Source organism: Callithrix jacchus, chromosome 2 (genome assembly GCF_049354715.1).
Source record: "Callithrix jacchus isolate 240 chromosome 2, calJac240_pri, whole genome shotgun sequence".
NCBI lineage: Eukaryota > Metazoa > Chordata > Mammalia > Primates > Cebidae > Callithrix > Callithrix jacchus.
Window position 1 is genome coordinate 125,532,196 of NC_133503.1, and position 144,179 is coordinate 125,676,374.

The window sequence follows — 144,179 nt, forward strand, 5'->3', positions numbered from 1 at the left end:
GCTGACTTTTTGGAGTTTTTCTATTTCTGATGTGTTCTCTTGGCCAAAACAGCAGCAGGGACATGAAATTACCATTAGTTCCAGCTATTAGAAGTTAATTAAAAAAACAAACTGTTATCATTAATCATATCTCAACCTCTAATTAAAACACAGGGGTTATCAAAAGGTAGTCGTTAGTTTACTACTTGGAGAATTACAATTTATTTTACTATGTAGCACCAGAGAATTGTTGGAAGTAAATATGTTGAGTAGTATAAAATACCACTAGTCATTACTTTTTGTACAGAAGATTAGCACCCACATTCAAATCGAAACCAAATTTAGAATGGCATTCTTCTTGCTATGAGCACTGAAGATGATGTGAAATTGATTTATGATATACAAAGATAAATATATTTTTATAAATCTTGTCTGTGACTTTCTTTTCCTAAGCGCTAAAATTTCATTTAAACTGCCATGAAATTTGGCACAAATGATAATCCCAGCATACTCATGGCTGCTTAAAGATATTTACCTTGCATTTGAGCAAAGCTTGGCCAAAAGATTCCCAGCATGGCAAACTGTGGTTCTGATCCCTAATTCTTAAGGAAGTGAGACTGAATTTTGATATTTTTTCATAACAAGCCTTTAACAATTTCATTTCCTAAAGCGGACCCTATATTGTTATAGAATCACTTAGACTTTCAGATTCAGTGGGAAAAAGTTGATTTTTAGTTTTCTTATTTATCATTTTTGTAGCGAAAGAACGGGACAATCCAAGAAAATTCAAAACTTTAAAAGATGTATTTTCAACGCAAATCTCTTTGTATGCAGGACTTAAGTGGATGAAAGAGCACTGACTCTGGGGTTACAGAGCCATGTCTTAGAGCTCAACTCCCATCTATTTGTGTAACATTGATCAACTTACTGAACAACCCTGTACCTTCATTTTCTCATTATTAAAGTGGGAATACTTACGCTTAACCCAATTTTGGCAGGAATTTATTATCCTTATCAGGACTGAGAAATTTATTGCTAATGTATTTCCTTCAATATGATTCTCTCCCACATATATCTGATTTTTGAAATTGTTGTCTACATGAAATGTTACTATAATCTTAATAACAGTTCATGTAACATCCCTAAGGATCATTATCTCCGTTACATACATTTCCTCTCTGTCTATATAAATTGACAGAGTACATATTGAGTACATATTGTTTCAATTGAGTACATATTGCTTAAGAATACTAAGATATTGAGGTCAAGATTAATTATCCTCATCAACAGTCAAATGGCAACTCTGTAACTCACATCTGTTCATTATAAATTTTATTTATTGATAGATTGATTTTTTTGAGATAGAGTCTCTCTTTGTTTCCCAGGCTGGAGTGCAGTAGTGTTAGCTCCCTGCAACCTCTGCCTCTGGGTTCAAGTGATTCTCCTGCCTCAGACTTCCAAGTCGCTGGGATTACACCGGTTTTTGTATTTTTAGTAGAAATGGGGTTTCACCATGTTGACCAGGCTTGTCTTAAACTCCTAACCTCAGATGATCTGCTTACCTTGGCCTCTCAAAGTGTTACGATTACAGGTGAGAGCCACTGTGCCCAACCTCTATTACATACTGTCTTAAGACTCATTTGAAATTGTAGAAGACTTTCCTTAATCTTAGAAATATATTGTTATGTATCATTGGGAAAGTTACTTTTTTTTTTTTTTTGTTATCATTGCTTTTTTAGAGATAGAGTTTTATTGTCTCCCAGACTGGAGTGAAGTGGTGTGATCATAGCTCAGTGTGGCCTTGAACTCCTGGGCTCAAGTGATCCTCCCTCCTCAGCCTCTCAAGTAGGTAGGACTATAAGCATGTATCACTACACTCAGCTTATTTGTAAAATTTTTGTAGTGACAGGGTCTCCCTATGCTGCTTAGGGTGGTTTCAAAATCATGGACAGAAATGATCCTCTTGCCTCGGCCTCCCAAAGTGATGGAATCACTGAAATGAGCCACTACATCAGTCTACTTTATCTTTCACTAGTGTCAGTTGTCTCATTTGGAAAAGTGTCTTGAAAACAGTTTTAAGGCTAGGCACTGTGGCTCACGCCTATAATCCCAGCACTTTGAAATGATAAGGCAGGCAATTACTTGAGGTCAGGGGTTTGAGACCAGCCTGGCCAACATGGTGAAACCCAGTCTCTACTAAAAAATGCAATGAGCCAGACATGGTGGTGCATGCCTATGATCCCAGCTACTGGGGTGGCTGGGGTGGGATAATCACATGAACCTGCGAGGCAGAGGTTACATAAGTTGAGATGGTGTCATTGGACTCCAGCCTTGATGACAGAGCAGGACTCTGTCTCAAAAACAAAACAACAACAAAGTTCTAATTTTTTAAGATTATCGTAAGAACTAAATGAGATAATTCTTTTAAAGTATTCCTCATTAAATATGATAACTCTTTTGATTGCTGTAGGTCTAAAATAGAAAACTGACATTTTGAATATTGCAAAGTTAATATTAGTTATGGCCATAAGAAATAAATATCCAAACATGCATGTAGAAATATCCTGAAGAAAATGCTTTGTATTTTTTAGAAATAACCATAATAAGAACACAAGAAAAAAATAAAGTTAACAGAATACAACCCTGTTTGCAAATATCTAAAATTAAATGTAAGATTCTGGAGAAAAATGTGTTTTTCAAAGAATATGTGAAAATTACTTTTTGTTTCATTGACACTTGGAATTATCATTCAAATGGATAGATTTTTTTTTTCCATTTGAATAAAAATACTTAACCAGGATTTTTAAATGCTTATTTTATCATATTATATTGCTCTTTTTTAAAGTTAACAACTTTTAATATTCAATGCCAAATTTCAGAAGCTGTGAAGCAAATTAATATGGTCATATACCGCATACCATGTTTCAGTCAATGAGGAACTGCGTATATAACAGTGAACCCCTGAGACTAAAATAGAGATAAAAAATTCCTCTCCCCTAATAATGTCTTCATGATCTTGACCTTGAATAGACTTTGGCTAAAATGAGTGTTTGTGTCTTAGTTTTTAAAAATAAAATTTAAAAAATAAAATAGGAAAAAGGCTTATATAAAGATATAAAGAAAGAAAACACTTTTGTCCATCTGAACAATGTGTTTGTGTTTTAGGCTGAGTTATTACTACAGAGTGAAAAAGTAAAAATATTTTTTTAAATTATAAAGTACAAAAGTTAAACATTCATTTAGTGCAGCCAGCGTACAATGTTTACCAAGTACAAAGTTAGTGCTCAGTAATGTCTTAGGCCTTCATATTCACTCACTACTCATTGGCTAACTCACTCAACTTCCAGTCTGAAAAACTTTATTTTTTCTCAACTTCCAGTCTGGAAAACTTTATTTATGGTAAATTTCTTATACAAGTATGTCATTGTTGATCTTTTACATCATATTCATACTGTAACTTTTCTATGTTCAGATACACAAATACCATTGTGTTACCATGAGGGGATCCTTGGGGCATCACTTAAGCAGCCACAAACCTCTGTGGCCAGTGGCACTTTTGCCTGAGTTTGCTTGGGCCTGTAGGCTGCACTCAGCTTATGCTACCAGCCTGAATCCCATGCCTTCCAGGGCTAAGTCAAAGGATTTGTGAGCAAGTGAGCATGGGGTCTGGTCACTATGCACAACCAGGTACACTGGTTGTGGAGGGATGGGCAGCTCCAGGTGCTGGTACAGTGTGGGCTCCCAGTGAGACTGTGGCTGGACCAGGCATCCTGCAAGCAGCTTTGACAGCTGGCACTGGGGAAAATCACGGCGTCAGGAAGCTTAGCCAATGTACATTTAATATTTGAGCAATATACATTTAATATTTGAGCATTTGAGCATACATTTAATATTGAGCATCTGTCAATACTTAACCAATATGCATTTAATATTTAATAATTTCACTGTATGTAAATTTTACAGAAAGAGATAAATACTATGAATTAGTTTTAAAGGTCAGTAAATGATACACATGCTGACGTTTTTAAGAAAACTTACACCCACATTTTACTTTGAAATGCAAGAAAAAATGTTATAAAAATTTGTGGAGCATTTGAGAATAAATAGATTGATAGTTGTTTTAGTTTGTTTGTTTGTATTTATTTATTTATTTTTGAGACAGAATCTTGCTCTGTCACCCAGGCTGAAATGCAATAGCACCATCTTGGCTCACTGTAACCTCTGCCTCCCAGGTTCAAGGGACTCTTCTGCCTCAGCCTCCCCAGTAGCTGGGATTACAGAAATGTGCCACCATGCCTGGTTAATTTTTTTTTTTTGGTAGAGATGGGGATTCACTATGTTGCCCAGGCTGGTCTTGAACTCCTGAGCTCAAGTGATCCACACTCCTCAGTCTCCCAGAGTGTTGGGACTACAAGCCTAAGCCACTGTGGTTGGCCAATAGTTTAAACATAATTGCTTCTGTAAGATTTGTCCACTGGATTTAATACTATTTTATTAATGACCATCATTTAAATACTCTTTTAATCAGTCATTCAGATGCAGAATAACTACTATGATAATATATCCCATTTTACCAGGATTGTCTTAGATTTCTACACTTGTTGTTCTGAAATAAATACGTATTAATTGTTTACACATAACACTCTAAACATTTTCCAAGGTGGATTATACTATATTGTCACTCTAATTATACTTTATAATTGCTACTTTGCCTCCCTATCAAAATTGACATAACTTTCCCTGGATAAGTAAAACGTTTTAGTGATCTAGCCATTTCAGAAGGTATAAAGTTGAAATGTATTGCCTATTTGGTCTTGTTTGTCTGATACAAACTATACACAGAACTACCCAGTGTCAATATCTCTCATTGGTGTACTAAGTTTTCCTCAGTAGTAGCAGTCTATGAGTGTATCCTTCTCTACATTCTTTGATATAGAGTTATATGGCATATTCATTCCATCCATGCCTGTAATATTATCAGAAAGAGTATGTTCATTAGCAAAACTAAGTTATGGTCTTATACATATCTCCTCTGCCATAATTACATTTGCACCACAAATTACATCTAGACCCTGTACTTAATTTAATTCAATTGTTACAGTAGAATTTGTCATATTTTTTTTCTTTTTAGTTAGAATATTTTTCCACGCAAGATAGCTCCATTCTTTTTTTGTCATTTAAAGAACAGGTGAAACTTTAAAAATACAGCCATCATGTTTATATTAAGAAGTGAGGGTGTCTGATGGGAAAACTGGGACAAATCAAGTTATTCCAACAAGAAAGGGCAGTGTTATGGAGGTGTCAAAACTGGAAAGGTTCATATCTTATTCCTAAAGAGAGCCTGGCGTGTATGAAAGATAAGAGTATTAGAATAAAACAGGCAAAATGATCAAATGTTCAAAAGGATCCAATTGAAGGTAGTGATTAATCTCAACAATCAAAGCTCAGAGATTTCAATGGCTCACCTGTAGCATCACAATAATCTAAAACCAGGTGGATGATTTCTTACCATAAAAGTGGTAGAAGAAAGACCAAGAATCTAGGAAAAGGAGAACTGATGGAGTAAATGTATAGTCAAGTCTCTTAAAACAAATAGGAATCATTTATGGGGCAACAAATTGGTTAGCTAATTGGGGGCATAATCTTGAGGATAAGATTAACATCTCATTTCAGCACTAAAGCTTTCTTCACCTTTGCAATCTTGACGCTTTGTAATAAGATAGAAGTCCAGTTGGCAGCAATAAAACTTCTTAAAATAAGGATTTCATTTTGCAACAGTTTTATCTTGTAAAGGCATACACACAAAATGAACAAATAAAACTTTAAAAGCCTTTCAGCTCCTAATTTAACAGCTTAAACATGTATTTTTTTGGCTTTTTTAGATAAAAATGCTCCCTAACCTCATTGTCTTCATTTTACCCTAACTTTTAATGTGTTCATTCAGGAGAGCCTCCACATCCTCCCGTAAACTGCTATTCAATGACCATGACATCATTGTCAAGAATGCTTTTCTCTCCATAGTATCCCTATCATCTACCATTTAAATCTCACCTTGGTCTCATTTCCTCCCATGAAAATATAAATGCTCTAATCTTGGTCAATCCCTAACTTTCTAAACTCCTACAGAATATATAAATACATATTAAACAAAATATAACACAATATTTTGTATTTTTTATTAAAAATGTTTCATACTTCTTGTTTTTAGTTTTGCTTTTCCCTTGGAAGCATAAAATTCTTGGAACACAGGATTATATCTTGTTTCATCACTTACATATATTTCTATCATCTGTCAATGTTCTGAGAACATTCTGTGTGTTGCTACAAAAAATCATGCTGGTTTTTTCAAGCACTTCGTAATCTTATTTTATGGATACATGCAGGCCCTAGAAAGCTAAGCTTTTAGGGTCAGAGGCAGAACTGGTTACTTACATAGTTCAAGAATATTTTTATTAAGATATACCTGATTCAATATGCTTCTCCCAACCAGTATGTTTTCCTTCCATATTTCTTGGTATAAAACCCAGTGCCAGCTGGACCTGTTTATACCTCTTTTAGGCAAATCCAATCACATCACCTCACCATAGTCTCTCATATCACCCCTAGTTGAATAGCCTTGTTATGAGCCATCTCTGTGCTTTTTATGAGTAGGGCATCTCTAGACTGGTAGTTTTCTATAGAATATGTAGGCTCTGTGCAATATAAAATTATAGAGTTAAGTTAACTACTTGATTAAGTGGTTAACAAAAAGTTTTTGGTCTGGATTTATTCTTGAAGTTTTGGTCTAGTTTCCTTTAATGCACTAAATTATAAACAAAATCCACATTTCTTCTCTTACTCTCTTATCAGCCTATCTATAATTGGCAAAAACTACATTATTCTACTTTAACCCCTGCAAACATTTGTCAACTAAATTCTGGGCCCCTCACACTTACATTACTATTAAAAGTGTGTAGCAAGATTGTATTTATTGTACTTGCAAATTTTCTCTCCCTCTCCCCATATACTCGTTTACAAAGATAGAAAGATGTATATACACCCTTTTTGAGTAACTGCATTTGAAATTAGTTAATCACACCAAAAAGTGTAAGATTTAGGAGAAACTAAATATAGTCACTTTTGTGAGAAAATACAGTATTAGAAGAATCCAAACCAAAGTTTTGTTAGCTTATGGTCATTGCACATCATTGCTTCCTAAAATAATTTACTTGGAGCCAAATGAGATAATATTTGCTGAAATTTTTTTATTTGAGACTTACGAATTTTAGTTCAGTGTTCATAAGTTTAAATATTCTCTAAATGCTTAGTGTTATAGTCTCACTTAAAAAATGTTTGGCAATATTCCGATTTTCCCCATCCCTACACCACAAATAAACATTCACCTGTTTATTTTGTGCAGAATAATGTAAATTTAACTTAATTATGGGACTTGCACAGACGAGCAGGAATTTTTGGAACTGCTATGAAAAGTAATATAATTCTAAAAAAATTATTTTACCATGATTCTGAAAAATCAAATAATATACCTTATCAGCTTTGTAATCCAAACGTTTTTACACTTTATCAGAAATGTGAATTTGTCTTATGTTTTACAGCTCCTATGGTTTTCATTGACGACATTGGTGTTTGTTCCCTTTATTTTTAACACTATATACAATAACGATATGAATCAGAACAAGTGGAAACTTAGATTTGATAAAGATACATTATCAAAACCAGAAAGAAAGATCATTAATATATTTAATACATAGTCTTCCTGTAGCAAATATTTCATAAGTAATATCAATATATTTTGGCAAAAGGGAGGATAGTTATCATAAGCAGTAATGGCTTGGAAATGTTTTTGATATCAGCTATTGAAAATAGTCATCAGAAATAGTAAAACAAAATAGTTTTTCTAAAAATCAGTACATCAAGAAAATAGGATATAATGTAGTGTATAAAGAGCTCAGGGATACTTGTATACAAGATGCATTATATAGAATAGATGAAAGCCATTACCTTCATTACCTCCTCTATGAATACACAGATAATGTGACGGTTCAGAACTATTAATCTATCACCTCTAATAGGCATTAGATCCCACTTTGGCTAACAAACACCTATGTTACAACCATCAAAAATGAATACACCATGGACTGTTTATCCTCTCAATGATATGTCATAAGTGAGAAAAGCTTTTGACATATTTTTCATCTTCAGAGACTGTTCTCTTGAAATTTCTCCCATGAATCAGAATTGTAGCCCATTTAGCCTAGAAGCTTGAAATAAGTGGCAGTACATAACATCCTTCTTTGCCGTTATTGTAGTAATAGTTTCCATCTCTCTGTTTATAATAAATGAGCTAGATTTGTTCAGTAAGTTGGTGATCAGATTGGGAATTTGTGTCTTGTAGCGCTTCCTTTCTGTTCCACATAAAAACTTTCAGTGAAGAGCATGAAAGTAAAAAAAAAAAAAAAAAAAAAAAAAAGCCATACATCATGATTGTTAATGAACTTGTGAACATGCCATTAAAAACAAGATTTTAGTGGTGTCAAGTCATGGCTATGTGCCACTGAAATGCCAGATTTGGACATGTCACAAATGATAGCAAATGCTTTCTCACTTTTAAATTACATTATTTAAAATTGTGATAGAACGCTTACTCCTCTGTGATGGCAAACACAAACAGAGTACTTGGTATATGCCAGGTGATATTTCAAGCACTTAACAATGATTTAACCTTCAAATAACTGTGAAGTGAATAAAACTCAGGGCATTCACCTCCATCAGCTTGGTTTACATAAAAGAAAATAATTCACAGAAAAAATTCAGTAACTTTTCCAAGGTATCACAGTACAGGAGTGAAGGATTCACGCTTTCAGATCCCAAATCTATATTTTCACCCAATATGCTCTATGTTCTTATTAGATATAGTAGTATATTCTTTCTAGAGAGTTTCTTAGGTAAAACTCAAACTTATGAAGATATCTATTAATTATTGGCAAGGTATAAATATACAACATATAAAATGACTTTGTTACTATCCAGGGCCAGTTAGTTAAAGAAAAAATTCTTTAAATTTTTGTTTTCAAAATATATGCTGTTAGGGAACCTTTTTGTACATAGATTTTTCAATTCTGTGACAGCTGATTTAAAGTCTCAGCAGATGAAAAAGCAACGCATTACTAGATATTCTCAGGCAGCAGGCCTCTGAGTGAGCATGCCACAGCACACTCAGCTCTTGTCTGAATGAGCTCATCCACCATTCTGAGTGGAATATGTAGACTGTATTCTGGCCACTCCTCTTGCTATTAATGTTATGCTCTGAGACGATTTATCATCTATTATAACTGACAGATTCCGGGATGGTGGAGAAAAGGAGATTAAAGACCAGAAAAGGGAAGCCCTTTGATATACAAGTGCACTACAAGCATCATATACAACCTGAAGGAATAATCAATAATTGCACAAATGGAAACTAGAAGGAATTAGGGCTAAGAAAATATCATTTTTTTTCAAATGCAAATATTTTTATTATTTGAAAATATATTTTTCTTATTTTATAAAATGTTTTATTTCTAATAAGCTTACACTGAGTAGTAAGCATGAGTCTGAAGCAATCTGATGGGTCCAATTAGGGTTCAATTTGTATTTGAACTGCTTCTAAAAGTTTGAAGAAAAGTTGAAATGTCGGCATTTTTGGGAGAGAGGGACAATGGAAATAATATGCCAGTGAAATGGAATATAATGTGAAAATGAATATGTGCCCCTTTATAAAAAACTGTGATGATATAAATATGTTGTAAGCCTCCTGACTCCAAGTCCATGAATTAACATTACATATTTGTGTTCATAAACTTGGGAATATGTTATACTCTGGGCATTTTCATATTATGAATTATTTGTGTTAAAATTAATTTCAAGACACATATTTATTCTGCCATCATTTTCTTTGGTGATAGTAATTTCTCATCCCTCATTCTTTTGCACTGTTACTTATTTGCCCATTTTATGAACTACTAAATTATCTGTTATTTTATTTATGATGCCTAAACCTGCCTTTGCTATTTATCACATATTAATACAATTTGTGAAGCTTCATTAAGTGTTAATATTTTGACGTTAAATAAAAATACTTTGACTAATACACTCTTAAATGCTATAAAAGAAGTAGGTAAGAGCACCAAGACCAGGACAGAAGAAATAAATAGAAAGGAATAAGACTACTTTTTCTCTCTCTTAAAAACAAATGTTTTGAATTGTTTGATTTCTCCATCCTTAGTACTGATCTGTTTTCCTTCTTTACCTTTTGGCTTTTATATAATTTACAGTTCATGATAAGACAGGTGTTTCTCAATGGAGTTACAACTTTATTACATATCATTGTAAACAAATAATTCTATTATTATCAATAACAGTTATCCTTTGGAGTAGAAATATGGTACCGTATTTAAGATAGACATATTTGATGTTTGCTGTTTAATGTTGCTCTGTCACCATTAGCTGATATTGTGTAATGCAACTGGAAAAAATGCTGTCAAGAATATAAGCAAATATGATATATCTTTAAGTGATGACATGTTTCATCACTTTTGGTGTACTTGGAAGGAAAGAATCATATTTTTCACTAGAAGAAAAAGAATATCTATTATAAAATCATCTTGGAGGACATTTCTATGCATCTTTAATGTAGCTATTACAAAATCTCAAAAACATTTGATTACATAAAAGTGAATATATTTAAGTGCCTAAACTCACAATTCAGATTTCCAAGTAATATGTAAATTGTCATTTTAAAAAATCAGGAAAAAATAATAATCCACTTATGTCTCTTTTGGATTAAAATACAAAAGTAGAGTTAGACTAACTAGATTTGTATCCTGACTCTGTCATCAAGTTTCTATATGATAAAGCAAATTACTTAACTCAGCATAAAAAAGCAATAATGTTAATTGCTTTTTTAAAATATTAATTGTTAATATTAATTGTTTTTATGTTAATATTTTGAATATAAATAAAATTATGACTACTGATATAATTCATTTATTTTTCAGTTGTCAAAATATTTTGTCATATAAATAACATACAAACTCTAAACAAGAAACTGATGCTAATGGTTAATTGTCAGAGGTTTTTAAGATAAGAGTATCAGTTTGGGAATATAAAGGTGAGTACTGGGAGGATTAATTGCAGGTCTTTAATATTTATAAGTAACATTTTATGCCCTTCAAGGATATATACATATACAGGAGAATATATTATGCATACTAAAGTGGCAGAGATGTATAACTTTATGCATTTCATAGGTATATACATATGCAGGGAGATAGATTATAGTGTCTGTAGATTAGAAAAGGAAAAAATTAGAGTAGAGTCTTAGATGCATTAATTATTATTTTATAGCATTAATAGAGACAATGAACTTTTTTTTTTGGTCTTGAAAATATACGTTAAGAGAGACATTATCTAGGATTGTGCTTTTCTCATAGTGTAGGAATTAAACCTATTATGTTTTTGATAATGTAGAAGACTTTAGAAAGTGATTTGATGATTCTAAATTGCAATGATTGATACATTGTCTCAAAAACAATTGCTTCTTGTATATTTTTAAATTTATATAAAATAAATTTATAATAATTTTGATATTAGTTATTGTGGGATTAGATTTAGTAGTTGTGATTAGATTTGTTCTATAAAGAAATGAAATATTGTGCAAAATATTGGAAGAAAGTATTTTAAGCACAAAGATGTGATTCTTGAGAAAAAGAAAGCTCACAAGCCAAGCTTCAGTTTCCCAGCTTTTAGCTTGAAAATATTTCCACAATTCTGTGTGTAAATGGATCCCAGATAGAGAGTGGCAGTCTCATTGGGTAGAGAAAAAGAAATTTAATTTTAGAAAATGTAGAAGGTCAGATCTTGCAGAGCAAAGTCTAGAACTTTGAGATTACTGAGTGTAGAAAAAAATGTGGAAGTACTGACTGTAGAGAAATCTTGTTGACCATCCTGGATATTCAGTTAACACCCAAATTCACACTACAAAAACTCCATGTCTTGGAGTAATTATGTCAACTCAGACTAAATCGAAGTATTTACTGAAGCAAAGTGGAGCTTGGGTAGCATGGCAAGACACTGTCCCCACAAAAATAAAAATAAAAACAAAAAACTAGCTGGACGTGTTGGCACATGCATATAGTCCTAGTTATTCAGGAGAATGAGATGGGAGAATCACTTAAGTCCAGGTGTTTGAGGTTGCCATCAACTACGACTGTGCCACTGCACTCCAGCATGGAGAACAAAGAAGAAGGTGATCTAGTAATTTAACTGTCTAAAAAGAATTGAAGACTCGTTAAAAGTAGACAAAATTTTGGGAGGCCGAGGAAGGCAGATCACCTGAGGTCAGGAGTTCTAGACCAGCCTGGTCAACATGGTGAAGACCCGTCTTTACTAAAAATAGAAAAATTAGCTGGATGTGGTGGTGTGCACCTGAAATCCCAGCTATTCAGGAAGCTGAGGTAGGATAATCACTTGAACCCAGGAGGCAAAGTTTGCAGTGAGCCAAGATCGTGCCACTGCACTCCAGGTTGGGAAACAGAGACTCCATCTCAAAAAAAAAAAATAGAAAAAGTTAAATAATTTACAGTCTCTATGCAATAAAGTATAATCTTTTTATTTTTATACTTTAAGTTCTAGGGTACATGTGGAGAACATACAGGTATGTTACATAGATATACATGTGCCCCAATTAGTATAATTTAAAAAATAAATCCAATTAACATGTGAAGAATCAGGAAAGTGAAAAATATAGCAATAGAAAAATATCCATTGAATAGGAACAACATATAACACACAGATATTGAATTCAGAAACGAGGTCTTTGTTATAAGTATAAACATATTATAAGATAAGATCAGTAAAATATATGCATAGATAAATATTAGGAGAGAATAAGAAACTTGATAAACTAACACACATATACATATGTAAATCATAAAATGTGGATGAATACACATATATGTTGAAGAATTACTTGGAAGAATTCAAGTCAACAAACTTTTTGAGACATATGGGAAAATTTAATATTTAATATATCATTTTTTTCACAAGAAAATAAAACAAAAATAACAAGCAGCATAACTATTTGAAAAGACCAAGAGTAATACTTTCCCAGTGTTTCCAAATCTGATGAACAACAGAAACTCAAAGATCCAAGGATCTTAGAAAATCACTGGCAGAATATTTACAAAAAAGATGAAATGTAACACATCATAATAACATTTTAACAAGCTAAAGATGAAAATACTCCTTTCATTAGAAAAATAAGATTTACAAATCATGGACGTGATAAAATCTAAAAGTCAAAGAAATGCCATCTTTAAAGTATTAAACAAAAAAGCCCTGTTAATGTATATTTCTATATCCATCCTAAAATTTCATTAAAAAATAAGATGAAATAATGATGGTCCCAGACAACTCAAGAGTTGACATAGTTTGTCTTCAGCCCTAAAGAAATATTAAAGGAAGTTCTCAGGCTGAAAGCAAATAATATTCCAATGGGAATTTGACAAAAATAAATAAAGAACACCAAAAATAATAAATGTATGGTTAAATATATAAGATTACTATTAGGTATTCATTCATAGATCATTTTCTCTTTAAGTCTAAAAGGGCACAATTTATGGTGAGGTTCGTAACACACACACACATATAAAGTAAATGACCACAAAATAGGAAGGGGGAGGATAAGTGGTACATGCTATAAAAAGTTTCCTCATACATCTGGTGATGAAACATCAATTTAAATAGACTATATAATTTAATAACATATATCTTAAATCTTAGGTCAATCACTAAAATAAATATCCAATAAGAAAATAAAATTAAATTCTAAAATATGCTTGAATAACCCAAATGAAGGCAAAAAGATAAAACAAAACAAAAGGGAACAAGCAAGAAAAAAAGAAAACAAATATCAAGATAAAGTTAAACCCAACGATATTAACTATTTTATTAAGGCAAATCATCTAAACACTCAGTTTAACATACATTTTTTCAGGCTACATATAAACAAACCATTAACTTTCCAGTTATAGGCTAACTCTTAGCAATTTTTTGGATATAAAGACCCAGTTTGAAAATAAAAGGATTTCGAAGCATGTAAATTGTAATCATAAAAAAGTAATAATGTTTTGTTAGCATTAATCAAAGTAAACTTCAAGACGTGGATTATTACTAGCACTAAAGACAGCATTTTTTATGATAATAAAAGTATAAATACATCAGAAAGGCATAAGCTCGTAAATGTATGAAACCGTATAGTATGGCTTTAAAATATACAACTTAAAAATAATTAAAATACCTAATAAAATATATGGAACTTCACAATCATATTTACATGTTTTAGACAATTCTGTCTCAGATCTTGAAAGATTAAGTACACAAAATAAAATAAAATGAAACTTCGTAAGGATATGGAAAATTCAAACAGCTCTTTAATGAACTGAACCAAAATGATCATTTGAAAACACTATACAAAACAAATGCAGAATCCACATTCTTCTCAAATATGGATGAAATATTTATCAAATTGGATCACATTCTGTTTCATTCAATAGTTATTAATAAATTGTTAATGGCTAAAATCATAGTGTGTATTATTTGACCATAAAATATTGAATTAAAAATAAAAACAGGATATGTAGAATATGCCCAAATATTTGGAAATTAATCAGTATGCCTGTTAATAACCCATAGAATAAAAGAGAAGTAGCAATCATATTAAGAAATATTTTAACGAAACCATAGTACAGACAAACTGGCAGAATTTGGTAATGTTAAAACAAGTTAAAAAATTAACTCACTTATCTTTTAGCAAAACGCCATAAAGAATAAAGGAAACATTAAAGCTGGTAACATGAAAGAAAGAAATGTATAAAACAGTAAAAATAGAAAAAGACATTAGAAAAAGTCAACTAGTTTAAATGATAATTCTTTGAAAAGATATCTTAAATTTATAAACTTATACATTATTACTTTAAAAAATCTGGGGTGGGCAGATCACGATGTCAAGAGATCGAGACCATCCTGGCCAACATGGTGAAACCCTGCCTCTACTAAAACACAAAAATTATCTGGTGGCATATGCCTGTGGTCCCAGCAACTCGGGAGGCTAAGGCAGAAGTACCGCTTGAATCCAGGAGGCAGAGGTTGCAGTGAGTCGAGATTGCGCCACCGCACTCCAGCCTGGCGACAGAGCAAGAGTCCATCTCAAACAACAACAACAACAACAACAACAAAATCTCACATTTATAGCACTAGAAATAAAATGCAGTCTTACAAGAGGAACTATTTACAATATAAAGATTTTAAAGATATCTATAGACAACCTTATGTTGATGACTTGAACAACTTCATGTATATAGACAAAGTCCTTGACACTGAAAATTCCAAAACCTGCTATAAAGTAAAAGATAAAATATGAATAATAGTTCATATTTCATATTAAATAATGCAGTTAAGTTCATAAAATAAAATCTTACCACAGTGAGTGCTTCAATAGTCACTGATGAGTTCCACAATATTCTGAAGAAAAAAGCTGTACCAATTTTTAATACTTTTTCAGAGAATAGAGGAAAAGGGAATATATTCAATCAACTTGATGAAGCCAATATAAACTTGTAATCAAACACTGATTAAGGTGTTATGTCAAGACTACAGAGCAGAAATGCTCATAAACACACATGCAACCATTATTCAGGAAATACTAATAAATTATATTCAGCAATAATAATAAAAGATAATCCACTATAGTCAAGTGGGATTTATCCCAGAAATAAAAATATTGCTTAACATTCAAACATCAAGAGATAAATAATTCAACTTATTATAAAAGTTAAAATGTTTATTTGGTTACTTAAGTAGATGTAGAGAAAGAATTTGATGTTATTCAACAATTCTCATCAAATGATAAACAGAAATAAACTTTCTCAATGTAAAAGTGGTATTCATAAAAAACTTATAGCTACTATCATATTTAAAGGTGAAATATTGAGTATAATCCCGTAAAGTTAGGTCAAGGGCAAAGTTACCCACTCTTAACACTTCTAATTAATATTGTATTGATGATACTACTCAGTACAATCATATAAGATTAATATTTAAGACATAAGAATTAAGAAAAAAGAAGTAAAATTAAATCTATTTACAAATATTATAATACTAAGAAAATCCAAAAGAATATATATTTTTTAAAAAGACTACTAGAACTAGCACCTAAATCTAGCAAGGTCATGCAAAACAAGATAACTTCACCAAAATCAATTATATATGTACATGTCAGGAACAGACATAGTAAAAAATGAAACTAAGAAAAATACTATTTACAATAATGCAAACGGGCATCACAGACATAAGACTGAATTTAATTACACACCTGTGTGAAAACTACATTGAAAATTACAAAACATGCTGAAAAATTAAGACCTCAAAATATAAATATACAATGTTAATATTTTCAAAATGTTATTACATAATACTTTCTCTGCAAACTGATCTAGAGTTCTGATGCCATTCCCAGTTCAAATACCCACAGGACCTTTTCCTTTGTGCAAATTGGCAAATAGATTGATCCCAAAATTCTTTTATTTTAAATTTTGGGAAAAACCTTTATTAAACACTCAAGATTATTACTTCTCAAAATCACAAAAGAGTTGATCCTAAAATTCTCTTGAGGGTAACATAATTATGTACAGAACAATTCCAGAAAACAATTAGGTAAATCATCAGAATTAGAAAATATGTTTATAAAAGTTCTGGTGACAAAATAAATGTATAAAAATCAATTGTATAGCATAAAATATCTAGTAATAAATCTAGAAATAGGTAAAAAGTTACCTAATTTTGAGTCAGCAAATTATGACTCAAAAAAGAAAAAAACAAAATTGAATTAAACTGCAAATGGAAAAAGTATACAAGACAATTCTGAAAACGTGGCTACATTATTCTATTAGATAATAAAAGATACCATGAAACTATATTAATAAGAATATATATTTCTTGTGAGAATAATTAATCAAATAGAAAAGAACAGTGAGAAAAAGACCCTCATATGTAAAGACAAGTTTTGACATAAAAAATGCTACTACATAGCATAGTAGGAAAAAGAGTCTTCAATAAATGGCTCTGGTAATTTTGCACTCAAATAAAAACAGATACATTTTATTTCTTCTTTACACCTCATGCATATACAAAAAAAAATCTGGAGAGATGATGTATTTCCAAATGTGACAAGCAAGACTATACATCTTCTAGAAAATAGCATAGAAAACTACTTTGTAATATTGAAATAAATAATAATTTATTAAACAAAGCAAAAATGGATGTATTATATATAGTGAAAACAGCAACATACTAGTCTTAATTTCAATATTCACCAAATGTCACTTTCAGGAGAATAAAAGTATATGACATACACTGAAAGAAAAAGTTTTCATGATCTTTCCCTAAAAAGAAAAGGACTGATTTTAAAAACCTTCTTACATATCACTAAATTAAAAATAGACAAGATTGTTAGAAGAAAATTTTTAAAAAGAATATGTGATACTAACTATATTTTTGAAGTTTCAATATCACCAGTCTTCAGAAAAATGCAAATTAAAGCTACCATAACATAGTATCATATACCAAATGACAGTAAAATGTGTTGGTGAGAATATGGAGCAATGAGAACATTTTAGTTGTTATTGGGAATGTAAATTCATAAAACTTTAGAAAACTCATTAGTATTACCTTCTAAATCCAACATAAACCTATTATGATATTCAACATTTTTAATTTCTAGGTTGATATTATCAACAAAATGAGTGTGTCTTTGCTTTGCACCAAAAACTATGTATTTTCAGAGCAGTATGATTCATAATGGCCTTAAATTTGAAATATCTTAAACTTCTATTAGCATTACATTTACATGATGCCATAGAGCAAAAAAGAAAATGTATTAAATACAGGTGTACAAAAACATTAGTTGAATCTCGAAAATAAAAAATTGAGCTAAAGACACATTCAAAAATAAATAAATAAATACAGGAAATAAAGGCACAGACTGTATTATTCCATTTTAATAAATTTCAAAATATGGGCAACACTTAGTTAAAAATCTAATCATAGTTAACTTTGGGAAGAAGAGATTAGTTTTTTATTTAATCAATGATTTTATTGATTTGTTTTATTTCAACACCTGAGTAGTAATTTCATGAATTTATATTGTTAAATTCATTAAATTTCATAAAGTTTAGAAACTGCATATGAAATTTAGTTTAGTCCATTCTCTCAATGTGGCTTAAAGTTCCATTACAAAGAGAAATTATAAACTGAAGAAACTTTATTCTAATAAGTTGGTATTAACTATTTTTTGTTAAATCTTACTTATTACAGAAAAATTTGGTCATCTAATATTTATTAACTATCACAGTGCTGTAAAAGGACAGAAACAGTGAGAGTGATCTGTTCTGACAGTTAAGAATATTTTTGTTCAATCCAGAATGCCTCTTTTCCTTTAAAGGATTACAACTCCTCACCACAAGGGAAAAAAACTGGACAGAGAACAAGTTTGACAATTGACAGAAGTAGGCTTCAGAAGGTGAGTAATAATGAACTACTCCAAGCTAAAGGAGTATGTTCTAACACAATGAATGGAAGCCAGGAATCTTGAAAAACCATCAGATGAATTGCTGACCAGAATAACCAGTTTAGAGAAGAACATAAATGACCTGATGGAGTTGAGAAACAATGGAGAACTTAGTGAAGCATACATAAATATCAATAGCCAAATCGATCGAGCAGAAGAAAGGATATCAGATATTGAAGATCAACTTAATGAAATAAAGCATGAAGACTAAATTAGAGAAAAAAAGAAATAAAAGTAATGAACAAAACCTCCAAGAAATATGAGAATATGTAAAAAGACCAAACCTATATTTGATCGGTTTACCTGAAATTGATGGGGAGAATGGTAGGAATCAAGTTGGAAAACACTCTTCAGGATATTATCCAGGAGAACAACCCCAAGACACATAATTGTCAGATTCACCAAGTTTAAAATGAAGAAAAAAATGTTAAAGGCAGCAAGAGAAAGATGGGGTTACCCACAAAAGGAAGCCCATCAGACCAACAGCAGATCTCTCTGCATAAACCCTACATGCCAGAAGAGAGTGTGGGCCAATATTTAACATTCCTTTTTTTCTTTTTCTTTTTTTTTTTTTTTTTTTGAGACAAAGTCTTGCTCTTGTTGCCCAGGCTTGAGTGCAATGGAGCAATCTTGACTCATTGCAACCTCTGCCTCCGAGCTTCGAGTGATTCTCCTGCTTCAGCCTCCCATGTAGCTGAGATTACAGGCACCTGCCACCATGCTCAGCTAATTTTTTTATTTTTAGTAGAAATGGGATTTCACCATGTTGGACAGGCTGGTCTCAAACTCCTGACCTCAGGCTATTTGCGCATCTCTGCCTCCCAAAGTGGTGAGATTACAGTTGTGTGATCAGGACCAGCCCCAACATTCTGAAAGAAAAGAATTTTTAACCCAGAATTTCCTATTCAGCCAAACTAAGCTTCATAAGTGAAGGAGAAATAAAATCATTTACAGACAAGCAAATGCTGAGAGATTTTGTCACCATCAGGCCTGCCTTACAAGAGCTCCTGAAGGAAGCACTAAAAATGGAAAAGAAAACCTGGTACTAGCCACTGCAAAAAACATACCAAATTGTAAAGACCATTGACACTATGAAGAAACTGCATAACCTAAAGGGCAAAATAACCATCTTGCATCATAATGACAGGATAAAATTCACAAATGACAACATTAACCATATATGTAAATGGGCTAAATGCCTCAATTAAAAGGCACAGATTGGGATTGGATAAAGAGTCAAGACCCAGCAATGTGCTGTAGTCAGGAGACCCATCTCATGTGCAAAGACACACATAAGCTCAAAATAAAAGGATGGAGGAATATTTACTAATAAAAGGGAAAGTTAAAAAAAAAAAGCCGGGGTTGCAATCCTAGTCTTTGATAAAACAGACTTTAAACCAACAAAGATAAAAAAGACAAAGAAAGGCATTACATTATGGTAAAGAGATCAACAACAAGAAGAGCTAAATATCCTAAACACATATGTACCCAATACAGGATCACCCAGATTCATAAAGCAAGTTCTTAGAGACCTACAAAGAGATTTAGACTAACACACAATAATAGTGAGAGACTTTAACATTCTACTGTCAATAGTAGACAGATTAATGAGACAGAAAATTAACAAGGATATTCAGGACTTGAACTAAGCTTTGGACCAAGTGGACTTAATAGACCTCTACAGAACTCTCCACCACAAATCAACAGACTATACATTCTTCTCAACACCACTTATTCTAACATTGACCATATAATTAGACTAAAAAAAAAACTCCTCAGCAAATGCAAAAGAGTGGAAATCATAACAAACAGTCTCTCAGACCACAGTGCAATCAAATTAGAACTCAAGACTAAGAAACTCCCTCAAAATCACACAACTACATGGAAACTGAGTAAGTGATAAAATTAAGGCAAAAATGAATATGTTCTTTGAAACCAATGAGAACAAAGACACAACATGCCAAAATCTCTGGGGCACAGCCAAAGCAGTGTTTAGAGGGAAATTTATAGCACTAAATGCCCACAGGAGAAGGCAGAAAAGATCTAAAATTGAACCATTAACATCATAATTAAAAGAACTAGAGAAGCAAGAGCAAACAAATTCAAAAGCTAACAAAAGATAAGAAATAACTAAGATCAGAGCAGAACTGAAGGAGATAGAGACACAAAAAACCCTTCAAAAAATCATTGAATCCAGGAGCTGTTTTTTCGGGAAACATTAACAAAATAGACCATTAGCCAGACTAATACAGAAGAAAAGAGAGAAGAAGCAAATAGACACAATAAAAAATGATAAAGGGGATATCACCTCTGATCCCACAGAAATACAAACTACAATCAGAGAATATTATAAACACCTTTATGCAAATAAACTAGAAAATCTAGAGGAAATGGAGAAATTCCTGGACACATATAACCACCCAAAACAAACCTGACAAGAACAAGCAATGGGAAAAGAATTCCCTATTTAAAAAATGGTTTTGGGAAAACTGGATAGCCATATGCAGAAAACTGAAACTGGACTCCTTCCTTATACCATATACAAAAATTAACTCAAGATGGTTTAGAGACTTAAACATAAGATCTAAAACCACAAAAACCCTAGAAGAAAACCTAGTCAATACCATTCAGGACATAGGCATAGGAAAGACATTATGACTAAAAAACCAAAAGCAATGGCAACAAAAGCCAAAATTAACAAATGAGATCTAATTAAACTAAAGAGCTGCACAACAACAAAAAAAAAATCATCAGCATGAACAGGTAACGTACAGAATGGGAAAAATCTCTTCCAATCTATTCATCTGACAAAGGGCTAATATCCAGAATCTACAAGGAACTTAAACAAATTTATAAGAAAAATAAAATTTAAAAAACATCAAAAAGTGGGTGAAAGATTAGAACAGACACTTCTCAAAGAAGACATTAACGGGGCCAACAAACATGAAAAGTAGCTCATCATCACTGGTCATTACAGAACTGCAAATCAAAACCACAATGAGATCCCATCTCATGCCAGTTAGAATGGTAATTATTAAGATGTCAGGAAGAACAGATGCTGGAAAGGATGTGGAGAAGTAGGAACAATTTTACACTGTTGGTGGGAGTGTAAATTAGTTCAACTATTGTGGAAGGCAGCGTGGCAATTCCTCAAGGATCTCGGACATGGATGAAGCTGGAAACCATCAGTCTTAGCAAACTAACATAGGAACAGAAAACCAAACACCGCATGTTCTCACTCATAAGTGGGAGTTGAACAATGAGAACACATGGACACATGAAAGGGAATATTACCCACCATGGCCTGTCACTTGATGGGGGACTAGGGAAGCGATAGCATTAAGAGTAATACCTAATATAGATAAAGGGTTGATGGGTGCTTCAAACCACCATGGCAAGTGTATACGTATGTAACAAACCTGCCCATTTTGCATATGTATCCCAAAACTTAAAGAATAATAATAATAAAAGAATTTTTTTCTAACTGTTTGTACATAAAAGCAAGCTTCATATGTTCTCCCTTACTGGTTGTAGCTAAAAATTAGAGCAATTGAACTTATAGAGATAGAGAATAGAAGGATTGTTACTAGCGTCTGGGAAGGGTAAATAGAGGTGTGGAAGGAAAATGGGTTGGTTAATAAGTACAAAAAGTTATTAGAAAGAATGATTATGACCCAGTACTTGATAGCATAACAGGGTGACTATAATCGATCATAATTTAATTGTGCATTTAAAAATAATTGAATGACTATAATTATGTTGTAACATAAAGGATAAATGCTTGAAAGGATGAATAGTCAGTTTACCATGATGTGACTATTATTCATTGCATGCATGTATCAAAATATTTTATGTATACTATAAATACTTACACCTACTGTGTACCCACAAAAATTGAAAATTAATAATTAATTAAAAGACTACTGGGACAACTAGAAAAATACTAAATACATACATAAAATTTTCTACAGATCATTTTGTCTTGACTCCGCATTGACCACTGGGAAACAATATACTCATTGCACACCTATGTACTGCACATTTATCAACACATTTGGCTCACAAAAATTATTGCCTATCATATTAAGACACATAAATACACCAGATTTACAAAGCATCCTCAGGAATGGAACAAGCACTATTTGATTTCAAATGACCATTTCTCGCTTTACCTTTTGTTATTGAGGACTATTTACATTGTTTGCACTTTTATGTTCATTTAAATCTAAAATTTTTAACACATTATTTTAATTCTCCTCACTCATTTCACTTTGCAAGCATTTTATAGGCATTTGCTCTTTGCCAGATTTTGTCTAGTTATTGGAAATGAAAACATAAAAAGAATATTATTGCTTGGAAGGGAAGCTTATAGTCTAGTAAAAGTGGCATAGTAGAAAAGAAAAAGACAACAATTGATCATTTAAGTTTAATATGTATAAATGGTAATTTTTATAGTCAGTTGAATTTACTCCTTTAATGATTTCTTCTTCATTAATTTTCTCTCTACTTTCCACTCCTTCTCACTGCCCACTCTCCAAAAGGCTAAATTCACTTAAACGTATATTACGCTCCTTAAAGTACATTTCTGATTATGCTTTTTGCTCTTTTTTTTTTTTCAATTTCTACCAAAGACCTTCAAGTTATACCTTCTCTTGGCAAATATAAGCTGAACAGTGCAGTTTGGCATGCTTGGCATTAAAGTTCATTAAATGTTTTTTCGGCAAAATCTTTCAGCTCTTATACAATACATATTGAATCAAATATTAACTCATTGGTAATGCAGCATACTATCAGTACCAGGCACTAAATCATTACTAATTGTTGTAGTTCTTAAATATTTCTCATGTGTCTTTTTCATAGTGGGTGCTTAATAAATAATTTCGCTAAAATAATATACTATGTAATTACAAAGAATTCATCAGTAAAATATGGCAGAAGCTCAGAAATGAGTATATAACTTTCTTGCAAAATATGTAATAATATTTGAATTAAACTTCTAAATTTATCTTGGTCACAAGCACAAATACATTTTTGGATTAGACAGATACTACAGCACCTATGGAAATTTCACACTGAAACAGCATGAGAGACTTCAAATTAACATTTCTCATGTGAACTAGAGATATCAGTTTTCTCTTTTGTGGAAGCTGGATATACATGAGATGTAATTGATGTGAAATAGAAACGTGGATAGATGGGGTGATTCTTCAGAAAAATATCAAAGTCAGTACTATTCTTTGCAAAGTCATCCTAAACATGCATTTTTCTCTGAATCTTTGGAGAAATGGACTGTAAAAGAGAATTTATTAGCAGCATGAATTAATTCCATTTATTTCTTCTAGAAGCAAGTGGTTGTCATAAAAGTGGACTCAGGAAGTAAATTCAGTTACTGAAGAATGCTCACCAAGAATAAACATATAAATGCAAGCCAGTAAGAATTCATTTGTTTTCATAATTCCTTATTATTAACCTATTATTTTTTTCATCTGAGCCCATGCTTGATACTGTATCTAAGGCACTGGGATGGTTTAGTAATTTGAAATGTAAAACTTAATAGAATAATACTTTACTGCAATCTTTACTTTTTTACATTAATACTTGGCCCTTTATTTTTCTTAAATTTAAACATAACTGACAATCTTAATGCTATATTGGGGTTCAGGGGTGCCCTCAGTTCACCTAAAAGGATATTTCTCCGGGTTTTTGGTCTATCACTTTCTCAAGAATGAGAGAGGAGACCACAGAGCAGTGTGCTCATAAAAGTAAATGCCAGACTCAAAAGTGTTTGTAGAAAGTGATTTATTTAAAGCAGAGAGAGAAAAAGAAGGAGAGAGAAACAGATAACTCTCACACTGAGGAGAAAAAAAAAGCAGCTCTCACACAGAATGAGAAGGGTTCCCAGAGTGGGGAAACCAGAGAAGGAAAGCCGCTTTCACAGTGAGTGACAGAATCCAGAAAGATGGAATCCAGGAGAGGAAAGAGAGTTTCCACACTGAGTGGAAGGGAATTGAGAGAGAGGGAGTTTAGAAGAGGAAAAGTAGCTTTCACACTGGGTGAATGCAGACCCCAGAGGGGAAATCCGGGAGGGAAAAGAGGGCTCCCATTATGTGGGAGGGGATTCCAGAGAGCTAGAAATCCCGTGTGGGTGAAGGAGCAGGGGAATTTATCCTGGGAGAAATTCCCACCTCCCCAAGTTCCTCTGGCCAGTGAAAGGAATTTCTTTAAACTTCTGCTGGAGTGACTGACTCTTAGTTTCTTCCTGCACTTGCGAAATTTAAACATAAACCGTTAAATTTCCCAGATGAAGACCGATGGGAGGGAAGAAAACATGGCACTGGGAAGTTCTTGCCCTGGAAACTGCGACCCCTTGTGCACCCGGAAAGAGAACGCATTCCCTCATTAACATGTCATCTTTCTAAAGAAAGGATCGACATTTAGCAGTGTGTGTTATTACTAGATTTTTCACACACATTCGTTATTTTCTGGTCTTTAAATATTGAATGTTGAATAAGAAATTCAATCTTTTCTTCTACATGCCCACATAGTAGATAATTAATAAATATGTTTTTCATTTGAATTTATTACATTTATTTGAAGTTTTAGAAACTACTAATACTTACCATAAAATAAGTGATATAATTTAGTCAAAATGCTGAGTTACTTTTGAATATTGAAAAGAATGCCAAATGTTAAATGGCATATTTTTCTTCTACACCATCCTGGCTTGGCTGACCAAGTGAATGAGAATGAAATTCAAATTAATTTAGAAGTCACACTACATGTCATTAGAATCTGTATAATTTTTGTTTATCTTCAGTACGAAAAGAGGGTTTTCAACCTTTCAGTAGTATGCCACCAATATTTTATTTAAACATTTTAAATTAACAAATACTTTTACATACTCAAAATTTTTTACACTAAATTTAAAATTTTGGTTTCAATGCCTACTTGATAGAAAATTATAGAGAAGCCTAAGGAAAAATGAATAAATTATTCATAACTCAGTCATCCATATATTTGTATTTGCGTGTGTGTATATATAGATATATATGCATTATGCCATATATATATGCATAATGCCATATATATATATATATGCATAATGCCTTTATCCACCCATCATCTTAAGAGTATACCAATATTAACAAACTCTTTGAAACCATCTATCTTTATTTCTTTTATGTCTGATTGCACTTATATACATACATACTATATATATAAAACTTCTCCAGTTATATTTACATGTTTATATATACCACAATATACATACACTATATATACAACACACACATTTATTAATTAACCTTTTTAAATTCTACTTTCATCTATTAAAACATACTAATTTAAAGAGTTTAAAAATCTAGTCTTTGGCAAGCTTTTATGTCTGATTTGCTTGCTTATTGCATTTAATTGGTTATGTTATTATGCATAAATTCATTTTCAAACAGTTATTAATTACCTACTGTGTTCCAAATTTATATTAGTTATTTTTTCTTGTCTAATTGCTAGGAAGTATGAAGTCATAATGCATGTTACTGACTCATTCCTCACAGTAGAAGCCATAAGTGGAATCCTATATACTAAGGTCTAAATATTTAAAGTCTTAACCCATGATGTAACTACACTCATCACTTTTCCTAGCCATGGATCTGCTTCCAATTTCTTTTACACCTCAACTGTACAACCCAGAGGATCTCCAGAAGCCATGTTTCTCCTTATGGAAGGTCTGGTGGTTACAGCCTGAGCATATTTACAGCTGGGGTTGGAGAGAACAAAGCTGGAACTGAGTTCAGGACTCCTGAACCAGGATGGAAACTGACCTGGTCACACTCCCCAGGGAGCTGAGCAGGCTGCTTCTCTATCCTTTGGATTTTCAGGCAGGTAAGGTCTTTCAAATTAAGACCACCTAAGCCAAGGGAAGACAGAAAACCCAGCTATGTGTTTGGTTTGGTTACACATTTTAACTGATTTGGGTGGTCAGCTTAAAGCAAAGCAGCCAAATTTTCTACAGCCATGCTTTTCTACTTCCCTGCCACCAACACATACAAACACACTCACTCACATACTTGTGAACTCTCAGATTCACATCCATTCAAAAGGATGACCTAGTTTAGCTCACATTCCATTTTTTTACTTTGTTTGTACTCGAATTGGTCATTAAGTTTAGTGGAGCCTTCTAAAGCATATAAGCTGAGTACACGAGTTTCTCCTTGCCTTGGTCTAAGAGACTATTTTAATGTTAGTATGAAAAGTAAAGGTAGTTATAGAGGACAAATTTTAAAACAGAATTTCAGTGTACATTTAGAGTGAGAAGAACACTCTCACTTCTGTTTACTCTCACTTCTGTTACCTGTTATGAAATTACAGCACATATATACATGTGTATTACAGATTTCTTATTGTTAGTTCTACAATTATCTGAGTTATATAAACTGTAGTTAATCATGTATCTTCAAAGCATAATACTAATCTTATCGCTGCTATTATATATTCTGAAATAGCAAAATATGTGCAAAAACTTTTGGCTTAAATAGGATCGGAGTCATCTGCTTCAGATCTTTTTGTTATATGAGTTGTCAAGGAGACTAGAGGAGATGTCCTTTGGAGGATGCTGGAACATCCATGGCAATATTACAGTTTAGGAAACAAAACCTTAGGAAGTGTATATTCTCTTCGTCAAAGACATGACTGAAACCTATAAAAATATCCATCGATGTACTTTCGGTGCACAAAAATTCTCCTAAAACTTTTAATGACAAAAATAGGTAGATATTGGGATGTCTAATAAAAAGAGATCTGGGTTATTGTAGTCATCTTAAGGCAGAATTAGAATTAATTCTCTGGATATTTCATGTAGCAATAAGAACTGACCTGGTCTAAGAATGGCTTGGCAAAGTGACAATGAATATCGTATCTGAAGGATAAGTTGGTCAAGCAGAAGTAAAAGGAGAAAGATTATCCTATGCAGAAAAAACTTAAAAACTCCAGAGTTAGGATAATGGGGGAAATATCCAAGGAAAATAAGTTTTCATATAGGATGGTTCAGTTAGGTTTTAGAATCCCAGCTTTTAATTTGCTCAGACATTTATGTATCTCTTTTAAATTTATTCATCTTAGATTGAACCTAATTTTGACAACTCTTCTGTGGACTTAACATTTATTATGCAGATATCTATCTAGATGAGTTCAACATATATTCTATTTTTCATGAGATGATCCTGAGTGGTACCTGTATTGAGTGATAATACCCTCATAGGACAAGAATATCTGAGATCACTAAACCATGTAAGTGATTGAGTGATGGCTTTGGTTAAATGTCAATACATCCATACTGGCTACTGCTATTACTATTACGGTATTGCTGCTTTCCATTTGCCTGTCTACATCCTACAGGAGGTCTTGTTTCATTTTTATTCTTTCTCCCTCAACAGTTTTCGAAATTTAATATGCAATTTTTTTAATTATGGGAATTGGCTCTCAGTCACCAGCCTACTACTCATTACATTCTTCATCTCTCTCTTTGCTGATTTTCGACATATCTTGCTATTTTTGCAGCCTCCAGTAAAATTCAGAAATAAAAAGATAATTAGCATTTATGATCACTTTCCTTCTGTACCATAGAACTATGTAACTTTATTTTTCAGCTATAATGGATGAAATTACATACTGAAATGTGCACATGTGAAAAACCAATTATTTATATTAAGCCAGGTGGGTATTTTGTGATCCTAATCAAATATGAAAACGTTGATAAACAGTGAAAATGTGAATTGGATTTTTTTTCCATTATGTTTTCCCATAACATGAAAGTATGATCCATTCCTTTTATTATGTTTTATCTAAGTATAGAAGAACACAACAAAGCGTAAGCCATAATTGGTAAATATGACAGAGAAGAAAAAGCATTGGGAAAGCTGGCAACTAAAAAGTTAAATAGTTAAAAGTGTAACATATATAACATACGTACACACACACTTACATATATACAAACACACATATATCTACATATATAAATTTTTTTCTTTATTATGTCTTCTTTATAAACACTTCAGCTTTTGGAAAACTCTAAAATTTAATACTAAAACAGGTTTATTTTATTCACTTTTTCCAAATCAATCTTATATTTTTCCTTATTTTCCCTAGTGGTCTGCCCCCCCCCCACAAAAAAAATGTCTATCTTGACTCTGCAGCTTTGGTACTATTGCCCTTGTCAGATATAAGAAGGATGACAGAACAGAACATGCATTTTTTTCAGTGGGATAAGCTGATTATATTTAGTCAAGTTGACATTTAAGGATCATTTCTAATCACATTTAGAATGGAATCTCACGCTACACTTGGTAAAACCTTTTTGAACCTTATAGCCTTTTCAACTTAAGAAGGAACTGTCCAACACTTGAGAAAAATGCTTACCAATTAGAAAAAATGGACAGCGATGAGAGAACAACCTATAAATGCAAATATAATCTTTATTTTAATATCATCTCTCTCAGTCATATTATTACAATTAAGCAGACTAAATATGCATAGGACCTGATTCCATTGTACTGAACATATGATAGAACTGGTATAGTTCAAGGGTGGTAATTCAATACCAAATTATTGAAAATGGTTACGGTTCATCAATGAAAAAAGTTTACATCTAGTTAGGTATTGCCTTATATTTTTCAAGCCTCTGATCTTGTGTAAGATAGAAACGTATGGTATCCATAAGGACAGTGAGACACGCTGGGTCTATTAGTTAATATTAAACTCCTCATCTTAATTAAGCTCTCTGAGTTTTTCATTTAAGTCACTAATGGCTATTATTTATTTGCTCTAGCTTTTGTTTGTTTGTTTGTTTGCTGTACAGTTACCCATATACATTTACTTATGTACATACCATGGTTCCATTTGTTTTAGCAATAGGAGACTGGATGGTTTGTGATGCAGTTTGGATGTCTGTCCCTGCTCAAATCGCTGTTTAATTGTAATCCCTAGTATTGGAGGTGGGGCCTGGTGGGAGGTGATTGGATAATGGAGGTGGATTACTCATGACTGGTTTAGCACCATATCCTTGGTGCTTTCTTCAAGATAGTGAGTGAATTCAAGTGAGAATCAGCTGTTTAAAAGTGTCTGGCACCTTCTCTCCCTCTCTCTCACTCTGTTCTTGCCATGCCATATGCCTGATATCACCTCTCCTTCTGAATGAGGACAAGCTCCCTGAGGTCTCCAAGGACGCAGATGCTACTTTGATTCCTATAAAGCCTGCAGGACTGTGAGACAATTAACTTTTTCCCTTCCCTTCCCTCTTCCCTTCCACTACCTCTTCCCTTCCCTTACCTCTTTACTTCCCTTACCACTTCCTTTCCCTTACCTCTTTTTCTTGTTTCTTTTCTTCTTCTTCTTCTCCTTTTTTTTTTTTTTTTTTTTTTAGTTGTGAGACAGAGTCTTGCTCTGTTTTCCAAGCGCCAGTGCCGGGGTGCGATCTGGGCTCACTGCAACCTCAGCCTCCCAGGTTCAAGAGATTCTAATGCCTCAGCCTCCTGAGTAGCTGGGACTACAGGTGTGAGCTACAACTCCCAAATTTATATCCTAAAATTTTACTGAAGTTGCTTATTAGGTCTAGGAGCCTTTGGGTAGAGATTATGGGATTTTCTGGGTGTCGAATCATATCATCCGTAAAGAAAGATAGTTTGACTTTCTCTCTTTCTGTTTAGGTTCCTTTAATTTATTAATTTTTTTCCCTTGTCTGATTGCTCTGGCTAGGACTTCCAATACTACGCTGAATATGAGTGGCGAGAATGGGCATTTTTTCTTGTTTCAGGTCTCATGAGGAATGCTTCCAGCTTTTGTCTGTTCAGTGTGATGATGAGTGTGGCTTCGTCACAGATAGCTCTTATTTTGAGGTGTTCCTTTGAGGCCTTGTTTCTTGACGGTTTTACACATAAAGTGATGTTGAATTTAGTTAAAAGCCTTTTCTGAATCTATTGAGATTGAGATGATCATGTACATTTTTTTATTTGTTTATGACATTAATCACAATTATTTATTTGTGTATATAAAACTTACTTTGCATCCCAGAAATTAAAGGCTATATAATCATGGTGGATTAGCCTTTGATGTGCTTCTTCTGTATTCTATTATATTTGATAGTATGTTGATGATGATTTTTACATATGTGTTCATCAAGGATATGAAATTTTCCTTTTTCTTAGTGTCTCTTCTAGGTTTTCATATCGGAATGATGATGGCCTCATAAGTTAGGAAAGGTCCCCTCACACTGATTTTTTTTAGAATAGTATCAGTAAGATTGCTATTAGATCTTCTTTATATATCTGGTAGAATTCAGTTGTGAATCTCTCTGGCCCAGGGCTTTTTCAGGTTGGTAGGATTTTTGGTACTGGTACAATTTCAGAACTCATTATTGGTCCATTCAGGTATTCAATTTCTTCCTGTTTCAATATTGATAGGTTATGTGTTTATAGTAATTTATCCATTTTTTGTTTGTTTTCTACTTTGTGTAAATAAAAGTGTTCATAATTACCTCAGAGAGGTTTTTTGTTTGTTTGTTTGTTTGTTTGTATTTTTGTGGGGTTGCCAGTAATATCATTTCAAATTGTGTTTATTTGGAGATTCTCTCTTTTTGTTAGCCTTGCTAGTAGTCTATCAATCATATTCGTACTTTTGCCTAACCAACTTTTGATTTCATTGATCTTTTATAGACATTTTCATATCTCAATTTTGTTCAGTTTAGCTCTGATTTTGGTAATTTATTTTCTTTTGCTAGGTTTGGTGTTTGCTTACTTTTGTTTTTATATTTTCTATAGATGTGATATTAGGTTTTTAATTTGAGATCTTTCTAACATTTTGATGTAAATATTTACTGCTATAAACTTAACATTGGTTCCTCTTAACATTGGTTTATCTGTGTTCCAAGATTCCAGTATATTGTATATTTGTTTTATTCCACTAATATTTCTAATTGTATTATAAATTTTTTATAGTGAGTTTTTCAGCTCTAGATTAGTTTGCTTCTTTCTTTGAATGGCTATTTTGTCTTTCATGTCTGGTATCTTTGTACTGGATTCCTTAGATTCCTTGAACTGGATTTCAACTTTCTGCTGAATCTTAATGATCTTCATTGTTTTCTAGATTCTGAATTCTATGTCTGTTATTTTAACCATATCAATGCAGTTAAGAACCACTGCTAGGTAGCTAATGTAGACATGTGGACATAAGAGGACATTCTGGTTTTGGCATTTCCAGAGTTCCTGTGCTGTTTCTTTCTCATCTGTGTGGGTTAATGTTCTTTTAATATTTGAAGTTGCTGACCTTTGCATGGGGATTTTGCTTTTATATTTTTAATACCCTTAAGTATTTGACTGTGGTATAAGTTGGGTTTATACCACGTGGTATAAATCGTTTATACCACGACTCAGCTCATCACTGGTGGGCTGTGTATTGTAACCTTGCAGAGCTGTGACTAGGTCCATTGCTCTTCTATCTGGCCCCTCAAGGTTAAGCACCTGCTGCACTGGAGGTTCCAAGGAGTTCCCAGTCTCTTAGCAAGATCAGGCTAATGGAGCATGCTGAGAAAAACATCTCAGTTGGGTGGTGGCAGGGTGGCAATGGGCTCCCCATGTGCATTTTCACTGCCGGTAGAGTAGTTGCAGGTCCTTTGTATGCGTGTACCAGCTGTGGGATGTCAATGGGCTCAGTGAATGTGTGCACATCAAGGAAGCAGCAGATGGAGGGTGTGGGTGAGTATGTACTAGAAGGAGAGGACTGTGGTCAGGTATGTGCTGGTGGGGCCCTGCTTGCAAAAGCTCTGTGTTAGATTAGGTCTGCTGGTGAATAAAACTATGGTGGTAGTAACCACTTTGACTGGGCAGCTGAAACTGCACTGCAAGCCAGGGCAGCCAAGCAGTGACTCTAGGATAGCTGGCAAATGAAGGGGTGCTCAGATCAGACTGGTCCTATCCCATGGGCTAAATAGCCTTGCTGTGTCCTGGTCCAGCAACTAACAAAGGCTAAAACAATCTAGAAGAGTATAAAAAGCCTTGGGGGTTGAGTAAACATGGCTGCTCCACTGCAGCCATTCCCATGCCAAACCCTCTGGGTTCCCTGCAGGCTGGAGTTCTGTCTCTGCCAACTCTCCCGGCAGTTATCCTTGCCAGCTCAAATGCCCATAGGACTCATGGGGTATCCTAGAGCTAGGATTTTGGAAGTCCTAGGTGAGAGTGAGTCACTCCATGTGATTTTACTCACCCCTTCCCCAGGAATTGCTTGGGTCTAGCAATGAGTCCTGGTGCAACCATGGTTGGCAAACCTATGAAAGTTTCACAGCTTCCTACCATTTCAGCTTGAGGTCTGTGTCCTCCCTCCATCCACTCTCAATGCCTTTTTTTCTGAATATCTGTATAGTTTAAATTCATAGTAGATGAATTACATATTGTATAATATTATTCATTTAAATTTGTTATATATTATATGGTTCAAAATCTTCTTTCTTGATGAATCTTTCATATGAGTTTGGGAAGAATGTGTTCAGTTATTGTTGAATATAATATTTTATAAATTTCAATTAGAGCATGTTGATTGCCAGATGGCTTTTCAAGTCATCTACATGCTAACTGATTTTTTGACTGTTTGACCTGTCAATTACAGAAAGAAGGGTGTTGATGTTTGTAACTATATAAGTGGATGTCTCCATTTCTACCTTCATTTCTATGAGTCATTGCCCTAAGGTGATTTTATGCCTCATTGTCAAGTGCATACACATTTAGGATTTTCATATTTTTGAAAAATTGACCTCATCATTATTAGATCTCTGCATGTAATGCTAGATAAGAAAATTGAGTGCATAAGAAAGACATACCTTGGCCACATGTTAATAGCAGGCACTAGGTAAATGGCCCTATCTACATGTAAAGGTCCTGAGAAATGTCTAGGAAGATGCAAAGGGGATAATAACATGGCCGTTAGGAAATAAATCACTATTAATTTTGTCTCTTCTGTGTTTTTAGAAACACTGCCAAGCTGAACACTGAATTACTAATTCAATTTTATGTATACGTAATCTATGTCTTACTGTATCCATTGTATTTTAATATTAATAATCCTTTTTTCTGAATATAGTCTTGGTTGGCATTTGGAAGTTTTCTACTGATATATGCAATGTCCTCTTGGTTATCATTGAAAATCTAAGTTAAATATTTTACATACTGTTTTATGTCATACTATAAGTTTTCTTTCTTCATGAATATTATTTCTGGTTTCTTAGAATGAGCCAATCCTTTGGATGTTGTATGCCTTTTATGTGCCTCTTAATTAATTATGTTTAAAAACATTAATATAGAGAAACACATTTTTTCAATAAATTAGTGGACTAAATTGTATAGGCCACTGCCCAGGTATTTTTATTTCTCAAAAATGAGAAACAGAATAGGTTTGTTTCCATAATTTCATTTTGCACTTTAAAGAATTTAAGTGTCTGTAGCATCTGAAAATTCTAGGCTTATTCCCTTATTTCATATTTATATTTCCTTGATAATTTCAATGATATTTTTACAAAACAGCAAATGAATGCATAGCTTCAAATCATTATCTTATGACTTGGTCACTTTTAAAATATCTTTCACATTTATAAATGTATATACTTTAAATAGCTAATGTCTTCTGGTCTTTGATTCTTTTGGTGTTTCTCTTAGTCTGTTTTGTGCTGCTATAACAGATGATCATAAACTGGGTAATTTATAATGAACAGAAATGTATTTCACACAGTTCCCGAGGCTGGGAAGTCCAAGATCAAGCTGACAGCATCTGGTGATGGCCTTCTTACTGCAACATAGCATGAAAGAATTTCATCACATGATGAAAAGTCTGAGAGAGAGACAGATTAAAAGAGAACAGCGACCCAAACTCCCCCTTTCATTATGAACTCATTCCTGAGATAACAAATCTACTTCCACTCTAATGGCCTTAATCCATTCACTCCACACTCAGGGCCTAATCACCTAATCATCAGAACCCACTTTCCATTACTGTTGCATTGGGGATTAAGTTTCCAACACATGTTGGTCTGGGAGACCATTCAAACCGTAGCAGTGTTTTTTTTTTTTTTTTTAGACAGTTTCGCTCTTGTTATGCAGGCTGGAGTGCAATGGCGCGATCTCAGCTCACCACAACCTCCGCCTCCTGGGATCAGGCAATTCTCCTGCCTCAGCCTCCCGAGTAGCTGGGATTACAGGCACGAGCCACCATGCCCAGCTAATTTTTTGTATTTTTAGTAGAGACGCGGTTTCACCATATAGACTAGGATGGTCTCGATCTCTTGACCTCGTGATCCACCTGCCTTGACCTCCCAAAGTGCTGGGATTACAGGCTTGAGCCACCACGCCTGGCCAATGCAAGGAAGCAGTTCACTTCTCCTCCTCCTCCTCCTCCTCCTCCTCCTCCTCCTCCTCCTCCTCCTCCTCCTCCTCCTCCTCCTTCTTCTTCTTTCTTTCTTTCTTCTTCTTCTTCATTTTTTTTGTATAAGAATAACTATTCTGTATTTATTGACATTGGGCCTGATTACATACATTGACCACCTAAGTAAGAGTTGCTCAAGGAAACTTATACCTGCATGTTTTTCTCATTTAACAAGAATATTGTTAAGTTTATTTAACAATAAGAATATTAATATTCTCGTTACACAAGTGTTAAATTGTAGTTAAATAGTTACATCGTCAAGTTTAGGTTAAGAGGCTTCGTCTTCATGAACTCATTTTCATTAACATTTCTGTTCTACTCATATGGAAGATTCCATTCTTGCCCTAATGGGCCAAGCATGAGAACTGCATTTTACACAAGAATAAGAGGAATGAAGTCAAAGCAAAAAAATGAGAAACTAAGACTACATCTCAAATCAATTTGCTTAACTAATAGAAATATAGAGAATGTAACCTACAAAACAGTACAGTAAAATTTTTGCAGAAATAAACATCAAATCCCTCTCTGCCAATACTATTGAAAAAGCTAGTTATTTGATCATCATCTCTAGTATATAGTTTAGTTTCCAGTGAAAGAAAAAATAAATGGCCCATTTTTAGAGAATGTAGTGTGTGACTTGATATTTTATATTTGTCATTTTTTTCATCTTATGTTATCTCACGATATTTAGATATAACATTGTAATCATCTGGCTAAACTCATAATATAATGTAGATTATCAACATGTTAAGCTAGTGAATATACTTTTAATTTTATAATAGACACATAGCAATACAAATTTTGGTAAGATCAAAAATAATTTTTAGAATACTACATTACTCTCACAAAAAAACTGTATTTCTTTATGTTCTTGTTTCTCTTCTTGCCAGTAGAATCTACAACATAATCTAAAGTTTAAATGGCAAAGTAGTATAAATTATGTTATGTCTTGTTAAGAAATATAACAATTTTAGGGGGTTTATCATTTTTACTTTTAAGGAGTTTGAAGTGGAACTATGTTCAAATTACACAGAAGATATGAACTATTTTTGGAAGTTTCTGAAACCAGCCAGGAATGGTGGCAAGCACCTGTCATCCCAGCTTATCCTAGCTGAGATAGGAGGATCACTTGAACCAGGGAGTTAGAGCTGTGATTGTGCCACTGCACTCCAACCTGAGGGAAAGAGCAAGACCCCGTCTCAATTAAGAACTAGTGATAATAACAACAAACAAAAATTCTGAAACCTGTCATCATTCATATTACCTTTGGTGCTAAATTTGAAACAATTTCATTAAAAAGGAAGTTTCTGTAGATTGCAAAGAATATTTATCACCAGAAAAAAATTGTATATATGGATATATTGTTTATTTATATTATGTGTTTGTCATAAAGGGACTATCCCAGTTGTATATTTGAATATGTTGTGTGCATATATTCTATTATATGTATGTTGTATATGTGTTAAGATGATTTGATAGACTACCATAAAATCATTAATATTTATTAGTAAATGATAAGGTGAGCGTCCATGTTGATAATATTATCTTAGTCACTGAGTCATACTTATGTGCAAAATAAAATTTCAACTTCACTAAGAAAGTACTTAAAATACACGGCCATTATAATTTTTTTTTAATCCCCATGTGAGTTTCCAAACTCAATCGTGTTACTAGATACTTAACAGTGAATGAGTTATTTAAACTCTTTAAAACATAGATTTCAATTTTTTTCAAACTGGAATGTCAATTATATTTATCCGTATGTTATTTTGAGAATTCATTAAAATCACCATAAAGTATTAGGTACAGTTTCTGGCACATAATAAATCTTTTATAAATGTTAGTAATTATCTATTATTAATACTTTATGTTTTTCCTCTCCTTTTCTTTTTATAATTCTTGTATTTTTATTATTGTCATAGCAATTAATATAATTATTCCTTTTGTGATTCACTCTCACCCAGTAATTTTTTATCCTACACATAATCATGTAGGATAATCTTATTTTATCCTACAGAAAATAATCCTATTTTTTCTTATAAAATAATAAGGAAAAATATTAAATAGTCATTATCTTTTGTAGGATAAATAACAATTTATCCTATATGATCAGCCATTAAAAGGTAGAAACCAAAAAAAAGTTTTTATTTTTATTTATTTATTTATTTATTTATTTTTTTAGACGGAGTTTCGCTCTTGGAGTGCAATGGTGCAATCTCGGCTCACTGCAACCTCTGCCTCCTGGGCTCAGGCAATTCTCCTGCCTCAGCCTCCTGAGTAGCTGGGATTACAGGCACGCGCCACCATGGCCAGCTAATTTTTTGTATTTTTAGTAGATACGGGGTTTCACCATGTTGACCTGGATGGTCTCAATCTCTTGACCTTGTGATCCACCCGCCTCGGCCTCCCAAAGTTCTGGGATTACAGGCATGAGCCACTGCGCCCGGCCAAAAAAAAAGTTTTTATAATTAAATTCTTGCAAACCATAAATTTATAAATAACACTGGGATTTGAACAACCAAAACCAGCTTCTTTTCTGGTACAAATCATCATATGCAATAAAATTGAAATGAGATCAGATAAATGTAAAAAACACAATGCAGATTTCACTTTCTATGAGTTCTATTAAGATAGATTGGCAAGTCTATTCATTAGCATTTATAGAGATCTGAACAGCACTTTTATGACTTATAATTCTTATCTTAGAGAATGAAAACACAAAACTACCTAGAAACTATCCTGTATTGTTTATTTTCTCTTGTAATTCCAACAAACAGCAAGTGGACTAGTGAATAAATATTGCAAAAAGACACATTTGTCCTGAATAAGAAGATAAATATGTCAAGCCAACAGAACTGTTTGGAGCATTCAGCTGCATTTAAGAAGGTAGCGTCTTTTCCTAAATGTTCAAGCAAAGAATTGAACATAATCAATAGCTTCTGTATCTCGCATTTGAGTTATTTCCAACACAAATTAGACTTCTTTCCTTTTAAAGACTAGCTTTTATAGTCTTTATGAAGAAATAAAAATATTTCCCAAAGCAATAACATAAGTAACAAAATTTCTTGGCATTGATAACTATTATTTGGACCTAAGAAGAAAATATAATAATTCACTGGTACTGAGCAGTATGTCATATCAGGTACTTTTGCTATGCTATGACCTTTGCATGTATTATTTCAATCCTCTTCAAAATTAGTAAAATAGTTATTATTATTTTGTATTCCACACAAGAGTAAAGACAGAGACAAGAAGATAAAGAGACATACAATTTACTATGCTACCAGGATCAAATTCCAAAAATGCTTTTGAGGAATTAAGTGCATTGCGAGTAGGGGAGTAACATAAACATTATCAAAGATGGGGGTTAGCGTAGAAGGATACAGATAATCAGGAAGCTGATTAAATTTAGGAGATCTAGTTATGGAGTACTGAGTTTAGTGTGACAGAGAATTCAAATTATAGAGCACTGGAAAAGTAAAGAGAAGACTTTGGGCTGATTAATTAACCAGTGAATAAACTTCTACATCATTATAAAGCAGATGAAAATGTACTTTTAGTAATATTGGAAACCAAATGAAGGCAACATCGAAGCGAAAAGATCAATGAAAGATAAAGCTTTGTTAAGCATTTACAGCAACTTGTCATCGAGTGAGACTGAGAGAATCATTGTGATTTGGATCTGAGAAAGAGGTTGAAAGAAAATTACTATTATCTGAATAATGGACAAAGTTTATTGACAATTTTCTATAGAGAATTAATTAAAAAATAAAAAATATTATTTTAAAAGAAAATTTCTGTTTGTGAAATATTCATACTATGAATCAGTGGCTCTGATACATTCAGAAGTAATGCTGTGATTTTATGGAATAAGAAGAGGTAGCACCAGTTTTATAGCAGCTCAAAAGTTCACCAATATTATGGACAGTTTCATAACTGTAATATCAAGAACACTGTGCTTGTCACTTAGTTGGAGTTACTTCTAAAATATAGTTTATAAAAAGAATCAGCTAAAGAAAATGAAAGAATGGTGGGTCATAAAAGCCAAACAGGATAAGGAATAAAATTTTATAACTCACCTTCAGTCAGTTCCACTAAAAAGGTAAAAAAGGAAACATAAAAATTGCTTATCATGGCTAAGGAATGTCAATGGTTGGTAGTTTATTCTCAAAATAATTGAAGATTTATGATAAAATTTGAAAATGTATGTGAACATCTTAAAAGCCGTAAGCCAAGTACAGGTATCACATGCTTGTATGCAATTGATTCTGTCTATAAAGTATGAATATACTTAGTTACATATAAATAAGAAAGGGTGATATAGGAGATTATGGATAAGCTACATGGTTTAATGAAAAGACTCATTTATAGAACAGGAAGGACCATACTGAGGTCACACAAAATATTCACAGAGAAAGAAAATGAAATAGAAAATCTCATCTAAGCTATCTAAGAGTAAAAACCACTTGATTGTGTGGTTTCTCCATCACCTAGGAAATGGGGACTATAGAAGACCTGTATAATTGGAGTGACATGATGATAAAACACAATGAAATAAGTTGTACATTCACATTGAAAGTTGCATGATTAAAACTTAGTAGAGTTGGGGTTTTAGAAACGAAGACTTGATAAAGCTTTCAAGGCAGGAAAAAGAAAAGCATAAACATAAGAAAAACTCTTCCTTGTGTCAAAATCTCACTCTGTGGTTGGTTATGGGAGTTGAGTCAACTTGAGAATTAATTTCTCAAGACAAATAAAGCAAAATGATTCTTGCTTTTCTGTCTCTGATCTCCTATGAGGGAAGAAATATTTTTTCTCCTGATAGCAATACCAGGAAATTCTCCTATTGGTGCTATAATTTGGTGCTGGAAATTCTCCTGTTGGTGCTCCTAATTTGGTGCTATCATTTTAGGTCTTATTGAATTCATTGCTTGGCTCAAGAGAACTACCCAGTTGCCAAACTGGAAGTCAACTGAAGCATTGCAGCATGGTTGATACTAATGTTTGAAAGCTCCAACCTTCTGGATAGGTCTAAAAATTATAATTTTGTGCTATGAAGATGATCTTCTAAGCCTATAATTTTTCTTAAATAAAAATTTAAAAATATATTAAATTAATCGTACATTTTTATATAAGATTATGAAGCATATAGAATCTACTGGGCAGTAGCTCTTTCCATGTGGGTCAAAATATCCCTGGACCAAAGATCACAGAAACTTATGTTTTTATGGCCTTATTTATACTTGATTAATTAGTAATATTCTTATATTAAGAGAATTATGAATATGAGTAGAAAAAAACAGATTTTTAATTGGTAATCATAGGATAATAATTCCCGGAGGCAGGAGTGTACAGACTATATGTTCATCACTGAGTGAAACCTCTTCTAGAGGTAATTTTTATATATTCATCCTCATCTTTCTAATGTATCACAGCTAGATTTGCTGAGGGAAATGTATCTACTAAAGTATTTCTTTCATGAGTTTCCCCTGAAAAGAGTAAATTTAAAAAGTATGAAGGGCTTTTCTTTTTTCACTAAGAGTCTGCCTTGGGCGAACAGCATAATTACATAATGAGTGGGCAGTCTAATATGCCAAGAACAAGACTATGGCTTCTCCTAAATATGCTGTGACCAATTTATTAATGGACACTGAGGACTGACAGAAGAGAGAATAAAGAAGAGATAAGTAGAAGGAATGAAGTAGAATATTTTTAAAAGAAAGTTTCAAGAATATAGTAGGAAGGAGTTAGGGAACTAATGGATGTTCTATTCATTCGTAATGAAAGGTGGAATGTAGAATAGGGAAGTCCGACACAAAAGAATAATATACAGTCTAAAAATCACATTCTGGAGTAATCCAGACAAATAGATATACCTTCCTCAAGTCAAAATGGTGTGAGAGAGAGTGTGCGTGTGTTTGTGTGTGTTTTGGGAGGAGGTATAAATAAATTTTAGATCTCGTATTTATAGTCAATGAGGATAATCTTCTGTGAACTATGTCTCTACTGGTGGGTGTGAAGACGAAAGCGGGAGAGAGCAGGGGCTGAAGTCATCGGGTGTTTCTCCTCGCCCAAGTCTAAAGTTAACGAATGTAAAGCAAAAATAAAATGGATAACAGGCCTGAAACATTTGAGCACAATTCGGGCCTTGAAGATAGCCTTAATCTTGCTTAAATAGCAAACAAACCTGAAACTTAACTTGGGTTGCTGCTGATAAATGCTTATGTTAGACAGAACTAAAATCTAACCTCAACCAAATATAAGCAGTCAATTAACAAATATTATGCGATTAGAGACTTTCCACCAAGGTGGACTAAAAAGAAGTAATTTGTAATTGCAAACCATTCAAAAAATTTATTTAGTGTGTTTTGGATTTTTAAAAAAATATTGCCTCTGACATTTTGCCATTGGAACACTACATTGGTTGCTCCTTAAACTCTTTAATATTTTATTGTGCCTCAGATTTTTCTTTGATACCAGTCAATGTCCCAAAGCTGAAAATACAAACATATGATATTGTATTTTCAGATGTGCAACATTAAACACATCTTCTATTACAATAAAAGAAAATTTATATAAATAAAGAGACCTATCATTATCAACCAAACGAGACTGTGCTCCTTGAATCTCTATATCTGTGTTGTGACAAGTAGAGTGGGATTTTATGATGCACTTCACACATGTACGCTACAGCTATATATTGCTAGAAAAAGTGTTACTATTTTCACTACGGTTTTTCATTCACTTATCATTCTTAAAAACAAAGCAAAAAAGAGAACTTGCCTGGAGTTATTTGGCATAAAGAGAATTACATCTATTTCTATTGCTGTTTTATCTTCTATTACCCCCAAATATGCATTTTATTATGTTTAGCCTTAGGCCTCCTGTATTAAAATAATTTTTTCTATTTTGTTAGGGATAGGAAATTCTCAAACTCTGTATTAAAAGATGAAGTAAGATAATAGAATATCCAGAGCTCTAGTGATATACTGTCCTAGATATGAATGGGAAAATACTGTCTTTCTTGATCATGTTGTTGGGATTTAAATAACAGACGTGTAAAGAATAGAGCAACTGTCACAAAATCATGAGATAACCCCACATAAGATTTTCTCTCCTTCCAAATATTTGTGAAAACTATTTTTAGCAGTTTTAGTGTCAGCTCCCCAAATGTTTACATCCCCTATTTCTGCAAGGCGGTGGTTTCTGTTTAGCCAAATATTTGTGCAACATACACACACTCACCCAGACATGTACACACACACATAAATATAGTTTTTGGAAAAGCATTGACATACTTTGTATTTTGCCACTTAGAGCACTTTTAAAAAATCTAGTTCATCTAAAGCAGTTTAGGAACGTTGCTGATATCTGATACATCGCTACTTCTCTTTGCAGTAGATGTGCCCACATTGCCTTTGATGTTAAGCGCTGTCATTTAACATTCAACATTTTAAGATCTGATAATATCCACTGAAATCAGGAAGTACATCTCAATGACAGCATTCCCTGTGGTCATATCTATATGGAGCTACATGGAATTTACCTGGGGTCTGGCTATACAAGGTACACATGATAAATCCAATAAAACTTCCATATATCTCCAAGCTTTTTGATTCCTTGTTTCATATTATGCTGTGGAACTCTAGAATCTCAGCCTCATTAAATATAGGTCACCACTAAGTCAAGTTTCATTTAATCTGCTAATTACAGAGCTATTTCTAGCTGTTCCAGTCATCTCCAGCTGTAAGAGCTAAATTAGGTACACCCATAAAAATGAATAAAACCCAATTTAGTGTTATATCCTGTCCTGTTTGATCACTCTCACACAGATTTTCCAGCTTACTGCTGATATATGTAAGATATATTTTGAATGGTTTGCAATTACAAATTTAAAAAGCCCTGTGATTATTTTGCTGTGGAAGCTTTTTCTCCCTGGGTCATAGTGTGTACTACTATCTCTGGTGAATGTTGGGATTTGACTCCAGTTATGAGCAAATGGCAAAAAGGTGGAAAGAGATTCATGTCATTGCTATAAAAATTAGTATCCCCACTCTGTAATCTGACCCCACAGTAGAGGAGCTCTCCTTCAGAGCTGAGATCTATCATTGGAGCAGAAAAAGCTCTGGTTTACTGGATGTGGAAAAGTTGCTAATACGCATTAGGCAGAACTTGCTAGAAATGTGCTCCTTGTCTACCAGCCAGATATTGAAAAAACTGTACGTGCAGAAGTCGTACCTATTGCAAGAGTTTCTTCCTAGAGAAGTCACCCATGCTGCAAGAGCCAACTTCTACAGTAGCCATGGTGTATACTTCAGAAGCTTGGAGGGGGGGCATACTCAAACCAAGGAAGAGAAGCCCTTTACTTCTCTAGTGTCCATACAGTGCCCTCTACTGTCAAAGTTTCAAAGCTTAACATTACACCCTCTGATGAACATTTATTTGCAGGGTCTAACATCATTTGCATAAAGAAGAAAATGAATGGTAGATTTGGAGATGAGAGGCAATAAAGTATATATATATATATATATATATATATATATATATATATAATATTTGATGCATATGATGCCTATGCTACTCATGTATTACACATACATTGTACTATGTAATATATGATATAATACATACAATATGATAATGCTTAAATCAATTCAGAAACTTAGTTTTTGGTTATTATCCCTACTTTCCCAATAATTAGTGATTGTGTGTCAGGAAGAAAGAAAAACTAGTTATGGGAGGAAAATGCATTTTCTGTTCACATATAAGTTGTAATGTGAAAAAAGAAGAAAAAATGTGCCTTATTTATTACATATGTTAACCTTGACTTTTTAGCTGGATTGAACAAGGGTGTTAAATTTTATTTAATCAACTCTTATTACATATTTTAATATGGTCTCAGGAAAGCATTTTATTTTCATTGTTTATTGTGTTCCAGATTATATTCCCCAACATGTTATTTATGCTGAGTCACTCTTGAATGTTTCAGATGAGCAGGCCTATACTTTTAGAAATTTTAGATTAACATGTCATTTATTTTGGAGGCCACAATTCCCTTTTAACTTTATAGAGGGATGAAAGTGAGATTATATTTTTTTCTTTCCTGTATCTACATATGACAGAATGAATTCCAATTAATTTGTTTTAATATTGTCAGTTTTTAGTTCTTGATTAGACCTACATCCATAAGCCATCTTTACGGGAACTTTGAAAAGTAGGTTGTAACTGAGCATGGTATCCATACAACCTACCCTCACATGACAGTTTTTGGCCCTTTTCTTAAAAATACACCAGCTTTTTCCTCTATAGATGCAAATTTATATAATTAATAAACCAAAATAATTTATCTCTATACATAGACATCTTATTTTATTTGATGTTGTCTTTTATTCATTTTTCTTCCTCCTTTAATTTCTGTCTACTTTTTTCTAGAGGCTACGCTGAGGCCTTAATTTTAACATTTATTGCTGTCAATTTCAATGGAAATGTTTTATCCTCAAAATTTTAAGGTTTTTTTTTTTAGCTATTTCATGGAGTTTCTAGAGAACACGGCTTCAGCAATCCCTCTGTGACACAGCTTGACACTTTTAATGATGCCACTGTCACACTTGACTAAACAGTTCCTCTCTTGTCCTAATGTGGCAGAGAGTATCCACAAACAGTAATAAGCTGACTTCCAATTTGTCCCAGCTAATAAAAAACATCATTAGACCTCAGAATAATTGCTTTGTAAAGTGTATTTGAAGTATGACAATACTACTGATATTTTACAGTTTTTACTTTATATAAACTTTAAAATTATTATAATAATTTCTGTTAATAATATCCATAAAGTCAGCTCGGATTTTCTGAAACAAAGAGATATTTAAAAAAAAAAGTCCACTGATGTAATACGAACCCTCTCCTTTTTATTAATACTATAGATTTCCATGTAAATCTTAACGCACATTGATGTTTTAATTCCCCACAACAAACAAAAACAACAAAACTCAAAAACAAACAATAAACTGACAAATGCAAACAAGCAAATGGATTTGTAAAAGGAATAGAGAACCATAAAGATTTGGCATAATGGATAATTGCTCTTTTCTAAGGGACCCTAGAAAATCAGATACTGAGACTACCTTGCTCTAGTTAGATGGTTCTTTTTTATAAAAAAATTTTAACTATGTCTTTGAAATCTTATGAATAGTTATACATGCTGTGGTATCTCACAAACAGGCTGCCTTAGAATCACATTATAGGTGCATAGTTGGGCGATACAACATATGCCTTTGCAGGTTTTCAATATAAAATTTTTGTAAATAAATGTAATAGTGTAAACTGGGCAATAGGTTAAGGAAAATTGGTATGTTTCTGTGGTTGAGTACTTATTAAATCATTATAATTTTCTAGATTTCTTATACTAAAAATATTATAAAAATAAAAGTATAATTTCCCAAAGCAAAATCTAAAACTATGCTGAAATTTAGGATATATTCAAATGGATTTTAGTAGAAATGTACGGGATGCAAACTTTTTCCCAAAGAAATCTCAACAGACATAAAAAATTTACAAAATATAAAAAATGAAGAACATAAGTTGATAGCGTACTTTTTTTAAGTATTGAACTGCATCTTTGGTTTTAGTTTTCAAAACTCAGTTACATTTTGTAGAAAAATATTCAACCCAAGAGAGATAAAGAGAAAGAAAATTATATGTAGTAAAATACCAAGAAGTATGATAGATACTCAGCATGTTATATATTGGTTTAGTTAATTCTTAAAACTCTATTGAATTAAAATGAGAATCAGAGAACCCAGGAGGCAGAGGTTGTAGTGAGCCAAGATTGCACCATTGCACTCCAGCCTGGATGAAAGAGCCAGACTCTGTTCCAAAACACACACTCACAAAAAAACAAACAAAAAAAACCCCACTATACTTATATGCAAATATGTTAAATTCTGTAGGCATTCATTAAATAGAGTATTAATCTGTCAAGGATGTGATTTGTAATAGAGAGAGAAAAAAAAACAGTATTTGTAGTGTCCAGCCCTACAGGGTTCTGTGAGCCCCTCCCAGCTGGTGTGGAGATGAGAAATTGTAGAAATAAAAGACACAAGACACAAAGATCCAGAAAGGAGAGTTGGGGCCCAGGGTTCCACTTCCATCTAAATCGCAGAGACCAGCAGTGGCCCCGAATGCCTGGATGCTTTCACTTTTATTGAGTTTCAAACCTGGGGGCAGGGTAGATAGGGTATGGCAGTTATAGGGTCAAGTACATCACGTTTCATTCAGGTGGGGACTCGGATTTCTGGCACCCGAAGTGAGGTAAGGATCATAATGCATCAGCACTTATTCTATACTTATCAAGAAAGAACAAAAACATTAAGGTTTATATTGCTATTACTGACAATCTTTTCTAAGAAAATAGGAACTAGGTGCAGAAGCAGAACATGAGAGTAGACATGGAACCTGACCACTGACACACAGCATCACATAGAGACAGTTAAACCCCTGGATGTCTGTGGGCCTGCCTGACAGCCGTCAGGCTTTACAACAAGAGCTTGGAGAAATGGAGTTTTCTCCTCACTCCTCTGGGGAAGGAGACATCTCAGTCCTCTTGGACATCTCTTTCCCTAGCTTGCTAAACAGTGGGCACTTTCCCAGTGCTGATGCTGCCACACAGCCAAGGTGCCCTCCAGCAGCCATTATGGGGGCATGACAGAGGACTTAAAGTGTGTTGCCTTAGAGTCATTCATTTCACAATGTCACCCCAGGTTCACACTTCTGACCTGAGAGGCATTAGTAAAAGATCATTTATGAATAACTAAGATTACCTATGAAAAACTAATTACTACAGATATATTTCTAGTTACTGTCTTCTTCATTATTTATATGGGAATAGGCTGAGGCTTCTGGCTCCTGTTTCAGCACCTTTGGAATCTCCTCCCTACATAAAGAAAAATAAAATAACTTCCCATGTTCATCCTTACTTCTGTCTGGATATTTAGAGATGCTGAATGGGGTTTCTTTTGTATGTTGACTTTATGAATAAAGCAGCTTGTATTCATCTGGAGATTATTTTGCTACCAAATATTCATCTGGGGGGATTATTTTGCTACTTAATTAATTAGTTTCTAATAAAATCTCCCTTTACCAATATCTGAAAACGGAACTACAAATTATGGAAATGTGACTTGAATAGCAAAGCTCTGCATTATCAATTTCCATTGCATCCACTGTGGCATATAAATAAATACAGAGCTGTAGCAACACTGAAAATAGTACTTTTCTGTATGAAGAGCATTCAAGGAATGTTTCAATATCCAAAAGAAGTTACTTTTTTGAAAAGTAAAAGATAGAAAGGATACCTACATGTCTGCTCTCTATGTATGACCCTCCCACCCAAGAGGAAGAAGCAAAGCAAACTACAATTATATTTTTGCAGATTCCATTGCTACAATCCAAACTAAGGCTTGAAGCTTTGAGAGGTATCAGGAAAGATCTCAAACTTATTTCTTTTTACATTATGAACCAGCAGAGTTTGCATCCTTGCTTTGAATTGGAAGAATCCTACCTTCATAATGTGGAAGGTAAAGTTAGCTGATTTTGGTTCTGGAGTTCTGAGCACACTGAAGATTTAATGGCTTCTTGACTGGCAATGCATTCCTATTCACTGCAGTTCATGCACACCTTGTTTTCGCTCTGATTGGTTTCTTCACTTTCCCTTTATGCTCCGGGAACTCTGAATCAAGAACTGGGAGCATGATTTGTGCTTCTTTCTTTGATGTAAACTTGAGGATTTTTCTCTGGAAAATTTGAGCATGGTATTTATATAACAACTTTTAAACCTCTGTAAAATTAGAGGACCATAAAACTAGGTGTGAGAAAACATACTGCATTTCAGAACATAGTCATCCTGATGATAAACGAAGAAGTAGAAAGTAATGTTTTGAAGAGACCATCTGTATAATATAAGGATTATATTATACAGATAAGAATGAATTTCTGTATTTAACAAAATTAGAGACTAATTTAAGGTTTTGAATTTTTATATGCAATTATAAATATACAAATTTTATATCTGTAAAAATTATGTGGTAATAAAGAATCACCAAATTTGTAATTATAGTAGAATCAGAGATAAGTAATGAAAAATTATGAACATTTAAAAATAGAATATGTACTAAAAATATGTAAGAAAGATACATGTGAGGTACCCATAACATCTTCAAATAAAACTCACTATTAAGGGAAATAAATAGCAAAAGTCTAACTAAAGTAGAAACAATTTCTAATATGCTATTAGACAAATTAATGAGGTAAAAGGAGAACTACAAAATACAAAGATTATTGAGAGCCTAAACATGGATAAGCAAGTAATCAAAAAAGCTGTTTCCAAAATATATGTAAATAAATTTAATAATATGAACTAGTTAAGAAATAAACCTTTAAATTTATAAACTAAGAAAGTACAGATGGAAAAAATAACATTGATAAAAATGAAACTTAAATAATTTTTTAAAGCCAGTATAAGCAAAAAATATATTCAAGACAAGTGTTGTTGGGAGAAGCAGCAATGGAAGAAGGGTTTACGGTGTGCCTAGATAAACTGGTTTTATATATATAAAAGAAATCAGAAACAATAAACTACGGAAGGCCGCAGGAGGCCTCTGGGGAGGAAGCCCTCTCCATGCCTCCTGTTCTGGTGCAAGGTGACCTAGGCTCTGTTACCATAAACTTTGTGCTCAAGGACATAAAACCCCTTCATAGTCTTAAGATGTAACTAGACTTACAGGCTCCTTGTAAGGCCCACGTTCCACCAGCTGCACATAGCTAATAGGCTAAAGATAACCACATATTCTTGTTTTCTGAAATTCCCAAACCGCCACTGTTATCAATTCTAGAATGAGATGCCAGTTCTGGCTCACCGATTCATCCCACCATTACATCACCCTCTCCCCACCATCACTCCACGCCTACCCTATAGATCAAAGTGATTGTAACTAATAAATACTGTGGTGAACCTAAGCTTGGGGCCTTCACTGCCTCCAGTAAAAAGTGATGGCTCCCTGGTCCTACTCTTTGCATTCTTAATCTGTCTTTTTCTCATTCCTCTGTTTTCACTAAACTCAGGGTACCCATGGGTGGGGTGTGGGGCTGGTTCCCTACAAAGTGGGTCCAAAAAGTAAAATGAAAGACTAGCAGGCTTTGACAAATAAATCAATTTACAAAAATCAGAATTAATTTTTGGTAAAAATGAATAAAGTGAAAATGTTTATGAATTTTAAAAGGGCACTTGGAAATTGTGGAGTTAATAGTCAGAAGGTTATGAAGAACAGAAAAAATGGTGAAAATTTAATTTACACTCTTTTCTATCTAAACTTGAACCTAAAAAATAGCTGTATACAGAAAGCCTATTTGTTCTTGGTAAATTCTTGGTAAGCATTAAGTTGATCTCATTTGAAGGGACTTCAAGATTTTAGAAGTTATGGCTTTAAAAGTATGAAAAGTATATTCAGATGGAAAAAGGCAAAATTATATGCTTTAACATGGCGATTAAAAAAATCGTTTTACCAATTTACAAAGTACATGCTGTGTTAGTATAGGCTGGGAGTCAGAAATTTTCTTTTTATAAAAGTCCAGATAGTAAATATTGTAGACTTTGTGGGTCAGATGGTCTCTGTGACTTAAAAGCAGCAGTAAAAAACACCAAATGGATATTGCTGTGTTCCAGTAAAACTTTATTTACTAAAACAAACAGAGGTCTGATGTAGCCTGAGGTCTATAGCTTGCCAAACCGTGGTATAGTCTGTGATTCAGTAATATCTATTTTTTAGTATTTTTTTGTTTCAGGGTGTTTTGTAGATGAGAAGAAGGTGCCAAGACACACTGATAAAAAAATAGGTAGACAGAAGTTACCACTGGGATTTCTTTGCCTAGAAACCTAGGCAAAAATCTGCATTGAATGACCAACTGACAACAACCTCAAGCCTCTTTATGTAAGTCAAATATTCCTTGGTTTATTTTTACATTCTCCAAGATCTTATTTATTACATGTGTGCTATTTTACCCCATGTGAATTCACAAATGTCAGCCTCTTCACTGCATTTTTTAAGCAAACCAACAGGCAATTTTAAATATCTCCACTTATAATCATCAGCTCTTCCTTCTTCTTCTCCCTATTTTCCAAATTACAGACCTCTCATTTACATCCTGTATGAATACAAATATAAATAGAGCTGTCTTGTTGCCAGTATACCCAAACTCTGGATACCTAATTATTTATGTTTCAAGCATTTATCAAAGTCATTTTCCCCAGGATGGAGGAATATAGATATTATGGTAGTAAATATAAGAACATTTAAGAAATCTATCCTATCATCTCTTAGGTTATTTATCTGTCCATCCCTGTGAATCAGGGATGTTCATGAACATCTGTCTATCTATTATGATAGCTATCTATAGATAGATAGATAAATAGATAGCTAGATAGCTAGATAGATAGATAAATGGATAGATGAATGTATAGATGGATGCAGAATGCATTAGCTAACATTTCAACATCTTTTGCAAATATTTCCTTGAGAACTATTATGCCTATGAAAAAAGAAATAACTTCTCCTTTTCCTGTTTGTACATTATAAACCAAAAAATGTTTACAGCATGTGAGAGTGCTTACTATTTTTAAGTTTGCAATTAAATTGCCTTTGAAGAATATAACATGAAAAATTAAACCTAATCCAATTGTGGTTGGCATTTTTCTGCTTCTACTTAGTCAAACTTGACTTTTTTGGAACATAATGAAATCCTATGAAGAACTACATGTGTATATCTCAACTAAGATTATATTAACAAGGTAGTGTGGTTGGAAAAAGGAAATATGCCTTGGGTGTACTTTGAAAATTTGACTACAAGTGTTAATTTACTTAATGCCAAAAAGCCAGCTAACATTATAGCTTGAAATTGAATTGCTGAATGTTTGCTCCTTTTTGAAGTCAATATTTTATACATTTCTTCTCATGCATTGTGGTAATTTGTAGCCTCATATAGCTAAACTATGAGGATATAAAAATATTCATTAAATAAATAATGCAAATAAAGTAAATGAAATTTCTTAGTCTTTCTTAATTAAATTTAAGTATGTATTTATATTTTTCTTTTTAACCAAAACCTTCCACAGGTTTTCGCTCTAATCATGAAAGTTATATAAAGCATTTAAGGACACTTTCAATCATATTAAAATAAAGCTGTTAACAGCAAATCTAAATCCTTTGAGATGCAGTTTTGCCAACTAGGTAAAAAGATAGCATTTTTCATATTCAGAACACAACTAATAAGAAAGTATCCAAGCAAACAAAAGCTAATCTATATAAATAGAAAACTTTATGATTAAAAATGTTTATAAAATAATACAGAAGAGCAAGAAATACAGCTTTCAAGCAGGTAAAAAATTAAAATACCTCTATTGTTTCTAAAATGATTAATGATAAAATAATTGATCATTAAACTCATACAACTGAACATAAAAGAAACAATTCTTTCTTGCATGTCTACCTACCTTTTTAATTTCATGCCAAATTATTATAGAGAATTTAGTTTGCTGAAATTATTAAGGAGGAAAACTCATTTTGAATATTTTTAAAATATCAAAGTTGACTGTATTTAAACATTAAAATACTTGAGCAATTCTTGAAATTGTAGTGCTTTCCATGTATAGGACATACTTCATATAATAGCAAGAAAACCATAATTTAATCCAACAGGCACTTTAAAATGAATCACATCGAATAAATCATCAAACACAATTGGTCATATTTGCCCTTAAAATTTGCTACTCAAGTCAAATTTTTTTTACTATGATCTTTACATGTTACTCCTCATCTTTGCAGGGATAAGCAAGATTGTCTAACATACGCCAAATGCTCATTTTGTTTTGTCTGACAGCTAGCTTCTGGGAATCAAATTTTTGCCTGAAACCTCTGGAAAAGTCTTCACTCAAACTCATATTCCCAAGAGAACCAAAAGTGTTCTCTGCAAAGCTGAAGGGATTTCAAATTCCCCAAGGACCTCAGGATCCCAGATGTTGCACAGCTGACTTTACCCAGATCGCTCTAAAATACATTATCTCTAACCTCAGACTTTTTGGCATCCCCACACACACTGCTTTGTACCCACTATTAAGTCCTTAGTCAATTTTACTGTATTCGCTAAAAAAAGAATAAAGGGAAAATGGATTCCAATGCAGCACAACCATGATACACCCGGCATGCTGTAGCCTAGGCATGACTGCTTCTCACAGAGGCTAAGTGATCCGAAACCTTCTTCCTTGCATTTCTTTGTATCATTGTGTCATCTCCTTCACTTCTCTTACCACAATCTACATGTTGTAATTAATACCCACAATCAAATTTGGGGTAATTTTTCAAATGACTGTTTTTGCCTTAAACTCTATTTAATTGCAAATATACTCAAAATTATAAAAGTAAAAGTTGAATTATTATTAGATAAGTTAATTGAATAAAAATATCTGCATTAACAAGTCAAGTCACATATGTATTTATGAATGGAGGTAAATTTCAATTATGTTGAACTTACTTAATTCTTTTACTTTATGTGCAAAGCATTTGACATTTAATTTTGTATTAACTGGAAACTTCTTTGATCAAACATAATTGCAGGCTCTCTAAAGAATTTCATGTGGTTTAATGAACTACATTTGTATTATATATGCAAATTAAAACTTCCTTTATTCAAGGGATAAAATGTTCTTACTGAAGTAGCATCAAGCTTTTAAAAAAATTTAATCGAAAATGTTTTCAATGCCATAAACATGAAAATTATGGTTAATGAGAGGAAAGTTGATCCTGTCACTGAAGAACAACTATCTGAGATTTAGATAATTTATATCTTGAATCTTAAAAAATACAATCTCCTGAAAATATATTGATAGTCATTCTTACAGAAATAATAAGGGAAATATTCAAGTCACAACCATCATATGAGACTATATATCAAACATTATTTGAAAACAAGAATGACTCTATGGAAATAAATAAAAACTTATAATAAAGCACCAAGATGTAAAATGACTTTTGTATAAGGTTTAATTCTACAACTATCATAAGATATGAAAGATAATTCATCTTTTGAATAGAAAAATTTCATAAGGGAAAGCAAAACAAAATCAAAATCAAAAGATAAAATAATGGGCCAATATGTTTTATATTTATCTATCAGTAAATTATTATCTTCATATTATAGTAGTCTGGGGAAATAATAATATCAAAAGACCATAAACCAAATAACATTTCTCAATTGTACATAACATTTACCAAATTATAAAAACTTTGGCTTTCTACTCCTCTTAGCATCTATTAAGTGACTTGGAGAACTCCAAGAAATTTTGCAGAGCACATGAAAATGCAAGTGCCAATGATTTTTTTTTCTGCTCCAGCTGATGTAGAGCAAAATGATTGATCCTGAATTATTCCTTTATGCCCTCTACTTCTTGGTTTTATGCTGTCACAGTTATTTCATTAAAAATGAAAAAAAGAGTAGATGGTATGTTATTTTCTGTTTAGTTTAGTGCTAAGATTTAAGAAGGTCCATAAGAGTAGGCACCAGGCCTTACTCATCTTTGGGTGTCTCTCTGACATTATTTTAAAGTTAATCAAGGCATCCTCTACTCCTTTGATTTTCAGAACTATTTATAGAGATATCTAAATTTTGTAACATGGAGTTAGATGTATATGCTGCATTTTTATAAACATTTCCAATCATAGAAAAGAAGGAAAATTATTGGGCAGGATCATTAGCCTGTGTATAATTAACAGATAGTCATATTTTGAGGAAAATGGGAAATCTCCACTCCTTAGTGAGAAATAATAGCAAGTGAAATGAAAGGCAAGAATACTGAAGAAACATAAAAGCATAAAAATGTGATTTTGCAACTAAATAGGTTCACTATTATGTGACATCAGTTATTTCTAAACAAGAATATTCAGAAGATATTACTATTAAAATTAATGTATTAGTCATCAAAAAAGTAAATTAATAGGATATAATATGCATAAATCTCTGAGGTTTTACTATGCAGTATAATATTGACTATCCTTCCTAATCTTGGAGTTATTGAGGCCTGAGAGCTATAAAAGTAAATAGCTGGAAACAAGGAATGTAACTTATTTAACCTGACAGAGAACCAGCTGGCTGTAACTTTTCTGTTTAATTTAGTGCATTTATTGTCAAGAGATACATTGTGATATGTAATTAAAATATCTGGAAATCATACCAATGATTTCCAAAGCTCTAGAACCTTTATGAATCAGTATCTTTTCTTTCTGTGGTAAATTTGAGTAGACTGAATAGTTTACTCAGATATTGGAAGACTTCTGCCACAGCTAAGAACTATATTGCCTTGTTGTGCAGTCTTGCCCTGAGGGTCTGACCAAAGGAACAATAACATTTTACAGAGAAACAGAAGACTACACAAAAAGAGTAACTGAATAGTGATAACTACTGTGTAATATATAACTAAACATGAACAGATTTATACCAGGCAGCCACCAAGTGAAAATGAAAAATAGAGATACTGACATAGCATTAAAAGGGGAATAGTTACTAGCTGAGATGTGTTGGGGAACAAACTCATGCTTATTAGAATTTGAAGAAATTAGGCATTTTTAAAGATGTGAGTTATTATTAATTTAATTACTTATTCAGTATGAAATGTGTACTTTATCAGATTACACACATTTTCACATGTATAAAATGTTATTTATTGAGTTTACATACATTGTAGTTTGTCCCATTTGCATTCAATCCAATGACAACAACCTCTTCTTCACAAGGTATTTATATTTTTCACAGTTTTATTCCTTTAATCCTTTTAAAAATGTAGTTGTATTTTCTTTTTTGATCAAGATAAACATCCAAAATATTTTTACCACAGCAATTCTTCTACCTATTGGAAAGTAACTGTATGTGGCTATGATGCATGCTTTTGTATTCTACTGCATAACCCAATGATTTCAGATGAAATTTCCTGGAGTAAATTGAAATAGAGGATTTCCTGAGATTATAGATGAATGTGAGAAATTCTTCAAAGACGCCAAAAAAATTCCCTTTTGATCAGTGACTCTGAAGAAGCTTGTACCTCTAGGCTATATACAGAGAAGCACATTCCATGAGTTTAATGGCATTAGCCATTTATACTTACTATATATATTGCCAAATTGGTCTTCAAAAAGTTTGAGGCAATTGATAACCCTATCTCATCTGTGGTCAAATATATCTTACTGATCTTTTAAAGGTATCATAACATAGTAATGTCAGCCTTTGTATTTTATTTTTTCTTAACTAATAAATCTGATATGCTATTCTCAAGGGCCCTTTTAATTTGTTTCCACTAACTAATGTGACTGAGCATTTTAAAATATATTTATTGGCTCCTCAGCTTTCTTTTTCTTTCAGTTTTCCACTAATTTTTTGACCCATTTTCTACTCATTTTTGTCTTTTTACTCAGAATTTTAAAATTCTTATGATTTATACAAATGTGTTTTTCTTAGGCTTTTGCTTCACAATTCACTATCTTTTCCCCAACTGTGGTTAATCAAGGCTGATCTGAGAAAGAATTTTACTTTGTTGCTGATTAAGATTCACTTGTAGTTACCCATAGACATTATGGCTAGTGTATGTTAAGCCTTTTTATTTCAATTTTTATTTTAGAATTGTTATTATGAAAGGAACATTGCTATTTTCGTTGGGTGATAGTATATCCACTAACTTTCTAACTGTTTTTTCACTAATCTTAGTAATTATTTGTTTGTTTTTTAAATTTTAGAAAGACAATATTACCTCCTCTTTTTTAATATTATATATCTGACTTATTTTATAGACCTATTATCTTGCTAAATCTCTCCATGCAAAATTGATAAATGAATCGAAGAGAACTTTGTGGACATGCCAATCTTGGCCTTTCAGTTTAATAGGATTGCTTTGAGTAATTAACCACTATTGCTTTTGTTGTTGTTATTAGCATGTGTTATATTTCATATGCTGTTATGTATTTATTTATGATAATCACTGCTTTAATTTTGCCATCCAGTGTAATATTTTTCATAAATATAATTTCAGGAAAGAACTATCTTTGTATTCATGAAATAAACTTATTTGATCATGATATATTTTAAAAATATAATCACTCCATTAAACTAGCTAAACTTTTGCAGAGGTTTTCACATTTGGCTTAATAAAGGCTTTAATCTTTGATTTTATTATATGCTTTCTAATTGCCTTCATTATCAGATAATTATATTTTAATAAAATAAAAAAGTTTACAATACCTATTCTTTGAGTATTTGGCTAAATTTATATATAAATTAATTTAGATTTCACATATAATTAGAGAAGCAGAAAAAATTATTTAATTATACTTTTAATTTCCTAATAGATGCTAAATATTCAGGTTTTAAATATTTAAAAGGTAAATTTTGAACTTATATATTTTTGAGATAACAATAACCTTTATCTAAGATTATGTATGAATGCTTAAAAATTACATACACTGTATTTTTGGAAGTTAAAATATCTACAATCACTCATTATTTTCCTTATATTTAATCAAGATATTTTAAATTTGTACTATTTTGCTTGTTTTGTTCATCAATTTTTCTGGGGGAATATTATATTAATAAAATTATGTTTCAAATATTTAGTACATAGACTGGTCAAATTACAAAATCTATTCATTATTGTTTGCTTACCTGAAAAAAAAAGGGATTATATTTCAAGTACCAACTTCCCAGTACTGCATAATGTAATAAATAAGAAACACTTATAAAAGCACCTGTCACATAGTAAAAGGTCAGTCACCACCAAATATTGCTATTTTAATTATGATTAATATTATCATTTAATATTCCAAAGAAGTATTTTTAATTCTGGCCATGTCCTATTTTGTTTGATTCTTACTGTATAATTTTTATTTATCTGTTATTTTTTAATTTCTATTTTAAGATCTTATTCGAATTTCCAGCTTAGCATTTCTTTCCAATCCTTTCCAAATAGGTACACTTTAGATTATCAATTAATCTCTAAGAAATGATTCCACTATAACTCATAACATTCAATATTTAAATTTTTATTCTGGTTCAAACATAAAACATAATATTTTTCTTATGATTTCTCTTAGACTTATGATGTATTATTAGTTCATTTTTTAAAATGCTCCAAGTATATTGGTCTTATATTACTCTTATTTTATTTATGATTTCTAATTTTTTAACTTAATTTTAATATTTTCTGTGTCCAGAAACTGTTCCAAATTACATCAAAATATAATTTGTTGACTCATCTTATGTAATATTATAAATAGTAGACTTTTGAAAATATTTCACATATTCTTAAGTATAACTTTATACATTTTGTTTCCTGAGTGTTATAGCTAGTTAGGTATCTACTTGTCTATCTATATTTTACTTATAAACATCTATGTTCATATTAAGATATTTAACTATGTAATCCAGGATTTTTATGTTTTTACAATGTTTGTCAGCTTAAACCTGCTGTTGTTAGTCTTCAAAATTTCCAACAATGATTACAGTTTTCCCGATTTTCTCTTGCAGTTATTTTACTTTTTGCTGTGTATATTTGAAACATTTTAATAAGCTGCTTACTAGTTTAAACTGAAGTGTAATATAAAGATGCTGAGCAATTTGGTTTCTTCTAAGGCCTCTCACCTTGACATGCAGATGGCCACCTTCTCACCGTGTTCTTACATGTTCTTTTCTCATTCCTGGTGTGTCTGTGTGTTTCTAACATTTTCTTTTTATAAAGACAACACTCAAATTGTATTAGGACCAGTCTTAATGACTCATAACTTAATAGTATCTTTAAAGCCTCTATTTCCAAATATAGCCACATTCTGAGGTACTAGAGGTTAGGGCTTCCATCTGTGGGTTTCAGAGTATACAATTTAGCCTTAACAATACACCTAGGTATGATTTTTTCACATATATTGTACTTATTATTTGGGAAAACTGGCTATTTACAGAACGCTTAAACTGGAACCCTTCCTTACAACATATACAAAAATTAATTCCAGAGGAATTAAATATTTAAACATAAGACCTAAAACCATAAATCTCTAGAAGAAAACCTAGGCAATATCATTCAGGACATAGGCATAGGCAAGGACTTCATGACTCAAACACCAAAAGCAATGGCAACAAAAGCCAAAATAGACAAATAGGATCTAATTAAACTAAAGAGCTTCTGCACAGCAAAATAAGCTATCATTAGAGTGAACTGGCAACCAACAGAATGGGAAAAATTTTGTGCTGTTTATCCATCTGACAAAGGGCTAATATCTAATATCATTTACAAGAAAACACAACAACAACAACCCCATCAAAAAGTGAGTGAAGAATATGAACAGAAACTTTTCAAAAGAGAACATTTATGCAGCCAACAAACATGGAAAAATGCTCCTCATCACTGGTCATTAGAGAAATGCAAATCAAAATCACATTGAGATACCATCTCATGCCAGTTAGAATGGCAATTATTAAAAATTCTGGAGACAAATGCTGGAGAGGATGTGGAGAAACAGGAACACTTTTACACTGTTGGTGGGAATGTAAATTAGTTCAAGCGTTGTGGAAGACAGGGTGGCACTGCCTCAAGGATCTAGAAATAGAAATTCCATTTGACCCAGCAATCCCATTATTGGATATATATCCAAAGGATTATAAATCATTCTATTGTAAAGATACATGCACATGTATGTTCATTGCAGCACTGTTTACAATAGCAAAGACTTGGAACCAACCCAAATGCCCATTTGTAATAGACCGGATAAAGAAAATGTACTACATATACACCCTGGAATACTATGCAGCCATAAAAAGGATAAGTTCATGTCCTTTACAGGGACATGGATGAAGCTGGAAACCATCATTGGCAGAAACTGACACAAGAACAGAAAACCAAACACCACATGTTCTCATTCATGAGTGGGTATTGAACCATAAGAACACATGGACACCAGGAGAGGAACATCACACACTGAGACCTTCTGGTTGGGGAGCTAGGGGAGGGATAGTAGGGGATATGAGAATTGGGAAGGGATAACATTAGGAGAAATACCTAACGTAGATGACGAGGGGATGGATGCAGCCAACCACCCTGGCTTGTGTATTCCCATATAACAATCCTGCACGAACTGCACATGTATCCCAGAACTTAAAGTATATAATAATTTTTAAAAAAACTAAATTTGATTTTGAGGACTATGCCTTTTGTTAATTCTAGAAAGTTATTTAACTATTTTACATTTATTTATCTCTTCTTTGTCATTGCTTCAATTTTCCATATCTGAATCTTCCTTAAGGTATAATTTTAAACTTTTCTATTGCAGTTCCCTTTTTTTCTTAGCAGTTTGTTTATGTTACTAAACTCTTTGTTAATTTCTTAGTCTTATATTCTAATTCGTTAAGTTCTCATTTTCACTATGATCAGTTTCTACTTACTTCCTATGTTGTCCTATTTGCATTTTAGTTACTATATGATCTAGCTATCTATGGAAACATAGCAAACCACAACAAAATATTATTATTTTTCTCATGATTTTGTGCTTCAATTGGACTTAGACAACTCTTACTTGGTGTTGCTCACACATTTGAAGTCAGCTTGCAGATGGCGCTTTGAAGTCACTTAATAACTAGCCTGTCTGGATGTTCATGATGGCTTCTTCACTTGCATATCTAGTGTCTCAGTATTTCTTCTCATGCCTCCACTTCCCCTCATAATAGACTGGACTTCTTAGAGCTTCAGAATTCCAGAAAGCAGGACATAGAATCTGTCCAGAAAAATACAATATCTGGCATAATCTCTTCTCCGATATTCTGTTGATGAAGGTAGTCGTAGGTTCATCCCCAAATACAAGGGGTGGAAAAATATACCCAACACTTAATGGGAATAGAATATGTAAACTAAGCATTATTGTTGCAACTGTCTTTGGAAAACACAAAGTGCCACACTACATGTTAACATTTATAGAATTTCTAGTATTGTTTCTTACCTGCTTTATTTTCTTGGATTATGTTTTCATTGTTTTTTTTATTTTGTAGTTTTAAATTTATTTTTACTATTTGAATATCTTTTTATTTTCATGCTTAACATTTTTTGCTTTGTGCTTTCTTCTACCTGTATATCCATATTGCAATCATATTTTGTAACAGTAGGGTGGGGTGCCTATTAAGCTGCTGATGATTTTGTTGAGTCAGTTACTTGGCCAGAAATCGGAATAGTAATAAAGGAATGGTTGGTATTTGCCTTCACACATCCTTGACTCAAAGTCATAGTCAAAGGAAGGATAATGATGCATCTTTAGCCTACTTTTTAAAATGAAGGGGATGCAGCCTAAACCCTGGTGGCAGACAGAAATGCTAGTTCCAGTTACCCATTACGTTTCAGACAACAAATTCATGTCTATCACTTTTCACTTCAGGACCTGAAGCTAGCATAAACCGTTTCACCCATGTTCAAAATGTTTCTTTCCATTTTTCTTTTTGCGACCTGTGGAGCTTGGGATTTTTCTTATCTATGCTTTCTATGGTTGCTTTTCCTTTTTATACTTTAATTATCACTGCAATGTATTTAGATATGAGAACATGTGTCAAAAATTTGAAATGACTACGTCATCTTAATTGAAAAGCTTTTAAAGATAACAATTGCAACTATTTTTGTCAACCCTTGTCTGTTCTCAGGAAATAGCTAAAAATTTTCTTAAAGCAGAAAGGATGAATAGGTCTTCCTATCTCACTGAAACTATTTGAACAATGCACTATTTTCTGTTATATTTATTGGGAAATCAAGAACAGAAGTGTTAAATAATTTGTGAAATGTTACGACGCAACTGGAATGAGAGAGGTTCAACTTTTATGTCATTTTCAGTTGGGTTTTAGATGGTCCATTAATCACTGGGTTGGGAAAATTTCTGAAGTTATGTCTACACAGAGTAAAAATACTACACTGGATTATCATTGTTTGGTGTATTTCTGATGAAATACAATGGTGGCACATATAGTTTTGCATTTCTTGTTCTGCACCATCTGCCACTTGAACAAACAAAAGAAGGAGGGAGATGAGGTTAATTCTAATTACAAAAAACTGTGAAGTGAGACAAAAAACAAAACAAAACAAAATTAAAAAAAAGATAAACAAACCAAAAAAACCCCTGCATTTTATTTTCTAATACATCTGTAAAAAAAAAAATCCAGGTATTAAAAATTAGTTGTAGCAGTTAGTGTCGACTGTGATAAATACTAGAGGTTTTGGAAGAAAGAATTGTATACAAATGATTGCATCTGTTACGATGCTAGATCATTATTATTTTGGTAGTCTGTACAAGCATAGTAAAGCAGTAAATGCAGGGTAAATCTACAAATGTTTCCAGTATTTTTAAACATTTCTATGCAAGACCCACCATTCTTTTTCACACATAGTTATGCACAATTAAATTCATTTGGACTTTCATGAAATCAACCAGACTAAAGTCTTCTTGCTCAAAATATCTACCATAATATCTTGCCTTAGTGTCTGAAATGTTAATATTCTATATTGCTTTGTTTTGTTAAGTGATTATTTTTCATTAATATGCAAATACTCCTGAGGCTTATACTTAATTTGTGTAATGTATAGTTGTCATAAAGGGCTCTGCAAAATTGCAAGGTTCTATAGGAACAATTTTGGTATTGATGTGGGAGGAAATGGACTGAGAGGAGATAAGAGGGCACAAGGCAGCAAATACTATAGAATAAACATAGACATCTGGATCACACCTCAAATTTTAGGGACCCCAAGAACATTAAAATCGTCAGTGGAATTAGATCTTGTCCTTTAGACATGTAAAATTTGTAATTTGTAATCTCTTGGAAAATTCAAAATCTTACTTAATATATAAATGTTTCTGCCTTTCTACAACCCCATGGTCTGCTGACCACAAAAGGAGAGTCTTTGTCCAACGACATTGAAAAACAAAAGAAATGAGAGTGCCTGAGTCAAACCTGACATAAATAAATAGCATGTCAAAATACCAGAAAGAGCATGGAGACTTGCTACGTGAGTGGATTGGTCTTATACCAGTTTCAGATTTATGAAGTAGTGAAGGAGATTCTGAAGATGTTGCTCGGAGCATTGAGTTGAGCCCAATTGCTACTCTCCGAGAAAAGTAATTAAAGTTTGTACTCCTTTTAAATTACTATTTGATGTTAAATGATGCATCTTTCAGTGCAAATCATGGCATAAATTGAACCTCATGGGTCATAATTACAACCTAGACAACACTGTCAATGTTTTAGTTAATATACAGTAAAGTGTAAAGCAAACTTGAGTTTAAAATAAAGACAAAAATTTTCTTTTTCTTTAAACTCATTCATTTTTACCCCCAAGCCATAAAAAGAAGACTCACATAGAGAAATATGAGGCCTATGCTTTGGGAGTTGGAGTGTATATTTGAATTTATTTGTTTTGTTTATTCATTAAAGAAACACCATTTAAATATACAGTAGTTGTGTTTCCTCTAGGAAATGAAACATCTAATAACTTTTCCATAACAATATCTTAACTTAAAAGAATGCACTTAAGAACTACAAGTTGATTTTAAAAGTATCTTCAGCTTTACCTGGAAAATCAATAAATATGTACAATTGGGTTGGAATTTTATGAGAAATATCTGAATATTTAGCACTTTTAAGGTTGATGATTTAAAAAAATACCTGTGACCTCATTTTATTGCTAAAGGTATAAATATTAGATTAAATTAAAAGATGCTTATATTTGAACATACATATATAAGTTGGCCACTAAAGGTATATATCCTGAAGTTACTCACTTTTCTGAACTGAAATGCTCTCAAATTGCTCAGTTATTAAAGGGCTTTCTATACTCAAAATTAAAATAGTTATTAACCATAGTGCTATCATAGTAAATCATTTCAATCTAATTTCTTATTTTTTTTTTGGATCTTACCATGTATGGCCACTTAAAATATAAAATTTAGACAGCTGTTTTTCAGAGAGCAGACATGAAAAAATTATTCTCCCATTTATATCCAAATTCTACAAAATTAATGTGATGTAAATGTTTGTATTCTGAACTTTAAATTTCAAATAAAAAGAAACATATTTTTCACTTGCTATTAAAATGGCCCACATTTAAGTTCATTAAGCTCTGAATTTGCTATAATTTTAACTTCTATTACATGATGTAACTATTAAGGCATTTAATAATGAAATTTATTATTTAAATGAAGTTCACATAGGTCAATAGATTTTAGAAACCCATTTTATGTTATTAGCTTAAAGATTCTAAAATATGCTGTAGAAATGTATTTTCTAGGGAAATTTAGGCTTCATAACTCATTGTTATCAGATGCAACTTTTTACATTAATAACCATGCTTTCCACATATAAAGCAAAACTTAGAATTCATATTGCTGTATTAAACAAACAATTGTCTGTTGTGATGGCTTTCTTTACAGTTCAGAGACATAGGCGTGTATTATGTCAGTCCTGTGTTCTCATCAATGACTGATGTAAAAGTCCTTTACTTAAAGCCTGTAACAGTATATAAAGAGCTCACTTTTATGTTCCACAATTGGAAATATGTTTCTCAAAAAAGACTGAAAGTCTGCAAAAGCGGAACAAAACAAGCTAATCCAAATTTTTGAACAAAACAAGCTAATCCAAACTTTTGTCCCAAAATAATTATTTTCTTCACAAAGTTCGGGCTAATTAATAATAAATACAAAGGTATATTTAAAGCAGATCTTTAATATCCTAAGAATGTATTTGCTAATTTATAATATTGAAGTTATTTTGAATACTACTTATAGTTAACACATAAAGAAATCATGTGCTACGGGGTCTTTATCTAGGTGAAAGGAAATTTGTCCTTTAGAAAAAATTGTCAACCACTGATGTTTTGCTGAAATGAGGTGTTAAAAATTTGTGCTTTTCCTTTAGGCAAAGGCTTAAAAATAATAATAAAAAAATAGGTTCTTTCCACATGAAGACCTAAGGCAAGTACACAGTTCATGAACTATGACACCATGAAAATTTCATTCACATTATATACCATGTTTCAGTTAGAAGTGATTCAATTTCTGGTAATATAGCTTTGACCTATGCTGTACTTGTTCCTTATAGCTCTGAAATTTGAAGCATATTACATACAAAATGGTAGAAAAATGCACAGCAATATCCTGCCATCTATAAATCATAAGTTAATGTCCTTCAACTTTATAACATTTGTATTGTCCAACAGAATATTTATTCTTCCCTAATTATCTCTATATAGGTCATCATTTTGCTTTTAAATAACAGTTTGTAATCCATCTTATAAGACTTCTTTAAGGAACTGAGGACAAAATACAAATAAATGCAAGCATGAATGTTATAAATATCACTAATTATTTCAGGCAATATTTTAACACCAGTGTTGCTTATGATAATTCCAAGTGCCTCAACATTAATTTTTTAACTTCTGAACTCAAGAGAATGTATTTTTTTTCTAATACATATTTTATGTGGTCATTGAAAGATTTCAAAACGTATAACACTTTAAAATATATTCATCAGATATGCACATCTTGCTTTATTTCAATACCATAGCAGAGAAATATAACAGAATTCTCTTTGATTATTGAGGTTGTTAGAATTCCCTGACAGTGTATTTTAGTATGTATTTCCTTTTCAGGGAGATATAGAATCTCTTTAAAATTACAATGAGTAAATGAGAATTTTGTTGTAAAGTAGATGTGGTGATTCTTTATCTCATTTCACCCTGTTAGAGTTCATTAAATTATGTTGAAAGGCTGATTTTTTTAAATGCATACACAGACACATTATTTAAAGAGGGAAACTGTGTTTCTGATTTATAACCTTCACAACACATATCACAGTTCATTTTCTATAATACATCCTCCATAGACACATGGTAAACAAGTTAATGTATTAGCAAACAAAGATATATATCATTGGTCTTACTTTTGAGGCAGATAATCTTGATTACTGTAACTACAGAAAAAACTAATTCTTCAAGAGCCATTTTTTTTCACAGTACATCCAAATGAAGAATGCTTTTAGTTGGTAACCATTATTTCTCTTATAAATCGTAAAATAGATTGTTAATCTAGCTATTTCTTATGTGTTTCAAAGTCCTTTCTTATTTGCGGTTGCCAATTTAAATCCATAAATTCAGATAGGCAAGAAATGTTTCTTTGATTTAATTTTGTATAACTAAGCTCAAAATTATTTCCTAGACTCCTCCACTGAGTGATAATTAATGTTAGCCAACACAAAGACTCCTCCCTAAAGTAAACCAGAAAGAAAGATACTAGCCTCTCTGCTCTCAGGTTTAAAAAAAAAAATTTTTTGTGGAAAATTTTAGTTCCTACAACTAACCAGTAAATAATAGAGAAGTTATAAGACACAGTATTCTATCTGCCTATCTTTTTCTCAAGGACTCTGTGATGGTTAATTACTGAGTGTCAACCTGATTGAATTGAAAGATGCAAAGTATTGATCTTGGGTGTGTCTGTGAAGGTGTTGCCGGAGGAAATTACCATTTGAGTCAGTGGGCTGGGAAAGGCAGACCCACCCTTAATCTGTGTGGGCACAATTTAATCAGCTGTCAGCATGACTAGAATATAAAGTAGGCAGAAAAACGTGAAAAGATTAGACAGGCCTAGTCTCCCAGCCTACATCTTTCTCATATGCTGGATGCTTTCTGCCCTCAAATATAGGATCCAAATTCTTCAGTTTTGAGACTCAGACTGTCCTTCCTTGCTCCTCAGCTTGCAGATGCCCTATTGTAGGATCTTGTGATCATGTGAGTTAATATTTAATAAACTCCCCGTGGTGTCTCTCTAGCAAACCCTGACTAATACAGATTTTGATATCAGGGCTGGATCTAGAGGAAAATAATATTAAGAATAAATTTCTTTCATTGGTTTTGTGGTTTCTGGAGTTGGTTGCTTAATATAATTAGACCCCAAAATGCTAATGACTCTACTGCTAATCGTGTGGAGAACAATGATAGACTTTGGCCTGAACTGTTTAGAGAGTTATGCAAAATAAGTGCATTTGACACTCCTGGTTTACTGCTTGTGAGAGGCAAGGGGTTTGGTGACTCTATACAAATACCTTTGACCATATGTGGAGAACCAAGTAACATAACGAAGCTGGTTGGCTGTTCCTAAGTTCAGCGGTTAAAATGATGAAAGAAAATGATGAACTTGGGAATTCTAACTCCTGGCTTCAGAGGCAGATACAGAGCTTCAAATCTGCTAAGATTGCCCTGAGTCAGAGTCTTGTCTCCTATAGAGAAAGAGTTGAAATTTTGGATAAACGGACACAAGCTCCTATATGCAAGTGGCTTACCTGCAACCAAAGGTGCATGCACAGCCTCACCAGGTGTCTGTTGTTAAAGTGAGGGCATTGATTGGAAAAGAATGGAACCCTGAAACTTGGAATGAGGGCATGTGGGGGGACGTAAACCTGGGGAAACTGAGTTTGTAAACTCAAGTGAACCTTTTTCACCAGAAGGGACAGCCTCACCTTCCCCACCAGTGGCAACATCCCCTCCCCAAACCATGCTGCCATCAGCCTTTCCACTGTTGTCTGAGGAGATAAACCCTGAGCTGCCTGAGACAACAGTGACAGCCTCCCCCCAGACAGTTGTCAGGCAAGATAATGTTGATTCTCCTCAGGAGCCACCCCCAACACACCTGTTTGCTTCTAGATCTATTAACAGACTAAAGTCCAGGGGGCCCCTAGAGGTGAGGTTGGGAATATGACCCATAAGGAGGAATGCTACACTCAAAAATAACTGCTCGAGTTTTCTAACTTATACAAATAGAAATCTGAAGAACAGGCATGGGAATGTGGGATAATGGTGGAAGGAACATGGAGTTGCATCAGGCTGAATTTATTGATTTGGGCCCACTAAGTAGAGACTCTGCCTTTAATGTTGCAGCTTGGGATTTAAAAAAAGGTTCTAATAGTTTATTTGCTTGGTTATCTGAAATATGGATTAAAAGATGGCCCGCCGTGAGTGAACTGGAAATGCCTGATCTCCCTTGGTTTAATGTAGAGAATGGGATCCAAAGGCTTAGGGAGATTGGAGTGGTGGAGTAGATTAGTCACTTTTGACATTTTCATTCCAGCTGGGAGTGTCCAGAAGATACACCCTTGACTAATGCCTCGCAAAATAGATTAGTGAGGGCAGCACCTGCATCTTTGAAGAGCTCCATAATTGCTCTTCTTTGTATGTCAGATCTAACAGTGGATACCACAGTCATTCAACTACAACGCTTAAATACAATGGGAATAATTGGATTCTGAGGTGGCAGGGGCCAAGCGGTGCACAGCTATCATAATGGACAGCAAAAACAAAGCAGCAATCAGAATAGTCTGATTCATGTGGAGCTCTCACATTGGCTAATTAATCACAGTATTCCTAGAAGTGAAATTGATAGGAGGCCTACTGCATTCCTACTTAATTTACATAAGCAGAAAACTTCTAAGTCAAATGGACAAAAATTAATTTGAATTATAAAAACAGAATCACCACCCCTCAGTCAATTTCCAGACTTGAGCATGTTTATAGACCCAGAACCCCTTGAATGAAGAGGAGGCCGGGGTCCCCTTGATAAAGGACCCCACTATACTACTGAGAGTTTATGCTGTTTTCTCCCATTCTTCCCCAAGGAGATCTCTGGCCTTTTACCAGTGTAACTGTGCACTGGGGAAAGGGAAAGGATCAGACATTTCAGAGACTACTGGACACTGACTCTGAGCTGACATTGATTCCAGGTAAACTGAAATGTCATTGTGGTCCTCCAGTTAAAGTAGGGGCTTATGAAGTTCAGATAATTAATGGAGTTTTAGCACAAGTTTGACTTATGATGGGTCCAGTGGGTCCCTGGCCTCATCCTGTGGTCATTTCCCCAGTGCCAGAATGCATAATTGGCATAGACATACTTAGCAGTTGGCAGAACCCCCACATTGGCTCCCTGACTGGCATTATGAGGGCTACGATGGTGGGAAAGGCCAAATGGAAGCCACTGAGCTGCCTCTATCTAGAAAAACAGTAAATAAAACACAATATTGCATCCCTGGAGGGATTGTGAATATTAGTGCCACCATCAAGGACTTGAAAGACACAAGGGTGGTGATTCCCACCACATTTCCATTCAACTCACATTTGGCCTGTGTGGAAGAAAGATGAGTCTTGGAGAATGACAGCAGATTATTGTAAGTTTAACCAAGTGGTGAGATCAATTGCAGCTGCTGCACCAGATGTGGTTTCATTGATTGAGCAAATTAACACATCTTCTGGTACCTCGTATGCAGCCACTGACTTGGCAAATGCCTCTTTCTCCATTCCTCTCCATAAGGCCCACCAGAAGCAATTTGCCTTCAACTGACAAGGCCAACAATATACCATTACTGTCTTATCTCAGAGGTATATCAACTCTTCAGCTTTGTGTCAGAATCTTATTCAGAGACCTTAATCACTTTTCTCTTTCGAAAGGTATCACACTGCTCCATTACACTGATGACATTATACTAATTGGATGCAGTGAATGAGAAGTAACAAACACACTGAATTTACTGGTGAGACATCTACATGACAGAAAATGGAAAATAAATCCTAGTAAAATTCAGGGACTTTCTACCTCAGGAAAATTTCTAGGAGTCCAGTGGTGTGGGACCTGTCAAAAAATTCCTTTTAAGGTGAAAGATAAGTTGCTGTATTTGTGCCCCCGCCCACCCGCCCCACCAAGAAAGAGGATTTGGATTTCGGAGGCAACATACTCCACATTTTGCTGTGTTACTCCGGCCTATTTATCAAGTGACCCGAAAGGCTGCCAGTTTACAGTGGAGTCGAGAACAGGAGAAGAATCTGCAAGAGGTCATAATTATAACATTATCTTTCTTTGAAGAGTCATGTGTTTAAAAAGATCAAAATATTTATAAGTAATTGAAATACACTATCTCTTCCTATTAAAGAAACAAACAGTCTGTATAATAACAAAAAGGTATTTATACTGCTGCTTTTCAAAACTGTATATTTTTGAGTATTTGTGTTTAATTAATTTCTTTTTTTAATATATAAATATTGTATTTTATTCTGGGATTTTTTTGGCTCCATTTCTCTGCTGAGAATTCCCATATTTTCACCCTATATTTAAAAAATTCCTTAAACATACTTTTACTAGGTGTATTAAAGTATTTGTCTACTAATTCCAACATTTGTGTCATCTTAGGATCAGTTTCAATGACTACTTTGATCCTTGGATATGGGTCACATTTGCCTATTTGTTCTCTTTCTTTTTTTTTTTTTAATTGCATTTTAGGTTTTGGGGTACATGTGCAGAACATGCAAGACAGTTGCATAGGTACACATATGGCAGTGTGTTTTGCTGCCTTCCTCCCCTTCACCCACATTTGGCATTTCTCCCCAGGCTATCCCTCCCCAGCTCCCCCCCCCGACTGTCCCTCCCGTATTCCCCCCAATAGTCCCCAGTGTTTAGTACTCCCTTTCCTGTGTCCATGTGTTCTCATTTTTCATCACCCACCTATGAGTGAGAATACGTGATATTTCATTTTCTGTTCTTGTGTCAGTTTGCTGAGAATGATGTTCTCTAGATTCATCCATGTCCCTACAAATGACACGAACTCATCATTTTTGATTGCTGCATAATATTCCATGGTGTATATGTGCAACATTTTCCCAATCCAGTCTATCATGGATGGGCATTTGGGTTGGTTCCAGGTCTTTGCTATTGTAAACAGTACTGCAATAAACATTCGTGTACATGTGTCCTTATAGTAGAACGATTTATAGTCCTTTGGATATATACCCAGTAATGGGATTGCTGGGTCAAATGGAATTTCTATTTCAAAGGCCTTCTTAATTAATTGAATTTAATCAGTCTTACAGTAAATAATATTATACTGAGAATGCTTTGCTCCAGTCATTTGCCAGATGGATATATAAGCAGTGTCTCCACACTCACACACACTCAACACGTACACACTAGTGAGATGGGTGTGAGACTCAGGAGCACAGCAGGATGAACTAGGACTCTCATGAGAATGGCTAAGGGTGGTAGTTGCTGCTCCTGAGGTGAGGGCATCATCAACTCTACAAATTGTTGGTGACTCAAGTTCTTGTATTCTCCTGAATTGTATGACTCTCTTCTTAAGGCTGTATCCTATTTCATCGAGAAAATACATACTTTTACATGTGTCTGTTGGACAATTTTTTTACCAATCACATAGTTGTTTTGTATGAAAATACAGAGGTTGATTTTAGATACGATATTAATGCAAACACCATAGACGTGAGTTGAAGTAAAACGTAGGGAAGTCTTGATAATACTGTATTTACAAGATGTCTTCAGGCCACATTTATTTAGACCACAATTATTTAGTCTGAGTATCTAAGAAAAATTATTTCAATGGAGTAGAACCACTGGCCCTTGTCTGTGTCGAAACAACAATAACTGCTTGTATGGTATGTGAAGATTTATGGGGTTATTTACTTGAAGACAATAATATATTCCTAAAAATTCAGCAAATAAAAAACAAACTGCAATCATATTAGATTATAAGCCACTTTAAACGATATTTCCCAATCACTAAATGGTTGGTAGTATTATTAATGAACAAATTATTTGCATGCATGACATCTTCTCTTTTCCTGTATTACCTTTCTCACTCTTTTGCATTTGCCACAAATCTCTTTAAAAATATTTCACTGAGGCTGGGCACTGTGGCTCACACTTGTGATTCCAGCACTTTGGGAGGTGGAGGAGGGCAAATCATGAGGTCAGGAGTTCGAGACCAGCCTGACCAACAAGTTGAAACCCCCTCCCTACTAAAAATACAAAAATTAGTCCAGTATGGTGGTGCATAACTGTAATCTCAGCTATTCAGGAGGCTGAGGCAGGACAATCACTTGAACCCAGGAGATGGAAGTTGCAGTGAGCCAAGATCACGCCAATGCACTCCAGCCCGGGTGACACAACAATATTCCATCTCAAAACCAAAACAAACAAACAAACAAACAAATTACACACACACACACACACACACACAAAATTTCACTGAGATAGGATTTATTGTAAAATTAGGCAAACATAAAACCAAACATAAATATTTTATGTCAAAATGTTTGGTACAATCTGGCTATGGAGGAGAATGATTCAAATTAACATTAACCCTGCTAAGTTTCTCTTAGCATTAGCAATAACCAAGAATGCTTGTCATCAGTGTTATCACTTATTACACATTTCAAACAACGAATCATTTGATTCTGATTTTGACATTCAGCAGGTGAATTTGGAATGTAAATAAAGAACTTTCACTTATATAATTTTTAATGTATTTAGTTTTGAGAATGTAAATATATTAACTTGCTGCAAAAATAATTGTGGTTTTTGCCACTACTTTAAATGGCAAAAAGTGCAATTATGTTTTTTACACCAAGCTAATTATCTCTTTATAAATACTGCCCTCCCACTCACCACAAAGTTTGAAAAATAGGTACATGAATTCTAAAATATAATATGAAATGAGCATTAGGCCAGATGCTGTGGGGCAAGCAGCACTTTAGGAGGCCTAGGTGAGCAGATCACTCGAGGTTAGGAGTTTGAGACCAGACTGGCCAGTAGGGTGAAGCCCCCTTTCTACTAAAAATAAAACTATTAGTTGGGTGTGGAGGCAGGTGCCTGTAATTCCAGCTACTCAGAAGGTTGAGGCAGGAGAGTCAATTAAACCTGGGAGACTGAGGTTGCTTTGAGCCAATACTGTGCCACTGCACTCCAGCCTGGGTGACAAAGTGAACTCGGTTTCAAATAAATAAATAAATAAATATAAAAAAAGAAAACTGAGCTGGTTGGCCTGAGAAAAACTGACTTAAAAATCACTATATATTTCTATCATCTAGAGCTACAGTGGTATAAAACACTGAGAAATGATTTGAAGGAATTCAGCACCCAATTAACAAGACTGAAACAATTTGATAATGGTAGTGGAGAGAGTGTGGAAAATTGCCACTCATTTTTACAATTCAGGAGACAATCTATGAATGGAGTCAGCATAAGGGATACAACTGGCAACATCTATCCAAGTTAAGAATATGACATTCTTTATGACCTGATGTTAGAAATGAGTGTACATTTATGAACCAAGCATGGAAATTGTAGCATTGTTTGTACTTTCAAAACATTGGTAATGATCTAAAGGCAAAATATCAAGTGAGATTAGTAAATAATAAAGCATTATTAAACATAATGTCAGTAATCATTAAAATGTGCCAACTATATATTTTGTTAGGAAATAATCTCCAAGTTAAAATCAAGACCATAAATTTTAAAAATGATATTCAGAGTAGTGTGTACACTATATTACCATTTCTATACAAACTATGTTATCATTTGAATAAAAAATATATTATCACTATGTATATCATAGGATATAAAAATGGGTCATCTATGGAAATTGGTAAAAAAATTATACCAAAATCTAATATCCGTGGAAAGGGCATTTTGAGTTGCTGATGTGTGGTGGAAAGCGAATTTACATTTCACTGCATGCGCATATATTTCCTCTTTAAAACTAAGTTAAAAAAATTTTAAAACTCATTCTCAACAGTTTCAACATAATCTTGTCCAAGATTATTATTGCACCATGTAAATAATGAAGCCAATGTTTGCATTAAATCAATATTTATGAAATTCAGAAGTTGGGATGAAAGAATACTGTTGGTAAGCTTTCAGCATGTGGCTAAATAACATTAAAATTGGCTCATTCAGTAACTACACATAAAAAGTTATATCACTCTCAGCATGTGTTAATTCAGCTGAACAAATCATGCTTGTTCAGAATGGGCAACTATGGACTCTGTTTGTATAGCAAGGCCTTTATCTGAACTATTGTGTCCTCAGAAGATTAAAAAAATAATTGAACGTAAAAAGCCATGATCGTATGATTCACTGAATTTGTTCAATCTGGCTGAATAACAAAGGAAGAGAACTACCCTTCTAAGTATAAATGATTGAATTGATTGAATAAATGAATGTTCGTGTTTGTGTGTGTGTGGGTGTGTGTGCATACACACATGTGTAAACCTCAGATATTTTAATACAATTATATAATGTTACAGGGCTTAATGCATCTATCTTGTTGATTGCAAGTAAATGCATATGCAAAATACTAAATAAAAGAGATAGTATGTAAGGAGTTCAAATCCCATTATTTATTTAATAAGGAAAAAGTCCAAGTCTACTTCCAGGGTGGTGAACATACAGTCAAAGGGTATCTGGATTGATTGCTTGAAGAGCTCTGTTAATCTTCCTTCTCTGGCTTGTTTTTACATTTCACAACCAGAAAACATCCCTCCATGATTAAGAACCTGGAAATGTGCCTGTCAGTTACCAATCCTATAGTGTCAGGAACTTTATACTTCTGGTCTCAGGTAGATGAGATTTATTCCTTTGGAAAAAGCAATAACTATTTATTTGGCAAAAATTTTGCCCTCATAAATTCTTCATAACATCATTCATTGCCATAAAATTCATAAAGGCAGTTGGGGGCATTCTGATTTATCATCTGAATCAGCATGAAGCATTGAGCACCAGAATTTAAATACACAGTGCATGGTGGCATGCTTAATTTCAAAGAAACATGTATAATAATTTGATTCTTGTTTAAATTAATTTTTTAAAAATCTGAAATACCTAAAATCACATAATTTGATTCAGTAGGCAAACTGTCATCAGAAATGAAATAATAAGCCCTGGGCTGTTTCACTGCAGATATTTATTCTAGTTTTATTTCTAAAACTTAAAATATGATATTTATCATTAATTTTGTGACTATTTTCTATGACACTATTTAGATGCCACACACACATAAATTGTATTGCTCTTTTATCATAGCGACTATACACTAAACGAAGACTGTATCTCTGTGATAGCCTAGCACAGGCCACATTAACTGTGTTTGGAGAAAAGTGATCAAGACAACTGAATTCTCTAACTGTATATATCATTATGTACAATGTTTTCTTGTATTGAGAGTATTGAATTATAAAAGTAAAAAGATGCGAGCTTTCAGAACTTCTGAGAATAATGAATGTTGGATATAAAATACTTAGGAGAAAAGGGAAAGGGGTGATATTGAGTATCAATTCTTATCTCTTCATTACTTTATACAGTTAAAAAATCATTTAACTGTTTGGAGACTGATGGAGAGACTGAACAGATTCCAACACCACACCAACAGCAGGTGCTGGTGTCGAGCCTTTCCCTGACCTGGAAATAACTAAAAGGTTGGTGATTAAGTTCTGATTAAATTCCAGTGGCGTCTTAAATTCTGATTCTCTCGATAAGTCTTCACCAAGCTAGGAAACAATGGTGGGGAAAAATTTAGTTTCAAAGTAGTATGTAAGTTACAATGCTAATAATAACACCTCCCTACAATTGGAAATAACCGCAGGTCAGTGATTGAGTTCTAATATTAAATAAAAAATATCTAACACCACCAAAGAACACTTGCAAAAGCTGGAAGTGGTGGCTATCTCCTCAAATACATGGGCATCAGCATAAAGATACAAGAATTATACAAAAAAAGAAAAAGAAAAATATCACCACCAAAAGAAACCTGCAAATTTCTAATAATGAACCCATACTAAATTTTTATAGCACCTCAAAAGAATAGGCAAGACAAGAAAAAATAGACAAATATGACTACACCAAACTAAATTTTTCTGCACAGCAAAGAAAACAATTAATTGAGAAAAGACACAACTTCCAGAATGAGTAACAGTATTTGCAAACTGTGCATCCCACATGGAGTTAACATGCAAAGTATATAAGTAAATAGAGCAATTCGATAGGAAAACAAACAAAAAACTAAAATTATCCAGTTAAAAATGAACAAAGACCTGACTAGATCTCAACAGAAGTGGTCTCAAAAGAAGACATATAAAAGGGCAGCAGGTATTTGACAAAAGCATACCAATAATTATGAGAAAAATATAAATAAAAAGAACCAAGAGATATTGCCCAACTGCAGTTAAAATGTCTATTATCAAGAGACAAAAACAACAACAACAATGACAAAAACAAATGCTGGTAAGAATTCAAAGAAGAGGATACTTTTTATACACTGTTGGTGGAAACGTAAATTAGTACAGCTGTTATGAAAGGCAGTATGGAGTTCCCTTAACAAATTAAAAATAAAACTATCATATAAGCCAGCAATTCCACTATTGGGTACATATTCACAGGAAATGAAATCAATATGTTGAAGAGAGAGCTGAAGTTCTATCTTTATTGGAACACTATCCACAATGGCTGAGAGATGAAATCAACCAAAATGTTCTTCAAAGAACAAACAGAGCTAATGGAAGACAAGAAATAACCATGATCAGAGCTGAATAGAAGGAGATAAAAACATGAAAAACACTTCAAATAAAATCAATTACTCAAGGAGCTGTTTTTTTAAAACATTAATAAAATAGACTACTAGGTGGACTAATAAGAAGAGAGAAAAGAATCAAATAATCACAATCAGAAATGATAAGGGGGATGTAACCATGGACCCCACAGAAATACAAGCAACCATATCAGAGAATACTATAAAAACCTCTATGCACACAAACTAGAAAGTCTATAAGAAATGGTAAATTTCTGGACACATCCACCCTCCCAAAGCTGAACCAGGAAGAAATTGAATCTCTGAGTAGATCAGTAATGAGTACTGAAACTGAGGCAATAATAAATAGCCTACCAACTGAAAAAAATTCAAGGAACAGATGTATTCATAGCTGAATTCCACAAGAGATACAATAAAGATCTGGTATCATTTTTACTGAAACAATTCCAAACAATTGAAAAAGAGGGACTCCTCCCTAACTCATTCTATGAGGCCGTCGTCATCCTGATACCAAATCCTAGCAGGAATGCCAAAAAAAAAAAAAAAAGAAAGACAAAAAAAAGAAAAGGAAAAGAAAACGTCAGGCCAGTATCATGGATGAACATTGATGTAAAAATCTTCAATAAAATACCAGCCAAGTGAATCCAGAAGTACATCAAGAAGCTTATCCACCACAGTTAAGTTGGCTTCATCCCTGGGATGTCAGTTTGATTCAACATACGAAAATCAATAAATGTGATTCATCTCATAAACAAAACTAAACACAATAACCACATGATTATCTAAATAGATGCTGAAAAGGCCTTGGATAAAATGTATTACCCCTTAATGTTTAAGACTCTCAAAAGTATTGAAGGAACATATCTAAAAATAGTAGGAGCCATATATGACAAACCCATAGTCAATATCATACTGAATGGGCAAAACCTGGAAACATTACCTTTAAAAACTGGCACAAGACAAAGATGCCCTCTGTCACCACTCCTATTCAACAAAATATAAGTCCTGGCATGGCAATCAGGCAAGTGGAAGAAATAAAGACTATTTACATGGAAAGAGAGGAAGTCAAACTATCCCTCTTTTCAGGTGACATGAACCTATATTTAGGAAACCCCATAGTCTCAGTCCCAAAACTTGTTAAGCAGACAAGCAACTTCAGCAAAGTCTAAGATATAAAATTAATGTGGAAAAATTATTAGCATTTCTATACCAACAACAGACAAGGAGAGAGGCAAATCATAAATAAACTCCCATTCAAAATTGCTAAAAAAACAATAAAGTACCCAAAAAATACAGCTAACAAGGAAAGTGAAGGACCACTTAAAGGAGAATTATGAACCACTGCTGAAGGAAATCAGAGAGGAAACAAACAAATAGAGAAACACTCCTTGCTCATGTATAGGAATAATTAATATCGTGAAAATGACCATACTGCCCAAAGTAATTTATAGATTCAATGCTATTCCCATTAGACTACTATTCACATCCCTCACAGAGTTAGAATAAACTATTTTAAAATTAATAGGGAACTAAAAATAACCCAAATACCCAAGACAATTCTAAACAAAAAGGAACAAAGCTAGAAGAGTCATGTTATCTGACTTCAAACTATAGTATAAGGGATACAGTAACCAAAACAGCATGGTACTGGCACAGAAACAGACACATAGACCAACAGAACAGAACAGACAACTCAGAAACAAGGCTGCACACCTACAACCATCCGATGTTAAACAAACTTGGCAAAAACAAGCAATGGAGTAATGATTTCCTATTTAACAAATGGTGCTTGGAGTGCTTGCTAATCTATGTAGAAAATTGAAATTGGGCCCCTTTCTTACATCATATACAAAAATTATCCCAAGATGAGTTAAATACTTAAATGTAAAACACAGAATTACAGAAACTCTCAAATAAAATCTAGGCAGTGCCATTAAGGACATAGGCATGGGCAAATATTTCATGACAAAAATACCAAAAGCAAGTGCAACAAAAGCCAAATTTGACAAATGAGTCCAATTAAACTGAATAGATTCTGCACAGCAAAAGAAACAATCATCATAGTAAACAGATAGCCTACAGAATAGGAGAAAATTTTTCAATCTATCCATCTGACAAAGGACTCCTATCCAGAATTTATAAGGAACTTAAACAAATTTATAAGAAAAAAACAAACAACTTCATTAAAAAGTGGGCAAAGGACATAAACAGACACTTCTCAAAAGAAAACATTCATGTGCCAACAAACAAACAAAAAAAGAAAAGATCAGCATCACTGATTATTAGAGAAATGCAAATCAAAACCACAATGAGAACACCATCACATGCCAGTCAGAATTATGAGTATTAAAAAGTCAAGAAACAACAGATGCTGGCAAGGTTGCAAAGAAAAAGGAATGCTTATGCACTGTTAGTGGGAGGTAGATTAGTTCAACCATTGTGGAAGACTGTGTGGTGATTCCTCAAACACCTAGCAATAGAAATAGCACTTGACCCAACAATCCCATTACTGGTATATACCCAAGGGAATACAAACATTATCTTACAAAGATACATGCACATATATGCTTATTGCAGCACTCACTATTCACAACAGCAAAGACATGGAAACAACCCAAATGCCCATCAGTGATAAAATGGATTTAAAAAAATGTGGTACATATACGCCGTAGAATACTGCCCAACCATAAAAAGGAATGAGATCATGCCCTTTGCCGGAACATGGATGGAGTTGGAAGCCATTATTTTCAGAAAACCAACGGAGGAACAGAAAACCAAACACAGCATGTTATCACCTATAAATGGGAGTTGAATGAGGAGAACAGAGAGGGGAACAACACACACTGGGGCCTGTAGGAGGAGATTGGGAAATGAAGATAATAATCAGGAGGAACAGCTAATAAATGCTGGGCTTAACACCTAGGTGATGGGATGACCTTTGTAGCAAACCACCATGGCACATGTTTACCTGTGTAACAAACCTGCATATCCTGCACATATACTCCTGAACTTAAAATAAAAGTTGAAGAAAAAAAAAGAAAATCTGGTAGGGTCAGAGATGGTGCATTAGGGCCAAGTAGAATCCTCCAGTGATGAAACCTCTGTAGAAACACCACATTGAACAACTAGAAAAACTAGCCATGCAAGAAGCATCTTCATAAAAAACAAATAATGAAATGAGTGATCCTAGTACTTGGTTTTTATAAATAACAATAACAGAGACATTGAAAAACACAGAAAAAGAATAGAAGAGCTCTTGGATTGTTTACACCACCTCCCCCCCATCCCAGGCAGAGCAGTGAAGAGAGAATCTCTGTGATTGTGAAAGAAAGTGAAGTGAATGTGGGATTCAGTGCCATTCTAATACAATGGAAAACTACACTGGGCAGAATTTTTCAGTACTCAAGGAAGAAGCATTTCAAGTAGCCCTGGAGCAGAGGGAAATCCCCTGTCCCAGGGGAAGCAACTCAAGTCCAGGCTGACTTCAATACAGGCTGATTAAAGTGGAACCTTGAATAATTTTGAGTTGTAATCAGGTCATCATGATGGCAGTCTTTGGGCAAGACCTAGTGATGTGCTGATCTCCTAGGCAGTGGAATTGGGATGCAGCCCAGTACAACACCAGCCATGTAGTATCAGAAGAGACTCTTCAACCTTGGAGGAAATAGAGGGAAGGAGCACAGTGAACTTTTTCTTGCAACTTGGATACTAGCTCACACACAATAAAAGACAGCATCAGGAAAAATACTGAAGCCCCTATTTCAGACTTTTACTCTTAGATAGCATTTCTAGACCCACCCTTAGCCAGAAGGAAATCCTCCATCCTGGTGGAATAGACAGCCCAGTAGGATTCACCACTTCCTGACTAAAGTGGCCTTGGACCTTGAGTAAACATCAGCCCCAGCCAGACAGTAGAGGCCACAATCCTTGGGCCAGCTCCAGAAATGAGCTGGTCTAAGAGGCCATCAGCTTCAAGTGCAACCCAATAAGGTGCCAGATGTGGTGGCCACAGGAGTGCTCATGGCACTTCTTCACCAACTCAATGTACCACAATGCTGAAAGAGACTCCTTCAGTTTGAGAGAAAGAGAGTGGGAGACTTTGCCTTAATACCCAGGAAATTCTCTCTTATCTTCCCCAAGTCACCCAAGACTGTATCTAGGAGTTTCAAGAATTGCAGTTTTCCTAGACTTAGGGTGCCCACTATTGCTGAAGCAGCTGTAGTGACTGTAGGCTTAGGCATAAAACTCAATTCACTTTGGATTTTTGAAAAGCCCTCTCAAAAAAGAGGTACACAAACAAGACCATACTGGGAAGATTGGAATAATTGCTTCTCCCTTCAATGCCCGGACATTAGTGAACATAGGCAAGATCAAGAACATCCAGGAAGTCAGCACTTTTCCAAATAGATTAAATAATAATCCGGTGACCAGTGCTGGCATGATGGAAATATGTGACCTCTCAGGCAGAACATTTAGAACAGCTGTCTTGGGGAAGCTCAATGAATTCAAGGTAATACAAAAACACAAGTCAAAATTTCATCTGAGAATTTTAACCTAAAGTTTGAAATAATTTTAAAAATTAAGTAAAAATTTTTGAGCTGAAAATTCAATTGATAAACTAAGAAAATGACCAGAGTCTCCCAGCAGCAGAATTGGTCAAGCAAAAGAAAGTATTAGTAACTCAAATAGAGCCTACATGAAAATACATAGTTAGAAAAGAAATTATAATAATTATTATAAAAAGGAAATTATTATAAGATTTAGAAAACAGAGTCAAGAGGCAAATACTAGTTATTGAAGAATGGTTGGCCTTAAAGAGGATGCAGAGAAATATGTTAGGGTAGAACTTTTATTCAAAAAAGAAGTAACATAACTTTGCAAACACAGATAAAGACAAAAGTGTCTGGTTGAAAGAGGCAACAAGAACACCAAGTAGACCGAACCCAAATAAAACTACCTCAAGGCATATAAACAATCAAACTCTCAAAAATTCAAGAATTATGTAAGGATCCCAAAAGCAGGAAGAGGGGAGAATAAAGCAAATAACATGTAAAAGAACTCTGATACATCTGACAGGAGGCTTCTCAGTAGATACCTCATAAGCCAGTAGGGATTGGAATGACATATTCAAAGTACTGAGTTGGGGGAACATTGTAACCCAGAATATTACAATCAGAAAAGTTATGCTTCAAAGGTTAAGGAGAAATAAATAATAAATATTTTCTCAAACAAAAGTTGAGGGATTTTATTAACACATGACTTGTGTTACAAGAAATGCTAACAAAAATTCTTCAGTCTGAAAGAAAAGAATTTATCAAGCAATAGGAAATCATCTCCAGGTATAAAACTTACTGATTAAGCACACAAAGAAATACAAAATATTCTAAGACTGTGATTGGGATGTGTAAACCCCTCAAATCTTTCATGTGAAGACTAAAAGACAAACCTATCAAAAATAAAGAAGTACAACAATTTTCTGAGATAGACAATTTAAAATATATAAATAGAGAGCATATGAAAAAGTCCTTAACATCAGAGAAATGCAAATTAAAATAACAATGAGATATCATCTCACCCACGTTAAAGTATTTTTTTAAAAAGAAAAGAAGGAAAAGAGAAGCAATAACAGATGCTGGCAAGGATATGGAGAAAAGACAACCCTCCTAAACTGTTGAAGGTGGAAATGTAAATTAATACAGCTACCATGGAGAACAGAATGAAGAATCCCTCAAAAACTAATAATATAGCTATCGGATGACCTAGGAATCCAACTTCTGAATATATACTTCAGAGAAAGGAAAGCAGTATATTGAAAAGATAGCTGCACTCATATTTATTGCAGTACAATTCACAATAGCTAATATAAAAAATAATCCTGAGTCCAACAGTGAATAAAGAAAGAAAATGTGGTGCATTTATGCAACATATGTTATTTAGCCATAATAAAAAATGAAACTCTGTCATTTGCAACAACATGGATGGAACTGGATAATACGATATTTAGTGAAATAAGTGAGGCACAGAAAGTGAAATATCACATGTTTTTACTCATATGTGGGAGCTAAAAACGTTGATTTCATGGAGATAGAAAGTAGAATGATGGTTAGTAGAGGCTGAGAAGCCTATTGGGGAAGGCAGAGGATAAAGACTGGCTGGTTAATGTGTGATAAATGCTTAAGGTAATGGATATCTGAATTACCCTGATTTGATCCTTATACATTGTATACTTCAATCAAAATATTACCTATACCACTTAAATATGTGCAACTATCATTTAGCCATGAAAATTAAACATTAAGTATTATAAACAAAATATGGTAAATACACACAATGGTATACTATTCAACTATAAACAAGAATGAAATTTTGTCATGTGCGACAACATGGGTGAACCTGAGGACATAATGTTAAGTGAAATAAGCTGGACACAGAAAGACAAACACTCATTAATCTTACTCATATATGTAATCTGATAAATTGATTTGGTGTTAGCAGATAGTAAAATATTGGTTACCAGAGGAAGCTGGGGAGTATAGGGAGAAGTGTTGGTTAATGAGTACAAAAATACAGTTAGAAGAAATATTTCATTATTCTATCACATTGTAGGGTGACTAAGCTAACAATAATCTATTTTATTTTTCAAGATAGATAGAAAAGAGGACCTTGAAAGTTATCACCATAAAGAAATGATAAAGGTTTGAGGTAATGCATATGCTAACTACCATGATTTGATCATTATAGAATATATACATGTATTGATACATCACAATGTACTTCATAAATGTGTACAATTATTTGTTGATTATAAACAAAAATTGAGTTGAAATGACTATTAAATGTTTTTCTTATTGAAATTTCAATTTCATCAACTGTATTTTAATACTTTTTTCATAACAATAGTGTAATTTTTAATTGTGGAGAATTACTTCCAGTGAAGTAGCAGTGTGTGAGTGTACTAGATTTCTATCAACTGAGGTTAAATAGTTTCTCACAACGCAATATGATTTTGTGTAATTGCCTGATAACTAATTTTATTTCTAACACCTCCTTCATATTTAATTAACATAGCTTCTGAAACAAAAAAAAAGGTAGCTTTGTAAAATAATGGATATACTATTTAGCTTGAGTGTGGTAATCATTTTACAGTGTATAAATATATTAATCACATTGTACAGTTTGAAGTTTTATTTGTCAATTATGCCTCAATAAAACTAAAAAGAAGGAAAACAAAATATTTTAAAATTACATTGTGGTGATTGAATAACACTGTATAGTCGTTAAAATACATTGAGTTGTATACTTCAAATCGATGCATGTTCTGTGAATTATAGCTCAATAGAGAAAATAGTAGATGACCAATATATGTGAGTCTTTGCAAACAAAGGTGAGATGTCTTGGCATCACCTGTGTGCTTGTTAGAAATGCATAATCTCAGTCCACTAAACTTTATTGAGTTGGAATCTTCATTTTAACAAAATACCTTTGTAAATTGTGTAGCTATTCAAGTTTGAAAAAAAACTTAGTTCTTTTATTTCTTTTACATTGAATGTATACGGCTGATTTTCAGTGAATAATGGTTGATCGGCTATCCCATATCTCCTCATTAAAGCCAAAAAGTGAGCTAAATAATATACTGTTGAAATATAGCAATTTCATTTCGGAACTATTTGGTTGTTACATGAATATGACAAGTCTTGGATTTATGTCTGTTAATGAAGGATTAAACAAACAGAGATATGGTAAATTGACACCAACTGACAATATGACCTCAGAATAAAGGAAAGCAGACCCAAAGGGTTGCCATATGATAGAAATCAAAATTTATTTATCTTCTCTTACCCAGTTCTCAGCCTGATCACTAGTTCTTCGAATACATAGAAAATTTTCTGTCTCCATTCTACAAGAAAAAGAAGTAGCTACTCTTTCTTGAAAGTGCAGTTTCTTATATGAATAGAAGTTTGGAAGCAGTTGATAAATAAGACTAGAATTGTTAAACACAAACAGATTCAGTTTGTTCAAACTAGCTCTGTTACCTTGGAAGCTCCCCAAAACTGAGTTTCTTTATTGCTTAAAAAAATAGCAGGGGAAGGGGGAATAGTGAAAATTTGTGGCAAGAAAATTTCCAAAGGCAATAAATATTTTATTCTTATTAAATTATCACTATAGTATATAGAAAATATTTTTTATACAAAACCACAATATCCCTGATTTCCTACATCACTACCTTTCTCTTTAAAACCCATCCAATTCTCAGCAAATCCAGAAACTGATTCAAATGCCAGACTTTCAAAATCGAAATACTATCATTTCATTTATTTTGGTAGGTGCAGTTACCTAACAAAAAAAGATAATGCTTTCTCTACAAACATGTTTTAAAAGTTGTTTCTTTTTTAATTATTGAAGAATGGTTTAGAGAAAATAATAATTAAAGCATGGTAAGAAAATAGCTCTATTCCCAGCTCTAATCTTATAGATCTGAGTTATTTTAGGTGAGTTTAAATTGATTTTAAATATCTTCATCTGTAAGTTAGAGCCGAAGTAGATAATTTTTAGTTGGAATAGAGAAATTTTCACACCTTTTTTTTTTACTTCTGTGAGAAGATCACGAAAACTCAACTACTTGTACTTAAGTAATGAAAATATTTTGTTATGAACTGAATAAGTCATGAAGAGGACAGGAAAATTGCATAGAGTAGGAGACCATCTCTGCTGGTAACATATGATTATCAGGTACATTAGGGACCTTAAGTGCGTATATGTACAGTTTCATCATAAAAATCTGAACATTTAGGCTAAACTAGTCTTCTGACAACTGAACACATGATGTCAAAAATTTATTCTGTGAGATCAGTACTCTGAGCTAAAATACAAATGTACAGCTCATGAGTAGCGTAGAACCAGGCATGTAAAACGTGGCAACTGAACATGCTCTATAACAGTCACATTAAACGCACAACAGAATTCTAGAAACCTAACATTGTTACCCATATTTTATAGGTACCCAAATTGCACAATCTTTAAACATATTGTTTCACCAAATATAAACATGTTTTTATCACAGCCAATTTCACTTTGCCAACACATTTTCCCTCTTGATCCAATGTATATTTTATTTCTATGAACATAATAGTCCTAAAAGTATATTATCTCTAAAATATTTTAGTATATTTAAAAAGAAATATAAGTTTTATAATAACTAAGAACATGAAGATTTTTGAATGGCAAATTTATTATCCAAATCAATGGAAATTATTAAACATGTAGTTATCATAGGCATGTTTAACATAAATAAAATCTCAAATGGCTAGGTTCTGCTTTGCATAAGCACGAAAAGTACTAAATATTTTGATAGAAATTGACCATACTCTGAACAGATTCTGTTGCTACTGAATATAAAAATTCATTTCTTGCTTTTTTTCACTTTCCAAATTTAGGGTAAAACAAGTAAAATCAAAATTCAATTTTATTTGAATGTAGAATTTAAAAGTACTGTACACAGTAAGTGCCCAAGATGCCATAAGCAATATCATAATGCTAGAAGAGTTTCTCAAATAGTGTCATACAAAGGTATCAGAGGTGAGGTGCACAGAACACTCATATGTGAACTGAAAATTCTAGAACCTAAAGAAGGTCTACTTTATTATTTGCTCTTAATGGTATGTATACACACCATTTTGAGCATCTCTTTTTAGGTTATAATTTTTAAATTATTTGAGAATATATCGATTCTTAGCTATTTGTTCTTATCAGAAATAAATTCAAATTGAAGCTGCTATTTCATTTTGAAGGCTTTATAAATATAATTAATAATTTCTGGATAAATTACACCTATGGTCTATTGAATGTATGAGGTGTAGATTATTGGAGACAGACATTTATATCATGACAGAAGCTACCTATGAATTTGTGTTCTATCTGTACCACTTACTTGTTATAGCAACACTGAATAAAACACATCACTCCTTAGCTTCAATTATATTTGCTATATATAAAAATATAAATAACTAACTCAAGGGATTTTTAAGATTAATGCAGATAATATAGGGTAAAATGATTCACTATAATTTTTAAATGCTATATTAGCATTATATATAAGTATATGTACTATCTGCAACCCTTAATATCCCATAATATTTCTAAGTCCTTGATTTCAAAATCCACAAATTATCCTTTTTTTAGTAGTTAGAGTGATTCAGGAACAATACAATGAATGCACCCTTGGAATAAAAAGAAAATGGATAGTAGAGTCAGGGGCAAATAAATGCTAACATTTAATGATGATACCGTCTATTCTCATTATTCATGGATTCCAAATTTGTGAATGTGACTACTTGCTAAAATATAGTTGCTGTCTCTAATTCAATACTCATAATACTTGAAAAGTGATTTACATTTCAGAATGTTTAGGCAATATAAAAGATGAACGGGTGTTGGTGAATACTGGAGAAAATTAAAATAAGATAGAAAATTGGACTGGGCATGATGGCTTACACCTGTAATCCCAGCACTTTGGGAGGCCGAGGTGGGCAGGTCACCTGAAGTCAGGAGTTTGAGACCTGGCTGGTCAAAACAGTGAAACCCCATCTCTACTAAAACACACACACACACACACACACACACACACACACACACACACTTAGCTGGGTGTGGTGATGTGCACCTATAATCCCAGCTACTCAGGAGGCTGAGGCAGGAAAATCACTTGAACCAGGAGGTAGAGGTGGCAGAATTGCAGTAAGCCAAGATCATAGCATTGCACCCCTGCCTGAGCAACAAGAGGAAAACATCCATCATCTCAAAAAAATAATAACAGAAGAAGATAGAAAACTGTTGAAGTAGTCTATGTCAAAATAAAACAAAATAATTGAATTTGATATGTTACTAGATATTTAGAAGGTAGTATTAAAAACAAAAACAACAAACTTGGAGATTTGGAAGGTGAGCAGTAAGAATAGTGAAGGAGAAGTTCAAAGCACGTGTGGTCATTCCAGTCTTATAGTTTGAAAATGTAAAGAGATGGTATTGATAAGGTGCTTGGATAATAATGGCTATGAAACAGGGACTCACCACCGGATTGTGTGATAAAGAAAAAAAAACATTGGCATTTAAAATTGTTTGAATAGTCTAGTTATACTTCATATCGAAGTTAAGTATATCTTTGTTACCTCAAATCTAAGTGAAGTTGATCAAATAAAAATAATAATTGTAAACTGGCTTTCCACTGTAAAGAAACTTGTTGAATTTGGAAATAATTTTATTTATTAGCACTTTCATTTAATAGCACTGACTCAAGGTCTAACTCATGTCTGTATTCTTATTTTAATGAAAACATCAAAACTTTTTAAAATAGTTCTGTGTAATCTAGTTTGCATGCACTGCTATGGCTCTAAGGTGACAGGAACATAGTTTATATTTTAAAAACTTTGTTTCTTCAAACTATTTAGTAGAAGAAAAATTATTATTTTTTTCTTCTATCGGAAACCAGTTTGAAGGTAGGAGAGCAAGATGTGTGTCTTCTCTATAAGCAGATTTCTTAGAGGGTTTTTATAAATCAGGGTCATCAGCTTATTATTCCTATTATCTTAAATTTTTGAGGAATTTTTCTGAAAACTTTCTTCAAACTACTATTTTTCAAAATTTAACAGTTTGACTCAATTAAAATTTCAGCAAAAATAAAAATAAGAGAATAATGGAGTCATTATTAATTCTATGCAGATAGTGACTTGTGAAAACCTGTTATCTTTTCTAAAGTTTGAATATCAGGTAGAATCCATCCCAAGGCAACCAACAATGTTTGTCTGGACCATTTGACAGAAAACAGGTAAAACCTTATTAATATATCACAATTAATTTTTAAATAAATCTTTACAATGAAATTGTACTTGTAGATTATTTATTTGAAATATAAAACAAGAGTTTCATGAAATTACTAATGGTTGTTTGTTGTTTAGGAGGGTTGTCACTATCCATGCCTGAATTGTAACTTTTAAATATCACCAACTTAGGGAAAACAATAACTAGATAACAATTTGCTTGGATTTTATTATGTTCATGCAACCATATTCCCAGGTTCTAGAGTGACCACAGAAGATGTTGTGTCCAATTTGTGAAACACTTGGGAGAGAAGAGGTTGGGACAAATGCTAAGACAGATAGGACATTGGAAATACTGACATAAACCATGCCTATTTAAAATACACCAAAATACATGTTTACCAGATATCCATCCTACTTCTATAATTTTTCATATTTCTAGTTCTTTCTCCCAGTCCTTTAGGGACTTCATTTGTATCAGCTAACCTGATGAGGTGGAATGAAGTAATTAAAAGAAAATTCAAATTTTAGAATAAAAACATGTATTTTTAGGTCTCATACGGATCCCAAGGAATAAGCTTTTTCCCAAACAATTCCTATAGATTTTTAAATTATTGTAAGATACATTTAAAATTAATATTATAGGATTTTAAATTATCTTGAATTTTTTTAAGCATTGGTATTCAGTTAGTTTTACTGTGCAATAAGGTATCCTAAACCCAGTATCTTAAAATAGTAGTCCTTTATTTAGCCCGTTCAATGTCTTTACTGTTTATGGATATAAACATAATCAAATGTTCTCATTACCAAGGATTGTACAAATAAAAGAATTTCAGTTATGAAAATCTGCTGCCTTGCCTCATGTTTTTTCCTATTTCCTACACATTTAAGTCATTCAAATCTTGTACATCTCATATTTTACTTGTTTTTGTAGTTCAACTGCTATCTTTTGGATTCCTTTCCTTTGTGAGTGGACAAGTCATGGTTTTCCATTTCAATATTTCTCATCCAAATACCCTATGTTTACTTTCCTACTCTATTGTTTATCTTAGATAGTTTCTTTACATACATCTTCTCACTGATTTTATATTATTCTCTAAGGATAACTAAAACAAATATTGGATTCTTGTTTTTTGTTTGCAGTCTGCGTCTCTGTATATTTTGGTATGGTTAGTAGGCTTAGCAAGAGCTTCTCTGCTTCTTTGGTTTCCATGATAGTATTTTTTCCTAGATACAATTTTATATCTTGAAATTCTTCCTTCTATTTGCTTTATTACCTCTTTATCTTTTTTATGTCATGCCTCAAATCTATTCTTTAGCCTCTTTTCTTCTTTCCTTTTAGGCTTCCTTCCACATAAATTATATCCAATTTTTGTAAATTGGCTAACTGCTCTGTCAAATGTTTCCATATATAGTTATTTAATATTGTAATTTATGGAACTTTGCCAATTCCAATAGCCTCTTGAAAACTTTGCACAGATGAATCACAGAGAACAGTTTTAAATCATAGGTCAGAGGCTAAAAGCCCTTTAATATAGGTTTGAGTAAGTTTTCCTATTTTACTTCCCATATGCTTAAGCTACTCTATAAAAATTTTTCTCATGTATGTATTTCTTAGCTTTTACTGGTACAGTTTGGCTCTTTTCCTTCAAAATAGAGGAACATGTCCAATTCTCCACCATTTTCTAGGCTACATTTCAAAATTATCTACACAACACCTCCACCAATATTTTAATGTCAAGGAAATCTCTATCATTTGAATTTATTTTACTCTGTACATCTTTTGCCAAGGTTGTTTAACCATAATAACACAAGAACATGTTTGTTACAAACCACTATTATTTTATAAACATGTATTCTAATATTTTTATATTCTACCTATAGTATCCCACATAGATTTCATCACATCATTGCAATTTGAAGCACTTTTGAGTACAAGTAAGTTAGTGGAATATCAAAAGAACACATTCTTTGCTTATGCCAGATGAATGTCACATAAATAAGAGGGGCAGTGGATTCTCTGTTAAGGAATCATAGACATACCTTTCAAGTTCTAATTTTTTATTACCTCTACACATGGCTCAGAAAAGTAACTAAATTCATTTAACAAAGTTGTTGAAATAACAATTATGTAAGCAAAAATAAAAAGAAGAATATTATTTCTTAGAATCTGAATTACTTGTTACCAAAAAGTATGCTTCTACCTGCAGACATTATTTTATACATAAACAGTAAATGGCTGTGCAGACATAAAAATATTATTTTATATAATTATAAGCATGTATCTGAATTTTATTCTTGTTTACTTCTCTCAAACTCAGGAGACTGGCAAATAAATTGAGTTTGCCTAGCAGTATCATGGTGCCCTATGTGAGAATAATTAACGTGAAAATACAAACTCAAGAAAAATAAGTCCATCTGTTTTTCTTACTTAGAGGCATAGTCAAACTACTCTTTCAAGCTCTAAGAGGAGGATCTTTTGCCTCAGAATATTTAATAATAATCCCCAGCTTGTTATTTGTTTTCACAAGAAAATTTTATGCTTAAAAATAAATAAGCTCTCAAGTGAACCTTAATAACATCTCTCATGGTTTGGGTAGCACAATCTACATTATTTATTTAGTGACACAGCATATACATGAAGATTATTGTGGACTAAAATCTTCAGGCAGGACTTGGTTTGAAGAGTTTTAAAAATTAGGTATTTTTCAAATACAGTACTCATAGTAGTAGCAGTAAGTGGCTCACTGATCATGGAGTGTTCATTTGAGTCAAGCAAATGACTTCTTAATTTTGAAAGTTATAATTGAAGTGGAAAATATCCCTATCCATGTACATCTAAGTGACAATGTAATAGGGTTGATATAAGTAATGTCATTAGACATGAACAATGATTGCTAAATCAGTGTAGCCAAGATACGCAACTCTCTTCTGTCTTCCTCCTGACAATTCCTTTAGCCACACTTCTGCCTAAAAGGTAAATTGATTGTCTATGACTATAATCATACTGATTAATACTGAGAATTATTATGCTGCATGATAACTTTCTGAAATCCTTCAAAACTGAACTCAGTGATAAGAAACATACATCTTGACAACTTTTATAACAATTTATAAAATTGTCTTTCAGACATGGAAGACAAAATATTTCAAAATGCATGTTAAAATCTCTCACTTTTAAAAAACATTACAAATTTTCCATTTTGACATGTTGGCTCAACGTTCATAAAATGCCTAGCAAGAATGTTTACATTGGAAAGACATTTTACTGAATTAAAATGAAAGGAAACAAATTTTATACATTTACTTTCAAGTATTCTTCTACACGGCACACTCTTGTCTGAAAGACTTTTGGTTACCTGAAATATAGTGAAAACAGTTTAATTTGTATTTTATTCATTTACGTTTTGTGATATTTATAGCACTTATTTTATAATATATCACAGGCTCATATAATTATATTATATATGTGTTTTATAATATAAATATTATATAATATATAAATGATATGTTATATATTAGATCTATTTACCTATTTTTATTACATACACTTATATAGCTATATATTTATATTTTAGATGTAAATAACTTTATATTTCCATATATAGTATCTATTAGGCATAAATATATGTTATATTACATATATAAGTATATATTTACATATGGCATATTATATATGTAAATATATATTTATAAATAGACACGATAGAATATATGCGTATAATCTATTGATTATGAATATATGAGTATATTCTATTTACATACATAATCATTTTCATCTAAAGAAGACATTTCTCTAGGGTTTAAAATTTGCATCACATATTGGTGTATTTCTAGCATCCAGCATCTATCACAATGGTAAGGAAACAATAAAGTGTTCCGTTTGTATCTTATTGAATGTTTTGTGAAATGTTTTATTTAATTATGAAATATATATTTGGAAATATATATATCACATTCAAACTTCAGGAACCATGTGGAATTACCGTAAAGTAACAAGGCTTGACAATAAAAATGAGCTAATAAGAATAATGTCAGAAAACTCTGTTCTTCAGTAGTCATGATATGTAATAGTCACTTTCATTTTAGCAAAATAAAAAACAAACATAAAAACCCTGACTTATCACTTCTGTAAAATAGTCTCAAAAACCTACAGCTTGTATAAAAAACTAAATCTTGCTCAGCATTTGTAGTTAAGATCCTGATGCATTTTTCCTAGAGGAGACATTCTACAGGAAATTTTGTGGCTGGAAAAGCTTATACTATCTTGTACTAAGTAAACAGTTCATAAACTGTCTACTAAAAGTGAGCAGTAAACAATCAATCTCTGACACATTCACTAGACTGGAAAAAAGTTCCTAAGATACCAAATAATTTCTTCAAAGCTTACATTCAATTCATGTGTCAAGCAGAAATTTACTTGAAATTCTCAGTTTAGAGAGTATATAATCTCTTATAGAGCTAGTAAGAATCATTTCAGCAATATTTAACCTGGGGGATAATGTTGTGGTCTATTGCTGCAAAGCCAGTTAAAAACAAGTCAGACAAAGTTCACTTTACTCTTAACAGTAATTTTGCAACTGCCTGCTCCGAAATCTTGAACTTAGTCCAACTCTTTCTCCTTTTAATAACCCTAACTACTTCTATTCAATAGAAAAACTTGAAAAACAGCAAAATTGAAGAACTGCTTAAGTATGTATGTTTATCAGTAAAATTAAAAAAAAAAAGCCAAGTAATACTATTATGCCTGTTTTTGTAGTTGTATATATAATTTATATATACATTCTATTAAGATTTCTGAACTATTTTGGGTGAAAACATAGATTATGTCTGGGGATATTCACTTCCCAATACACACCTTTCCTTTGAAATTAGATATTTTCACATTTTCTTAGGTTTAGTTCAAATGTTTATTTTCTTAGTTAAAAATAGAATCTACATTCTAGTGGCAGATATGACATAACTGGGTTAGTAAATATAGAATCAACAACAGTCTAGTTCATCATTATTAAAAAAATTTTATCAGTTATCTTTTTTATATATTTTATAATATTAATACATGGGGTCATAGGAAACCTATAGTATTTTTTATTTTTACATGTTTTGTTGTTGCATTTTTCTTTTTTTTTTGAGATGGGAGTTTCACTCTTGTTACCCAGGCTGGAGTGCAATGGCACAATCTCGGCTCACCGCAACCTCCGCCTCCTGGGTTCAGGCAATTTTCCTGACTCAGCCTCCCGAGTAGCTGGGATTACAGGCATATGCCACCATGCCCAGCTAATTTTTTGTATTTTTAGTAGAGACGGGGTTTCACCATGGTGACCAGGATGGTCCCGATATCTTGACCTCGTGATCCACCCGCCTCGGCCTCCCAAAGTGCTGGGATTACAGGCTTGAGCCACCGCGCCCGGCCCTGTTGTTGCATTTTTATAAGCAAACAGTAGTTTCTAAAGTTAAGTGTTCAGCACAATGATATTTCACAAAATGAATATACTCATGTAATCAGCACCTATGTCAAAACAAGTTGAATATATACCAGTCATCCTCTTGTAGCTGTTACACCATATGACAAGGGTAATTGCTATTCTGACTTCTAGAAGTATATATATACATATTATATATAAGTGCATATATATATGTTATATGTAACTGCATATATATAAGTATATATAAGTGCATATATCATATATATGTGTATATATCATATATGATATATATAAGTGCATATGTCATATATTGCATATATATGAACTTAATATATATGATATATATTATGATCATATATCTTATGTATGATTATATATTATATATATTAAGTTACACCATATGACAAGGGTAATTGCTATTCTGACTTCTAGAATTTTATATATATACACATTATATGTAAGTACATATATATATACATGTCATATATAAGTGCATATATCATATACATGTGCATATATCATATATGATATATATAAGTGCATATATCATATATTGCATATATATGAAGTTAATATATAATATATATGATTATAATGATTATATATATTAAATATGATTATATATATAATATATGCACTTTATATATCATATATATGATATATGCACTTATCTATCTGGCCCATCTAAAAAATATATAAAAATAAATTATACAGAATGAAGCATTTTGTGTTCTTACACTTATTATGAAGTGTGGAAGATTCACTCATGTTTTTGAATATAGTTGTGTTAAGTTATTCTTTTTTATATATATTTACTTATTTATTTACTTATTTATAGTAGCCTATTGTATGAATATACCACAGTTTATTTATCCATAATTCTGTTGATATGTATTTGGGGTTTTACTGTTCCAGGGCTTGTAAGATAAAAAATTGCGATAAACATTATTTTATTTGTCCCTTAATGAATACACGTAGAAATTTACTTTGGGTATCTTACTAGAACTATGCATGTGTGTAAGTGAATAAATACGGGATATGTGTATCAAGGCAGTTACTAGGTCAAGTCGTTTTCTAAAGTATTAAGTTTGTAAGATTTGTTTTACTTCGTTTTCTCACTAACACTTGAAATTATCTGGGTTTTTTTTCTATTTTGTTTTACTCATAAAGCTCTTTGATATACTGTATAGCTTTGAGACATAGGTTTTTTTCTTAGGTAACATCAGGCATGTTTTAAAATTATTTATTGTCTATTTAGTTAGCTTACTTTTAGAGTAACTGTCTATATTTTTTATTATTTTTCTTTTTGGTTGTCACGTTTTTGATTCATAAATTTTTTTTAATCTTCTGGGTGTAACATTTTTTGTGTCCTGTGTAATACATATTTGGTTACCCTAATATCATAAACTATTTTTCTGGGTTTTTTTCCTAAATGGTCTACTGTTTAACCTTTCAGATTTAGGGCTGTAATGCACAAAGGATGCTTTTTGTCTATGTTCTCAATAATATATTGGAAATCATTTTTCCTATATTTATTCAATCAACATAGTACCGTTTATTTTAATAAAACATTTTTTAACACCTTTGTGTAGTGCTTTAAGCTTAAGTCAAACAATGTATATGAATGATTTGTTGCTGGACTCCTCCTCCTCCACCCCTTCTTTTTTTTATTTTTCCTTCCATTGGTCAGTTTGTCTATTTTTGATAGAAAACAAACAAATAAAACTAATACACACACACACACACACACACATACACACAAAGGTCGAAAGTGAAAGAAGAGAAACAAATTATCATGCAAACACCAACAAAAAGATAACTGGTGTAGCTGAATTATTATGACTATCCATAAACTTTTAATAATAAGTTTATTAAAGAATAAGAGACATTTCATAATAACAAGAGGTTCAGTTCAAAAGAAAGAAGTTCTAGTTCTAATTACATATATATCCAGACATGATTCTACAACATATTTTACAAAAATATACAAAATTAAAGAGAGAAGTGTACAAATCCACAGCCATAGTAGAAGGCTTTAATACAGATCTTTGTATTAGAGCAGGCTGTTATAAAATAAAAAAAAAATAGCTAAAAATTTCATTTAGCCAACTTGACATACTAATATGTAGAACAATGTAGAACAATGGAATAAATAATGGCTGGGGGGTTATTTTTTTCAAGTGTACAAGGAAATGTCACAAAAATAACTGTATTAGTCAGAGTTCTCTAGAGGGACAACGTAAATACGATAGATGTATATATAGAGATGAGTTTATTAAGGTGTATTGACTTACAGGATCACAAGGTGAGTTTTCAAAATAGATCGTTTTCAGACTAAGGAGCAAGGAAGCCATCCTAGTCCCAAAGCTGAAGAACCTGGAGTCCAGTGTTCAAATGCAGGAAGCATCCAGCCCAGGAGAAAGACGTAGGCCAGAAGATTAAACCAGTCTAGTTTTTCCGTGTTCTTCTGCCTGCTCGTATTCTGACTGTGCTGCAGCTAATTAGATTGTGCCAACCCAAATTGAGGGTGGATCGGCCTTTCTCAGTCCACTGACTTAAAGGTTAATCTCCTTTGGCAACACTGCCACAGACACACTCAGAAACAATACTTTGGATCCTTCAATCCAATCAAGTTGATACTCAATATTAAGGATAACAATAACCACAAGCTAATTCATCTAGAGAGCCTCATCACATTTCAAATAATGGAACTCATTCATAAAAAGTTTTAAGGCTGTGTGCTGTGCCTCTCGCCTGTAATCCCAGCACTTTGGGAGGCTGAGGCAGGCAGTTCAAGACCAGCCTGGTCAACATAATGAAACCCCAACTTTACTAAAAATACAGAACTTAGCTGGGCATGTTGGTGCAAACCTGTAATCTCAGCTATTTAGGAGGCTGAGGCAGAAGAATCTCTTGAACCTGGGGGTCGGAGGTTGCAGTGAGCTGAGATCGCCCTACTGCACTCCAGCCTGGGTGACAAAGTGAGAGTCTGTCTCAAAATAATAATAATAATTTTTAAAAAGTTTAGCTACAATAATATTAAGCTAAACATAAGACCAGTATATAAATTTAAAGAAAACAAAATAACAGCTTGTATACGAGGCAATGCACTTCTAAAGGATTAACAAAAGCAATTAGGAAATATATTTACATGCATAATATTGAAGTTATGGCACAAGAAGTCATGTGAGATGAATATTGATTTGAGAGAAATGTGTTGTTTTGTTTTGCTTTCAAAACTAATTCATTTAAATTGTTAAATTCCAAGGAGAGTGAAATAAATGTTCAGGCATTAGGCAAACAAAATAAGTCATCCCTTAGGGTAAAAATAAAAATAATCAAGCTGGTGTTATTTTTTAATGCTAAAATATGATGCTAGAAAACAATGAAAAAATTTGACCTCCAATATCTGGTCACCGACTCCTTAAAGCAAAATGATTGTATATTTCAGAATACTTACATTTTGTGTACCATTATAGAACAAATGCAGAAATAGTACCAATGCTAATATCCCTAACATTTGAAGCAGTGTAGAGTAGGGATAGATTTACATAAGGTGTTTGTGTTTAGGTGTATCAGAGGTTGGCCAGGTGGCCTCAGTCTCTTTTGTACCTCATGTCAGAAAGCTGATCCTTATTGTAAATGCTATTATTCAAAACACGGCTTTGGTTGATGGACATTGCACTAGGGTAAGGAGATAGGCTGCTCCTTTAAATGCATGCAGCTCACTGACACCATCCTCAAGTTCCTACACAGCACGCTCCAGACATATGTCCCACAAGCCTGGCAGAAGGCCAATGCCAATACAAAATGGGCAGCCACAGGTGGAAAAGGAAGATTGAAGCCATAGAAAGGAAAGCCAAGATGACAGATTTCCATAATCTTAAAGTCATGAATGCAAAGAAAATGAGGAACAGAATAATCAAGAACAGAATTAAGAAACTTCAGAAAGGCAGCTGTCCTGGTAACTTCTCCCCAGAAAAGCACCTGTTGATAAAGGTGCTGCTGCAGCTTCTGCAGCTGCTGTTGAAGTTCCAGCAAAAAAAGATAACCTGCACGAGAGAAGGCTCTAGCCTACAAGGTTCATTCCCAGGGAGCAACAAGCCAGAAGGCAGTGCCTCTTCCAAAAACTCAGAAGGGTCAGAAAACTTCAGTTCAGAGAGCACCTGCTCCAAAGGCATTTGACAATAAAGCATTAAGAGTCTGTTATAAAGTAAATAACACGACATGTTGAAGAAATTTTTTAAATCTAATTTTCCTGGGAAAGCCACCATATACATTTTCATAGTCTTGTATTAATTTAATTACTCTATTTCCTCCTTGATCCACTGCTATTTGTATCTTTTGATAAGCTCATGCATAACTCTGTAACACAGAAAACAGCTGACGGCTAGCTAGGTCCAGTTCTTCCTCAGACCAGACATTTTCAGTAAAATAAAGAATAATACATAATGATGAGGCATTAACCCAATCTCTCGATACATTTGCTGATAAATAGCAATATTGTCACAAGAAAATAATAATTTTTCTAACAAGGTCTGTACAGAATTCACTTGGCCATGACTGTTCAGTCAAGAATATTTCTTTTCTTCTGGTAGGGGGAGTACATCTCTCACATGGGAATTTTTATCTCTTCTTTCCAGGATGAAAAGAGATTAGAATGCCATTTTTACATTTGCCATTTTGGAAGTGCCTTTAGCTCAAAATAATCCTTATATTCACATGGCATATTTTAGGGTACGTATTCTGCCATCCATCAATATCTGTCATTTCATCACTTGTTTCCCAGTTGATGTATCAGTTTTATTTCCTTTAGATAAATAAATAAAATCCTCTCAGTCCATTTTCCTTTATTTATGCATGTTTTATTGTGCTTTAAGTAGTGACTCAAGATTTACAACATGGATTATTCACTTAGTTGATAAAAATTATTGCTTTCAAGCATTCCCCAAAGTGCTAAAATCTAACACACAAATTCTATTTAATTTTTATACCTTGCATCACTGTATTCATACATTTTAATTAGTATTTAGAATTCCTTAGATATTTTTTATTTGCCTGGCACTGTCAATATTTCGTAATTTTTTTTTTTTTTTGAGACGGAGTCTCACTCTGTCATCAGGCTGGAGTGCAGTGGCATGATCTTGGCTCACTACGACTTCTGCCTCCCAGGTTCAAGTGGTTCTCCTGTCTCAGCCTCCCAAGTACCTGTGATTATGGGCACACGCCACCACACCCAGCTAATTTTTGTGTTTTTAGTAGAGATGGGGTTTCACCATGTTGGCCAGAGTGGTCTCAATCTCTTGACCTGGGCCTCTCAAAGTGCTGGGATTACAGACGTGAGCCACTGCACCTGGCCATAAATTTTATTTTTAAAAGTCATATTTAAGTCTTTGTTTCTCTTCATCAATTCTTGCAAGTTTGTATTTCCTTCTTAATGATAATTTGCCTGAATAATTTTTATTTCTTTAGAGCAGGTTTTCTGGAGATGTATCACCCAGTGTTGTTGTGGCGGTGGTGATGGAGGCTATCCGGAAGAATTTGTACTTCTAATTTTTGAAGGAGCCCATAGACATCAAAAACTCTAGCATAAAAATTGTATTATTATTTTTTATTAAACAACTCATTTAATTGAATTTTACTGAATAACTCATTTAATTGAATTTTATTGAACAACTAATTTTTATTTTGGGTTCTTTAATTTACATATATGTAAAATGTCTATTTAATGACTTCCTTATATTCTGGATATTCACTTTTAAATTTGCAACATTAATATAAATGATTAAACAAGCATATAAATATGAAACATAACAATAAAAATAATAAGAATAGGGCAGGCCCCTGGCACCAAGCATCCTGAGCGTGCCCCAGCCTAGAAGCTAAAATAATAAGAATATTTCAGGGTTCTTGCAGCCTAGATCTAATTTTTATTACTATGTCTTGCTTTCTTAAAAAGATAAATTAATATCTATAATTTTGTGTTCATGACTTACTTGCATTTAAAATATATGTTTTTTTCAAACATCTAGTTTCCTAAAAAATACACTGCTTTGTGCTTCTTGGTACAGAGCTTTTAAAACTGGCGTTACGTGACATTCTCCAATTATTTATTTCACTTAGCACTATGTCTCTACAACTCATCCATCTTGCTATTGTAGTAGGTTGTTCATTGATTTCCATTGCTTTAAATATTCCATTATGTGTAAATATTAAAGTCACTAACTCACCTCAAGTGAGTGAAGTTTTACCTTACTTCCAGGTTGGTGTATTTTTTAGCTATTGTGAAGTGTACAATCAGATATTTTGTACATGTGTCTTGGTGAATAGATATTTTTTTCTTAGCCATATACTTAATAGTATAATATCTGTTTTAAAAGTTTATAAATGCTCACCTTTTCAAGATAACTCCAAATTTTTTCTAAAGAGCTTGTACCAATCTATATTATCATTTTCAATGAATATGAATTGTCCATTTTAAAATATTTTGCCTACACTTCAGCTCTTAGACATTTTTATTGCTGTCAATGGTGGACATAGAAATGTATATCTTTGAGGTCCTAGTTTTCATGTCCTTCTTTTGTAATAAAAATTCATTTATTTTGCTGGCCACAAGAATTCCTTAGTTAAAGTAGAATATACTTGTTGAGGAAGATCCATATCATTGAATTATGTCTATATTTCAGGAAGTGCGTGATTTACTCTATCCCTGTATCCTTTCTTAGTCAACTTATTTGTCTGGCTTGTACAACCAGAAAGAAATTAATGTTCTTTTTCTCATTCAGTCACACTTTTACTTTTCTGCATGATCCTGGTGAATCATCTATAGTGAGATGTTTTAAACCATTCAATACTGGGCATCTCCCCATCTTTAAATAAATTATAGTCTAGCGTAAGCTCTGAGTGTGTGTGTGTTTGTGTGTGTGTGTGTGTATGAGATCACTGTGTGCCTCTTATACCTCTTATAGTCAGGAACTGTGTCAAAGTAGCATTAAATTACGGATGCATACCAGAGCATCTCCCACATTGCACATATTCATCAAATTAGACTATACATTTAAAAAAAATTTTTGCTCCCTTTAATAGAAATCCATTTGCATAGCATTCATTTACTCAAGGAGTGACCCTCAACTATATTACATAGAGAGGAAACAATATTTAAATAGTTAATTCTATTAGAAGTGAATGAAATATATGAAAAAAATGCAAGCCACAAGTTATGGACTGTAATGGAAAAAGTAATAAATAGTTGAGAGAAATAATAAAAAGGAGATGACTTTAAAGTTTTTTTAATTATTTGTATGGCTATAAAGTGGAAATAAAACCAAGGTTTTCTCATTTGGATGACAAAAAAAAAAATAGTATGGCGAATTCAAAAATTTTAAATCCAACTTTACCTGGAATATATGTTCAAATAGTGATGAGTCATTAAGCTAGACAGTAGTGTGGAATGGTTTTTGGCATTACAAATAATTGAAATTCTATTCCAGGTTTTTAATTGAAGAATATAAATGTAATTATTTAGAGAAATCAAGTATTGAGGAAAGATAATTCTGTTATATCCTAGCAAAAATGTTAAAGAATAATTGGACTCGAGTTCCTCTCTCAGTTCTTTAATACATTTATGTTAATATTTATCTTTTTCTTTTTGATTTTATGTTAAATGGAGTCTTTAACTGCATCAAAATTAATCACACACTATTCATCTGCCTTATATCCTCCAGAGTTATTTCTTTATGCAAAGATAAAATGACAAGTAAATTATTGTGTTGTAGGTAATTTCCTATTTAGTCTGATTTTCCTGGCATATTTACTGATGCAAGAAGCAAAATTTTTTCCTGTTGAAACACTACTATCCCAAGAGGGAGAGCACTCTATGATCTCTTCTTAGAAAAAAGAAAAAATATATAGACTTGAAATCTCAAACAAGAATTAAACAAACATATACATAAAATTAGAACTATCTGCCTATTTGAAAGAATAAATTAAATCACTAGGTGAATTAAAGTTTTGTTTTCCATATCCAATTACTGTTTCTATATTCTATTTTATAAATAAATTACTTTCTGGATATGCTAAGCATGCCAAGACAGCCTTTAGAGATATAGTTAATGAACTAAGGAAGCCATTTTCCAAATGATGTGACTATGTTTTTAGATCCGTGACTGTTAACTGGTGGCCAGCATTTACTGTGATTCTAAAATAAAAGAGGAATACGTTATAGTACACTTTAGGATGGAGGCATGTGAAAAAAATTATGTCTACTTTTTTCAGTATAGAAATTACCATGACCCAAATGAACTCCACTTCACAAGCAGAATATCCCATGCTACCAAATAATTAATTAGTTTAAAAACTTATGTGCCATAAGAATTAGTAGGTTTGTATAATATTATAAGATACGTCTTATTTATTCTGTTTAGGATTTCAATCATGGCAAAGATGGTTCTCAAGAACTTAAAGTTTTCTACTAAATAAAGCAAAGAAGACTTTAAACTGTTAAACTTGATGCATAATGACTAAGCAAGACAATCACATTGTTGGTTTGTCATTTACACAGAAGTAAAATGTTTATTAAGAGGCCCTAATGACAGATCAAAGAGTCAGGGTGGACCTTTGTTTCTGTCACTCTGAGACAAAGTTGGTTCCCTAATAGATGCTACCTCTGAAACCAACCAAAGTGACTGAAAAATAGTTTAAATTATAATTTTAAGTAGAACAATAAGCTGACGAATTAGTGAGAACTACTTAGAGACTGAAAAACTAAGTGGAGGTCAGAAGCAGATATAAGCAGAAAATGTGTAAGGATTTTTGCGTTGGGCATAATTGCTACAGATACTGTTGATTTCTGTGGAACAAACACTAGGAGATAGACCAGCTCTCTGGCCAGGAGGAACACCTCTCATGAAGAGACCAGAACATTGAGAAGACTCTCACATACCCAGCAGATCTTCAGAGGCAAGACATTGAGAGTGGTTGGAGGGAGGACACAGATGTGAGGCTAAAGGAGGAAGCAGGGAACTCTGCACATGGCTACTGAACCCTGGGACTTGTTCCTGGCCCCCAGTGGCTTCTGGAGAAGAGGTGAGATGAACACAAAAGAAGCGGCCTGCTCTGACCACAGACCTCTGGAATCTTAACAGGAGATGCCATGACCACCACAGATACTTGAGCTGTCAGGGATTGCTGCTTGAAGAGGTGGTAGGGTCAGGACTAAAGCCTGTGTGAAACCCAGAGGGTATGAGGTGGGAACATCTGCAGTGGAGCAGGGCAAGGGACACCTAACCCCCAAGGCTGGATATGCTCCTGTAAGAGACTTTAGCGATAGGATGACTGTCAGATCTATGCAGAGCAGCGCTCTCTTGGCCATGAGATGTAGTTGGTTTGATCTGAGCACCATGTTGCCTGCTGGTCTCTCCCAAGGCCCCAGCCTGGCTGCACCTACTTACAGCACAGTCATGAATGCCCACCAGGGAAGCTCATCACAACTTCTTGGCTGGTAGAGGCAGACCACACCTGACCTTTGGAGAGCTCCTGCAGAGCAGACCCTGCTGACACACACCAGCCCATCTACACCTCCTCCCACCATAGCCCTCTGATTTGTATGCACAAACGTGCCCATGGCCACCAATCCACTGCTTTGCACGTGTGTGCACACAGGCCGACTTCACCTCACCTGCCCCACCAGTGCTTGTGCACGCACACATCCCATTGTGCTACTGAAATAAAAAAGAATAAATGAAAAGCAGAAAAAGCTAGAAAATGTTGAAAATTGTCCACAATGTGCTTTATATTAGCTCCAAATTAAATGTTTTGGAACAATGTTATTGTATTTATTTTGGTCATTCACTCGGTAGTTCAGTTATACAGCTCTGATAGTTAATCTGTGACAGGTGTACTATAGTCACTGACCTAGATTTAACCACAATGATGACCTGGATCTCTCATGCAGGTTTCAACTAGTAGAAGGAGATAAAAAAGAATTTAGAATATACTATTTAGCAAACAAGACACTTTCAAATAAAAAGAGTGGCATATTGTAAATAATCAGGATAATCTGATAGAGAGGACCAGAGAAGAGAGGCTTGCATAGAAGAAAGGATTATAGCAGCTCATCTTGAAGAGTCACGGCATGCACTAAAGAATAGTAAGGCATAGTCAAGTGAAAAGTTATTTAAAAAGGTCTTTTAAGTGAAGGAAATACAGGTTGATGATTCTGTATCTGCTATACATGTATACTGAAAATGAGCCAATACATAAATGGAATACTGTTGCAGACAGGCTTCTGTTGGAGTTAGGGTTTACACATAAGCAGGGAGTAGGATCTAGAATGATCTATGTAGTAATGCAGTAGACCTGGAGACATCAGTGTGGACTCATTTTTCATATAACGTAGATGCAGATAGTTACTCACAGAAATATTTATAGGTGTATAAATATAGGTCTATCATCTATCTTTTGGTCTATTATCTATTTATTTGCCTATCATCTGTCTATATATCTAATCTATCTATCTATCTATCTATCTATCTATCTATCTATCTATCTATCTATCTATCTACCTACCTACCTATCGTCATCTGTCTGTCAGTTTATACCAAGTTTTCTTGCTCTGGTAGATAAGCAAACCCAGAAGCAAGGGCATCCAAGTAACCACAAACATATCCAGCACTCAGATATTAGCTTCTAATAACATTCTATAACAAAAAAGCTCCTCAGACAAAAGGCTGATTCTAAGACTGAGGCAAAACAAAAAAAATGCAAGATGAGACTTGAGCATCTTGTGCAAGAAAGTAAGGAAGCCCCCTCAGCAAAACCAAGCTACCTTAATGAGGAGGTAGGAAAGGAAAGTAGGAGCCAACAGAAAGATCTCCCAATGACCAAAGCAGAAAACATTTGAGTAACAAAATAAATATTATTGGCTTTTAATTCAAATTATAAAATAAATATCCACAAATTCATACTAATATAAACAAATTCCTGAATAAATAAATAATGGGAGAAGAGACAAGTCTCTCATGCAGAAGAATTCCGCATGATGTATTTATATGCTCTGTCCTAAAGTGGGGGAGCATAAGCCTTCATCCCTTCAGGATGGACCATGCCTAGTGATTTCTTTCTAAGAATGACTGTATGGGAAGAGAGAAGAGAAATACTTTACATCACAAAACCTTGAGAAACACTATCTCATACAGGTGACTAAGGTCAATATCAACCATGAAAAATCATTTTGATACCCTGATATGCTTATAAGTAAGTATGATATCCTGAAATGACACTTCTCTGATAATCTGCCCCCAAACCCATAATCACAGTAAACTATGATGCAAAACCCTTGACAAATTCCAAACTATAGACCCTCTGCAAAATACACACTCAGTATTCCTGGACACAGTCCAAGTCATCACAAGCAAAAAAGTCAGAAATACTACCACAACCAAGACAAACCTAACAAGACCAGGTGACTAAATAAAATGTAGTGTCTTGGATGTAACTGAGAAACAGAAAAAAGACTTAAGGCTAAACTAAGAAAATATGAATAAAGTATGAACTTCAGTTAATAAAAAGGTATCACTATTATTTCATTAATTATAACATACTATTATAAGATTTTTACAATGAGGGAAATAGGCGTGGAATATAGGGGAACTCTGAACTTTTTTCTCAGCGTAAATCTCAACCTTAAAAAAACTAGTCTATTAAAAACATCAGCAGATAATACAAAACTAAGTTAATGTTATTTTATTTCTAGACACATTTTCCAGAGTATTAGTCAAAACTGAAGTTCTCTTTTTGATGTATCTTTTTCACCTCTGGGCATCCGCCTCTAAATTTCAAATGTACAGACTGACACATTTAAGATTATTTTACTGATCTAGTGGCTTAATACAATGATCATTTATTATTGCTTTTAATGGGTTCCAGTTGCATGGTTCTTTGGTTTACACCTGGGCCCTCTCTTGCTTGCATTTACTATAAGCTGATGATCAATTAAATGGGTCTGCTTCTGAGAGTCAGCTTGGTATTAGCTGCTTTGATTTTCTTCTATGTGGTAGCTCACTTTTCAGAAAACTGGTCTAGTCTTGTTCACATGATTGCATTGCCAGGTTTTAAAAAGAAAGTGGAAGAATTAAACATCGTCTCTTCTGCCAACTTCTATTGGCCAAAGCTATCACTAGGCCAACGCACATTTGAAGGATGAAGAAATTAACATTACTTGTTAATGAGAGAAGCTAAAAGAAATCACATTGTAAATGGACCTGGATAGAAAGGGAGAAACAATTCTGTCCATTTGACACACTACCATATCAATTTCTGTGGAACTAATCCCTAAGTGTTTGAACTTCAAGAACTCTTCCTATTTGATCTTGTCCACTAGATTTAATATGGCAGGACAGGTGCAATGGATACATTGTTATGTGTTCACTACAATGTCTTATAGGACATTGCATTTCTTTGTAAATTAGTAGTTCAGTAAATGTTAAATTCAAGTGTCTTCAAATCAAAAATTGCAGGATTTAGGTGTGTTTTTCTAATACTCTCAAAAAATTAAAAATATCAAACACTTTCAACAATAATAGAAACTTAGAATAAATCTGCTGTACTATGATCCCTTTATCACTTCGTAGGTAGACAAAATCCTAGTCCCTTTGAGGTCTTGGTTTATTATCTTCAACATGGTAACAGTTGTTATTGTTACTCAATATTATATTATCTAAGTGAGGAAAATCTTATCTTATATATAAATTTGATTCTTTGAATTAAAAAATAAATAAAGCTTAAACTATTTAGACATAGTTCATAAAAGAAATGAGTATCTGAATGGTTTTTCAGCTTCCCAATTCCATTGACCAGCATGCTACAAATTCGATGATGTTAGACCAGTAGTCAAATCCCAGAACAATAAATAGGCATATTAGGAATTTCACTTAGAATCATTTTGATCATTTGACTGTCAGTCATAACAAATATGCCAAATTGTTGCATACCACTTTACAAATGAATTATGTGGAAATTTGCAAGTTATAACTATATGAGAAATTAAATTACTCAAAAATAATGAGTATTTTTAAAGAAATATCAGAAAGTTTTTTCTTATTTTTTTTGAGGATGGTGCAAAAATTTTTTTTTAAATTGTACTTTAGGTTCTGGGGTACATGTGCAGATCATGCAGGATTGTTGCATAGGTACCTACATGGCAAGGTGGTTTCCTGCCGTCATCTCCCCATCAACTATATCTGGTATTTTTCTCCTTATTATTACCCCCACACACTTCCCATCCCACTGTCACTCCCCTACCCACCCCCACTGACCACAGAGTGTGATGCTCCTCTCCCTGAGTCCCCGTATTCTAATTGTTCAACACCCGCCTATGAGTGATAACATGCGGTGTTTGGTTTTCTGTTCTTGTGTCAGTTTGCTAAGAATGGTGGTTTCCAGATTCATCCATGTCCTTATGAAGGACACGAACTCATCGTTTTTTATGGCTGCGTCTATATTGATATTTTTAATTTTGTTTCAAATAATAATTAAACAGATTGCTAAATATTCCCACTATGTTTACTTCATAGTTGTTCTATATCAAGTAGAGAAATTGTTAGTTAAATATCTGAAGTGCTATGTAGTCAATAAAAATTAATGAATAACCTAGTGTCATATCTTTTCCTACGTTGCTAACTGATTATACAAAATGTCTTTTGCTGATCAAGTTGAGAAACCGTCATTCATATTAAATTAAAATGGAATGTTAGAATCCAAGAACATTGAATTGGCTGATGAATAACATCCTGAATGTCTCTTTGAGTGTTATGAATAATTATAATAGGAACATTATCTGGCACATGGCAGATTCTTGCAAAATTAGAAATGATTAACTTTGCTTTGTCACATAGAAAGATAAAATTAACATCACTTAGCTTAAAAAGGTACAGATGACCCTTATTACTATTTAAAAATATATTTCATTTGTCATGATCACAAGAAGAAATTAAAAGAAACTTAGAAATTATTTTAAGTTTAAAGTATAAGGAAATCTGTTTCAATATTTCCAGTTCTATATAACTTATTTTTAAAATGTCTTCTATGTTAGAAATTCTAATGCACAGAAAATACTATTTATAGGTTAAATTCTCATTTTATACTCATTTTCAGCTAATCTTTTAAGATAAATAGTATGTTGGAATAAGCTGGATAATGTTGAAATAAACACTTGCCTGGCTTGAGTGTTAGAGACCTACAGGCTAGTCTCAATTTTCTCTTTTGAGGAATGGTATTGATTTGGTGACCCTAAGGTCTAATAAAGGCAGTTTCGTTTAATTTTAAAAAGGCAAGTTTTAAGATGAGCACTTAAGTTTAAATCCTGGTACACTGCTTATGACCTCAGTATAGTCATTTAATCTCTGATCCTCTGTATAAATTAGTAAAATTTGAATATTTAAAACATTTTCTCATCAAATGTGGTTTGATTAGATGCAAACTTAAGAAGTTTGCTATGGAGAAACAGTGGGATGGTGTATGTTAAAATGCCACGTAAAACCAAAAGCTTTTAACACATATTAGTTAATCATTAACTATATCATTAATGTTTATAATTTTTCATTTTATTTTATTTTATTTTATTTTAATTTTGAGACAGAGTCTCACTCTGCAGCCAGGCTGGAGTACAGTGGCACACTCTCAGCTCACTGCAACCTCTGACTCCCTGGTTCAACAGATTCTCCTGCCTCAGCCTCCCGAGTACCTGGGATTACAGGCACGTGCCACCACCCCCAGATAATTTTTTAAATTTTTTTTATTTTTAGTAACGATGGAGTTTCACCATGTTAGCCAGGATGGTCTCGGTCTCCTGTTTATAATCTTTCTACATCTTGTATTTTCTCTCTTCATTTTCTACACAGTCAGTATATCTCTGAGCTGATATTATACAGATTTTATTGAGACAATCACTTTTACTTCAACAAAATGAAAGTATTTTTTAACCTGGTGATAGTTGATTGATCTCGAAGATTCAACTCCTCATATTCCATTGAATCATTTGCTAAATATGTATATTGATATATCTGAGGCTATGCTCAGAGTTTGAAAATTATTTTAATGTTTCTATTAAAATTTGAACCCCTAATCACAAAAACTGAAATGTCTAAATATTTTCAAAGTCTATTTTTCTCTTCATTTTCCTTACAATGAAATGGCATGTAAATTAAGAAACTTAAGTTGCATTCCTTTGAATCACATAAGGATGAAATATTCCAGGTTCAGTGGTTGCCTGACAATAAGATGCTTGTGGCTTCCAGTAGTAATGATTGCAGACTAAAGGTCTGAAATTTAAGTAGAATTGGAGAGGACTGATCTTCATAAGATTCAGAAGATGGAATACCAGAGTTGTTGTTTGTTCAGGGTCATCTCATTGCCGTGATACCTGATTTCTCCTGGAATCCTAATGAACTTGGGTAATTAGTTCTGATAGTGTCCTACAAGTAGTGTGGCAAATGGTAGAGAGCATTTATAGTGATGAAGACCTTGAAGGAAGCATGGATTCAGAAGGATAAGGTCCTCGATATGTCTGTACTTCTTGCAGTTGTAGACTCCTCTTTAATTTTTGCTCAACCCTGAGATTGATTTAATAGCGGTTTAAAAACACACTATCCCTGCATAACAGATACCACCAACAATGCTATTAGCCCAAATAATTAGTATTTTCTGAATATTTACTGGAAGACACTTGATGCGGCAAAGGTACAGACTTACATTTTAATTTTCTTCAGGAATTTTCTAGTAACAAACCCATAAAATTTCCCTTTTTTTAAAGTTACCAAAAGAGAAGCTTAGCTTAAAAAGGTACATATGATCCTCAGTGCTATTTTAAAATTTATTCTGTTTCTCATGATTACAAGAAGAAAATAAAAGGAACTCAGAAAACTTTTTTAGGTTTGAAGGATAAGAAAAACTGTAAGAATAAGGGAAACTCAAGAAACAACTTCAGTTACAGAAAGGGAAATGTTATGTGTGATTATTTTTCAGAGTGACTTAAGACTTGAGTGGGTATGGAATAGAGACAAAGGAGATAGGTGTCTCAGCCATGAAGTATAAATATTGCAAGTTGTCATTTCTGTTAAGAAAATAGGGAAGATACAAGTCAAATAGATTCCTGCTCTGCAATCTTCACACCAGACTTCCCAGGATGTACATTTTCGTATGCAGACCAATTTCCTCTTGCTTTCTTCAGTTAATTCAAAACTTCATGTTCCTCTTTCCCCATACATTTTTGCTTGTTAGTGTATTTCTTGAGCTGTTTTTATATATTTTTTTCCTTTCTATGAAATAATATTTGGTTATTTTAAAAGCAACTAAGGAACACAAATTTGTAGGGATGTCTGATTTTACTTGACAGTTACACCACAGGTGGACTGTGAGATTGAGAAGAATAAATCAATAACTTGTATTTGTTTTAAAATTAATGCTTGATAAAGACAGCTTTTTGCTAGGAGGTAATCCTTGGCTGCTCGTTCAATGCCATCTCCATTTTGTGTGTGATCTATTTCACCAGCAAGCCTGTTACTCTCCATGACTAACTGTGTAAGTGAATGAAATGGAATAAATTGCTTTCTATATACAAAAGATAAACATAAATAAAATATTTTTAAATGAGAATTACTTTTTAAATGTTTTCAAGGAAATTTAATTCATTGGTAAATAGTGGCTAAATTTACAAATTTCCCTTAAATTAATAAATAAAAATAAAATTTCATATTTAAAATAAATACTATTTAGAATAAAAATTAAAACTTCTGTTTAAATTAGCCTTACAAAGTCATTTGATAACATTTCTGCAGCTTGAAAGGAAACAAATTGTGTTTATTTATTTATTTAATAATTATTAAAACCTATAGGAAGACAAGCTGTTATGTGCTTTATATTTATGGTTTGTCTGCAGTATGGGTTTTTTTTTTTTTTTTAATGTGATGCTTTTGCTTATTTAAGGACAAAAATTGTCCTTAGAGGAAATGACTCATGTCTTAAGTACTGATACATAACACTCATGGAAAGTTCATTTTTTTTCCCTCCTCTGTGACACATCAAATAGGTTGCATCAATACCAACAGCATCTCCATTCTGAACTAATAAAGACATTCTGATATACTCATCTGAGAGTTGACTTGTAGAAATAAAAATTGGCACTGTTATAAGGCTATTTACATTTTATTTCAAGAAATTTTGACAAATAAAACATATTTTAACTTTTTTTTCTATTTGGAAACAAAATTTAAAGATCAGCAGTTTGTTTGCATAGGGATAGTTTTCATTTTATTTAAATATATTTTCATAAGACTGAAAGCCAACACTATTTTTACCTTCATTAAAAGAGCAATAGCAGGCATGACAACTGAAATCTGTAACAAATAGCACAGCTTTTGAATTTTGAAAAGAGATATCCAAGTTTGCTTTAAACATCCTCATTTTTATAAAATTTTCTAGTAGTCGATTTTTTTTTCCAATTCCACAGTCCTTGAACACTTGAGCAATGTACTATGTAGCTGTAACTACATTTCTTCATTTTCCAAAACACCAATATACACAAGTTAGACAAGGTCCTTAACATTCCTTCTCCAGTGAAATCTGAGCTGAACCACTGTCTGCAAAATGCTACTGTTATAAGGAGCACTGCACTGTGGAAAGCAGACAAGCATGAAACTAGATTTTTTTCCAACTCTCATTTATTAGCAAGAAAAATGTCCAGAAAGATAAAAATTTTCTCCATGATATTCAAATCTCTATCTATCTCTCAACAATTTAGATTGTGTTCTAGGTTGATAATTAAAAGTTTACATTATATATGTGTGTGTGTGTGTATGTGTGTGTGTGTATATATATATATATACACACACACACATATAATTTTTAATTTGCTTTATATATAGTTTGAATTATATAAGTTTACATATAAATAATTTGTGCTATAATTAATGTCTTGAATGTTAATCTTTGTATAAATTGCATGAAGGATTCTGTAGTTTAATTTACAAAGCTTTTCTTTTTTTCTTTTCTTTTTTTTTTTTTTGGAGGCGGGTTCTCTCTCTGTCACTCAGGCTGGAATGCAGTGGCAGGGTGGTAGCTCATTGCAACCTTGACTTCCTAGGCTCAAACAGTCCTCTTGCCTTAGCTCCCAAAAGTGCTGAGATTACAGTTGAGAGCCACTGCACTGAGCCTGCAACACTTTTCTAAACAATCAGATACTAGGAAAAAGTAAAGCAATGTATGACATTACCAAATGTTTCTTCTGCATGAGACACTAAGGCTGTGCAGGAAAAGTTACTTAAAAGATTAACTTGCCCAAAATACATTTGAGCTTTGCTTTCAACTCCTGGGAGTTGTCCTGTAAGTCTTTGGAGTATCTTTCCTGGTAGGAGCTTGTTTCTGGGGACTCTGGGCCAAACCAGAGGGGTGTCCAAAGGAAGAAAAATTCCTTAGTTTCTGTTACTGGTTGGGCCAATAAAGCTACTTCCTCATCTCTCCTTTCTGCTTATCACTAGAGAAATAAACTAAAAATAGTAGTCTGCTGAAAGTCTAAAACAAACCAAAACCAAACAAAAACAACACTAACAAGAAAATAAGGTGGGCTGACAAGCTTATAACTTGGGCAATATCATATTAGCTCAACCTTCCCAGTGCTGGAGTCTAAAGTCAGCTATCACATCAATTATCACGTTAGTGAGACAAGTAAACTCAATACTTAGAAATTGCGTTGATTATAATTAATGAAATAAATGATTGAAACAAAAACAAAGAGGATGAAGCTAGATATAGCAAATTATATTATCAAGTTACTATATTCTTTTGATGATAATATGCTGAAATATTTACAGAAAATATTGAGTAAATTTAAAGTAAAATTAATTGCATAAAACAACAATTTTAAATGGAATAATTCAGTGACATTTAGCTGACTGCATCTGTCTAGCACATACATGACTCCAAAGTGAAGTCCCTTGCCCATTTGTGAATCTTACCCACTTCCTACTTCCTCCTTCCCCCAGATTATACTAACCTCCAATCTGTGTTCTGTGGCTATGCATTTATGTTTTGGATATTTTATAGAGATAAAATTATATAATATGTAGTCTTTGTGTCTGTTTTTTTTCCGCTTAATATGTTTTGGAGATTTACTCACATTGTAGCATGTATAAGTATCTTTGTCCTTTTTATGGTTGAAAAAGTCATTGCAAGAATGTTCACCTTTGTTTATTCATCTATGGATAGATATTTGGTGTGTTTCATCTTTTGGCTGTTGTGAATAGTGCTGCTATGCACACGTACTTGAGTATCTTTTGTCCAATTTTGGGAGACAGGTGGAACTGAGAGAATTGCGGAATCATATGGTAATTTTGTATATCTTTTTGAAGAACCACCAAATTATTTTTCCCAATGGCTGTGACTGTACCATTTTGCATTTTCTTCAATGATGTGTGTTTTTGTTATAGCCATCCTAGTGGGTATGATATGGCACCTTATTGTGGTTTTTAATTGTGTTTTCCTAATGACTAATGAAATCCAACATCCTTTCATGTACTTCCTGGTCCCTTGTCTGTCTTCTTTGGAGAAATGTCTAATCAGTCCTTTGCCAATTTTTTAACTGGGTCGTCACTCTTTTTGTTACTGGGGTATAAAAGTTTGTTACTGGGAATATAAGGATATTCTGGATAGTACATACCTATCAGATATATAATTTGCAAACATCCCATTCTGAAGATTTCTTTCTTACTTTCTTGATAAAATCATTTGATATGCAAATGTTTTAATTTTGATAAATTCCAATTTTTTTTTTTTTTGAGATGGAGTTTTGCTCTTGTTGCCCTGGCTGTAGTGCAATGGCACTATCTTGGCTCATGACAACCTCCGCCTCCTTGTTCAAACAATTCTCTTGCCTGAGCCTCCAGAGTGGCAGGATTGCAGGCATGTGCCACCACGCCCAGCTAAGTTTGTATTTTTAGTAGAGACGAGATTTCTTCATGTTGGTCAGTCTACACTTGACCTCCTGACCTCAGGTGATTCGCCTGCCTCGGCCTCCAAAAGTGCTGGGATTACATTTTCTTTTGGTATCATATTGAAGCCTCTAGTAGTTAATCTAAGGTCATGAAGATTTACTCATATGCTAACTTCTAAGAGTTGTATGATTTAAGCTTTATATTTAGGTCACCAAACTATTTTGAGTTAATTTTTGTATGTGCTCTAGGCAGGAGTCAACATCATTTTTTGTATGTGATACAACTACACATTTGTCCCAGCATCATTTGTTGAAATGACTACTCTTTCCCATTCACTAGTTTGGCTCTGTATTTGAAAATCAAATGGCTAGATACACATACAGGTTTATTTCAAGATCCTCTATTCCATTGATCTGTATGCCTATACTCATGCCAGTGTCATATTGTTTTAATCACTGGGCTTTGTAGTAAGTTTGGAAGTTGAAAAGTGGGAGTCCTCTAACTTTGTTCTTCTTTTCCAAGATTGTTTTGGCTATTCAGGGCTCCTTGCAATTCCATGAGATTTTGAAGATTAACATGTCAATTTCTACAAAGGGGTCATAGGAATTTTTATAGATATTGCATGGAATTTGTAAATAATTTTGGATACTATTGATATCTTAAAATATATTAAATCATCTATTTCATAAACATAGAATATATTTCTATCCATTTATTTATTTCAGCTATATTTTATAATTTATATTGTACACATATTTCACCATTTTGGTTATATTTATTCCTAGTTATTTATTCATTTGAATAAAAATTCTTTTGATTATTGTCAATGATATTGTTTTCTTAATTTCCTTTTCACAGTTTGTTGCTATGAACAAACATAACTGATTTTTGTTTGTTGATCACCTACTCAGTAACTTTGCTGCATTAATTTACTAAATCTAGTAGTTTTGTGAATTGTTTAGGATTTTTCTATATGTAGCATATTATTTTCCTAAGACTGTCATAACAAAACACCACAAACTGAATGGCTTAAAGCAACAAATTTATTGTATCAGAGTTCCTGAGACTAGAAACCTAAAATCAGGGTCCACAAGGCTATGCCTTCTCAAGGCACTAGGAAAGAATCTCCCTATGCCTCTTGCTAGCCTCTGGTAGTTGCTAGAAATTGTCATGTCTTGTTTTTTGGTAGAATAATTCCAATTCCTGCTTCCAACTTTGAATGCCTGTATTCCTTTCTTCTTATAAGGATAATGGCCATTAGATTAAGGCCATGCTAATTCAGAATGACCTTATATAAATGAGTTACATCTACAAAGACTCTATTTCCAAATAAGGTCATGCTCTAATGTTCTGAGTTAACACAAACACAAACTATTCACCTTAGTAGAGTCTGTCCTTTGGACTCCAAAAATTTACATACAGCCCATATGCAGAATGCATTCACTCCATCCCAACACTGCAAAAATGTATAAGCCACTCCAGGGCCAACTCTAAATCTCAAAACTCTAAACATCAAATCAGGAAAACCCCCATGTTTCATTATTTAAATCATCTACGTTAAGTGTGGCTGAGACTCTGAGTATGGTACATCCAGAGACAAAATTCCTCTCTACTGACAGACTTGTGAAACTAGAAAAAAAAGTTATGTGCTTCTAAAATACAACAGTGGACCAGGCACAGGATAGACATTTCCATTCTGAAGGGGAGAAAGTGGAAGGAATAAAGGTGTTACTGGTCTAAAGCAAGTTTACAGTCCAGCAGGGCCAACTCTGTTAGCCTCTAAAATTTGAGAGGAATCCACTGTGGCTTGGGGTTCTGCCCTCTTATCCTCCCAGGATAGTGGTCTTACTCTCTCAGTCTTCCAGGCTGGTGGCTCTGCTGTTTTGGTTCTCTTGGGTAACAGTTTCAGTATCTTTCCCAAATAGGCTTTATCAGCCCTTGCTGCTCAGAGAATTCTTCAGCCCTGACTTCTGGAATCCTTGCTTTGTCCTCTGGCCTTCGTATCCATGTCTCTGTCCTCAGAGTCATTCTAACTTCATTTTGCCCCATTTTGGTTCCTGTCAGCCCAAATTGGAAGTGTTTCTGCTGATAATTCTCAAAACCTTTTCAGCTTTTCAAGGATGTCATCTAAATCCTCATTATTCAGACTATACGGGTGAACAGGCTCTAAATCAAATGGTTGCAGATACTAACCATATTTGATTGTATATACTTTGTTTATACTATCTTTTGGAGAATTATTAAAATGCAATAAAAATTGTACACCACTCATGCCTGTAATCCTAGCACTTTGGGAGGCTGAGGTGGGTGGATAATGAGGTCAAGAGATTGAGACCATCCTGGCCAACATGATGAAACCCTGTCTCTACTAAAAATACAAAAATTAGCTGGGCATGGTGGTGTTTGCCTGTAGTCCCAGCTACTTGGGAGGCTGAGGCAGGAGAATTACTTGAACCCAGGAGGCAGAGGTTGCAGTAAGCCAAGATCACGCCACTGCACTCCAGCCTGGGGCCTGGAGACAGAGCAAGCTTCTGTCTCAAAAAAAACAAAACAAACAAACAAACAAAAAAAATGTACACCATTGTTTAAAAATATATCCTTACAGCAAAGCCTAGTGTTTGATTAAATAATTGGGTACTATAGTCTAGCCAAATTGGATAGACTAAAACTCACCATCCCATACAGCATCATATCATCTGCAAAGAGAGATGGTTTTACATCCTCCTTTCCAATTTGGATGTTTTTAAATGTCTCTTTATTGTCTAATTTCTCTGGCTAGAACTTCCACTAAAATGTTGACTAGTAGGCATCCTTGTCCTTTTCCTGATCTTAAAAGGAAAGCTTTCAGTCTTCACTAGTGAGCAAGATGTTAGCTGTGGGTATTTTTTTTTTTTTTTTTTTTTGAGACGGAGTTTCGCTCTTGTTACCCAGGCTGGAGTGCAATGGCGCGATCTCGGCTCACCGCAACCTCCGCCTCCTGGGTTCAGGCAATTCTCCTGCCTCAGCCTCCTGAGTAGCTGGGATTACAGGCATGCGCCACCGTGCCCAGCAAATTTTTTGTATTTTTAGTAGAGACAGGGTTTCACCATGTTGACCAGGATGGTCTCGATCTCTTGACCTCGTGATCCACCCGCCTCGGCCTCCCAAAGTACTGGAAACAGGTGTGAGACACCGCATCCGGCAGCTGTGGGTTTTTAATGAATGACTGCATATTTAGAAAGCCCCCTTCCAAGTTGTCTGAGGCTTCTTTACCTCAGACATTACCTCAAAAAGACGTTAGGTTTTGCCAAATAATTTTTCACATCAATTGGTATGATCATGTGTTTTTCCCCTTATGTCCTCTTAGTGTACTAACTATATTTCACAGTTTGATTCTCTTAGGTTGAAACACCCTTGCATTCCTGGGATTACCCACTTGGTTATATTGCATAATCTTTTTAATATGTTCTTTGATTTTGTTAGTATTTTGTTTAGGACATTTGATTTTATGTTTTTAAGAGATATAGTTTTATAATTTTATTTTCTTTTGCTATTGTTATCTTACATATCTAGCCTCAAAAAAATAGTTAGAAAATGTTCTATTCTCTTTTTGGAAATTATTTTAAAATTTTATTTATGTTTCCTTTAGATATTTATTATAAATTGCCAATAAGTCAGTTGGTCCATCCTGGACTTTCCTTTCTATTTTCCTAATTGATTCAATCTATTTACATGTTATAGATTTGTTCAGATATTGTATGTCTTCTTATGTCACCTTTGATAGTTTGTGTGTTCCTATAAAATTGTTAATTTCATCTAGAATATCTATTTTATGGCCTACTTTTTTTTTTCATAGTGTTTCTTTATAGTCCTTTTTATTTTGGTAAGGTCAGTAGTAATATATCCAGCTTTACACCAGATTTTAATTCTTTTTCTTTCTTTTCTTTGTCAGTTTAGCTAAAGGCTTATAAATTTTGTTGCTCTTTTCAAGGAAACAACTTTTGTTTTTCTCGATTCTATTTCTTTTCTGCTGTCTTTTGTCACCTTTCTCTAAACTTTATTACCTTCTGCTACCTTTAGGTTTAGTTTCTTTTCCCTGCTAGTTCCTTAAATTGTAGAGTTAGGTTATTCTTTTGAGATCTTTCTTCTTTTTTAATGCAGGCATTTACCATTCCTTCTGAACACTGCTTTCAAAGCATCTCATAATTTTGTGGCTTTTGTAGTTAGGTGTGCAGGAGGGAATGACACTCAAAGTGTCATTTTCTCCCCCTTTGTTCAGTGTTACGGTGTTACAGGATTTCTTAGGTGCTGCTTCGCCAGCTGGAAATCTCTGTGGCCCCTGTGACCTCTGGGCCTCACTAGGACTGCTGGGATCACTCCACCTGGTTGGCCAGTAGGCTGCACTCAGTTTGTGCCCGGGCCTCGATTCCGCATCTGCCGCAGGATCTGTGTTCAGCCTGTGGCTGGACAAGGCAGCTGTGACTAGCTTCCGCCCTGGGCCCCAGCATCTGGGAGAGGGGAATGTGGTGCCACCCAAAAACTCAGAAATGCCAGCAACCGCGGAGCCCCAAAGGGTTGTACAGCTCTTGCCGGAGGAGTCCTGAGGTCTGAGCCCCAAGAAATGTTATAGCTGGCTGGGCGGCGTGACTCACGCCTGTAATCGCAGCACTCTGGGAGGCCGAGGGGGCGAGTCACGAGGTGAAGAGATGGAGACCATCTTGACCACCATGGGGAAACCTCCTTTAAAACTACAAAAATTTGCTGGGCTTGATGGCGGGCGCCTGCAATCTCCCCTACTCACAAGGCTGAGACAGGAGAATCGCTTGAACCCGGAAGGCGGAGGTTGCAGTGAACCAAGATCGCACCGCTGCACACCAGCCTGGGTGACAGAGTGAGACTTCATCTCAAAAAAAAAAAAAAGAAAGAAAAAGAAAAGAAAAGAAAAATGTTACAGCTTTCACATTCTCGCTGCCCACAGCTCAGCGAACGGGGGCGTGTGTTACGGCTCTTTGGGCGCTTGCCATTTGGTCTGTCACCTTCCCCAGGTTTTCTTATTCCTTTGTATGGTTTTGGCTTCTGCCTAACGTCCTTTCATTTCAAGTGTAAGGGCTTCCTTTAGCATTTCTTAGGTCTATTGGTAACAAACCTCTCTTCGGTATATGTGAGAATGTCATTTTTCCTTAGTATCTACTCATTTTTCTTCATTTTTTTTTTCTTGTTTCTCAGACTGGTTAATTGCAGTTGTGCTGTCTGTGTTTACTGATTCTCTGTTCTGCCTGCTCTGATCTGCTGTTGAACCCCCGTACCGTAATGATTTTATATTCCTTTCAGTGACTGTGTACTTCCTGCTAGCACTGAGTCTAGAGAGCACGCAGATACGTAAGTTTAGTGTGTTCTTAGTCCTTTTCTGATGTGCCTCTTTCCATAAGCATTCATGTGGTTTTCTATATTGTCCAGTGTATGTGGGCACTTTGGAATGCTTTAATTTCATAAACTTTCTCCCCAGCTTAGGCAATTTTATACTCTAACTGTAATCTTTTGCCTCTGAGAGATACAGGTTTTCAGTCAACTTGTGTTTGAACAGTGCTCACCACTTACTTTTCTACAGTTAGTTAGTGTCAAGTTGGGGAAAACAAAGAGCACCTTTCCGTCATGAAATTTTCAGCCTCTGGACATGTTAGAACAAATAGACATAGTAGTTTTTTGTTTTTGTTATTGTTTTTAGACAAAAATCTCACTCCATCTCCCAGGCTGGATGGAGTGCAGTGTGGTGATCTTGGCTCACTGCAATGTCCACCACCCAGGTTTAAGCAATTCTTGTGCCTCAGACTCTCAAGTAGCTGGGACTACAGGCACCTGGCACCATGCCTTGCTAATTTTTTGCATTTTCAGTAGAGATAGGATTTTGCCATGTTGACCAGGCTGGTCCTGAACTCCTGAGCTCAGGCAATCTGCTGGCCTGATCCTCGAAAAGTGCTAGGATTACAGGTGTGGGCCACTGCACCTGGCTTAACCACAGCAATTTTTAAATAAGGTATGTTCTGTTCCACCTGGAAGCAGAGACGAGGTCCCATATTGAGAATTCTGCCTGCAGTCTTCCATACCATCATCAAGCTTGAGTGGTGGCGCTATGATAAGCAGAAATGCTATAAAGCTTTCCTACTATTTTCATGTTACTGCTTGCTTTGTTCAGTATTTGCCTATTTGTTGTATATATTTGCCTGTTTTCCAGAATGTTAACAGTGTTAATCCTGACAGCTTCTATGTGTTTTCCAATGCTTCAGTGAGAAGAATAGGTGTTTGGAGCTTCCTGCACATTACCATTAAATTTTAATCATAAACCTATGAAATAAACAATATATATTTTGAAAAATCAGAAAGTTTTGTCAACTTGAGCTAAATAAGTTAGCCAAGGTAATAATTTTGGTAGTTCTTAAGGACAAGGAAAATAAACAATCTTATATTGCAAGTATGTTATTTCACAATATAAAATCAAAGTGTTATTTATAAAGTCTTAAAATTAAAGTTATTAAAATCTGAACTCATATTTCTGAAGAATAAATGAATTGAGTTAGCCTTTTCTTTTTAAATAGGTCTCATTCATCCTGAAAATTCTATAAAGATTTCACTAAGCAATAATTTATCTTTGAAACTTTTATTGTATTTCTGTGAATCATCCCAAATTTGAGACCAATTTTGCTGTTTTGCTATTGTATTTATTTTTTTCTGTTGATTCGGCCTCTCTATTTTACTTTTTTTTGGTTATTTGTCTTTGATTGTTGGTATAAGAGAAAAGATATTTTTATTTCCTTTAAAAACAGACGGAAAGACACTACAAACATTTTCATGCTCATGAGTATTGCAAACCCCACATTACAAAAGTTGCCTCCAATGTAACTATAATGAAGAGGAGCAAATATCTATTTATAGCTTATTTCTGAAGAAAGATTTGCTATAATAAACAGTGGTCATACATGATGTTTAAATATGAATTATTTACAATAGTCCCTCAATATACATGGGAGTGCCAAAATTCTCCACGGGTACCAAAATCCACTGATATTCAAGTCCCTTATATAAAATAATGTATTTATATATAACCCATGCACATCCTCCTTTATACTTTATATTATCTCTAGCTTACTTGTAATACCTAATGCAATGTAAATGACATGTAAATAACTGTTATACCGTATTCTTTTTAGGAAATAATAACAAGTAAAAAGAGTGTGCATATGTTCAGTACAGAAACAATCATACTTTTTGAATCAAAATTTTCAATTCATGGTTGGTTGAATACACACTTGAAGAATATGAAAGACTGATTATATTTGTTATATACCTAGTGTTTACAAAGATGAGATTGAAATAATATCTAGCAAATGCAACTCTGTATTTTACAATGAATAATCAACAGTGATCAAACCACTACACTCCAGTCTTGCCAAGAGAGCGAGACCGTATCTCTAAAAAAAAATAAATAAAATAAACGACAATAAAAATTTATTGTAAAAGAAGCCACTCTTGGGACTGCACAAAATACACTGAATTAAATAATCATTTGTATAAACACGTAATTTCTACGTGTGTTAGTTTATACAATTTATATTTCAAAAGTATTAGTTTACAATTTCTATTTCAAAGGGATAAAAGAAAGAGAAAACACTCCTCAGGGACTGCACTGTCATAGGCTGTTTGGGTGTTTTTCAGTTTAAGTGATTTTGGACTCATGTTAGTACTTACAGTTCACAGACAATCTTAATGTTTTAAAGTTTCAAACACCGTGGTTTCTAATGAAATAGGAATAAAAATGTGGCTTTACCTTAAATACTATTATAAGCAATAATAAAACTGTTGACAAAATATAATGATGGTTCTACCTCTTCCATGAAATGGAATACTACAATATACATTTTGAATTTGCTGTCAATCTGAATTATTATCTAGAAAAGTCATTTCTGTTAACATGTGAATTAGCTTTATTTATCATAATCATCTCAAGTAATAGAGTTTTAATAATTAGAAATAAACACTTTTTGATTCTTGCTGATTATTATGAAGTATTTTTTCAAAATACAAATATTTTAGTATTATCTATCATTAAATTTTCTAATTGTTAATCCTCCCAAATACTGTTTTTATTGTATAGTTTGGCTGGTATACAAATAAGGGTTGTGAATTGAATTTATTCTAGCACTGGTTCAATTTTCAATTAGTGTCTTGCACTAATTAGATACAATACTAGATTTATTTCTCTTGCTTGTTCTTTTACCTGTTTCTTTTCCTTTCATTCTTAACTGCAATTTAGCAGAAAATGTTGACCTATTTTATCTAATAACTTTGTTTACATTTCCTTGATTAAGAGATAGGACGTAAATTCACTATAACTAACATCTCCTTATATTTCTAGCTGGTCATTCTGTAATTGACTCTAAAAACTTAAGGTAAAAACTCACTTCTAGATGAAATCTGTTATAAATTTTTGACATCTTTCTTATCAATAAACATCTAGATTCCTTACTCAAACTTCTCTTTTATCCCCAATGTTTGTGTCATTTAGTTATTGAAGATATATAAAAAATTTTCAATATGGACTGGTCTAAGCAGCTCATCACTGGTACTAGGGACTTAAGTTTTCCCCTTTCCTCCAAACTTCCTTATATATTCTGAAATGGTTTTGCTCTATGTCCACACCCAAATCTCATCTCGAATTATAATCCTTGCATACCTAGGGAGGAGGTGATTGGATCATGGGAGGGGGTTTCCCACATGTTGCTCTTGTGATAGTGAGATCTCATGAGATCTGATGGTTTCATAAGGCAGTTTTCCCTGTTCTTGCTTGTGCTTCTCTCTTGCATTCAGGTGAAGAAGGGCCTTGCTTCCCCTTCACATTCTGCCATGATTGTAAGTTTTCTGAGGCCTCCTCAGCCATTGGAAGCTGTGAGTCAATTAAACCTCTTTCTTTTATACATTACCCTGTCTCAAATATTTCTGTATAGTATCTTGAGAATGAAATAATACATACATATTCAGCAAATGGGAAAAAGAAAAGCTTGTTTACTTGTTCCCAATATTACCTACTGGTAAGGTAATATTCCTCTCTGCTTCAGAAGTTGATATTAATCTCACCTATTGGGAAGCTAAGCACAGTTATAAAAAAAATACACTGCTGATTGTCTCTGCTTATGTAGAGAAAATAGTGTCCTTGCTTAAATGGTATATTGTGATGGGATTATGATCTTTCAGAAAGTCATGAAAGCTTAATTCTATACAAAGCCCTGTGGAACCAGTTAGATGGACACTGACTCTTTGCACATATAACCCAATATCTGTCTTATTATCAGAATCCCAGAACCATGCAAATGGGCCCAGCACAGCAACCCTGCAAATTCAGTCAATTATTCCCAAACAGATCATCCAACTGCCTAAAAAATACCTATTTTTGTAATACCTCAATCTCATTTCTCCTCTGTATAGATCAGGTACTGTGTTTGTCTCTTCTTCTTTTCATTACAAGAATACAAGTCTCTACTGCCTCCCTTAAAATTCACACTCACTGCCACCATCTGCCACCATTTGATCAACACACTGTTCTCTTGCTTATTTTGATAGTGTCTGCCCCTCATAGCATAATCCTCATTGTTAGGATTTGCTTTGTTTTCCCAAATTTGGTGTTGGCCAGGATTACAAGCAGTGGAATGCAAATGTGTCCTTTCTAAAGAAAGAAGTGGAAGTAAAAGAAACAATTGTTAGGGTGAATCAGCAACCAACAGAATGGGAAAAAAATTTTGCAATCTACCCATCTGATAAAGGGCTAATATCAAAAACCTACGAAGAACTAAAACAGATTTACAAGAAAAAAAACAAAGAAACTTATCCAAAAGTGAGTGAAGGATATGAACAGACACTTTTTAAAGGAAGACATATATGAGGCCAACAAACATATCAAAAAAATGCTCATCATCACTGGTCATTAGAGAAATGCAAATCAAAACTACATTGAGATACCATCTCATGCCAGTGGGAATGGCGATCATTTAAAAACCTGGAGACCACAGATGCTGGAGAGGATGTGGAGAAATAGGAACACTTTTACATGGTTGGTGGAAGTGTAAATTAGTTCAATCATTGTGGAAGACAGTGTGGTGATTCCTCAAGGACCCAGAAATAGAAATTCCACTTGACCCAGCAATCCCATTACTGGGTATATATCCAAAGGATTATAAAGCATTCTATTATAAGAGCACATGCACATGAATGTTCATTGCAGCACTGTTTACAATAGCCAAGACTTGGAACCAACCCAAATGCCCATGATGATAGACTGGACAGGGAAAATGTGGCACATATACACCATGGAATACTATGCAGCCATAAAACATGATGAGTTCATGTCTTTTGTAGGGACATGGATGAACCTGGAAACCATCATTCTCAGCAAACTGACACAAGAACAGAAAATCAAACACCCCATGTTCTCACTCATAGGTGGGTGTTGAACAATGAGAACCCAGGGACACAGGGAGGGGAGCATCACACACTGGGGGTCTGTGAGGGGGATCTAGCAGAGGGACAGCTGGGGGTGGGGAGTTGGGGAGGGATAACATGGGAAGAAATGCCAGATATAGGTGATGGAGTGGAAGGCAGCAAACCACATTGCCATGTATGTACCTATGAAACAATCTTGCATGTTCTTCATATGTACCCCAAAACCTAAAACGCAATTTTACATATATATATATATATGTGAGTATATATATATATGAAGTGGAAGTAGGGAGATTGGAAGAAAAACATCTCATCTTGCTAAAGATAGATACATCATGGAATATTATGCAGCCATCAAAAACAATGAGTTCGTGTCCTTTGTAGTGACATGGATTAACGTGGAGACCATCATTCTCAGCAAACTGACACAAGAACAGAAAACGAAATGCTGCATGTTCTCACTTATAGGTGGGTTCTGAACAATGAGAACACATGGACACAGGGAGGGGAGCACTACACACTGGGGTCTGTTGGGGGGAATAGGGGAGGGACAGCAGGGGGTGAGGATTTGGGGAGAGATAGCATGGGGAGAAATGTCAGATATAGGTGAAGGGGAGGAAGGCAGCAAATCACACTGCCAAGTGTGTACCTATGCAACTATCTTGCATGTTCCTCACATGTACCCCAAAACCTAAAATTCAATAAAAAATAAAAATTATTCTCAGAGATCTTCATAAGTAGCACTTAATCACAATAAATTTATCATGTCCTATTAATAGAAGAATGGACATACGGAAGAAGTTGGAAGTAGGCCATTATAGCCCGTTTTCTTTCTTCAGTTATTGATACAGTTTGGATTTGTTTCCCACCCAAATCTCATGTTTTATTTTAATCCCCAGTGTTAGAGTTAGGCCTTATGGGAAGTGACTGGATCTGGGGAGTAGATTTTTCATGAATGGTTTAGTACTATCCCCTTGGTGCTGTTCTCACAATAGTAAGTGAGTTCTAAGGAGATATGGCTGTTTAAAAGTGTGTGGCACCTCCCCGCTCATAATTTTCTCTTGCTCCTCTTTTGACCGTGTGGTGTGCCTACTCCCCCTTCACCTTCTCTCATGATTGCAAGTTTCCTGAGGCCTCCCCAGAATCTGAGCCGGCATCATGCTTCCTGTATGGCCTGCAGAACTGTACACCAGTTCAAATTCTTCTTTATAAATCACCCAGTCTTAGGTATTTCTTTATAGCAATACAAGAGTCTTCTATTTTTATAATGTTTTCACTTTTGTAAAGCACATTGGTACTTGGGATTCCACAAAGGAGGAGACCAACTTATATAAGTTCAGGGTATGTTAGAGGATCCATTTGGGAACCTTCAGCACCTTCATGATCTCATGAAAGCGTCAGTAGTGAGTTTTCTGATATCATTTCATTAATGAGTGTTTTTAAACTTGCAACTCTGTCTCCTGCATTCCAAGTAAATCACCATGCTACGATAATACTATGGAAACTATGATCTGAATGTTTCACTTTATTTCAGGGATAAGAAGTGAAAGTAATTTTTTCTACAGAAAGTATAATATTAATAAATATTTGTAGATTAAATAAATAAATGAATAAATGAATATTGCATCATTTACTCTTCCACTGATACTTTCTTGTATTAATTCAAACAATATATTTCAAACTTAGCAAAAAATCAGGAAGTTCTTAGGAATAATTAATACAAGACTTTAGCTCCACAGTTCTGTATGAATAGTGAGAGCTAATAAGTGCTCCAATTCCTTTAAAAGATGAAATTTCAATATTTTAGTGGCATGGCTACTTTATATCTTTCATTTTGTCCTTGAAAGAACAGATTGCTAATATGCCAATGTTAATCTCATGAAAATTAGTATTGATATATAAAACTGTGCTGGATATTTGACTTGAGTGATAAAAAGCTAATTTTTCTTCTGTTCAATATTTATCATTTTCCAAATATGTTTATTATGTGAACAGCATAACTTCAGATAAGAGATATTCTAAAACAAAGAAAAATTTTAAATGAGTTTTTTAAATACAAAAAAATTATGTCTCAAACAACTCTGATCATGATCAGAAAGTACTGGGTCTCATCTTCACAAGGTGCTTGGGGAAAGATGTCTATTCATAATGCTTAGCGATTTATTTTAGTTTAATGAACAGGACCTGAATCCAAACATTAATATTGTATTCTTTAAAAGTAAAACACAGTACCTACCTGATATTATATTGATTTAATTTTTCAGTCCATACATTATAATTTAATGCATCACTTGTTTATGTCTTCTTTCTCCTACTAAGTTATTGTAAAGTGTTAACTGATTAACAGAAGATGGAATAACTTGATGAAATGGTAAATTAAAGGTTATGGAGAATATGAGGACAAAGCATATCCCTGAAGAAGAGGGTATAGATAGGGAAAATATAAATCATTTAGAATTCCAGGCAGAGGACAATAGTGCTTGCAGTGTATACCACTCTGCAGAGCAAAATGTTATACAAAAATCGGTGGATTATTATTCATTCATTTATTTATACGACATCTATTCAACAGGCATTCATACAATGTATACTATGTTCTAGGCACTGTGCTAAGCCTTTGGGATACAGAATAAAATAACACACTGTTATCTACAGTTGTCTCCAAACAATTCCACTGTGGATATGACATATGTGTAACATATTTAATATAAGCCTGCATTATGCATTAAATCCTCACGGGCTATGGGAGTTCATCCATAATGCAGGCTATTGTTGAACAGATGCTGTAAACAAATGATGTAAAGCTAAGTGAGGAAGCACTGACAGCATTTGTGACTTACTGAGCCATTTAAAATGAGCAATGAGCCAAAGCAGAAGTCCTACAGAGAAAGAATCAATAATGAATACATTATCATGAATATTTCCCTAAGACAAGGGTAATAATCATGTGACATTTACTTTTGTCACTAAATAATTTTAAAGCCCTTTCCCTCCTTCTCATGGACTCTATCATACCTATTTCTGGATCAAAATAGAGAGATCTCAACTGCTATTAACACCATAACTCTGTTAGACTTCAGCTGCTCAGTACATTTTTCAGAATCCCTCGGTTCATTTAAGCCTTCAGAGGGAAAATGGCAATTGAGCATGAGTTTTACATTAAAGCAATATTGCACCAAGTGGAAGCTATGTTGCATTCTACTAGTTCATCCATTGTGTTGTATCTTGAAAACTTACAATGGATAAATAAATAAATACCTTGTCTTCTCTCCCACCTTGGTTTCCTATGTCTAACAGACTAGTAACATAATTTTTTATATTGTTAAAGAAATTATTTTTATACCCTCTTAAAATGGACCTTTTAAAAATGTTTCTATATATTTTTATCCTTGATTTTTACTACTCAGTATTATCTTTCTCTAGTATTTTCTTAATATTATTTAGTAGGAAATTTACACCTATTCAATAAATGGTGGTGTAATAAAATTCAACTGCATTCACTAGGTGAAAAAGCTAAAATAAAAAGAAAATAATAGTGCAGGTTATTCTGGTCACCTAGTTACTCACAGGGAATTTCTTTAGTGTTAACTATTAAATAAAAAATACAAGTCCAGTATCCCTCTGACAGCCGAAGCTCCCTCATGCCTTTTACAAATTGATAACCAAATCCAGGGTGTGGTATATCTTAGTGATTAAAGAAATATATGTGTGTATTTTAGATTGTGAAACTATTAATAATTGTTGAAGTTGGGTGATGAATACATTGGGCTTCATTGTATTATTCTCTAAATATAGGTTTGAAATTTTCCATTCTACAAATTAAAATAGAGAATAAAAATTTATACATGTTCACATGGTCCTTAAAAAACAAATGATTATTATTTCAAAATCTGGAGAAAAACAAAATGTTTAAATCCTACATGTGCCCTGAAACAAGGCATCCATGCCTTTTACTTACCTCTTGAAAAAATATGGTATGTTCCACAGTTGAAGTAAATAGTTGCTTTAGTCATTTTTTATGTATCAATTTGTTTAGACCATAGTGTTCACTTATTCTACGAAACGCGAGTCTTAGGTATAGCTGTGAAAATATTTTGTAGATATAATTAATATCTATAGTACATTGCCTTAATAAAGTAGATTATAACAGATAATCTGGGAAAACATCTGATCAGTTAAAAGTCATTTAAGAACAGTAATGAAGTTTCCCTGAGAAAGAAGTAATTCTGTCTGTATATTGCAGTCAGCTCATCCTAAGAGTTTCAACCTGCATTTCCTGATGTCCTGCTACACAGATTTTAGAACTTTCCAGCTGGTTCCCATATACGTAAACTGATTCCATTATATGTATATGTGTATGCACATGCACAATATATAATACAAATGTTGTATTATATATAATATACAGAATATAGAATACATATAATACATATATTGTGTATATGATATATAATCTATATATTGCATATGTGTGTGCATATAGGTGTGTATATATATAAATGTGTGTATATATACTATATAATATATATAGTGTATATGTGTGTATGTGTATATATATATGCAATATATATATTCACATAGCTGAGACTATGTCATGCATGAAGTTAGACTGTAAAGTCTTATATGGGTTATCATCAGCACTTTTAAATCATGCAGCATTTCTTTGAATGTTTCCTTAAATCTGCCACGCATTGTGTACATGTTTTTTTCGTATACAAATAATTTCCACAGTTTAAGTGCATGATGAAATTTAAGCTAGAAATGATAAAATCAAACTAGAAAATGAAAAGAAGAAAGAAAGAAAGAAAGAAAAAAAGATTGTTCTAGCAACAGAAATCTGAATTTTCAAACCATTTAACGTTTAAGATAAGTTTTTCTAATCTTTAATAGTGATTAGGTGATATATAGGTAATTAGAAATTTACATACAGGGTTTATGTTTATGCCATTGTGTTTTAATATTAAGTATCTATTACCTTAATGCTTAATATAATGACTAAGCCACGATGCATCTTGTTGGAGCAGAAGGAGGAAAAAATATCTAATATTACCAACAAATGAAAATTTATATAACTTGAGCTCACTCTACCTCCTTATTTGACTGATTATAAGAAATGAAATACCATCTTCACTTTAGCACTTTAATTCCTAATGATAAAACTCATCATGCTTCAGTCTTCATGGCCCAATTTCAAAAAAAACTTTCACATATTCATGAAGATCTCTTTTCAGCATTTGGAGGCATTAAATAAAATTTAAAATTATAAAATATATTTTTATCATATACGGCAATTGGTATCTCTAAGCACTTGTAGGCAAACATACTCTCTTCTATTAACTTGGCACCTGGTTGTAGTAGACTCAAGAAATAAAAGTCATTCATTCTGTTGGCCACTGATTTTACTCTAGGCAATTTTTCATCATTTTCTCTTAGGACTTATTCTACAATATGCTTCCAAACTCTGGACAAGACAAGGATAAGTCGCATTACCTTTTACGCCTCATTAGCTTTAACAACTACATAGCTAGCACTTACACAAACACTATCTTACCCGCTGTTCTGTTCCCCACTATATTGCCTTCCTGCTGTTTTTACAGGTGGCATTTAGGTAGTACTACGCTGAGGTATATCATTGTTACTACATCATTGTCACAGACTTGTTGGCACAAATCTGGGAACAAAAGCTACCTTGAAAATAATTACATAAAAATACAAAGAGTTTATATAACACAAACTAAAAAAACAAAAACAGAAACAAAACAAACAAACAAACAAAAAGAAAGAACACCAACATTTATGACTAGCAACATTTTCCAAAACTTAAAGAAGAAATTACTATTGCCTTGTTTTTACTTGTATTACTTTACTGATAAACAGTTTCATGCAAAATTGAACACATTTGTTAATACAGTAAAATTCTCTTTGTCTTTTTATAAAGGTAGAATATCCCACCATCATAACAAATAGTTATGATGATGTTTTCCTCCACTTTCATGTAATATTTGGGGGTAATTGTTTAAATTTCTGCCACTGCTTAGTGGTAACCTATAACAGTTATTTATTGCTTGAAAAAAATTTACAGTGCCTGTTTTTAGGGTCAGAGTCAAGAAGTGTGAAACTAGACATTTAATTTGTAAGTAGAAAAACAGATGCAAGGTAAAATGGAGGTCAACTCTAGAAGAAGAAGAACAACAAAACAACAACAACAAAGTAAATACAGTAAAAGAAAATACTGAGGTTTTGGCCAACATGGCTGGCTAGAAGCAGTTAGCATGCACCACTAGCAGGGAGAGAAATGGAAGGGGCCAGTAAATACAATACCTTCAACTGAAACATCCCGATGCATGCATAGGAACTCATCTAGGAAACAACTCAACCCACAGAGAAAGTAATAAAACAAGGCAGGATGACAGCCCACTTGGAGTGACACAGCGCCAGAGGAGCCCAGGAAAGCAGTGAGTGAGTGAGCAACCCCAGAGATTCACACTTCTTCCAGGGTGCTTTGTGACTCTTCGGTCAGGAGATTCCATTATGAACCCACTCCACTAGGGCCTTCAGTCTGACATGCAGAGCTATGTGGAGTCTCCACAGAGCAGCCACTCAGGCACATGGGGAGCCCAGGGAACCGTATTACCTAAGCTTCCTGGTAAAACTGACTGCAACTTCTGCCAAGTGGGAGGTTGGACCCCCGTACATACCCCTAGGAAAAGGGCTTAATCCAGAAAGCTGAGCAACAATGGTCTGTTTCAAAGCTCTCACTTCTGAAACTCCTTGCAGTAGAAGACCCACTGGCTCGGGAATCTAGCCAGCCACTAGTAGCAGTGTTGCACCTCCCTGAGATGGAGCTCTCAGAGAGAGGGGTAGACTGCCATCTTTGTTGTTGCATTTCTTGCACAGACTTACCTGTTTTTGCCTTTGGGCTCCAGGAAGTCTGAGGAACTAGAGACTGGAGTGGTCCCCCCAGTACAGTTCATAACTCTATGAAGAAGTGGCCAGAATGCTTATTAAAATGGATCACAGAGCTCATTTCTCTTAACTGTGTGGAATCTCTAGACCAGGGTCTACAGTCACCTCGATGGTGTTTTTCAGAGGAAAACCACTCTGACAGCAGTTCAAACCTCTCTGAGACAGAGCTCCCAGAGGGACCCTTAGGCATTCTTGCCTTTGGGCTTTGGAAAGTCTGAGGCAACTAGAGGATAGAACGAACTCCCTGTACAGTGCTACAAAAAAGCAGCCAGGGCTGGGCATGGTGGTTTATGACTATAAACCCAGCCCTTTGAGAGGCAGAGGCAGGTGGATCATGAAGTCAGGAGCCCAGAAGCAGGTCCAGACCCCCAGCACTAAGAAACTATGTGATAGTCCATTTTCACACTGCTGAAAGGACATACCTGAGACTGGGTAATTTATAAAGGAAAAAAGGTTTAATGGACTCACAGTTCCACATGGCTGGTGAGGCCTCACTATTATGGCAGAAGGCAAAAGATACATCTTACATGGCAGCAGGCACAGAGACAATGAGAATCAAGAGAAAGGGAAATCCCTTATGAAACCATCAGATCTCCTGAGACTTACTCACTACCATGAGAAAAGAATGGGGGAAACCACCCCCTTGATTAAATTCCTTCCCACAACACATGGGAATCATAGGTGATAAAAGCCAAGATGAGATTCGGGTGAGGACAGAGCAAAAGCATAGCAATCTTCCAAACATCTCCGAGGGCCGCAGGACCATCATGGACGCTGAACTTCAGGTAACTCTTGCAATGAAGGGTAAGTCCATCCCCTTCTCAGTCAACACAGAGGCCACCCACTCCATGCTGCCTTCTTTTCAAGGACCTATCTCCTTGGCCTCCATAACCATTGTGAGAATTGACAGCAAGGCCTCCAGGCCTCTCACAACTCCCCAAGTCTGGTGTCAATTAGGCCAGCACTCCTTGCCACATACTTTCCTAATCATCCTCACTTGTTCTATTCCCAAGTTAGGCCAAGATATCCTAGCAAAATTGTCTGCCTCCTTAACTTTTCCTGGGGTACAGTCACACCTCATTGCCACCCTCCTCCCCAAACCCATGCCTCCTTCAATAGCTCCCTTTATGTACCCCTCCCTTAACCCTAGGGTGCAGGACATCACCTCTCCATCCCTTGCTACAAGTCACTCACCCCTCATCATCCCCTTAAAACCTAACCATCCTTACCCTTCCCATCTCCAGTGCCCCATCCCACAACATGCTTTAAAAGGCCTAAAGCCTGTTATCAACTGTCTATTGCAACATGGCCTTTTAATTCACCCTCCTGCTTCTTAGCATCTATACTCAAAGGGGTATCATGATTCCCCCTCCACAGCCTAAATTACTTCCCCTATCCTAGCTGTGCAAAAACCAGACAAATTCTACAGAGCATGCTGTACAGCTCTCCCACCACCTTCAGATCAGGTAAGCAGTCTCCCCTCCTCCTTGCCACATACTTTCCTAATCATCCTCACTTGTTCTATTCCCAAGTTAGGCCTTTTCCTTCAGAAAATAGGAGATAAGTCTTTCCTCCTCTCTCTCTCATTTCCTTCAAATCCCAAGGAGACAAGTCTCTCCCTCTTTCTCTCTCTTTTCCTTTAAATCTTTCTCCTTCTAGTAGAGATGAAGAGACACTCAACTCATGTGGAGCTGGAGGAGACAACTCTTTCCCTCTTGCTCAAAAACTTCTACATTGGTCACGGACTCAGGAAGATGAGACTCTTCCCTTGGTGTCTTGTCAATCACAGGGACACCTGATGAATCACTTACCCACATTACAGCCCAGGAATCAGTCAGGGATGCCTACTGAAAGCCCTGGGGGCAGCTTGCTCCTTCTTCTTGTCTCTACTCTGCTCCTTTTCTTAAAATCTATCTCCTTCACTATGGGTGACATTTCGCCCTCTATTCCCCTATTTTATGTCTTCATCTCTAGCCTGCAACCTAAAAACCAAAAATCTCTTCAGCTGTCATCCAATCTAAAACCTAAACATCTCTGTAACATGGTCTGGCTCAATCCAAATGGCCAGAAAACTGCATTTTCAGTTTTTCTTACGTAAGCCAGTTCGGCATTGTGTATGATGCCATCAATAAATTAAACCTGGCTGGACTGGCTGGACACTCTGACTGGGAGTCATGGCTTCTTCAGAATCCCTAGTCCTCTTGAAGCAGGAAAGGTGGCAAAACAGACCTCTTTAACACCGAACTGAGAAGGAAGGGGTGATTTATTTGGCTGAGATCAAGGCAGCATAGCTGCCTGACAGCCAAGCTCAAGCTCACAGAGAAATTCTCACCCTTTAAGGGCTTACAACTCTAGAAATTACTTGTGAAAGACTTGAGCCATGGAGTAGGTGTGGGGTATAGCGACTTAGGTGGGGTTTGATCTTGTTTAAGTAAAAACAATGCCTTCCAGAAAGATTCCTCCACACCATGCCTACGACCTACAGGAGGGGGATTAAGGTGGCACCAGGTCTGCCAGGCTTAACTTCTCCTATTTAAATGCAGCATGGAGGTTAAGGTGGAGATGGTCTTAGATGCTTAAGGGTGATTAAGGGTCTCTTCCCTCACTCTGAAACTATTTTTCTCCTTCGTTTATTTGGACCCTGTGTTTTCCAATTAATCTCTCAATTCCTACAAAATTGTATGCAAGCAAAAATCAATCAATCAATATGACAAATGCAACAAATGCTGTCTCTAACAACCTCACAATATTACCCCTTGTCCAGAAATCTGCCAGCAGTCTAAATTCTTTCCCATTTTTAGGTTTCTGCACCGCCCCCAATCCTGACATTCTACTGCCCTCCACTCTTCATTTCTTTTTCCTTTACATTACTAATATACTAGGACAGGAATGTAAGGTCTTTTAGGCTGACAGACTGTGCCATGGACACTATGTTAACCTCTCTGTGACCTACACACACACCAGATGAGTTCCTCGAAAATCCAAAGTAACTGGAGGACAGGAGAAATTATCAACCCCTGTAGCACCTACTTAACTTTGAGACATTCTCTAATGCTCCTTATTCTTGCCCTAATTGATAAAGCCTTTGGACTTTGTAACCAACCTTGGTCAGCCTCCTAGGACTTCACACCCCTAGAACCTCTTCCAGCCTGCAAATCTAAAACCCCCTCCCAGCTTGCAAAGAAACACCCTAAACTGTAACTTTCCACTGCGCACCCCACACCTATAAAACCAACTCCTAACCCACCACCCTTTGCTGAAGCAATCACAGTATTTCTTCAGCAAAGATTCTTAACCACGCTGCGTGGACTGAAATGACAGAAATAGAATTCAAACTATGGATAAGATTCCTCAAGGACCTAGAAATAGAAATACCATTTGACCCAGCAATCCCATTACTGGGTATATACCCAAAGAATTATAAATTGTTCTCTTATAAAGACACAAGCACACGTATGTTCATTGTCTCACTGTTTACAATAGCAAACACTTGGAACCAACCCAAATGTCCATCAATGATAGACTGGATAAAGAAAATGTGGCACGTATACACCATGGAATACTATGCAGCCATAAAAAATGAGTTCCTGTCCTTCATAGGGACATGGATGAATCTGGAAACCATCATTCTCAGCAAACTGACACAAGAACAGAAAACCAAACACAGCATGTTATCACTCATAGCCTGGTGTTGAACAATTAGAACACATGGGCACAGGGAGGGGAGCATCACACACTGTGGTCATTTGGGGGCGCTAAGGAAGGGACAGTGGGGAGGGAGTAGGGTGGGGAGGGATAATGAGGGGAGAAATACCAGATATAGGTGAAGGGGAGATGGAGGCAGCAAACCACATTGCCATGTATGTACCTATGCAACAATCCTGCATGATCTGCACATGCACCTCAGAACCTAAAGCACAATAAAAAAAAGAAGAGAAGAAAAGCCCAGGACCATATGGATTGACAGCCGAATTATACCAGATGTATAAAGACAAGCTGGTACCATTCTTACTGAAACTATCCCAAAAAGTTGAGGAGCAGTGACTCTCTCCCCACTAATTCTGTGATGCCAGCATTATCCCAATACCAAAACCTGGCAATTTAAATCAATCAACTTAGCTTCCCCAGTAGGTGACACACTTTGGTACTGTTTGCTCTTATTAGAAATTTAGATTGTATCACTTACAGTCTGAATGATTCATCAGTTTTACTTTTGTATCACAGGGTAAATATGACACTACTCACCTGCTCTCATCAGAGAAAAATACTGTTTGATTCTTTAGTTTAAATTCGTTCTTGACAATTTTTTAAAAGATGATTAAAATTTGCATGAAACTTGTCATTACTAAATTGGCCTACGTAAAAATTATCATGGCAAGATAGAAAAACAATTGAGATTAAATAGGCATATTAACAATTGCAGATCCTCTATTTTTATTTTTTTTCAGGCAAGCCTGGCTGAAGTTACACTCTAATTTGGAGGGAAAAAAAGAAGCAGCAAATGCTGTCACTGCTAGTTAATGAATGTCATTTCATTCTATTGAAAATTATTTTACATGTAGCTAGAAATATGACTTTTGTCTTTGAGTGTGAGAAAAACAATAACCCCCAAATGTTTCTGCTGGAATTCTGCCACTTAAGATATGACTCTATCAAATCTCCATAGTCACTGTCAAACTTTCTGATCTCCTGCCCCCATTATCTCCAAAAATCAAGTATATTTCTTTTTCCTTGCTGGAAGGAAGGAACATGCCATTTTCAGCATCTGAGTTGGTACTTCAGAGAACAATCAATTATTGATTGTGTGAGATTTTATAAATAAAGCCAAAAGTAGGCAGGTGATTAATCATTCATTTCTGGTTCACCTTGAGAGAACAGTACAGTGATAATAAAAGAAACCCATTGTCTGTGTTTCCTGGTTATTCTGCGCATGTTCAGCAAATGCATGCTCTCTACAGTTCATTTGGATTCTTGCATTGTTAGCTGAGCCATTTAGTGTGGAAAATCACCCAGAAAGAGAAAAATAATATCTTGAGAATACCCACTATGTGTCAGAAACTATGTAATTATATGGATTGCCATATCTTTTTCTTCTTATTTAAAATGAAGCTTATATGACCAGCTTCTAATCTTGACTACATGACCTCCTGTTTCACCCTGGGGAGTTGTTAAAACCTTTTTTTTGATTCAGTTGCCTCCTGTCTTCCTGTTCGAAACTATTTTATTATGATACTATTTTATAATATTGTTATAATAAAACACACACATAGTCTTGCATACACACACACACACACACACACACTTTACCAGAGAAGCAGAAACAATAAGGGAGGATATTTACATACATATTTATAATAAGAAATATTACATTTGCACCAACATAATTAATTGTGCCTTACACAATTTAAGAAGCTAATTAAGCAATCTCTGGAAGACTGTCTTCTCCAAGTCTGATGCTGGAGCTCTGAGTCCACAAGGCAGGCAGTCATGAAGGGAAGACAGACATGAAGTGGGTCAGATCAAGGAACATACATAATCTAAAACTCCACGGAAGCCAGTAACTGCTTTTGCTGTCCCTGAACTTGGCAGTAAGGGCAGACTTCAGGAACTGAGCCTTTGACACGGAACTAAACACACACTTTTGGTTCAGGATGCAAGAAGCTGATGAGTGAGTTTAAGAAGGGAGAGCAACTGCTGATTCACACCAATAAGGTGAATTGGCTGAGCCAGGCACGGTGGCTCGCGCCTGTTAATTCCATCATTTTGGGAGGCTGAGATGGGTGGATCACTTGAGATCAGGGGTTTGAGACCAGCCTGACCAACATGGAGAAACCTCGTCTCTACTAAAAATACAAAATTAGCCAGGCCTGATGGCTCATGCCTGTAATCACAGCTACTCGGGAGGCTGAGGCAGGAGAATTGCTTGAACCCAGGAGGCAGAGATTGCAGTGAGCTGAGATTGCACCACTGTACTCCAGCCTGGGCAACAGGAGTGAGACTCCGTCTCAAAAAAAAAAAAAAAAAAAAAGTGAATTGGCTGATCATGAATAATGTGTATGTGTGCTGCAAAATAGTTGCTGCTACCCTTTGACTTTTCAAATATACCAGGAATTGTCCTCGGGGTCTTTCCTAAAGAGAAACAGATACTAAAGTGAATGCTAGAAAATATAGTTGATCCTATGTTGCCATTATGACAGTATCAAACACAGATACATAAATATCACATGTACAAATATACTGGAGTTTCTTTGACTAGGTAAGTTCTTTTGTTGCATTATTTTGTTTCAATTTTTAAATTTCCACTCATGAAATTAATAAAATTCTGATTCAGGACACATGAGTTTCAGGACAGATTTTATAGGGAAGGTGTGATAAAGAAGTCTGTTTATAAAATTTAAAGAGTGAAGTAGTTGACTTAGAACAAGTACAATTGACATAAAATTACAATTTATAATGGATTTATTATTTTTCAAACTTCAAATTTATCAAAATTCATGAAAAGTTGAAATTTCTAACTGGTGGCAGGTTCTGTCTCTTTCCCTATTTAGATAAATGGTGCCCTCTAAATCTCTGCTCTCTTATATTAAAAAGTCCAGGAATGTAGCTCCAAATTCTCTGAGTGCTTATTTTTTCTATCAGCTTCCAGGAGGGTAGATTTTATTTTTAGATAAGGATTCATTTTGCACGTGGATTCCACACAGAGCCATTTTATTTTTTCTGAGTCGAAGGTCTCTTTGATGTTCTGGGCGGAGTAAACTCATCATTAACTGCTCAATTAAGTTTACCCTCAGATAAACAAGTATGAATTCAGTACTCTGACAATATGTTGAACCACCTAATTTTTCATGACTGTTTTATTTTTGAGGTAAGAGTATTTTCTTTTTATTTTTCAGCTTTATTAAGCTATAATTGACAAATACAATTATATATATTTAAAGTGTACAATGTGATGATTTGTTATGTAAGTACATTGTGAAATGATTACCAGGATCAATTTAATTAACATATCAATCACGTGACATAGTTCTCTTTTTTGTGAAAATGCTTAGGATCATTTTTAGCAAATGTCACGTGTACAATACAATATTATTAACTATCATCCTCGTGTGGTATATTAGATTCTCAGAACCCACTCATTTTAAAATGGAATGTTTACACAATTTGACCAACATCTCCTCACTTTCTCTATCCAAAATACCTGCCAAACACTATTCTTTTCTCTCTTTCTATAAGTTTGCCTTTTTAAAAAAAGATTACATAGTAAATGACACCATACAGTATTTATCTTTCTCTGTCTAGATTTTTCACTTAGCATAAACCCTCCAGGTTAGCCATGTTGTCACAAATGGTAGGGTTTTCTTCTTTTCTAAGGATAAAAAATATTTTATTGTGTTTGTGTATAAATATCTATATAAATCTATATCACATTTTATTCATTCGTCTAACAACAGACACTTAAGTAGTTTGCATCTGTTGGCTATTGTGAAGAGTGCCACAATAAACATGGCTGTTCAGGTATCTCTTTGAGATACTGGTTTCTTCTCCTTTGGACATATACCCAGAGATTACATCTCTAGATCATATTTTTCATCTCATAAAGAACCTCCATATAGTTTTCCATAGTGCTGCACCAATTTAAATTCCCACCAACAGTGTACAGCTATTCCCTTTTCTCAACATCCTCACCAACAAATTTGTTATAGCTTGTCTTATTTACAATGGCTATCCTAATACGTATGAAGTGACAGCCCATCATTAGTCTCTGCTCTTAATAGTAATCAGTGAATAATTAGTTAAACTGCTTTAATTTACTCTTATTTGTTGGATTTTGGCCCATTGTGCTTTGGGTTTTCATGAACTTGAAACTTCACAGTAGTAAGTCCTGAAGGGTTAGAGCAGAAAGTTTCAATATAATCTATACAAAATTAACTAAGATAATATTTAAAAGATGTTTTCAGATCCTTTAGATTGGAATTACGATTTAAAATAAGATCTGCTTTTGAGACCATGATGCATTTTTAACAAAACGGAAGTAATTTGCCAGTGAGTTTTCTAAGGATTACACTTTGAGAACGTTACTTTAAAATAAAGTTTGATTTCAAGTTAGGGCTGACTACAGAAAGAAAGACGTATCCGTAGATGTATACAGATGAAGCAGAAAACGGGAATTTACAAACTGACTGTGAGGAATGTTGAGGAAACATCTTCCCCCATCACAAATTTTTGCCTAAGTACCTTTGACATCTGACTGCTTAGTGCATCCTGACTTCCAGAAACAAATGGTGGTAAACAATGCTTGATTTCTGGGAAGTTATTAACAATAACAAATCAGATGACGTTTGTTTCTGAATAATACTTACATCTAGCAATTTATAGAAAATATATTCTTACAAGGATCAGAGCTCTTGAACTCTGTGTAAGAAATAAAATATCAGCATAATAGTTTAGGGTTCATTTTGGTTAAAACAGGAAGTTACTCAAGGGCTTTAGCTGTTTTTTACTTCTTGACTGTACAACTTTTTAGTAATCTTTCTGTAACCTAAAACTTTCCTTAAGGTTTATTATTTTCTTAACTGGGAAATTTAGGCATATTCAGCATTTATCATATTTAATTGTTACCATTTTAATTTCAGGAAAGCCATGGTACTCAAATGAAAACTAAATCCACTTGAAAAAATATATATTCCAGTTTATAGTGTATGTAAGGGAAAAGCACAAAAGCAAATACCATTGCTTAAAATCCCGCTAGATGTGCTGTTTAAATAACTGTTTTTTTTTAAATAGCATATTAAGACTCAGAGACTAGAAAAGACAATTCTCATTACATGAAAACCGATGAATGCAGATAAGTTCTGCAAATCCATAGCTTCATTCTTAAATAATTTAAATTATGCCCTTGCTTATAGATGTTTCTCTACTGGAGGAAATCAGATATTTAGACTGGAAAGTCAGGGTTTAGAGATTTTATTGTATATGAAATTAAAACAACTTTGAAAAAAAGTTGTTAATAGCTGAATTTCACTGTTTTAATTTTGCTGTATTATTCTATTATATATAATATTATTCATATATATATCCAATATTTTTGAATGTTCATTATTGTAGACAATTTATGTTGTATGAGCATTACTTATTTAACCTTCATGGCAGCCCAAAACTTACATAAAGAAGTAGTTTCCCTCATAGCCAGAATATGAATAAAAATAATAAAATAAATTGAAATAAAATAGTTAAATGCCAATAAGGTTTCGCAATTTTAAAAGTATGTATTTTCATTCTATTTGCTTAACATGAGGGGTTATCACTTAGTTCAAAGTAATGAATGTCTTTACTTTTTCTCTTTAATTTTCTTCTGTTGGAACTCTAGTGCACAAAGTCAAGGGAAGATTACTTCTTAAATCATGACATATTATGAACACTGGTCTGAACAAAACCATGCTCTTATTAAATTTACTTATGGCTTTTTATCTCTATTCTCTTTTCCAATTTCTCTTCAATTTCATTAGGCCATGATTCTAATATATTTAATATCTCTCTTTTAGTTTTTATGGATTCTTGTAAATAGTATCTTGTGTCCTGTTCATATGTGTTTGTTCTAGTGAAAGATATCATAGCACAACTCTCCTTTTTCACCCTTTCATTCCTACTTAGTATGTTAAAAAATTTATTTGCCTATGTTGCTATGGAAAAATGTAATCCATTGCTCTTCTAATTATTCATACTACTCCATAATACATATACACTCTCCCTTCGGTGAACACTGAGATGTTTTTTCTAATACCTCAATACTACAATAACAATAATTCTGCACTGAATATTGCTGAGTGTATGCCCATAGGGAAAATATACTCGGCAATATTTTATGAATAGGTAGCAGGAATAAGATCTAATATTCATTAGTATAATAGGGAAACTATAGTTAACAAAAATTTATTGCATATTTGAGAATCATGGAAAGGTCAAATTAGAATGTTCCTGACATAAAGAAATGATAGATGTTTGAGGTGATACATAGTTCAGTAGTCCTCATTTGATTACATTGTATGCTGTATCAAAATATCACACATACCCCATATATATTTATAACTATTACATATCCAAGATAAATAAGAGTTTATTTTTTTAAAAAGTAATATAGGGCTCTGCATGGGACAAACCCTGTACTTCCACCTGCAGTCCATGTCAATTCCATTATTACTACTTCTGTCCAATGAATAACACCCTCTAGCTTTTTAATTTTCAACAGTCTAAAAAATACGAGTGATTTATCATTTTTTGTTTGTATTTGCATTTTTATGATCATTAAAATTGTTAGCACTCATTAATATTCTTAAAACATTTTGGATTTCTTTTTTTTTTTAATTTTTTATTGGATTTTAGGTTTTGGGGTACATGAGCAGAGCATGTAAGACAGTTGCATAGGAACACACATGGCAGTGTGCTTTGCTTTCCTTTTCCCCTTCACCCACATTTGGCATTTCTCCCCAGGCTATCCCTCCCCACCTCCCCCTCCCACTGGCCCTCCCCTTTTCCCCCCAATAGACCCCAGTGTTTAGTACTCCCCTTTCTGTGTCCATGTGTTCTCATCTTTAGTAAATAGATTAATTATAATCTGTCACCAAGTATTAGATTGTGTTTGCTGTTTTATACATATGTGTCTGTATTTCTCCTTTATCTTTTTCATATCTTACATTTGTTTCATATTGCTAATATCATCTTTTTTCTCTTTAAATACACTTACCATGATTATTTTAAATTATTTGTTTTCTGCTTCATTAATTCTCTCCCGGTGATCTTTGTGGTCCAGTTTGTTTGTCTTTGAGGTGCTTAAGTTTTCAGTGATTTGTATCTTAGTACATGAGCTTATCTTTTCCGAGAGAAAACAACTTTTTTTTTTTATAATGTGTACTTGGAAGAGCTAATGATTCAACTTTGCTCACTTTGTGTAAAAATGTATAATTGAAGGGGGGATAGGGGCAGCAAACCACCTTGCCATGTATGTTTCTATGCAACAATTCTGCATGATACACACATGAACCCTGGAACCAAAAGTACAATTTAAAAATATAGAAGCAGGGCCTATCGGAGGACACCTCCTGGGTAGAATTATGTAACTCAATTAAAAAAATGTTTAATTTAAATATGTGTTATTAAGGAAAACTAAATTTTAATACAGTCTGAGTATTTGTATTTTGCTTGGTAATTCTAATTTTCGGAACTAGTAGATGCCTTCTTAATATTATTTACCAAAGAAGAATTGAATATCTGTCCTAGGCCTTATGCTAAAGATTTAACTTACACTATTAACTAGAACTGTATTTTACAGTAAGAAAAAATAACTAACTGATAAAGATAAGAAAGGTAATGTGTATGGAGACTTTCAAACCCCAATCTGTGTTTTTATTGGTGATAGAAGGGTGCTCCTTTGCTATCTTGACTCCACAAGTTTCCTTTGCAAGTCTGAGTGGCTATGTGATTCTAGTTTGCTTAAGGTGACATCAAGTGACATATATATTAGACAATGTTGCCAGGAAAGTTTACATAATGCGTAAACTCATCTGACATCCAGTTTGGACTGATTTCTTTATGGAGTATCCAAAATGGTTCTCATTAATAGGATTGCAAACGCTATTTTATAAGCCTGTGGGTGAAAGCTGAAAGCTAAATTGGTGACAGATGATAAAACGAATAGTGTCCTTTTTGACATGGTTGCAGTTTATGCATGCCCCAAAAGGCCTACCTCCAGAAATTTTGTGTTAAATAACTTTCTTCTTTATTTATTATCTTATTTATTATTTCCCCATTTCAAAGTCCATAAACTTTATCACATGCACAATGACCCTTTTGCCATGTAAGCTAATATATTCACATTGTGGGGATTACTATATAGACATATTTGGGGGACCATTATTTTGTCCACAGAAATAAACTTTATATATATATATATATAATCTGTTTTCTCCTTAGATATGCTTACCATGCTTACTTTAAATTACTTGTTTACTGCTTCATTAATTCCCTCCAGGTGATCTTTGTTATCTAGTTTCTGTTTTTCTTTGAAATATATAAATTTCCTATAGCGGATATTCAGTTCTTCAGACATAGTGTGTTGAAAAAACTTTTCTTTCCTCATGAAATTATTTTAGTAACTCTGTCAAGAAGAAATTGACCACACATTTACATCTATTTTGGGGATATTCATTATTTAACTAACACTACACTGTATTGAGTACTATATTTTCAGAGTAAGTAGTGAAATTAGGAAGAATAAAGCTTCTGAATTTGTTTTTTTGGAAAAGTAACTTTATTGTAATTTGTTTGAATTTTCATAAACATTTTCAAATCGTTTATTTAGGCCTTTTACTGTGTATTCAGTGCTACTACATCATTCCTAGTATAGACATTCTGAAAATGTTTTTTAATTTATTCTTTATTAATGAATGATTTTTGGTAATATTGTTGATATTTAAAAATTATGTTTTCCAATAGTGTACTACTAGTCTATAAAAATAGAATTAATATATTTTATATTAGCTTTGTAATCCTTGACTTGATAAATCAGATGTTGGTTCTAGTACTAGTTTTGTACATTTCTAAATATATTCTATGTCAAAAACTTTATCATCTACAAAACGTAACCAGATATTCTTTTTTGATGTCAATCTTTCTCTCGTTGTATTTTAACAACTAAAACCTATACTACAACTAAACCTATTTAACAACTAAAACCTATACTATAGTGTTGGATATAAATAGTAAGTGTAAATATTCTTGCCTTATTCCCATGAAAAATAAGAAAAATTTTAAATATTTCAGTATAAAATAAGATGATAATTTAAGTTTCTGTAGTGACTTTATCAGGTTGAAACTGTTCCTTTCTGTTCCCATTTTACTAAGAGTTTTTCTCATTAATGTGTGTTGAGTTTTGCCAATTTGTTTGTTTGCATGTGATGAGGTGATTGAATGGATTTTGTCCTTTATTCTGAGTGTTAGCTAAGGTACTCTGATAAGCAGATGCTGAGGCAGAATTAAGCATGCAAAGACTTGGTTAGGAGACTTACAGTGAGAGAAAATTGTGAAGTGGTTAAAGTCGAGGGTCCAGGGAGCCATGGGGCAAAGAAAGCCTGATACTGTGCAGAAAATATGGATGCAATGTAGAACAGGAATATTCTAGCATGTAGGGTAGTCTAGAGAAAATTGAGTTAGGCCATTAGGGAGTTTGCAAATCAAGGTATCCCATCAGAAGAATCCCATGTTTCCTAGGAACAAGGCGACTTGGTATACCTGCCATGCCAAGTCATTGGCTGGGAGAAAAATATCAGTGGATCTCAGAGTATAGCAGCTAGTGCTCATGATAAACTCCACTGCCTATAGTTGGAGGAATTCAAGGCACAATTTACAGCTGCTAAATTTCAACAATGACTCTATAGGTGGGCAGATTTTTTTTTAAATGGTTGCTATTTTTAATTAGTAGTTTGAGAGCCAGGCTTGGGAGGGAGCATCTGTGTCCTTTGCTCCTTGGGACAGGGGTGCTCTGAGACAATACAGTCCCAGCTTTCATCTTTTATTTTTTATTTTTTTATTTTTATTTTATTTTTATTTTTTAGACAGAGTCTTGCTCTGTTGCCAGGCTGGAGTGCAGTGGTGTGATCCCAGCTCACTGCAACCTCTGCATCCTGGAGGTTGTTCCAGTGATTGTCCTGCCTTAGCCTCCTGAGTAGCTAGGACTACAGGCATGTGACACCATGTCCAGCTAATTTTTGTATTTTTACTAGAGATGGGGTTTCACCATGTTGGCCAGGATTTGGTTTTAGAACAATTGCAGATTTACAGAATAATTAAGATAATATAGAGTTTTCATATATCCCATACGCAGTTTCCTCTATTTTTAACATCTTACATTAATACCATACATTTAATACAA

The 144,179-nt window shown here is 33.8% G+C and overlaps 1 pseudogene; it reads left to right on the forward strand.

Annotated features, from left to right (window-relative positions):
* Window positions 1-3,638: 3,638 nt before the first annotated feature.
* Window positions 3,639-97,074, forward strand: LOC100401326 (uncharacterized; annotated as a pseudogene).
* Window positions 97,075-144,179: the final 47,105 nt, after the last annotated feature.